General features: G+C 38.9%; 3 protein-coding genes across 21 annotated transcripts; 1 reads left to right on the top strand and 2 right to left on the bottom strand.

Moving 5' to 3' along the window:
* Window positions 1–18,402: 18,402 nt before the first annotated feature.
* On the bottom strand, window positions 18,403–38,857 carry ALG5 (ALG5 dolichyl-phosphate beta-glucosyltransferase). Of its 2 annotated transcripts, none has more exons than XM_014868906.2 (10): window positions 38,694–38,857; window positions 36,900–37,041; window positions 35,997–36,043; window positions 35,264–35,332; window positions 33,947–34,039; window positions 32,347–32,460; window positions 30,993–31,052; window positions 28,168–28,319; window positions 20,851–20,936; window positions 18,403–19,652 (listed from the first exon to the last, which is right to left on the bottom strand). In XM_014868906.2, the coding sequence occupies exons 2-10, from the start codon at window positions 37,006–37,008 to the stop codon at window positions 19,540–19,542; spliced, it is 843 nt and encodes a 280-aa protein (XP_014724392.1). In that variant the 5' UTR covers window positions 37,009–37,041; window positions 38,694–38,857; the 3' UTR covers window positions 18,403–19,539. The 2 variants fall into 2 exon arrangements, with proteins under 2 accessions (XP_014724392.1, XP_014724391.1); XM_014868905.2 differs by lacking the exon at window positions 38,694–38,857 and adding an exon at window positions 38,075–38,242.
* EXOSC8 (exosome component 8) lies at window positions 38,354–47,733 on the top strand. Of its 2 annotated transcripts, none has more exons than XM_014868907.2 (11): window positions 38,354–38,401; window positions 39,999–40,035; window positions 41,058–41,121; window positions 41,672–41,745; window positions 42,317–42,362; window positions 43,364–43,469; window positions 43,555–43,600; window positions 43,863–43,959; window positions 44,985–45,105; window positions 47,026–47,132; window positions 47,519–47,733. In XM_014868907.2, exons 1-11 carry the CDS (start codon window positions 38,385–38,387, stop codon window positions 47,632–47,634), a joined length of 831 nt encoding a protein of 276 aa, XP_014724393.1. In that variant the 5' UTR covers window positions 38,354–38,384; the 3' UTR covers window positions 47,635–47,733. The 2 variants fall into 2 exon arrangements, with proteins under 2 accessions (XP_014724393.1, XP_088015718.1); XM_088159592.1 differs by lacking the exon at window positions 38,354–38,401 and adding an exon at window positions 39,177–39,378.
* SUPT20H (SPT20 homolog, SAGA complex component) lies at window positions 47,660–77,247 on the bottom strand. Of its 17 annotated transcripts, none has more exons than XM_088159577.1 (25): window positions 77,150–77,247; window positions 76,346–76,443; window positions 75,817–75,837; window positions 74,362–74,397; window positions 73,189–73,247; window positions 73,039–73,105; window positions 71,607–71,733; window positions 70,903–71,006; window positions 70,254–70,370; window positions 70,068–70,121; window positions 69,725–69,864; window positions 68,345–68,501; window positions 68,206–68,262; window positions 66,542–66,613; window positions 65,505–65,662; window positions 63,297–63,329; window positions 61,273–61,384; window positions 59,157–59,265; window positions 58,756–58,914; window positions 56,708–57,020; window positions 55,552–55,706; window positions 53,262–53,317; window positions 49,666–49,771; window positions 49,014–49,141; window positions 47,912–48,195 (listed from the first exon to the last, which is right to left on the bottom strand). In XM_088159577.1, exons 2-25 carry the CDS (start codon window positions 76,361–76,363, stop codon window positions 48,058–48,060), a joined length of 2,496 nt encoding a protein of 831 aa, XP_088015703.1. In that variant the 5' UTR covers window positions 76,364–76,443; window positions 77,150–77,247; the 3' UTR covers window positions 47,912–48,057. The 17 variants fall into 17 exon arrangements, 16 of the variants coding, with proteins under 16 accessions (XP_088015715.1, XP_088015714.1, XP_088015713.1 ...); XM_088159585.1 differs by having other exon boundaries at window positions 56,708–56,777; window positions 59,157–59,262; window positions 71,607–71,736; XM_088159576.1 differs by having other exon boundaries at window positions 59,157–59,262; window positions 71,607–71,736.
* Between the last annotated feature and the right edge of the window lie 66,932 nt (window positions 77,248–144,179).

Raw genomic sequence — 144,179 nt, forward strand, 5'->3', positions numbered from 1 at the left:
TATTAAACCCTCATATTCCCTAGAAGTAAGCGTCTCTAGCTATGTAGCGTATTGCATTAGCCGTAATAAGGAAGGGCTGAAAGAAAGGAAGTCAAGTGGCTTCAAGGACAGTAGACATAAAAGCTACTCATGAAATTTGGGCTCCAGGCAGCGCTAGGAACAGGCACTGTTTGAACCTGACCCTGGCTGCATTGAGGGGTTCCAGTTAAATTGCACTGTGCCTTTTGAGGTCAATCAATAAATATGATTAAAGATACCATCCTGCTGACATTTTCACCGAAATTTTTTACATTGTAAAACATGACAGCAAAGCTAATGTTGTTTGAGTAGACATCAAAAAGCCACAATGCAATTACAGCTCCGCAGCGCAGTTTTATCGAAGCATGCGTGCGTGAGGGCTTTGGTGCAATAGGGAGATACAATGTAATGCCCCAAAATATCTCTGTTTCCCGCTTTGGACTAAACCGTCTTTAAATACCAGAGGTTCCCCCGCTTCTTGTCGGGCTTCTCCTACGGCAGACTTCTCGACAGATGAGTGGCAGAAGAAATGCTGTTAATTTAAAATCACTGTAAATACTAAGAAAGTGCCAAGTGCATGTTCTAACTCGGTGTGCTTTCAGATTTTATGTCCACAATGCTATTTATTTTTAACTGGAGATATCACACTGCAAATGTATGCACGAGCAGTTGTGGGGGGGTACGGGAGATGGGTCGGCGGAGGTGTGGTGTGTGGCTTACTGAGGCATAACCAAATCTTGCTGGGTCCCACTGCATCTCTTCCAAGTGTCGAAACCCCTGGTTTCTCGTGCGTCTGCTCACAGTTTCTGCTACCAAAAAAGGGGTGGCAGGACAAAGTGGGTCTTTAGATGGATTTTTACTCCTGCCACTCTGATGCACAGCCTGCTGTGCTATCTCCAGTCTGTCTTCATTGGTGGGGTACATTAAAATACCAGTACTGCTACTGGAGTAATCCCAACCAGCAGAGGGTGTGTGTGTGGGGGGGTGTGTAGCAGCAGAGCTGCTGTCTAGATTGAGCTGTCTGTTCCTAAAACTTTACTTTGATTGAAACTTCCATTTAAATAGGCATAAATAATTTTTGAAATTACTTAATTGCTTTCCTATTTGTGTGGTGGCAGTTTTAACTGTGCCATATTGAAAAAAAGTCTAGCTAACTGAGGTAACATGGGTATATATATAAATAGTTATATATATTTACTAGAGTTTGATATATTATAGATTATATAGCAGGCACCTTTTTTTTTTTTTTTTTTTTTTTTTTTTTTTTTTTTTTGTGCAGTTGTATTTCAGATCATGTGGCATGCACACATATATGTTTTATTACAAGAGCAGCCTATATGCTGGCTTTGCCTCTGATCTGTTAAACCTTTGGAGCTATGCATCTCCTCAGGAGCACTGCTCGTATACCCTGCCTGTCCTTTCCACTCTCTCCACGCACACTTTCAGAGCACAAATCCCGCAGCCCAAATCTTCTTCTGCACGGCTTTCAAAGCCAGTGTCCTCTTTGTGAGACTCTGCTCCTCCTGCCAGGGCGACTCATCACCTGTCACTCCTCTGCACTGCCCAGGCTCTGCTAATTCCATTTCTCATTTGCCATTTTATCTCTCCAGTGCCTCATTTCCTATCCTGCCCTTTGTAGAAGCTCTCCCTTACCCTGCACACGATGTAACTTCCCTTCTCAAATCCCCTCCTGTAAAACACGGACCAATATTCTTTACTGGTAAAGCAACACCCGATCTGAGTATTCTTATTATTTTGGTCTGTATTTTGTCTTTTTGTACAGAGTAACTCTGTAAAGAAAATCATCAGTATAAAGTTGCATAGAAAATAGTAAAGACTGGATGTAGCTGTAAAAGGGATGGAAGGGTACTAATGTCTTTTAGCACTGAAACTGTGTAAAACATAGAATAACATGAATTTTCCACTTGGAGGGAACTGCAAGTTCCTGAGAACTGTAAATAAACTGACTCTATACGTACTGCTCCAGGGCTCCAGTGAAGCAGTGGCACTGTCCACCACCGAACAAGGAGCAGCTGTAACAACAGCAGTGTCGTGAGCCGTGCAATGGAGATCCCTCAAGCAGCTCCAAGAGTGATGCTGAGGGCACTAGGAGACTCCTAGCCACGGTATCTTGGATTTACTGCGTGAGTTACATTTTCCTCAAGGGCTTCCTCCAGGCAAAGACACAGCAGGCACTTGCCTCTGGCAGTGGATTTTTGGGAACAGCAGCATAGTTGTGGTTCTGTTGCCCGCATTTCTTGTGCCAGAGCCCTGGAAAGTGAGGACTGTTCCTGTATTGCAGGGTGGAGTCAGACATGCGGGGTAGCAGTGCCAAGAAGCATCTGACTATTCGAGCAGCAGCAGTCACCTCTCACTTTCTCACTCTCTCACAAGCCCAAACCCTGCCAGGATGCCTAGATCCACATCTTTTACTCCCATTCCCAGGAGAAGGCTGGACCAGCCCCAACTCCTTACCCTCAGGTTTGTCTGTTTGATATTTAATGTGCTGTCTGGAAGCTTGGAGCTCACCCTGCTTCTTATTCACAGGGAGTTTGGATATCTCAGTGTCCTAACAAAGGTCTGACAGTTTGGACACATCTGTGTCAGGCTTAAAAAGAAACACTTGAACCATCAGGGAGCCATACTTCATACATCTTTTCCAGCACAAGCAGGATGAAACATTTGCTTTCACAAACATGTTTTGTGCTGCTCACACCAATTTCCTGCATGTTTGTGGTTTAAGATGCTAATTCTCAGAAGAAAAACAGGTGGAAAAAGCAGCTGCAATCTTGTGCACATGTTGGTGAACGCAGCATTGCAGAGACTGTGCTGGGCAGCTGGGTGGTCTGTTCTGTCACAGAAAAGGCATTTCAATTGCTCATCTCACTGCTCTTTGCTTCAGACTCTGAAAGTGAAGCTATAAACACAGAGCGGCAGAAGAAGGAGGTAGGCAGGCAGGTTTGGAGGTGTATTCCTAAAGGGAGAGAAGAAAGAAAGGGAATTAGCAGTAGAGTGGATGGAGTAACAAGGACCACTGGAGAAGACTGAAAAATAATAGTTCAGAAATACTGGGAGACACAGAGGTGAGCAGGCTGAGTGGCTTTGCATACTGCCTCCAGGATGGGGATTGTGTCCCTTTTGGGTCAGATGACTAGTAAGATCTGAAGTTTGTCATTTAGGTTCATGTCACTTCCATTCAGGATTGAAAGAGGTGTCAAGAAGTGAATGAGCACACTGTGGTATGGACAAATGAATTTACTCTCGGTACCTTTCAATTACCAGATGAAAAAGACTCTGCAAAATATTTGGACTGGCCAAGTTACTACAGTTTTCATAAGTGAAAAGGATAATTTCCTATCCACTACCATAACAAGATTTTTGTTAGTGTGCGTATGTAAGTATTGGCTAAAGTAACTGCACAAGAATGAAATCATATTTGTGATTAAATTGTTGAAGAAATTTGTCTTCATCTTATTACACCAAAGCTCCACAGGGTCCCTTGATTTTTTCCTTTCCTTTGATCCACATAAAATGACTTGGCTTTAATTCTCCAAAGCTTTTAGTGCACTGAGATCCAGCTACCTGCCTTGTTATTCGTGCTGAGTTTGTTCTCTGCTGCCGAGAATAAGACTTGAGATGCTCAGAACAATATGATTGTTGAAATGTCTTTTTATTCCAAGAGATGTGGATCGACCCTAGAATAGCTGAGATGAGTTGGAAGAACAAGATCTTTCAGTTGACAGACTGCTACTTTCTCCTCAAAACTATGAGACCATGTGGAGGAAGAGGACAGAGATAACCTACTTGCACTTCTTGTTCCTTTAGCATAGCAACGTTGATGACTTAGTAAATCTTAGAAGGCAAAATCTGGAAGGATTCTGTTTCCACCTTTTTTAGCCATCACTGGCTGAAAACCATGATAAATCACCTCCCTGATATTTGCTTGACCTGTATGAAATATTTATGTGCCTCTGGCTCAGCTGGCATTGATTCAAGAACCACTGTAATCCCCTGCCTTCACTTCACCTTCTGAACTTCACACCTAATGTTAAGAAGACTTGGATGAACTCTCAGCCATTTTATCTAAGTCCATTCTTTATCTTACTAACCTGAGCAGTTTTCTTGTTGCTGAGGACTTGCTTGGATGAAAAGAAAGAATATAGAAAAGAAACAATATGCAAAGATTTATTGGCAATAAGAATGAACCACTGTCTTTGACTTCACAATTATACAGAGGTCCCAAGGATTTCTCTGAACCTTGGCATCAGAGCCAACAGCGATGGTTGAGATAGAGCAAATCTTCTGGAAAAATAGATTTTGAAATCATTAGTGATGGAAAATCCATTACAAGTCTTGCTAAGTTGTTCCGTGGTCAGGCTTATCCTTGGCTGTAAAGAAAAATGTCTTTCTCTGCTCTGAACATTTTTAGCTTCAGCTACTAGCAGTTTGAGCTTGTGTCTTTACACATGGGACTAAAAGTTCATTATTTCTGCATGTCTATTCCTTTACAGCCCATGCTTATGCTACCTTTTCCTTCATACACTTGGCAATGGCCCTTAAATATCAGGTGATTGAATCATCTTAAGAGTTGCTGGGCTCCCCTTTGAGTACTCTCCAAATTTTCAAGGTTTCTTGAATGGTGGACATCAAGAACCCAGCCTTCTCCAGCTCTACTAGACATCAAGGGACATACACAGAGAACAGCTGACCTTGTATATCTCTATTTTGACCTATGGAAATCACACCACTATTTAATAATTTTGGCTCTTGCTGATATGAAGCCCAAGATTTATTTAGGTTCATTCTCTAATACCTTGACCTGCAAGCATTCTTCACTTCAGCATGACACCTTGCAGACAGGAACAGAGTGTGCAGAAATATGCTGTTTTCTTGAGCCAGGCTTACAAGCAAGTACTGGAATAACTTCCCCATTGGTGAGGGAGAAACTCTACCTCTGAAGAACACATTAGGCAAAAATCTGTCAGAACAGCTGGTTATTTCTTGGAAATAGGGTGGGATGGAATGACTTTGAGTCCCTCACCTGCCCTACTGACAGACTAATTGCATATTCTCTTCGATTTTTTTCACTTCCTTTTTCAACAATGCCATAATTTGTGTGATTGGCAAAGTTCTCAGTAACAACTTCATAGATTGTTCTGCGTCATCATTAAAAACATAGTTAAATATTGTTAGGTTAAGAAATTATCTCTTTGAGCCCTCATTAAAAATCCATCAAGCTGATAAAATTTTCCCCATTTATGGTGATGTTTTCAGACCTAGGAACTAGTCAGTTTTTAATCAATTTAAAATAATACTAATTCAATACAGCTTACATTTATTTCCTAATTAAAATGTCAGGTAGCGTGAAGCTGAATACCTCTGAAAAGTCTGTAATATCAAACTCATTTCCTTTACCAGCTAATCTTTTAATTCAGTTTTAATTTCACCAGATATATTTATTGAGTGGTGGTACATCTGTTGTCCTCCTTTTGTCCTCCCTTAATCCTTTAGTGACCATGACCTGTTTTAACTGTTTCATTGCTTTGCCTGGAACTGTTTTTAACTCTGAAAGACCTCTAATCACCCCACATATTCCATATATCTCAAAATGCTAACATAATATTAGCTGTCTTCTGCTTTAAAGTTCCTAGCCTTTCAAAATCTGTTGAAGTAGCATCTGTTGGTCATAGAGCTCATTAATGCTCACATTTAAAATCCTTGAGAACAAGGTGTTAGGTACAGAATTTTTAAGACTAGGGAATCCAGTAAGCAGAACTTTTCACAAGAAGCTATTGACCTGATGATTTCAAAATGTCTTAAGTCACAGTTTTCTTTTAAACATCATCTTCAGTTATTGTTAAGATAGAAAATATGTGATTACCTTGCAATATAAGTAATTTAACTCTTTTTTTCCCCCAGTTTTTTAAATATTTAATTTATTTTTCCCAGTACTATCATTTCTACCTAGTACTGAACAAATCATTGAATTGCTTTAACTTCTGGAATACTTAACTCCTTAACTTACTGTTGCTTTGCCATCCGTGGATTTATCCTCCTTTTTTTTTTCCATTATGATTTTTTTTTCTGAAAATCTCAATTTCTTTTTTGTCTTGTGTGTTTAATAGAACATATTTCATTCATACTCATTTGGGGTCTGTCTGTTCTCTGTTAACCAGAATAGCCTCCATTCTCAGTTGAATTGTGGTTTTGAAAGCATCTCCTAGGACGTTTTAAGCAGTTCCTCATTATTATTCCCTTTCTATTTATTTTCTTTCTTTTCGGCTGATTTAGCTTCAAACGGCTTGCAGCTTTGTAAGACTGAATTTCTGGTTTTGGTTTGTGGTGGGGGTTTTTTTTGCTGTTTTTTTGAGGGGGGGTTTGGTTTGTATTTTGTTGTTTGTTTGTTTTGTGAAGGGGTGTGTTTTTAAATTTCCAAGAACTTGTATAGCTGTCTGAACTATCTCCTGATCACACACCACAAATGCAATTAAGTCATGATACCTTGCAATTAAGCAATCTCTGTATTTTAGTGACAGGCTTCTCTACCAGTCAAGACTTAGTCCAACACATATCCCTTCCATCTTAGATGTTAAATTTTTGAGGCCAGGGAAGCCATCCTTAGTGAACAGAACTTTTCAGAAGAAACTATTGACCCTACAGGGTGTCATTCCTGACACTTTATGGAAGCAGATTTGAAGTGAGTCCATAGAGAGATTTTTTTCTCTTGGCCACATTATCAGTGAAGAAAAGGTATGAAGAAGATTTTGGAAATATTCAGTGGGGTCATCTTGATGTGTTAATTTCAGTCTGATGTTCCTCCTTCTGTTTGAAACTCAGATTGAACAGTTCCACTGCTCTCTGCAAGTACCTGAAAGGAGATTGTGGCAAGGTGGGGGTGGGCCCCTTCTCCCAGGCAAAACTAGTGACAGAGTGGTTAAGCACTGGAACAGGCTCCCCAGCAATGGTGGAGTCACCATCCCTGGAAGTGTTCAAAACCCGAGAAAATGTGGCACATTGTGATATGATCTAGTGGGCACGGTGCTATTCAGTTGGAGGTTCGATTTCGTGGTCTTGGAGGTCTTTTCCAACCTTATTGGAAACTGTTTTATCTTTACCTTTCATAGTGAAGCAGTTATCCCTAAAATGCCCTTGTGTGCTCTGTTTACTTAGAAGGTATAGTTACTTGGATTTTCACATGCTTATATGGTTTCTTCATATTCTTGCTCTAGGAAGGGAAAAGAATAGTCACAACAACAACAGGCCAGTAATTCCCCCCTCCCCCACCCTTTTTTTTTTAATGGACTTCAAAGCTCATTAACAAATTTCTCAAAACAGAGACTGCAAAGATGTGTTTCACTTTTGGAGAAAGCCCATCTTGAAAGGACATTTGAAACCCTTATCACTAAGTAGTGTCCTCTGCCTTCCCTCTCCAGATGAAAACATGTAAAGATGTTAAAAATTAATGTTGATGGCAAACATCTCCTTAATAATATTTTATTTTAAAACACTCCCACGGTTTAAAGAAAGACAGTATATGTGCCTGCCAGGGGACAAAAAAAGACGCCCTTATAAACTAGACTATTTAAAACTCAAAACATAAAAAGAGGAAAAAACCCCTGCGATATCTGACAGACAAGAACATTGTACTGATAAACATATCTTATTTGTTCAGCGTTGGCATTAAAGCAGCTGCAGTGAGTAGAAGGGAAAATGTCATCTATATTAGAAAACTCAAAGTATTTTAATTAAAAACTTGATTTATATGGATCAGACTTATCTGTAGTTTTATTATCTGGCAGAAGGAAAAAAAAAACTTCATAAACTTATAGTTGCTTCAAGCAATAGGGGTCAAGCAGTGCATAATTTTACTCTGGCTTTGCTTTAAAACAAGTGAGGTACTGACTGAATATTTTGCTTAGGAGTTACAAGAAGGAGACCACTGCACTCCAATCCACTCCTTGCAAATATCTTGCTGTCTTGGAGATCATGAAGTTATTGCCATTCTCTAGGACAAGCAGAAACCTTTCAAAGGGAGATGCATTTGGTAATATATGCTCTGATTTAAAGTTGACTGCAGTTCCTAGGAACTACCACCATCATTTTCATTAAGTTATAGATCAAGTAGTTATTAAATAAGGATTGCAAGACTAAGCATGTGATAAATTCACTCCCCTGGGAAACACCTGGCACCAAATACCAGGCCTCATATTTAATCAAGTTATCAGAGAAGCTGAGATACATAAAGATCTGTTTTACTCAGCATCTGTTCAGTGACTATTAGACATCTGAAATGTACAAATCCTAAAGAATGTTTGTATACCTACAAATATTTTTAACCCACTCAATGCCTAGGACAAAGTACTTTGAGACAGTTCCTTAGTCTTACATTTTCTAGTCTTACCATAAAAAAACCCCAAACAAACCAAAGAAAAATAAAGGGAGAAGAAGCTATTTCTTATGGAGGAAAGCAGATCAGCATTTAAAGATTTGCCACTAAAGCATACCTGTGTGTATATCACTGTATGATCTTCAGACAAAAATATTTATTCCTTAAGTCATAAAGCAGCTTCTTATTTTCTAGAGTCTTACCACATTTGAATTACAGAGATGAATTACAGTACATGATGCATATACTATTGCCATTTCATGATGTCTCTTCATCTTTTTCCGTGCTCCAGACCATATTCCAGAAAAATGTCATCATTCCTTTCACAGAAACATTTGTCCAACTATAAAATGGACCCTTTTTCGTTTGTTTTGTTTTGTGGCTTCCATCACAAGACTTAAAGGCACCATATTTTACAATCTAACACATTTAGATTCAGTGAAACTCTATGTTACTGCACACTAATGTAATAATGAGAAATGTAATTAAAGTCACTGCTATAATAACATCTTATCGGAATGCACAATGAAGATAAACTCGCTTATTCCAGAGACAGAGGGCTTATTGCATAGGAAGCAGTTTGTTCTGATGGATTCTTTGATCTACAACTGGTATCTCTGTTAACTGGAGGGGTGAGGAAGGGCTCAGTATATATTACCACATTTTCCTTTGGCTGCCAAAGGGAGGATAATTAAAATAAAGGGGGATTCATGATCAAAGAAATGGAAAAAGTTACGCTGCCCAGTACACCAGTTGAGGGAAAAAGTTTTTAAAAAGATCTTCGTTAGTAAATATTTAGAAGGCACAGATGCTGAATAAACACCTCATTTAGCTACAGAGTTCAGCAGAACAATTACTGTATGAAAAAAAATCAAAAGATTCAAAGGAAAAATAAAACTAAGCTGGTGGCTACTATGTAAACTGTGTAGAAATACCACAACTATGCATGAGGTATCAGGTTTTCTTCATAAAGGGCGAGAAATTACTCTGATTCATCACTCCATATTTTGTACACAAATGAGACTGGATGGCAACTGAAAGCCTCAGAGAAGACTCAGAAGTCAGTCCCTGGGAACGGGGTGAGATAGTTTCAGCAAACTGGCCCTTGGCACTGTGTATCTCAAACTGGGGTGCCCAACTAGCTCCAGTCTCTTCCAAAGGAAGCACTAACAAGCACGAGGAAAGAGAGAAGAAAATGAACGATCTCTTTATTCTGCACAAGGCTTGCGAAAGATGGAGCACAACATTGTTTATTCCAAATACTTAAACACTCAGTGCAAGGGTCCATGTTTGCAGAGTCCAAGTGGAAATGACTCAGCATGCTAAAAAGAGAAAGAGCAGGCTGTCCTGTTGTAATTCACATAATTAAAATATTCTGCCTAAATGCATTACATCTCCCCACACACATCAAAGGCTTGTGTTTCCTCAAACTCTCCATGTACATTTAGGGAAGCCAGAGTTCTTAAGCTCTTATGAGAGAAAAAATATGATGTGGTCTGGGGATCTCTGTCTTAGTGTGCATAATACCATCATAATACTGTGTACAATACCAGGTCCTAGGCAAAGATGCCTGATTTTCAATACATACTGCAGGACCACCACTGCTCTGTTACCCTTGCTGCATTAAGGGCAGTGTGTCTAATTCAGTTTATACCTCAGCCTCTATTGACATGAGCCTGTGTGTGGGCCCACCAGCATCCCAGCAGGGCTGGAAAACTAGTCTTACACAGGTCTTAGGGAGTCAGCAGGAGTCTGAAGAGTCTGTATCCTAGCTGGCATATTTTTAAAGGTTTTTTTGGTTTGCTTGCTTTTTGAAGGTTGTGTGGGGAAGTCATTGGAAACAGAGGTTTGCCTAGAAGAATGACACTTGTGATGTGAAGGGGCAAGGGCCTGCCATGCCACTGTTGGCATTTGGATAGGGCTGCCCTTTTCCTCTGTGGCTTTAGATAACATTGATGAAGGCTTCATCAGCATATGTGAGGTATTTGCTCTCTGGCCTGGCAGCCTCCAGGTGATGGAAAATGCAGGTGGAGAGGCAGCAGTTAGGGTAATAAGGACTCAGCAATCCCCATGTGGAAAGAGCAGCAGCTGTGGGCTTTGGGCCAGTAATAATAGTGTCAGTCATTGCCAGGAGGAGCCAGCAGTAATGCTTGTGTGGGCTGCTGGTGTTGGGACTGACTGTGGGTGCAGCCTTGTGGAGCTTTGCTGGAAGAGACATTGACAGGGAAGATGAGGGGCAGGCAGTTTGTGCTTGTTGTACTCTCTTGTATTGTGCCCTGGTGACAAGTGATGTGAGTAAGTTGAATGATCAAAAGTTTTAGAAGAAAAGGTGGTTGCTACTTTCCCTTTATAGCCCAGATGGGCCTATGGCTGGGATGGTTTTAGGTCAAGGATGATAATGTGAAGAGAGTGAGGGTAGGGTCAGGTGTTACCCTCTGGTCTCTGGATGTCAGGTCCAATCTTTTCCTTGGCTTAGGGGACTGTGTTCTGGCTGACTATGTGATAGACAGTATCAGAACTCTTCTGGTGAGGGCAGCCACTCCAAAAGCTGGAGCCTGTCACCTGGCCCACGTTCATCTTGGCTGAAGCAACATCCCCCTTCAGGTTTCTTTAATATGTTTTGGTATTTCCCGTGGGTTGGTGCTATTTACTGGGGTCTTGTACTGTGTATCTTGTGAAGACAAGTCTTAAGACCAATCACTCTAACCAACTACCACATAGTTCAGGGGATGAAGAAATGAGCATGTTTTTGTAAAATTTTCTATTTCAGTATTTTTCCATGATACTCCCAATCTAGTTTTCTCTAGCAGCAGTAACTAATTATTCTGTGGCATTTAGTCTTATGCTACAAAACATTGGTTTCCCAATTAATTTTCCCTCTTAGTGAAGAGTTGGGGAATAGGTGTCATTTTCACAACACGGGTGTATAATTCCTTTTTTTCACAGCTTTTATTTAGAGCAGTTCTCCTTGCTTCCCTTAGCCCTCAATTGAAACCTGTTGGGCATAAGAGGTGGTGCTTGGTACTTGTAGGAGGGTGAGCACCAGACCATCATCCGAGGAAAATAGGAAGTAGGGGCTGCATCACCACAGCAACATAATGGCTACAACAAAATGGAGCAGACAGGTTTTAGATCCAGCTTAGCTTAAAGGAATTTAATCTGTAGTACCTCTTTTCTGAAACTGTCATTGAGCTATAGAAAGTTCCAGCATGAGGCCACTGAAATCTATTGGGTCACTGTTCAGCATGGAGTGCAGGACTCCTGAGGACACAGACAAAGTGGAGAAGTACACACCCTCCCTTTTAACAGAAAAATGTGTTAGAGAATGGGAAGTTTTGGTTCTTGTCCATGTGCTGGAAACTGCTTCACAACACTTGCCTCAGAAGCAATTGAATAAAATGCCTCTGCAGCACTGGAAAGAAGACAGAGGACTCCTTTCCCAAGGGGATATTTAAACTTTTCATTGGAAAAGATTTAAACTTGTCATTCGACATATTTTGTCAGCAATTATTTTATTACTCAGTGGCTATTTATCATGGCCTTACTGTGGCATTCATATTTCAAGTCATTGGCCTTTTATATTCTGGCAAAAATGTAGTAGATCTGTAAGAGTGACTGTTCCCTGCTGTTGAGAAAGCCATGGCATCATAAAACTTGAGAAGCCTTGCAGTAATGTAATCAATCTACTAAATGACAGCTATATTTGAAATACAGTGTGCATGTACAATGCCTCACAATGGAAAACAAAATACTGGTAGCGCTGTCGTGTTATGGCTCCACACCAGCAATTTGGTGAGTTTCTTGTGTGAAACTACTTCCATGCTGCCAAGCCTTCTTCTTGAAGGTCTTCCCTCACACTTGGTTGTGCTTATCAAACACTAAATGGTGTGTTGGCCACATAGCATTTTGATGTCAGGTTTGCATCCTAGCAAAATGACAACCACATCTTTTTTTGTTTGTTTCAATTACATTATCTCTCAGATATGAAGGATAATATTTGCCACTGACTTAACATCCAGTGAATGTTTCCTACAAGTTTTTTGCAGTGTTAAGCAAAGACCTGTGAAACCTGAGTCAGTTTGTTTTGAAGTTCTTTATGGTGGTACTGACTACAAAGACAACAGCCATTTTAGGGGCATTGTGTATCTTCATCTGTCCTCTTCTTTGAGAATGAAAAATTAATCTCTACAGGACACAGTCTCATTTAGTAGGGGATTCAACCTTAAGTGAATATAAATGCAGATTAAATTGGGGGAAAAATGTTGAATGCATTAGCAACATGGAAAGAACAAACCTTTTGTAGAGCTAGAAATTTCCTAAGAAACTTTTAAGGTCCTTGTAAATTATTATCTAGGCACAGCTGAGAACATCAGTCTACATTCCTGCTGAATTTTCCTAACTCTTAAATATCTGACTGAGTGCAGCAGTGGCTTTATGAATGACCATTCTGCAAATTTTTTCCTCAAACATCTTGCTTGATGGAAAAATAAAAGCTCTTGCACATTGCTCAAACTTGTGCAGTGATACTATCCATTAGATTTGCACTTAGTAGCCAAGACTAAGTATTCTCTCAAAGTAATCACAGTGCATAATAAAGCTTCTTTAAAGTGGGGAGTGTAATTGCCTGCTGTTGACTGCACACCTACAGAACTATAAGCCTAATGCTTGCATTGATAAAGAACATCTCGGGAGGAGAGGAGCTAAAACCCCAGGATCTTTAGTGCAGCCTGCAGGCAGGGTAATTGGGGTCCCAGGTTATTGACAAAATGACTTCATGTTCCCTGTGAATGTTTGCTGTTCACAGCGAGGAGCTTCTATTCCAACATATTAAAATCTTTTGTCCTACCACTGGAAAATTCAGTAGAGGTTTTTTGAGGGTAATTAAATTATCATGCCCATCTTCTAGATTAGGGCTAGACTGATTTACTGTATAATCTTGAGTAAATAAGGAATAGCCAGGAATAGAAAGAATGCTTCATTATTTTACAACCCAGAGAAATCATTACATGTGAAATTAGATTCCTGTAACTATGCAGATCTGTTCAAGGCACTCCTGAAATTCCTTTGTAATGGGCAAGGGTGCATACAGCAAGATTGCTCTTCCCTCACTACTTTCTTCAAAACCTTTTGGTATTGGAGGCAGAGCATCCATGGTTTTAGGGAAATGAAGTGAGCCTTACACTAAATTTGCCTTCCTTCAGTCTTTTCAGTATAAGATAACCTCTGAATGATTGTTCAGGGGTACCTGAGCAGTGATTCTGCATTTGGGAGTTTATCATGATTCTCTTCTACTTTCTGGAAAAGGGAATGTCCAGGATATGAAGTTAGCTCTTTCCTGGTTCTCATGAGGCTTAGGAAGGCACTGGCAAATATGTGAAAGACAAACATCACACATGCAGACAAAATGGTGAGTAACATCTCCACTCTGCAGTATTTCTGTAGCATCTGACAAATCACAACATTCCTTATTCTTTGTTTAATACTTAAAGATGAATGGCTCTATTAAGTTGTCTAGCTCTATTTATTCATTTTGGTAAACAGACTTTTTCAGCAATTTGTTTGATAAGTGAACTGAAAAGGTCCAGATTTCTTCTGCCATGGGATTACTATATGCAGATATGAGTGTGGGTGTAAGAATTTCAGAGGTGTCATGGAAATTGAGGCAATACAAAAAAACATGAGTAGTGCACACAGAAGTTGCTTAAGTCTAATATATTCTTGTGCAGTCAACCATTCTTTTTTTCCTAGAAAATACTTTCTAGCAAATACTGGAATGAAATTGCTTGCTGTCTTCTTTATGAGAATAATTTCTGTACTTGTTCTTTTTGTAGTCCCCTTGTAGTACTCCTGCAGAAATGGGCTATTTTTAATTCTGTTCCTGTTCTTATGAAGCATTTTATTGACTAAATAAATTGTCAAGAATGGTAAAATTAGACATAACATGAGAAAACATTTTTGTGAGACCAGAATTTTACTGTTTGATTGAAAACTAGTAAAAATTGTTCTAACCTCATCTGTGTTTCGTCTTTCATTATCACAAAACCTTCTACCAGGGCAGAACCTAGCCAGACTTGTAAAACAACCAAAGGGAGAGCTGACACTGTTGATTACCACTTCCAAAACGTACGACTTGCCTTAAAAACTGGAAGATAGCCACGGATATGAATCTGGTTTTTTGGCAGCAAGATACGGAAGTTATCAGCAGTTCTGTTGTTGAGACCTTAAATGGCAGACCTAGTCAGCCAAAGAGTTAGAAATTCCTTGTGGTTTTGACCTTTTTCCTAGTTTGACAGCAGATGATTGAGAGTATGCAGTGGGTAGTTTATGACAGCCTGTGCAACTTAGGCTGTAGTGTGGCTACAGGGTGAAGCCTATCCTTGACATAATTAGCTAGACCTTTCTCTACTCTACAAAGATAGGAAGATAAGGATTAATCCCACATGTGGAAGGCTGCTTTCCAGAGACTAGGCAAAGTGAGTTTACCAAAACTGTTTGCAGAACTCTGTGATTGTTCATCATCCTGTGGTTCAAGCACTTCTTCTGATCTCCAGTCCAAAAGCTGACACTCAATATTTCCCTTTGTTTTGTAACAGGATCTTTATACAGCTCCAGACTAACCCCAGATGAAACACCAGAACACGGCAAAAACCAGATGGGAATGCCACAGTTCATGTCACCTCATTCTTCAAGAATATTGCATAGAATGTGCCAGCAACAAAGGCTTGGATTCAGTCTAGATATTGAAGTTCATTCTGCTAAAGCAACAAATTGATGCAAATCCAATGCAGGAAAGTGATCTTGACAGCAGAGCATGAAGAACCAAGGAAGGCAGAGCCTGACTGATGCAAAGGGATGCACCTGAAGGGGAGTTAAGCTCATGTAGGCAAGAAGGATCACCTGTGGCTAAGCCATTTGGGAAGGATGTTTGTTTGGTTTGCAGCTCTTTCTTGAATGCCAAGAAGTGTTCTGGGCCTTGGAAGACAAAGCCCAGCAAGTGGGACTGGAAAAGTTTTGTTTGCTCCTTTTTTTTCACCAGGGAAATATCTAATTATGCAGCCAGGGAAGTTGAACAGATCCATGAATGAAAAGTTAAGTGGATTAAAAAACATTGAGGTAAAGGGAGGTTAGTTAGCCCTTTCTTTTCTGCTGGATCTCTTAAATGAAATCCTATTCTTGCACACCCCTCTCAGCTATGATCTCACAACTATTACTAATGCTTGATCATATGAAAATATAATTTCTTTCCCAGGAAGAAACAAAGGTTTGTCTGTAGCTTCTCCCCTGAGCCTCGATGACCCCTTGGGCTTGTGTGCTCAAGACTCTTTTATGTGCTGTTGGATAACACAATAGGCACGACTTGGTAGCCTCCCATTCTTAACCTCTGAATCTCTATCCCAAAGAAGTAGATAACTCATGGTCCAGCTGGCAGGGTGCAGCCTCCAGCAGTGCTGGAACACTGCTTTAATTCATGCCCCTTGAGCTATTACAGACATGCCACTGCATCCCTAAGAAACACACACGGATCATAAATAAGGTTAGATGTTATTTTAAGTAATAAACACCAAGATACAGAAATTTCATTGCAGCCTTCTGTCTTTGTCTGTCTCTTCATTTCGACTATTTTTAGTTTGTAGTCAGCATTATGACTGTGAACTCAAGGAACACTTGGACAATAGGTACATAAATAATTATGGATAGGTCTCCAGAGCCTTAAACATTAGCACAGAATTCAAGTTAAATACTGGCTGGTACTATTCCATGGCTTGGAAATACAAGCTGTACTTATACATATTGCTGTAATTTTATTTCCCATGGTGAAAACCTAACCTGGACATTGGTGGTGGTGGAAGGGTCTGCACAGAAGCTTCGAGAATTGCAAATTGATGTATTACTGAACACAATTCTGCAGAATGAACTGGTGCCATCTTCTATGTTTGTCTGCTTATACTTCACAGCAGTGAACTCGGAATACTTTACTAAACTAAAATGGATTAAACCCATGTGATTACTCATTTAAGAGTTACCCTGCCTTGTGATAATACTGCAGTGTTGCTGAAACCCCTGAGAGATATTAGCTGCTAGAGTTGTCAGAGAAAACGTATTGCACATCCACAGAAATGCCTGAGAGTAAAGAGGAAGATTTTTACTGTTTTTCCAATTGATACTTAAAAAAATTGATAGTTAAAAAACTAGCTTGTAAGGATAAAAGCTAAATATTTATCAAGGGATATTGCAAGGCTATTGCTTCGGGTTGGGATAAAAAATAGTAACAGTAAAGAAAACTTGTGTAACCTACTGAACAGTTTTTAGTAACTTGATTTTTTTTGCATGTGTTTTTCAAAGAGGACTCTTTAATACTGTTGCCTTTTGAAATAATCTCTTATGAAGTATTAGTAAAGTGGTGCAAAAAAGTAAGGTTTTTATGCAGAGATATAAAAATGCTTTTTAAAAAAATTGAAATCTATACTCACAAAAGCACTGCCTATGCAGACATTGATGTTGGTAAGAATGTTGCAGAATTACCATGCACATTTTCTCTATTTGTTTTTATTTTCATTTCACAGTCTGTGAGAATACTTTGTTTTGAGAGCTGGGTCAGGAAACTGAGTAACATAGAAGACTTTCACCTCCTGCAGGTCACCCCTGCAAATGCAAGGCTAGGAAGAAATAGTAAAAATTGACTTCACTGAAATACAAATAAATGTATCTCTGCAACTCTACAAGGAGAAGCATGAGGACAAGTTAGGCAGAGCACTGGTTTGAATGACAGCCTTGATAATCAAACCAGCCAGGGAGGCTCTTTGTTTATATCTGTGGCACTTAGTTCTTTACACAATCTCTGCAATTATGCAGGCCTGCATCAAATGTGAATCCATCAGCTTTTTTTCCTACTAGGATTGACTGAAACATTCTACTGAAACCTCCCATTTCATGTTGTATCACTTTGTAAAATCAAGTGGGGTCTCTGGAACACATCAAGAGCCAGAGTCAGATCTTTCTTGATGGAGCTCAGTAATTCAAGGTCTCATTTTGAGAGGGCAACAAGGCCTCAGGTATTGTACAGGCTTAAAGAAGGAGGAACTTTGATTTACTTTTCCTGCCCTTGGAAAGTGTCCTAGCCTCCAGGTGACAAGTCAGTCTACAAACTTGTGATAAGTTCACAGCTATCAAAAGGGCTCCTTCTGCTGCTGCTGCACCCCCTGCCTGCTGGACCACGGAGAGAGTAATTTTAGATCACTGAAATGGTAGAAAACTATCTCAGAAGAAAGGAAAAAAAAAACCAAACAGACATGTAGAAGATGGCATCCTGCCATTCTAGTGAGCTGAACTGGCTTGAAGGAGACACTAAGCAGCCCCGGTGCAGAGAGGGAGCAGGAATACTCCTCTTTATTAAACCAGTACATCTGCTTCTAAAATGGAACTCTTTTCCTGATTCTGGGATTGCTGTGTAACAACTGAGTGCGTAGGGCCTGAAGGAACATACAGAAGGGCAGAACAAAAATCTAAACCCAAGTGTGAGTCTAAAACATGTTTTTTTAGAGCTTGTGTGTGGTGAGTCCTGGTCTCCTGTTACCACCTGTGTGTCTTGTATATAACTGCATAGGAGCTGAATATGCTACCCAGAAGCCTTCTGACTGCTACATGAGTGACAGAAGACAAAGTCAACCATCTTTCTCAGCTAAAGTAAATCTTCCATTTCATTCTGGCTTTCAACCTCAGCCCCTTCCATCCCAGTTGGCTCCTTCTTTTTCTCCAGTTCAGCTTTCATCCCCACTGCAAGGGAATGCATCAGGCTACACCTATAGAAGCAACTATTGTAGGTCCCTGCCAACTCAACAAATTCTTTGATTCTGTGAATCCATACTGTAGCAGGTGCCCTGAGGAGCTGGTATTTTATTCTAGTAATGGCAATGAGGAGTTGTGACTGATTCTGCAGAAGCGACAGACATGTATCTGGACAAGGTAAGACAATAAAGCCAGTGAAATCAAACTGAACATATTTTTTGAGAATTTATTCCAGCACTTTATAGAAAACTGAGGTAACTCTAACAGAAGCAAAACTCAAGCCAGTATTACAGAAAAAATAAGAAAAATCACCAGTGCATTCACATGTGAAAGTACAACCATACACTGTTAATTCTTTAAAGCTCTTCAAATTTGTACAAGTTTCAGAAAGACAGATTGGCTTAGTTTGTTGGCAATTCACAGCTACTTTGAAAGCACAAATGAAACTGTTACTGTACTGTAATGCAGTGTGACATTAGTAGGAAAGAGTCAAGACCCCTCCCTCAGTCTCTGATCTCATTTGAGGCATGACAACATCAGACTGGCATTACTAATGCACAGGTCCCCAGTGTACACTGGGTCTCACTTTTGCATGCTCTGAGCTTTCCATACCCTTTTCACTACAGACCTGTAGATGTCAAGGACTCCTAGCCTTGAACATACAGTAGTAAATATGTATGGACAAAACGCATTTATAAAAGACATTTTAAAATTAAATGTGCTTTCTCTTGGACCTTCTACAGTCTGGAAAAGATCTGCAGTTTCATCTCAGAAAAACTATGTCAGCTTCAGACAAAAACATTTGGAATGTCAAGGGTCTCAGGAAATCCTGAGAACAACTTTATGAACATTACTGTTATAACTCAGTAAAATCCATTAATGTTTCCTGTAACATTGAATCTAAACATGCATCAGTGTGAATCCAAGTTGCAATACGGCCTAAAATTTCCAGATATAACAGAAACAAATGGTTGTGGTCATTCACAACAGAACATTGCACAATGCAGAACAGAGTGTCTCTTTTTAATATGTATAAGGAGATTCCAGATGTATGATGAGACAAAAGCAGATATATTTATTTGAATGAATTTATAAGACACGTTAAAGCTACTATTTAATAAAATAAAATCTCGATTACCACTTAAGAAAAATCTTTTTGGAAATGCTTTCTTTTTCCAAAATGTAGAAAATCTCTGCTGACAATCTTATAAAACATACACATGCTGCAAAAATGAAACATACAAGAGGAGCAATGCAGAATTACCTCAGCTTTCACCGCCACTTCACTTGATTGAAACTGTTCTCGTGTTCCATTAAGCATAATAATATATTTGGAAAATGTAAATAACCTAATTACATTTTTTTGCTTCAAGCTTCCAGGCACCAGTCATATATCGCAGTCGTATAAAAAGAAGATCCCTGCCCATCTGCAGCCAGCTCCAAAAGGGAACTAACTTAGAACCTGTGATTAATGAAGAAGAAAATCAGAATGACATTGTTAGAAAAAAAATGAGCACTGGCACAACACACATTTAGGCAGTCCTGAACCTCTGCATTCTCAGCATACTCAGCCCCAGATTCTAGATCTTAATATTAAAAAAAAAAATTGTATTTTGAAAGCAATTGCTTTATAGTAATTACATTATGTCATAGGTGGGACACTCTGATTTGCAAGCAGCACAGCAATTCCATGCATGTGACAAGATGTGCAGCACTCTCTGTGACAAGGCTGTATTCAAGTAAATAATTAGGAACCTGAACACCAATAATTAAGCAAATGATTTATCCACCAACTTTGGAGAAGAGGCCTATCAGCTTGTCTTACAACAAAAATACAAAGGTGCCAATCTTCAGGCAAGGCAAGGAATCCATCCTACAAAGCCAAGCCTTCTGCCATCTCTGATAGCATTTGCGTTAGGTGCAATGTACACGTGGAACTGCAATGAAAGGAAACATTGCCAGTAAAGTTGGCTCAGGACATTCTCTACTTGCACCTTTCATCATTACTACAGTTCATTATAACTTCTGTTGTTCAGGGATTGTGCTGAGGAGATTTAAAAAAAGATAAAAAAACATGAGAAGGGCAAAAAAATAGAGTAACTGCATTTGATGGGGGGGAAGTGAGCCAAAGCAAGCAGTACCTCTTAAGCTGGCTCTGCACTGAAGAAATATGCATGGAGCTATACTTTCCAGTAACTCAGTGGCAGAGACCTCCCTACAGGTCTGAAACAATATCACATCTTAAGAAGAGATGGTGCTCTGGAGGAAGCCTTAATAGCTGAGAATTTTGGAAGATACAGTGAAATGGAATTGAATCAGTAACTGATGATGGTCAGACTCCCTGCACAGTGTTTTACAATTGCACTAATTTATTAACACATTACAGCAAGAGGACATGCCAAAGTAGTGTTTTGTCCTAGCAGTGTAATTCCTTACTTTTGTCTCCAGTGGGACTGCAGAGATTCTCTGCCATACTAGCCCTTTACCTACTCTTTCTGTACCAAGCCATAGCAGTAGGCTTGCAAGGACATGGAATTCAAAATTTGTATGGGAAGACGGCTGTGTGCTATCAAAACCGGGTAAATAGGGCAATAACCTTGGATCTGTTATTCTGGATTGACATGTCAGCAAAATTATAAGAACATGAACTATCTCCCTACCTTCTATTTCAGTCCAGTTGACAGCAACTTCTGCTATAGGTATTTTCATGCGCTGGGCTATATAAAGAAGCTCCACATCAAACGCCCTGAAGAAGAACAGGAAATACCAAATATAATCATACATACTCCCAGAAGAAAGACAGTGAAAATGTTAATTAAATGACTGTTCAGTTATGCAGTTGGTACCAATGCTCTATGGGTCAGATACACATGGACGGGAAATTAATTTTCCTGACTAAACATCTCAGAACACAGCCAAAATACAGACAACAATAACAATACTTTACTGTGTCTTTTTTTTGAAGGTATAGATGACTTTGTGTTCAGCCCACTGCTTGCTTTTCATTCTGTCACAATTTAAACAATTTTGAAGACTATGAAGACCAAGCAGTCAAATGTGCAATGCCACTCCACATCTCTAGTACAGTTTCCTCAAAGAGAACATCTACCTGCTGTGGCTTTATGCTGATCTGATGGGTGCTCCTTTTACTTTCTCAGTCAAGGAACTCAAGATGGCAGCATAGAAGCGAGAAATTATTTGTGTTATCGTGCACAACAGAATCCAAACAACATTTTAGTGACCACTTAATGCAAAACAAAAAATCCCTCTTGAGAGACTTGTCTTTTTTGTTGGCTCAATTTTTTGCAGGTTGTATGGCAAAATGAATTGGGGCAGTGATTCTGCTCTGTCTGGTGCTCCTTCCTGCTCACTTTGTCCACAATACACCTTAATCCTCTCAGTTCTCTGCACAGAGAATTGTCTGCGTGTTTCATTCCTGTAAATGCATTCTCAAGTGGGCCTTCTGGCTCTGAAACACCAGACTTTTGATATTCAATAAGTAGTTTGGCAGCTTTTAATGCTCATTTAAATATCAGCATATAAAACTGCCAGTAGCTACTATTGACAGAGTTGAACACAAATCACAATTATGAAGATTCTAGTGATTTGCCTTAAATTCTCACTGCTAAGTCCAAGACAGTTTTCTTTTGAAATGAAAGAAAATCTTTTTCCACTGGAGGCAATGTGTGAAAAAAAAATAAATAAAAAAATTCATTCATGTTTAAAGAGTTGCTTGAATTCATGTCTTTGGTAATTCCATTTAACACTAGAGAAAAGATGGAAAGGAACAGAAAAGGTGATCAAGAGCAGGCAGAAGTCACACTTTAGCAGGTTGCTTGCTAAGTTCAGATGTTATTTCCTTTTACTTCAAGCCACCTTCTCCTTTTAAGCAGTGCATTTCTGTAAAACTATTAATAAATGCAACAACAACAGTCCACTTTGAAATGTGTATGTAGGTCTGACACACACAGGTAGGTTCCCACTAAAGTACAAACCACAGCAGGCTGGCTCGCTGGTGGAATCACAGGCAGACGCACACAGACCTGAACTTGTGCTCTCCGTGAACATGACAGGAGAGCCACTGATTCCAAACAGGACAGCATTAAAACAAGCAAAGGCAGCACAGATGTTATCTACAGAGACTACAGCTATTGTGTATATAGCAAATTTACAGCTACTTTGTAAATCTGATTTTGATTAGGACACAGGCCTTCTCTTTGTCACCAAAAACGTTACAAGAATAAATTATTTTTTTACATCAGTGGACTAAATCTGCTCCAAGCGGCCTTGTCATTTCACCACTTTCTTTACATGAGGGTTGAATACTATTTTATTAATCACTCCGTAGTCTCTTCTACTGAAGAGGTATTATTTACTTTTTGCTGACATTTTACATTTGTGAGCCGAAAACCCAATGTATTCACCTTTGAATGTTTATGAATCATGCGTATTAAGACTAAATCTAATTTTGTAATACTTACTACTTAAATGACTAAAAATCTTAAGAGACGCAGAATAATTGCCTGATGAATTAGACTGTAAGAGCTGCTCTAAAAGTATTACATAAACTATTAGCCCAGTGAACTAATAGTTATTTGCAGTAATTCCTGTGGACAACTGATTACTGGAATGTCAGCACATACATCACAGAACAACAACATTAAAATAGTTCTGTGAACTACAGGGCTCAAAGTAAGAGATTAAAAGCACAGAAATTAATCAGGTTGAACACTAATATCGTTACATGTGGTTGCCATTTGGGTAACAGTGAACATATCCTGAAATTAAAAAAAAAATAAAACTATTCAAAGCTGAAAGGAGAATGACTTCAGTAGAATACCACTGGGTTACTGTTTTTCATCCATTTTCCCCACCACTTTTCAGTATACCAGAATGGTTAGTGAGGGAATACAGACTGCAGTGTGCTCAATACACTGGCAGCAGTACAGCCATACTGCAGACCACCAGATCCAGATGGTACAGGAGAACCATACAGAAGCTTCCATAGCCAGGATGAAGCTTGGGTGTGGTAGATGGAGCCTATCCTAGAGGAGATCAAAGCCACACCAGGGATGAGCTGTAAGTGCAATTCATGTGATTTGCCACAAAGCCATTAGTGAGCAGTTAAGCTGTGACAGAACGGCTCCAAGAAACAGCTAAGTATTATTCACACCATGTACTTCATTCTGCTGCCTCTTGGGAGGGGGACACAGCTCAGAATACCCAAACTTGGCTCCAGCCTGAAAGAACTCAGGTTCCAATCTAACAACCCAGAGTTAGATAGCCAAAAATCTATGTGGTGAACAATTTCCCCATCTATTTCTAATAGTGGCTCCATGATGTGGTAATCATCACAAACACGTAATATAAAGTAAAGAAGAAATTCTCCACGTAGTTGTGTTTTGGTTAAGTAACAATTTAAGACAATACTGGCTAAAATTAATTTGAAAACCAAGTTGGTAGGTGTTCAATTGAATTAGTCTTTTTAAACTGAATCCTTAAGATGCTTGAGCTTATAAAGTATCCTTAAAAATTATTCTGTATTTTAAAATTGCACTAAGATTCTTTCTTTTTCTGGTCCAATATTATTTGTTTCAAAAAACAAAATGAGGCCTTCAGTTACAATGTTTTAACTGGAATATATGAGTTTTGTACATCCAAGATATGTTTTTCCAGTGAACTCTTAAAGGCAAAGAAAACAGCCAGTGGTCAAAGAGGTCTAACAATGAAACAGGATGCCAAGCGGGCTAGACTGCCAGAACTGCCCTGGCTGAACTTGGGCTTTTGAAAGTCCACATGTCAGCCAAGAGCAGGACTTTGTACAAGACAAAACAGACACAGTTAAAACAGCAAAAATATTTTTGCATTGACTAGACACTCATAAACAATTCTACTTGCCATGCACAAATCAAGGAAAAAAACAGTTCATTCCACTGCTTCTGTTGGTCTACAATGGTACAAAAGTGGGAAAAAAATCCCTGTAGCAATATTAATGCTTATTTTTCTGTAATTTTTATATAGCAACTCATATTTAGAGATAAGTGACAAACTGGAGAAACAAACATTATTTTTTAATATTGATCTTTCCCAGTTTTAAATGTGAAACAGCATGCCCTGTTCAGTGCACAAGGCAATTTTTATAGATAAAAGTAACAGCAACCATTTGATCCCTTCATTGATCTGCTGGCTTGTACAATGCCGTCATAAACTGCCACTTCACAAAAATATGTCAATCAAACCAGGACTAGAACTACATTTTGAATTTCCCCTCCTTTTATCATAAAGGTATGACCGTAATTGCTGTGTCTAGCTTTCTTAAGGATAGACATTTTCTGACTGGAAGAAAATTTATCTTCTTTTTTTTGTTCTCTCAAGAAATCAATGATCAAATTTAGAATAGGAAAACTCGGCCAGCGAGATCATTTCATTTTCCAGTATTTCTCCTGTGCATCAAAATTTAACATGAACAGTAACATTTTTCAGGTCAAGACTGCAGATACAGAACTAGACCTTCTTTTTTAGCCTGAAGTGAGTAATTCCAACTGTCTCTGTTATGTTTTTTATAATATCTCTTTTAATTTTCTTTTAAGTTTTAAATTAAAAAATCTGCTTCATCCATTTCTGAAAAACAGATTAGCTGTGTAATCAAATTCAGAATCTAAAACACAAAGCATATGCTCTCTGTTCAAAAGGTTACTTTCATTTCAAACTAATGTCAAAACTTTGCTATTTAGAAAGTAAATTTCAAGAAGGTTTCGTTTATATTCATATATACACTGCCAAAGGACAGTTAAACAAAAAAGACAACGAGAACACTCACCAAAAAAAGCTGGTTTGTAACCATTGTTACATACCATAGTATGTAACCATTATTTCTTAGTATCGAATATATAAACAGCTTGTAGAATCTATTAATTTTTAAATGCCTTCTAAAATTTAGGGTTAGATTAAAAAAATATTCTAGGAAATAGCTTGGTCTCTCTTTAAAAAGTGTTACGTGATCCAGAATGATAAAACTGTGTTTTTCCTTGTATGCTTCAGTTTCAAGATTTCCTAAATATAAGCATCTACAAATCAAATTCAGCACAGCAAGAAGAAAAATCTGGTCTGTTTTCTAGCATTTTTAATATTAAAGAGGTGATAATCACATCAATGTCCACTGGAATGGAAAAAGCATGGTGAAAGCATAAAGAAGTGAGGGTCTAAGCAGGTGGGAATTATTAGATAGCTGATTTTATAGTAATTTTATATTAACATCATGAGTAAACATTATGCATCAATTTTAGTCTAAGTATTTTTATAAGCATTTACCTAGCACTGTAGTACCCCCACAAATCCAAGCCTGACTAAGCTTGAGCAGACAGGATATGATTTGATTTGTGCAGAAGCTGGGTGTGACACAATTATATTCAAAGAAATCTAAAGCTATGGGATTAATGTTTGATGTCCCTAAAAAATTTCCAATTGCAATTACCCAAACTGTTTGTACAACACTGACGTTTCACTTAGGATTATCATTTCCCTGAATATATGCACTCTCCCTTCATACTTATACCTTCCCATCTCCCAGTTTATTTCCAGATCTTATGAATATTAACTGGGAAAGGGACAATACTTGATTTGTGCACTGACATGCTATCTTCCAGTTACACATGCTAAATAACTAGCTGTGGAGCGAAAAAGTAACTTTTGAGACCTTACTATATGGCTTTTTTTCTTCAGCAGTGGCAATAATCTGAGTTTCTCTCCTCTAAGAGAGTTTAATTTTCCACAAACCTTGCCAAAGCTTTTGGTCTTGAAATCTCTACTGTTCTGTCAGATTTGGTTTAAATTAGCCAATCAATATAAAAAAGAAGGTGGGTAAACACAGAGTCTGTTGATTGACAGATGAGGATAAAACCAGAAAATACACTGCCAGTTTGAGCAGAATTAAACGAAATTTTAAGAAACCCAAAAAACCCATGGCTGTTTTAGGCAAATTTGTGACCTGGAATTATCTGAAGAGCTTCTTTCTTGGAAGAATTTGAGTTTTTCTTTTCTTGGCACACAAAACAAGCATTCTTCATCACTAACCAGTACATTTCAGATAAATAAGAAAACACACAGGGGATTAGTTTAATGGATTACTGTAGATAAAAGAGCAAGAATAGAAGGCTCATCTTCTAGTGGCACATACAAGGTACAATGAACTAAGGCATGAAGATCTGGTATGTCCACACTAATGATATAATTACTATAAAATGGTAGCAATATCCCTTTTTGACTGCTTCTATTCCTAGACAGTGGGGTACAGCACAATTGTTTTTACTCTTTCATTCCTTTGGTGCTAGATAATTGAAGTGGCAGAAGAAAGTTTGTTTCTATCTAGAAAATACTTTATATAACCAATAAGTCCAATTACAAAAATATCCTTTGGTTTATAAAGAATAAAATTTAAGCTTGCATTTTTACAGCTGAAAATTATTATCCTCATTTATTTCTTTCAGTTTTCTTCCTGAAGTGCTTAATTTATAAAGTAAAGTTAAATAAGGCAATTTTGAGATGTACACTTCTGGGTGTCGCATATGAGTTTAACCATGTATTTAGAAAATCCCTGTATGTGAAATTTACAGAACTTTATAGATCAAGACTGGGTTTGGAGGTAGCAGCACAAATCATACTTCTGGCTCAGCCAGAAGCCTTTAGGGCAATATGCAAACCACTCGGGTGGAAAGTGAATTTCTGACTGTGTTGTTCTAACAGTTAAAGATTCAATGCAGCAATAGCTCTACACTCCACACGAGATTCATGTGCCCAAACACAACGTTTACAACTGCAGTCTGGAGGGGCAGTACAGCTGTCAAAGCTCAGCCTAAAACTATACACACTGGAATTGACTAGGACTGTAGGATTGCACAAATTTGTGTAGGGGAACATTGCTTAGCAGTTCTGTTCCCTGTCAAGCAAGTGGAAGCCCATGAGAGATTTCCCTGAATGAAGACAATAGTTTGGAGAGGTTTGATTATACCTAATTAAACTACCCTTTCTAGCAAAAATTGTGGCATAGAAAATTTACAGAAGTTATGGTATTAGTGTGAAAGCAGTGCTTCAGTCCCATAATAGTAGTTATGGCTATATCACTCACATACAGGAACTGTTCTACCTAAATTACAACTGAAGGAGCTCTAAAGTAATTAAAAGACTACACATAATTTTCTAATGCCTTAAATTAATGGCATCTGTCAGTGGTCCTCGCATAAAATACTTTAGCAAGAAAATAGGTAAAGAATAAGCATTTGCTTTCACTTTAGAGTCCTCAGCAATTACAAACATCTTATCAGATATTGATTTTACATAAAATACTTTGGTTAAGCAGTACTGAATTGTAATGTATAAAAAATAACACTGATAAGAGTTTTGAATACTCTTAACTTTTCTTATCATAATAACAGCTTCTCTCCATTTCTTACTCTGCTTGCATGGCTCATATCTGTAGAAGGAGAGAGGATTCTCAGAAATTGGAAGTGAATTATAGCATCATGAAAAACCGTTAGTTTGAAATTTCTTCTGGAGGTGAAGAAAAAAGGGTTATTGTGATTTTCAGTTGTTTGAGGCCTTTTCCCTCTTTTTTCCCTCTCCTCTTTCCTAATCAATTATCATTTCCTCTGACAAGGCAAAACCAAAATATCCTATCTAGGATTACATACATCTTTTGAGAAACAAGAATAAAATTAAATAAAGAATAAAATTAAATACCCAACTACTTTCTTAAAATGTATCTTAATAAGAACATAGAACTTCTAGCAATTATCAGGATACTTTAACATAACAAGAAATCAAAGCCGCCATGCAGGTAATACTATAAGTGGCTAAACTGAGCAGCTGGGACTTGTACACAGACATCACCTGCTCCATCGTAGCTGCAATACTAAAATTACTTTTTCAAACTCACGTTCAGTTATTAAAAAACACCACCAACAAAAAAAGGAACAATTTACCAGCGTTCTATGTGAAGGTTTGAGAAAGTCTGCAAGGCAGCTTCTCTGGTTAGAAGTTTAAATCCGCACTGTGTGTCCCGGATCTCTTTGACACAGAGGAACCACACCAGGAAGTGGAACCCATACATGAGGAGAGTTCGGAAGTAAGAGCGCTGTGGACAAAAGGCAAGAAGTTAAGTGGTTTAATTTGAGTGATGAGTGAAGTGCTTGAAGAAAGTTGTCTTACAGGACAGTAACCCCGTTTTGTGATAGCTTTAGAAGTTTGTAAACTGGTTGTATTTTGCACTGGAATGAAAACAAAACTTACCAATTGTTATAGTCAAACAAAATTTTGGTTGAAAGATATTGATCTAGGGAAAGACTTGCCAGTCATATGTATAATCTAGGGCAGGAGAAATTCAAGCTCCTTTTTCTCCTCTCCCCAGTTCAGAGCAGTTTTTCACTATGGATTATACCTTATTAAGTAAAGCAGGAACCTGCACCTGGATTTCAAATAATTAGTGTAACAGCTATAGTACCTTCTGCATGATTCTTTGTAAGTATACAATGGACCAAGTGAAAACCAGGTCTAAAGTAAAGGCTGCTATGCAAGACATTTCATTTTTTATTTCCAGCAATGTTACAGTCATCTCTTTTGTTCTTTTGCTTTCACAGATTTGTTTTATATTCCTGATAAATGTTCCCAGCCTACTCTTTGGTTACACTTGTGTTATTGACACAATAATTATACAGATAATTATGTCCATGGACTCCAGATGCAGGAGTCTGGATTTGCAGAGGTCCCTCTTAGTCTTTTATTCAAGACAGTTCCTAAACAACTAGAACTGTGATCCAAAAATTGCTTCTGAACTCACTGCCATTCTCAAGCTAAATTTAAGTGACTGTGTCTATGACTGCAAGCCAGATATCATGTAAAATCTTTAGGAGCCAATGATTCAACTGTTAAGTATCACTGGGTGATAAGAGATGCCTTTAAAGCCAACAATTTAGAATCTCACTTGAAAAACAGAGATGCTTGGCTTATTATGCAATAGCTTTTGGCTTAAGGAAAACCAAATTCATAGCTTGTGCCTTTTGAAAAGTGCTAGTGCTCCAGGTTAATGGTGGATCTGGTGTGGCTTCTTTGGCTCTTTTGGCTCCCGTGACACTAGGCTCTCACTAGGGCCAGAAGAGAAGGGCTAGGAGACTGCATGATTGTCCGACAGTGAAACTGTGCACTTACTTCACAAAGAGGAGTTCCTGTGTTATACTTATCACTCCTAAGCCTATTTATTCAAGTCATAATGTAGATTCATTAAAGGACATTAACAATTCTGGAGGCAGACCAGAATTCTTGATGTACTGAGACTGAACACAAATGTGAAATTCTGGTCTTAATATAATCAATACAGCTGCTTATCACAGCTTCATTCTACTGTTTTAGATGCCAGTAAGTCCAGAGAGAAATCCCAACATCTAAAAGATTGCTCTGCAAGTTTTTTATACCTATTGCACTATACAACAGTCTTGTCCCACTTTCTATTCCAGTCTAGCGACAACTGGGTGATGAAACAAAATGGGCTACACATTTCAAGCAAATCAGTACTACCTAACCAGTTTGTGATTCCTCTATTAAAAATTCAGGAATAGGGGGAGAAGCATGAAGCAAAGGATGGATATGTCCTAAAAATTGTACTTTTGTATTAAAAGATGAAAGTCCTGTTCCAATTCCTCTCCCTAATGTAGTAAGATGTTCAAGAAATATGGATGCACTGAAAAAAGTCTGTCCACATTCAGTACTTCACCATGCAATGAAACACTTTTTCTAGGTTCCCCTTCATCTGCTACATAATCACCCTGTAGTTGTTCCTAGTTTCTGATAATGATAAAGGTTTTTTTTTTCTCTTTTTTTTTTTCCTTTTTTTGTGAGGATGCTGATATACACACAACAATATTTGCAAGAACTCAGGAAGAGTTCTATCCAATACTATCTCATAAACCAAAAGAAAAAAATACAGATCTACCTGGGGCTGAACATTACCAGCATAACTTCTTTTGAAGTTCTGTAATTATTTTAGGAGTTGTGTATATATATTAGAACAATTTCAAGTACTAAACATCAGTATAAATAAAGCTTACTCTTGAGAACATTCACCATGATGAGCACATCCAGTGACACTAAAAAATGAGCCCAGCAATGTGTCTGTTGCAATACAAGTTCCATGCCTGTGCTTTGTCAATTACTGTCTGCCAAGACATCAGAAAATCAGATGCAAGGTAAGGCCATATGCCTGCTCATCACTGTTTATTACACAAGAGTCACACATAGAACAGTACTGTCTGTGTGTTCAAAACTCAAAAATTTTACTATGAGTAACACAGAAGACTTAAACCACTTTCCCATGAATAGATGTACTCTTCAAACAGCTGGCTGCTAATTATCCCCAACTCATTTTAAACAGGTTTCAAGATCTGCATGCCAAGTTCTTGCACTGGAAGGAAATCAATAGTAATGAACTCATCAGCTGCCTTCCATTCCAGCCCCAGTACTGGTTACTAGCTACCAATTCTGTCAGGGTTTAGAAGTGCTGCTTGTGAGATAGCCTCAACTATAAAAATTAAATCCATAAATTGGAATACTAACTGAAATGAGTTCAAAGTGCCTGAAATCTAGAAGACATCCTTTGTATAATGATGGAGGGCATCCTGCATGTATGACAAGCTTTTCCTTATTCTGAGCTTCCATTCTTTTACAAATATTGATTATCTAATTGCAAAACCTGTAGAGCAGAAACAAATAATGGAAATATTTGGTTATTAGTACACAGCAGGAAATGGAAACAAACCTTTGCTATTGAGTCCTTCTCCAGATGAGCTCTAGAACCACAGGAAATGGCCATCCCATTCTGTACAGGAATATAAATTAAAGAGTTATTCCTTAAACAAATATTACTTGAATTGGTGGAATCTTGTGTTGAGAACCATAAAATAAAAAAATCTTCAAGGGAATACACTTTTCTGCTTCCTGTAGCTGCACTTCTTCTACTGCTAGGTTTTGAGCCTGAATCAGTCTTCTACAATTAAGAGATAATCTAAAGTTTTTTACAATTTGCATATGGTGCATGCATATGGCCTCAATTTATTCAGGTCTGGTTAAGTTTTACATTGTTAACTTTATGCATATGACAAATGTGTTTAGCAGCACATATAAGTATGCAGCACTCCTAGGAATTAAATGTTATAATGTACATTTTCCTTCAATATTGCACAACAGAACCAATAACAGGATAAAGCACTTGTTGCACAGATGTATCTTCAAACGAATAAAATGCCACGGTATCAGCCAAAAATATAACCTCGAATTAAATCACCATGATCAAAACAAAAAGTTTAACACTATTCTCACACTACTGCTTCTCACATAAAATCTCTCAAATCTAATCTATTTGAGGCCAGTGCTGGAGAACCAGCAGCTGCTGCCACCCTGGTAGGGAAGAGTCAGGGTCACACGCTGCCCATTGGGTGCTGTGCTTGTGGCTCTTGCACTCGCAGACTGCGACCCCTTCCACAGGTACATCCCCCGCAGCTCTGTCTGGAAGGCTGCACATCTCTTCTGGCACTCTGGGAAACCAGCTACAAGTACCTCACTCATCTCCATTTAAGCAGAAAATAAACCTCAGCTCTTTCAAGTCAAGCTCCCAAAAGAGAATGACTGTGCAGGGAGGTGTTCTTGTTCCACAGGTTCTCGAATTTTTGTTTACAATAAAAGTTCTTCCAAATACTGTCATTAAAGTAAGGACCCTGAGAAAAGAAAACCTGTATAAAAGAAGGTGGAATTAAGATGCACCCTTAAAGGTATATAGGATGACATCAGATAAATCAAAAAGCAAAACAGTTAACAAAGAAAACTAAATAGGCATCACGTGGTATTTATACAGAACAGAACAACTTCAAACAATGTGAAGGAAGGATAAAGAGCAAATAGAACGTTCTGTATTGCCTTGAAGTAGGCACAACGGGCGCAAAAGAGGTAAGAACTCAGCGAAAGTTCCTTCTGACAGCCCATTCTTGAGACTTCTAGCTTTACACTTCAGTCTTCAGACTTACACCTACATCTTCAACTGGATCTCAAAAAATTTGAAGAGAACTACAAAAGTCTATCTTGTGTATTGAAGTAAAAGTACGAGAATTTATACTCACAGGCCATGGCCGGAGATTCTTTAGACCTTCTTCCACTTTTTCAATATCTGCAAATTTTGTAGCTCCATCTGCATCAGCCATAAGAATCTTTTGTCCCCGAGAACTAAAGACACCCTGCAACGAAAACAGTCAATTAAAAAATCAACACCTTTGAAATCAATTATTAGTCATAAGCTAGGTGCAAGACACTCCAAAAATCGAATGTAGTAACAAGACAGTGATGTCTCACAGATTCCACACAACAGGTGAGTCTTAATATTTTGCTACTAACAATAGCTTATCTATTTATATGGTAATAACATCTAGAGACTTCACACTCTGAGTGTCCACAGTCACAGATAATGCAAGTCAACAAGTCAGCTCTAGGGGGGAGCATGAAGAAGCTGTGATTAGCAGTTGTCACTGCACTGGATGGCTTTTCCTTGCCATGTGAGCTATTGAAAGGAGGATGCAGTGCAAGTTTTTCCTAACACCGTTTCAAGAAAATTCAAGAGCTATTTCTCAAAATTAATTTAAGATTAAGTCTCAAGTCACAGTATCACTGCAAAACATTTGTGATGCACAGGTTTCACAGCTTATTTTACCATTTGTTTGGTAAGAAAAATTTCATAATTTTTGAAAGGGTCCAGACAGGAACACAATTAGCAGCGGGTGTGACAAAAATACTGTTGCAAGCAAACATACGTGGGTCTGGAAAAGACTGTCAAGGAAGTAGCTGTACACACATCCACTCTACACAATGCACTGGAAAAGCACATCACACAGAAAATTGTTCTCCTTCTCTTGGAATAACTTCAAAATTGTATCTCTTTCAACAGTCCCATATATTCTAATATAATTTCTCTCAATTTCCTACAGTTACTCATTTTTCATAAAAAATAAATTGACATACTAAAGATAGAGCTGAAAATACAGATAAAGACATGACACTGACAATCCATAGATGATACCACGCTTTTTCAGAAAAGTGAGGTGTCATTTATCGTAGCAATACAATGTGCCTTCTAAATGTGTAACAGCTATTTCATTCTTAGAACATGTTCATCTTATATCTATGTATATCTTATATCTACGTATCTATGTGAAAGCACAAATGGTGCTGTTTTGACTATCAAGAGTGTGTGACAGCAGTGGGCTTCAGTAAACATAAGCTTTGCTGGATGAATTCTTGTTTACCAGCCATGTTAAAAACCACAGCCATGACCTGGAGAGTGAAGTTTGTTACAGATTAAAGTTAAGCTTTTGTAGACAAAATAGAGTCAAATTGGCAGTTTTTTGTTTTTTTTCTTTTTTTTCAGCTTTTATAAATGCAAGCCTATTGCTAAGTAGAACTAACATGAATATGAAATTCAAGCATTTTTCTCCACTTTGAATTCTTATATTAAAAAAAGATCCTTGTTATTGATCTTTCTGCTACCAAGATCTAAAATAAATTTATTTTGAAAGAAGGTTTTGCTTTAATTTATAGACTCTGTTCTTAGTTTTCTCATAAACATTTTGTTAATGCATTGAATTCAAAATGTTAATCAGCACAGCTTTATCTTCTGCATATTTGGGCACAGGTAGTTCAAACAGAGAAGGAGATGAAAGTATTAATTACCGTCCTGACTGCTCCCCCTTTCCCTCGATTTTTTTCCAAAGATATCACTCGCACTTTGTCACTTCCATATTTCTTGCTGTACTCCTTTGCAACCTGACAGATACACAAAAAACCAGCATAAAACAAAACCCAGAAACAAAGGAGAAGTGTACGTTTGCTCACCCTTCAAAAGAAAATAAATTAATAGCACAGAGCTATAACCACTTCAGTCGGCACAAATACATTGCTAGTGTTCACTGGAGTCTGTCTGGGAAAATAAAACACAGTTTACAGTCAAAACAAGAAGACTGAAGAAACTAAGTAATGTTCAATAAGAACAGGATATTTCCCTAAGCAATTTCAACCCCCATCCTCCCACCTCCAAAAACTCAATCCTAATTTAATTTATATCATACTATTACAGACCTTTTCTATTAACACCAACAGTTAATAAAAGAAATACAATTTTCTATGGCAGCCACCTATTTCTCACTTGTCTTGCTGCTATTTGTGGTTTTGAAGAAAAATTCATATTGATCTAAAATTCCATTCAAATTGCAAGGATCTGAACATTTTGGTATATGCTGTGGAGAAGCTTGAGTTTTCCCCTAATTTTTTCTAAAAGTTGTCTTGAGTCCTTTTAAGCCCAGAGGCCTGCAGCCATTGTATGCTCAGTTGAACGAGATGGCAAAAAGAATGCATAGAAGTCAAAAATATATACCAGCAATCCTTAAAGCAATATGCATTTTAGTGTCTAGCTCACACATCTTCCAAGCACTGGAAAAAAACCCCACAAGCTGGCTAGCCTTCCTTGCCAGTGACATATATCAACGTTGAAGCAGCAGAATACAGAACTATTTTGAAAATACTACTAACAGCACATAGATTTTAAAACGAACAATTCCACACAGGGTGTGGCAAAGAACTGTGTCAGCTTTTCTGTCAATCACAGTATGAATGAGACATTTAAAAAGACTTTTTAGTTTCCTCAAATTCATATTCACATCATCACTATGCACATGTAGAGTATTTAATGAGAAGTTTCTTGAAGTTAGGATTAGAATTCTTACAATCTCAGCTGTAGGAAAATGGCTGTCACAGTTGCCAATCAAGAAAACTAGAATTTGCAAAAGAATTATATGTGTATTCATGTGCATATATGCCATCCACAATGCATACATGACAAGGACAGAAATAATTCAGAAATGTGAACTTCAACTGTCAACTGCTTCAAACACCAAAATAAAATATAACCCCCTGCTATATTCCACAAATATACAAAAATCCAAACAAAATTCCATGCCTCGGATTGCCTGGGAAGAAATTTCTTTTTCTTACCTTTGCAGTTTGATCTTTACTTCCATCATTAACCACTATCACTTCATAAGTGAATGAAGGATCTTGTTTCTTGAAAATAAAAGCAGAAGAAATGCATTTCGTTCAATTTCTTAAGTAGGCAGTAGGTCTTTCAAACATCATTATTCTTTTCTCACTAGCAATCATTCACAGTTTCCAACAGACACTAATATGATGCAGTAAATTTGTTAAGATGGCATAATTAAATAATTTTGCCATATTTGATGCAGGTACCCTTACATTGGCTTGTCATGCTACCATTTAGAACTGAAAAATCAATTCAGTTGAAGAAGATGGAAGCTTAGAAAAATATCACTTTTAAGAAAATCCAAACAAAACAAAACCCACAAACTTTTCACAATGAGCTTCTTACCCAGACAACAAATCCTAATGAAGAACAGACGCTTATCAAACTTGATGGAACAAATCAGGACTTAGCTAAGAAAGTTAAATGCATGGTTAATCCTTAGCTCTCTCTTGGACAGATTGCATGCATATGAAGATTTTTTCATCCTATAGTAGCATATTAATTTTTGACTTATTAAAAATCTTGTCACTCAATCTAAAAATAACTGATAAGGGACAAAAACATTATTTCTAAGTGGCCAAGTACTACTGTATCAATGTACACTAACATAACAAAGCGACTAGATCACTAACTTGCTATACACATTAAACAGAAAAATTATGAGTTTTGAATATAAAAAGGAAATACCTGTCTTTTTTCTAGATAATCCAAAGCTTCATCCATCATAAGTGGTACTAGAGAAAAGGTGGAGGAGGTCAGGTAAGGTTAGTAGATTATAACACCAAAAGCACCTGCACAAGCAAGCTGAAGACAGCCACAAAGCAAGGCTGAGCAAATCAACTCTTTCATACAAAACTACCTTCAGTAAATAAGCTCAGCAGCTGCAACTCTTAATGCTGTCCTCTCTGAATGCAGAAAGAACACTTAAGAAAAATCACACACACTATAAAAGGACAGGATAAAAACATTTTTTCTGAGGAACCAACTTTTCATTTTGAAGTATGTAATTCTCTTCAAACCATTAGAGGGAAAAAAAAATGCTTCTTTATGACTGACTCTGTAAACCAGCACTGACTTTATCTATTTAAGCAAGCTGTCAGCTTGTGTACTGCCACATCAGCTTTAGAGCTTAATTATTTCTATCAAATCTAAAAGCCTTCACTCAGTATCAAGTACTCCTATCTATGGCCAAGCCGAACACAAACCTGTGAGATCATTCCTTTTCCTGCTTGTCTGAAGCTGCTGCTGTTGCTTAAAGAGTGGGAAGCTCTCAAATAAATTTTAAAAGTATTTTAATACTTCTTGCCTTGCAGCATTTACAGAGGCAATGATCAGCCATTCTTCTGGGGTTCATTAAAATTAAGAGGATTCTTACAAGTGCCCCATGCTATTTTTAGCAGTAGAAATCAAGTTACACAATGCCTTAATTTTGAAATTTAATGCACTTGGACTGTTTTCTGGGAACTGTGTCCAAAATCTGATACATAATCTGGCCTGCCAGAATCTACTGCTAACCCAAATGACCTCTGTATTATTACAGTACCAACAGATAGGTTTTTCTTCTTTTTCTCAAAACAAGAAAAATCTTACACCGGTTTTCCTCATTGTATGAAGGCACAACAACAGAGAGTTCTCTTGTAGGAGGATCATGTATATTTGGTGCAGATCCTTTCCTGCATTCAGCATCTTCGTGTGGCATTGTTTTGGCAGTTACATGAGCGATTGCACAAATCTGTGATGAAAAAGAAATGAAAAATGTTGTCAAGCATCCTATTAGAAGTTTACCTAGCTGTTAAATGTTCTACCAGGAGCAACCAAGTATATTTCAGTAATGAAGTGGATCACTGAATTTCAAACAAGACCAAAACCCTCTCATGCCATTTGGTTACTCTCACTCTGACTGACCACTGTCAGCATCATTGGCTTGTAGGTGTTTTTAACTGCAAAGCACGTAGGTGCCTCCAAAGTCGGGGTCCAAGTCCCTTCCCCAAGTAACCCTGAGTATACAAGCAGGTGTCACCTTAGATCTCCCACCAAGCCACTGAAATCAACGGCAAGGCTCATGACCAGCCAGACAGATGTGCTTGCAAAACTGAAGCTCTGATTGCTTAATGCATGGCTAAAAAAAAGAAAGCGGTAGAACTTGGGCTTTGGAGCACTTTTACTTGGTGACACCACACGCGGAATCACTTAGGCTGAAAAAGGCCTCTGAGATCACCGATGCCCCAACACCACCGTATCAATTAGAGCACTGTACTGAGCGCCACGTCCAGCCTTTCCTGAAACACCTCCAGGGACCGTGCCTCCGCCACCTCCCTGGGCAGGATGCATACGTGGCACTGTGGACAGGCAGCAGAATTTCGCTTTCCAGGGGTCCAGCTTCTCAATCTCGCAGGGCATTTCGGATACGCAGAAACACAGCAACTTCCCAAATGGTTAACGCGAAGGCGTTACCAGGACATTTCCCAACACGTACTGTAAGGCTGAAACGCTCCGTCTTGCTCCCCTTTACCAGGCACGGCACGCCACCCCTCGCCGAAACACGTTCCCCGCACCACCCCCCGCACTAGCACAGCGCCGCCGGCTTCTGCCGCCCAGCCCGGGCCGGCCCTGCCGCCTGCGGGGCGCGGCGGCACCGCGGGACCCCCGGGCAGGGCCGAGACCCCGGGCAGAGCCCCTGCCCCGCACCGGGGGGCGGGCACGGGGCGGCCTTGCGCACCGCCCCCGCCACGGAGCCCCCCCGGCCCGCCGTGCGCGGCTCTCACCAGGACGAAGAGGAAGGCGGCGAGAGTCGCCAGCGCCAGCGCGGCTGCGGGCAAGGACAGGGGCAGGAACGGGAGCGGCGGCAGCGCCATCTCCCGCGGCAGCCGCGGGGCCCCAGCGCGCCGCAACAGCGACGCGACAGCGGCCGCGCCGCCCGCCGGGTGCCGCTGGGAGCCGCCGGCGCCCCCCGGCGGTCAGGGTTAGGCAGCGCCGCCGCCCCTATGGCCGCCGCTGCCGCCGGTCCGCCAGCGGAGGCTGGCGGGCGGGCGGGCCGTCAGGGGGCGCCACATCCGGGGCGGGGACGGCACCGCCATGGCGGCGGCGTTCAAGTAAGTGCTGGGCCCGGCGGCCGCCGGAGCCGTCCCGCGGGTCCCGCCCGCGCCCCATCCTCACCGCCCCTGCCCGCGCCCCCATCCCCGCCGCCCCGGAACCCCCGGGGGCTTTGTCCGGTCACCGCCGCGGCGGAGCGCGGGGAGCGGGCTCGGCGCGTCTCGTCGGGATGGGGTCGGTGATGTGGGGGCTGTAGAGACCCGGCGTGTGTGGGAAAGGCTGAGTGAGCGGGGTTTGGCCAGCTGGGAAAAGGCCCGGCAAAAAGCGGAGCTCAGTGAGGCCCGGCGTTACCTTGGTATCAGAATTGCAGAGTATTCCGAGCTAGATCCTTAGAGATCCCCGAGTCCCACTGCGGGCCCTGTGCAGGACAGCCCCAGGAGTCACAGCACGTGCCTCACAGCGGTATCCAGGCACTTCTTGGACTCTGGCAGTTTTGGTGCTGTAACCTCTGCCCTGGGGAAGTTCCAGTTCCGATCTAAACCTCCCCTTACACAGCTGATAGCATTATAATGAATTAAGTGACTTCCCGTTTATAACTGTTTGTTTTAGAATAGTGAAATGGTTTGGGTCAGAGGGGATCTTCCCAGATCATCCAGTTCCAATCCCTCTGCCATGAGCAGGGACACCTTCCACTAGACCAGGTAGCTCAGAGCCCCATCCAGCCTGGCCTTGAGCACTGCCAGGCATGGGGCATCCACAGCTTCTCTGGGTAGCCTGTCCCAGCATCCTTGGTTGTACTGTATTTATGGCTTAAAAGCGTCGGTCAAGGTTCAGCAAGACAACAGAAAGCAACAGACTCTGCGTTGGGCTTATAACCCAGTAGTACTGGACCAACACAAGTGAAACCATGAGGAACCAATGCATGCTGGCCATTATGTTGGTGATGCCTCTGTATGTTAGTTTGCATTTGGAAAACTTGCCTATTCCATTTATCTTTTTTCCACCCCTGCCCCAGAAGCACTGTTTTAACACAGCTGTGAGTACTTCATTTAAATATTGACAACACTTTTAATAAAAGATTTTTTGTAACCTTAATGATCCAGGTTTAAAATATTAATACCCAGATACTGTTACTAGTGTATGATTAATAATAAGCATTAATTATTTCTCATCTGAAGCACTGCATGAAGCATATTTTGTAATTTTATATTTTTCTCAAAGATTCTAAGAAAAATGGAATAATTTAAAATTTTTATACAATTTTCTGCATCTGAATGCAGTCCTTGAACTAACAGATATTTCACGCATTTTAATAAAATTTTCCTTTTTGCATTCCTTGAAAGGCATTCTACACCCTTCTGTCACTAAACACTTCTTTTGATTTAAAGCTAATAGGATTATTGAAGTGAAAGCTATCAGTTTTTGTTCAGTGCAGACAGGAGGAAGCATTTTGGAACTGAATTTAGGAAAGTATTTTTTTGTTTTAGTTTAGTTTAGAGTTTCCTCATTGTTCTGTAACTGTATTGCTAAGCAGCTTTGTCAGGCATCTTGATTCCCAGATTATTTATTATTGTGGGTTTGTGCTTGCTGATTTTTTTTTCCTGTGTCTTGCCTACTCAGGAGCTTGCATTTGAACTTCTCTTTCTATTTTTCTAGAACTGTGGAACCACTGGAGTATTATAGGAGGTTTTTGGTGAGTGAAACATGAGATGCTTGTATAAATTCCTTACAGTGATTTTTTTCTTCCTTGCTTCTGCTCTTCTGACTTGTCTGTATGGAAATCTGAAACTATGGAAATGGAAACTGAAAAAAAAAAGAAAACCCCAAAAAACTGTTTGAGCAGGTGAAAAACATTTATGCTCTTCAGAACATGTTTTTCTTTCCATCTGTGATGTTGATACTGTTAATCTTGATGGGTTAATGCTTCTGTTGGTCTTGAAAGGAGTCCAGGTTAAATTTGGCCAAGATGGTGATGCAGGTTTTTGTCTAGTACAAAATTATGTCTAACCAGGCTTTTAGATGCTACAGAAATTAGTAATAAAGACTATTGCTGCTAACCATGCACACTGTAACTGTGGAGGAAAAAGACTGACTTTTGTTACCTTAAGTTAGTTAATCTATTATTGAACTTGTATTGACTTAGAAATGGGCCCAGTATTACTGCAGATTTGGTTCCCATAATTGAACCAAAATTTGCTTTTGAAACTGTGGTGAGTAACAATTCAGATCTAAAATGATGGAATATTGTTTCAGTTTCTAACATAAGGGTTATGGGTTGCACAGCTTCTAACTGATGGTATTTGAATGTTGGATTTTCTTTGGGTGCAAGGATTTTGTTTTCTTTAGTTCAGTCTAATTTTAAGAGCCCCAATAAACAATGCAGACAGGTAGAAACTCTCATTTTAAGTTACCAGTGCATGTTCATTATTGCTTGATATTCTGAATCTAGCCTCCTGTAGTACCTACTCTTGAGACAGTCTGTTGTTTTATTGTCTAAATAAATTCAAGTGAATTTTAAAAATCAGGGGTTTTCATTTGCAGGCCTACAACCAGAAACTACGTGTCAGTAGATGAAAAGCCAGCTAGACTGTGACTGGGTTTTCCCGAGCATTTTTGAGAAGAGGATATTGTTTTTATGAACTTCTGTAGCAAAAATATTATTGTGTTATTTGACAAAGTATGTTTTCTGATTTGAAGTTTGTAATTTTTCTTTAGAAGGAGAACTGTCGGCCTGATGGAAGAGAGTTAGGTGAATTTCGGACAACCACTGTCAACATAGGCAAGTGCTTATGTGGGATAATAATAATGGGAGTGGTATTATTAATATCAGGTTATAGAGGTGACCTTAATGACTTGCTAATTGGTTTTCTTGGTTCTTGCATTTGGAAACCAGGAAGAGGAAGGATTTTTCTTTACAGTTTCAACAAGCATGAAAGAGAATGCGTGGTACAGTAATATCCTTGAGCATTGTTTTCAGTCGTGTTCCTGGGCTAATGTGCACAGTGTAATTAGTCAGTTCTGCTCCTGTATGTGCAGCACAATTTAGGTGCCCTCACAGGTTTGCAGATGACACCAAACTGGGAGTAGCTGATATGCGAGAGGGGGTTGTGCTGTCATCCAGAAGGGGCCTCAGCAGGCTGGAGAACCTCAGCTATTCTGTGTGATTGACTGTTTCATACAGAGATCCTGTCCCACTCTGGATTTGAGACTTTGCTTAGCCTGTGTTGAGTATAAAATGTTGGAAAATAAACCCTTTGTGAAGGTTGGGTGTTATTTAACACCCTTTGAAGGGAAAATAGATTTTATTGAACAGTATTTTTTCTCTTCAGGTTCAATTACAACTGCAGATGGTTCTGCCCTGGTGAAGTTAGGAAATACCACGGTGATTTGTGGAGTAAAAGCGGTATGCTTGGTTTTTGTCTTTATTTATCTGTTGGCTGACTTTGTGTATTTGTATTTAGAGTTAATGACCCTTGGAGTTACAATAACATGCCAGTCAGATGCAATTACAGTCTTTCACCTGAGTTACTGCCAGACCTGAAAGTCAATATATAATGCAATTGTATAATCCTACCTGTGTAGTCTGAGAACATGTGTTTTTGTGATGCCCATTGTGTATGGGGAAAGATGTGTAGAAAACGAAAGTCCTTGTTATTTCTAGATAAAAGCTCCATAATTGAAAAGTTCCTGAACATCAATCAGTAAGTGCACTGGCAATAAGCTGGCTGGACTGTTGAATGCCTTGTAGCCTCAACTCTATTGCTGGCCTGCCATGACCTACAAGACAAATGATTACTCATCCCTGTACTGAGTTCTTCCATAGGAAATGTACAGACAAGGACTGATTAAAAAGGACTTTTGTACATCTCATTGCAATGATAACTGGGGAGAAAACAATCATTTGTGTGTAGAACAGCTGGAAAATATTTAGTACAAAATTCTGGTCTTCATGTTTCTGTTTTCTATTTCTCCAGGAACTTGCAGCACCTGCAGTAGATTCTGCTAATAAGGGATATATTGGTAAGTGTTTCAGTATGGATCAAAACTCGGGTTTTGCATTGCTTCAGCTAAAAGGTTGTGAAAAATGTGTTGTAAAGGTTTCTTAAAAGAATTAATTTGGATCACATTTTATTACTCCTTTCGAATTAATTTCAAAATTGACATCTAGGCATCTAGAATTCCCTTTGCTCTGCTTGTGAGTTTTCCATATACAGCTACCTTTTTATTGCTGATTCCAGGCTGGGCATGGAAAGAAATCTGCAGCAGTGTGTATATTAAGAGGGAGAAGGTAATCTATAGAAGATAGTGGCATGCAAGGTTGTGCAAAGGCATGTTAACTTCTGTTTCAAAGTCCCAGTAGGCAAAAAATGTAACTCTTAAAAACAGTGAAATAAAATTATTTATTTCTCAGAGAACTGTAAGTCCCAGTGGTATCTCCTCACTCCTGTTTGGAGTTTCTTTGGAAATAAAATAATTCTGTGGAACTGAGAGCTTAAATGAAATCCCCTTTTTCTCAGGCATCTCCCAAGTATGTTGTTTTCAGTGAGCTTGACTATACTTAGGTTCTTTTCATGAATGTTTATGCATGTTTTTGCTTCAAGTCTAAAGCCTCAGGTTTTAATGGTTGATGAAAAGCAGACAGCATACCAGTAAAGTCAGGCAGTGGGATGGAAAAGCTGCTGTTTCTTGATATGCTGAAAAGTGCTTAACACTTAAAGAAGAATGTGTGTGGGTCATGATAGTCAGAGGATTATAAACAGAGAGTGGTAAGAGTATGTGCTTTTCCATGGAACATGTAGTTTCTGAGGACAGAGAGTACTACAAGTTCTTTAATACAAACTGATGCATAACTTTATTTTTGAGGGGAGAATTAGGAAGGCTCGATTGAAAAATTCTTGGTCTTGCCTTTCATTTGAAGTCCATAAAATGATATTAAGAACATCTGTTATTTTTTTTTTTTTACTTTTGATTACCTATTACCTGCTTTATTTGGTTTATGAATAATGATTCTTGCTACCTAGTTCCAAATGTAGAGCTGCCATCCCTCTGTGCAGAGAGGTTTCGCTCTGGACCACCTGGTGAAGAGGCTCAAGCAGCGAGCCAGTTCATTGCAGATGTGATTGAAAAGTAAGAACCATCTTAGTGCTGTTAAAATACAAGCAACTCTGCAGGACAATTTTCTGTTTCCTTGCTTACTCTCATTTTATTTTAGTTCACAGATGATAGTGAAAGAAGATCTGTGTATTGCCAATGGCAAGGTAAGTTGTGTCTCAGAATGAAGAGGGAGATAACAAGATCACAGGACCTGTACACAAGTACAAATACAGAAAGTATTTGAGGTTATGGGGCGTTTTAGTGTTGCTTTTGCTTTTCAGTCTTCATAGCTTAGTTTCCATCCTAAGTGCAAAAATCAAATTATATAAATAAGTATCTGTATTTAGTATGGCCAGAATTTTCTTACATATTGCACCATTTGCTTAGCTGATGTAATACCTCACATGTACAAACCTTTTTTGATAGCTTGCTTGGGTGTTATACTGTGATATCATATGTCTGGACTATGATGGAAACCTTCTGGATGCCAGTGTCTTTGCTTTGTTGGCAGCATTAAAAAATGGTAAGTCTTCCTTAGAAAAAGAGACATTCTGATTAGTGTTGCTTGGAGAAATGCATTAGTTTTGAACCCTGGTAAGTAGGTAACTGATTCCTGGGACTGTTTGTTGCCTGTCATTTGAATGCAAGTACAGGTGGAAATGATAGTAAGATGCCACAGGTGTGTAACACCTGAAAAATAGGATCTTTTTTTACACTTATTGCTTTCTTAAAAGACTAATGGCTATTCTGCCATGCGTTCGTTGGTGTCAGATACTTGAATCTTTCAGCAGTAGCCATGAACGAGTTTAAGATCTACATCAGGGTATTACTTTGATAATGTATTTTGTGTAGGCAGAATGAGCTGTCAGAGGCTTTGCTTACACAAGTATTTTGTCACAACAGAATATTCCTTTCCTAGCTTAATGCATTATAGTTTGTAAAGAAATGTGTGGACTGTTTGAAGGTATGTGGCTTATAAAGGCATGAAGGCAGCAGTTTAAAGGGAAGTTTATGGCAAGGCCTCCCTTTCTAACTGTGAATTGCCAGTCTTGGAATTCCCTTAGCTACTTTGCTCTTGTCCTCGTTGTCACCGGCAATGTATGAGTTGTCACAGCAGGAGTTAGCTGATGGTCAGGTTGCACTGTTTCTGCAGATATATAATATTCATGACATGAGACTATATTCCTAGTTTTTATATGTCCAGTAGACTTGGGGAAAAATACTTTTGGTTAAATATGACTCTAAAATAGTTCAGTTGTGTGCCATTCTGGAAGTAGAAAACATTTCTGTGTAAGGAGAAAAGCTCCTGTTACCTTAAGTACCAAGTACTTCCTTGAACATGTAGTTCTAAGCTAAATACTTTCCTTGAATTCAAGCTTTTTTTTTTTTTTTTTTGGTAGAGTACCGTTAATGTAGGCAAAACTATTCTGATTGATTTTCAGTGGGTTAAAAGAACAGCTTAAATATTTTAGTAGTTTTCAACATCTCTTGGCCTGCTAAACCCAGCAATGTTAACATTAGACCATTGTAATTTTTTCATCTCTTCAGTGCAATTGCCGTTGGTTACAATAAACGAAGAAACTGGTTTATCAGAAGTTAATTTAAAACAGAAGAATCCTTTGATTATCAGAAAGCATCCGGTTGCCACATCATTTGCTATATTCGATGAGTAAGTTCCAAACGGTTTTGTACTTTATGGAAACAACATTGTCTGTAAAACAATTGAAAGACAGAGGATGCCACCAGTGCTATTTCTGCACTTCTGGCAGGGACCAGTGTGGAGCCTCAGGCAATGCTGCCTCACCAATCTTAAATCCACAGCCTCTCTCACTGAAGGGGCCTCTAGCTCTGTAAAGTAATGAGTGCACAGAACAAAGTGCAGTCTGTACTCTGCAGCTTTTTCCTGTGGCTTAAAGCAGAAATGGTTCCCAACCTGAAAGATAAGCTTAAAAGTACAGGGATGGGTACTGTTTTAGGTTTTAGAAGCCTGTGTAAAGTAACTGATAGAAAAAAGAGTAGTTTGTGAACAGCTTATACCAAGGATGTAGTCAACAAAGGAAGTAAGAAGTAACAGTCCAGTTAGAACAACAGAACCCCTGGAAAATTGTAAACATAATTACCTAAGGTGAAGTGTAACCAGCATGGTTAAGTCATTGTTCATGTGGGAAAGGATCTGATTATGAGAATTCAAAGTAATCGCATCTGGTAACTCGACTGCTGATCTGAAATTGTTTACTGCCTCTTCATTAGATCAGGAATGTTAAGAATGTGTGCTGCTGCTAGTTATAAGAAATGTAGTAATTTCTGGTGACATCCATTTGCAAAGTAGAAAGTGACAGGATAGTGCTCCCTGTGCTATTCAAGATTTAAGTCTATTTGGAGATGTTGAGGGGTTATGGCACATTAATGTGTATTCACAGAAATGATGAGTAAGGCCTTTTCTCCAAGTAACAAACGGGCTGGGGAGAGCAGTAATCGCAAATATTGATCAAGTGCTTACCAAAATGCATCAGAGCAGGACATTATTGATACTTTAAAGTGCCTCTGATAATTGCTTTAACGTCATCTCTGCTGGGCCTGAAGTTTGATATACACTGAGCATTTGGGTAACATATTAGGCAGACAGCTGTCAGTAGGGTATCATTTACACACAAATCACATACTTACACACAGACCGAATAGCTGCCTTGGGAAGAAGGCTTTCCATTGGACTTTGTTTCCTTCCCTGAAACCAACTGTTGCATCAAACAAGTTACTTAAGTCTCCTTTTAGCTCCTAAAACTAAGTATTGAGGGGGTGTGTGCCTGTGCTGTGTGTTTTTTGTTGTTTTTTTTTAATTCTGGTTTATTAATTTTTTTAGATCTGTTGACACAACCCTTTCAATAAAATGCTTTACATACTCTGGCTTCCAGAGGCATTTTTCTTCTCCGTAAAAGGCCTCCTTGAATAAATGGAAGCAGTAGGTTGCTGGTTAGCATGGGCATGGCTGAGGAGCACTGGTGCAGAGCTGCTCCTGTGACAGTGATGTGTACATCAACAATAGCCATGCATTGAATTGCTCCTGTGATGTATGACAAAATAAGCCGTCTTAAGCAACCCACTGAATCTGTTTTTGAACTATTCACAGTCTGAACGATGTTAGAGTACTGACAACAAATTGAGAACTTCTTTGGTGAACTTACCATTGGAAATGAGCTTTGCTTTAAGGTGTCTGGTAGAAATTAGCAGCCTGCCCCTAAAATCAGTATCAGTCTTTGGTGTAACTATAAAATAATGACTGCAGTATTTCATACTACGTATACTGCAAATGGCAATTTAGTGGCATTTTCCTGCAATACATCGCTGTCACAAATTTATGAAACAGCTTATATGCCTATTTTCTACAGTTATAAACACATGATGATGTGGAATCTCCCACATTTTTTTGCTTTTTTCTTTTTTTTCACATTGCTGCATTTTGGTAGGAAAACAGATAAGCCTAAGCACTAAATCCACTACTCTTCTGTAAGACTACAGTAAAAATTGTATTTTGCAATAACATTAATGGAGCAATGTATACCAACATAACTGCATGCATTTCTTTCACAAGCACGTTACTCATTGTTGATCCAACTGCTGAAGAAGAAGATTTAGCAACTGGAACAGTAACCATTGTAACTGATGAAGAAGGCAGACTGTGTTCTGTTCATAAACCAGGTACTTGTAAATTTACTACAAAGAAACCTATGATGATGTTAGGTCAAGAGAAGATTATATACTGGCTTTGCTTTGTGAGATGGTAAGAGTGTCTGCTTCAATAGTCATTAAATTACCTGCTCTTGAAAGGAGTTGTAAGATGGTGGCATGACTGAAGTTCAAAAAACAATCACAGCAGAGGACAAATTCTGGGCTGTCTCCTGTTACGAACTCTTGTTATTTCCATTATCTTTGCCTGAAGCTAGGGCTGGGAAAGCTGTATGCTCCCCAGGTGAAAGATGCTGGTAATGACAATTATTGTATTAATACTCGCATTTGGAAATCAAAGTTACATACATGTAGCTGAAGTATAAGTACAAAATCAAATTTTTCCTTTCAATGTTTAGGTGGAAGTCCTCTTACAGGAGCCAAGCTTCAGGACTGTATCACCAGAGCAATTACAAGACACAAAGAAATAAAGAAGCTGATAGACAAAGTAATAAAAAGTATAACGCCCAAGTGAACAAAAAGAGAGCTCTTTTCAGAAATGGATTTGTAAAAATTGTATTTGTTACAGTGTTCACAAACCTTTTATACTAAATAAACAAATACCAATACTACATTTACAAAGTTCATTTTTTCTAAAATGTTTTTCACCCTTATTCTATGTACAATGTTGTTGAGTGGTAAAAAATACAAGATAAAACCTTCTGTTAAAAAATTAAGTGACTTGAGGAAGCCAGATTCTAGCCGCTTTGTAGATGAAATATCTAAATTCTGTAAGGTTGGCTTCCAAAATCAGTTCATTTCTTTTAGTATAATGTCAAAAGTTCATTTTCCCACCAGTAATATAAAACACTAATTTAATTTTAAGCCTTTTCCTTAATAATCTGGAAAAAAAACCCAAAAACCCTTTGAAACAATTTTTTTTGGGGGGAGGCAAGGCTCATGATTTTGGAGGGGCTGGTGTGCCTCTCTTCCTTTTACTTTTTGAGTGGCTGCCTGAATGCTGTTGATGATGCAGGTGAGCTGCTTGTGCTGCTGCCGCTGCCATAGCCATTTGATGCTGCAAGAATCGCAACTGCTGCCATGGAGGAGAAGGGAGAAAAAGCTTGTTAGTGTTGACTATAAAGCTTTCACATCAGGAAGAATGAAGGGGGGAGAAGAAAGAAAAAAACGAGGAAGTACCAGGTTGACAAAAGAAACGCCATGTACTGGGGCAATGGGTACAGTCAAGCAGCACCAGTGGCACAGAAGCCTGCTGAGGGCACAAGCTAACATTTTACATGTGAATATGTGCAGATTTGTTTCTTTGCCCTTTCTCTTCATTGCAGTAACTGCAGTAACTCAGCAACTTCACTGAGTGTTTGGGTTACACAGTACCTTTTTAACATACCTCAGTGTATGCAGCATACAAATTTTCTATATGTATTACAAACAGAAGACTGTGCTAAAAAAGCGTTAAAATATTTTCATGAAGCATCTGAATGGTAAAGGAATGCTTTGCAGAGCTCTTGCTTCCATGTACTAACTGTAGCAGTGCTACATTTGAACTTCCAGGTCCTTACATCCATGCCATTTTGAAATCTATTGGCACCTGGTATAGTATTTAGATATGTGCCACAAGCACCCCTTGAATGTTTGCAAATCAGGAAGGTGGAGGGCTTAAACGAATAAAAATAAATTCAGTGCTCCAAGCTGAGAGAATCACAGATTTCAGGTCTTGCATGATGGTTTGCCAAATCCGCGTTGGTTTTGTTATTGTTTCTTTTTCCTTCAATTTGCAAGACCATAACTGCATTTGTTAAAAAGCCCAAAAGGGCAATGTTTTTGATTTTGGAGCCAAGAATTGTATTTTTAGTTTTTATTTCTAACACAGTCAGAGTGAAGTTGCTGGATTACTTGTATCTGTTGCTGCTGCTGCTGCAAGGCTTGTTGTTGTTGCTGTTGCAAGGCAGAAGAGAGCTGGAGTCTCTGCTGAGGAAGGCTTTGCCCAGGTCTGTTCACGGCAGAGCCAAGCTGAGACAACACTGAGAAAGGAGAAGGGGAAAGCAGGCAGGTCAAAGAGGTCAGGTTGAGTTGGTCAGGGGAGGAAGACATAGGAATACAGTGTAACAGGAAAGGGGGATCAATAGAATTAGTTTCAGAGTCAAATTGGGAACCAGAATAAAGTATACATGATATACATACTCTGTTAGTTAGAACATAATTAGATTATGAAGTGCTTGTGGAGACAAAGTTTCTCACGCTGGATGTTAAGAACACAGTTAAAGAAACATTCCTTAATGAAGTCTGGCATGAAGTTTCCTGCATTTTTGTTTTAAGTGTAACTTGTTTCCATGTGATACTATCAATTGAAGGCACTTAACTGCCAAACAAAGCAGAGAAGTGCATGCTTTAAAAGTCGAGTATTTCTCATAGAATTCACGTCCTGATCATAAACAGTAAATCATTCTCATCTAGTGTAAGACTTCCTTAAGACCAAACTTCATTTTCAGTGTGAATTTATCAACATAAACACTTAACTACAAAAGGAGGCTCAGCAAGCACATACCTGTGGCTTGAGGTTGCATAAAATTCCCTACTCCAGTCAGGTTAATTACAGCAGCTTGTTGGGCAGATAATGCCTGATCTTGATTGGATGGACCTTGGTCAGACCCCTAGCAAAAATGAAAAGCTTGATCCTTATTACCAAACTTTCGTATCAACGAATAAGCAAATAAAGCCAGTGTGAAGGCAAACTTTTGAAGTGCCATTAAAAACATTTAATGCTACGTCATCCAGTGCATGTAGATACAGGCTATAGTGTAGTCACTGACAGCAGAACAAGCAGATATGGACTACCCCAGAAGAACCTTGTTTTGGCAGAAGTGGTATCACTCCTGTTACCCAGCAGAAGTCCCACCTAGTTGTCAATTTATCTGCAGTCTAGCAAAGACTGCACTTTAGGGTTGCAATTTTATGACAATTTCCTGTCCCACTCCCAGGCCTAGTCTTCAAGGGACCCTGAGATACCCATGTGCAAAGGTCCTAATCAATAGAAGTGTGCAGAACCTGACACTTATGTTCCCGTGTTCATATTGTGCCACACACTCCTTAATTTCACAAAAATACACACCCCACTTTTAAAATTATATTTTCAGAACAGAGTAGTTTTCACAGTAATCACTTCAGAGGAATTAGAGGTGTCTGACCTAGTGTCTCCTGAAATCAAAGTGTGCTGAATTTTGACCTCTTCTAGAACTCAAATTATGCACTGATTTATAACACAGGGAAATAAAGCATTATATGCACAATTCAAGAAAACTGCATGGCTTATCAGTCGGAAGAAAACTGGTGCAGTCCAAGAGTTGCGATGTTTCTTTAGCATTACATTAAAAAGCCACTAAGATCTAGGAAAACCAGACCAAAAGATTGCATGTTGGGACATAATCACCTCCATGATGGCTAAGAGTCATAGAACCACCATGTGGGGAAAATCCCCACACATATGAGAGAGAATGCATATTTATATTATACTGATAGAACAGAAAATTGGTTTTGGGCCTAAGTTTTTTCACTAAGCATTGTGAGCAGAAGTATTCCTCTCCTTATGAAAGTGAAGTGTTCATAATAGCTCATTTTAGCCAACGACCCCCTCCTCTATAATGCAAGGTATGAAGGAAGTTCCTCAGGGCCATTTAACCAATGCAGAGACTGATTTTCTCCAGAAGAACTTCCTGCTACAAGAAGGACTACGCTTAATTGGCCTTTTTGTAAATGCCCGTGATGTTCAATATCTAGAAAATAAAACCCAACAGTACAAGGTTACATCATTCTTTTAGTAGTTCAACTACTAACTGACATTCAGAGATTTGGATGCTGTGAACACACAGGATGCTGTGAAATTGGAAAGTTTCCTATTAAACTGTACGACAATCCAGAACAAGGCCTGTGGCACAGGAGGCTATATACCATAAAAAATTTGAAAGAGGCATTTTATTTATGAACAGTCTACAGTATCACAAGTGAAATTATTACAAACTTGAATATCCAGTAGAGTATTTGGTAAGCAGAAGGCTTGTGTGTCTGGGAAGATGAACAAAAAAGCAGAGCAGCTGCTTTTCTCAAACTGCTGCATCAATGTTGGTTAGGATTTTTAAGTACTAACCTGGTACCTGCACCTTAGGATTTTTAAGGTGCAACTGACCAGTAAAAATTTGTCATTTTTAGGATGGATCGGTCTCTATCAAGACTTTAGATTTCCTCAGTGATTAAAGCATTTAACACTAATTATGGGCAGCAGTAGAGTAAATGTTGTACAATTACCGCTTTAAAGACAAACGGTATTTCCTTTGGTGCAAAGAAAATTCTGTTGAACTACAGCAGTGAGGGTTGTAAGCCAAGTCACAGCAGTGTCAGTAACTAAAGTTTTGGTTACTCCGTAATAATCCTGACTGCATGTTTTCTCTGTTCATCTGATCTATCTGTTAGTTATGATAAACATAGCACTAAAATGATTTTACACCACTCATACAGTGGGGTTGGCTCTCTCCATGACAGAGTTAGACAATTCTCAGCCAGTTGTTTTGTTACAGCTTTTCTATACAAGATATAAAAAAGTATAACCCAGCTCTAGCCATAGCAACAGAGCCACTGCAGTCTTTACTGTTTGAGAAAGTTTAGGAGGAAGACTTCCCTCCCCTTCTGCTTCAGATCTATTGGGGAATGGCTCATTTACTTGTGGAGATGGGGAGGAGAAACTCTTTCATCCTCACACCCCAGACTGAGGGCTGTTAGCACACACCTGTTCTCCCTATTGCTGAGGACTACAGGTTGTAGGCTGCTGAGATTGTTGCTGTAGAGAAAACTGTGACAGCTGCTGCTGGAGTGGTTTAAAAATAAGTGAACCACGTGGAAGCTGTTGAAGATTAAAAACAAAAGGCATAATTCAATCAAACAGCTGAGTTTCCTACTGTTCTAGGATGAACAAAGAATTGATAGTGGTGTACTTCCTAGAGGCTTGATTTTTATTTTGTAGTGCCTTTAAAATCAATCAGTTTACAATTGTTGCTGTTTGTGAAAAAGGCTAATGCTCTGAAAAGAAACTTGCATGAACTTATAGAAAGATATTTCCATAGGAAAATATATTTTAATTAAAAAAAGATAAATGCCGGTCTTCAACAGCACTGTATATAATTTCCACTTTCAGAATGTTCCAGTAAATTTAATAGATAGTGAGATGGCCTTGATTCATCTCCCTTACCTCAGCTTTAATTGCAGTTATTTCAGCCAAATTGTTCTTGGTTTATGAGTGGCAGAGCTAGCTTGAAAGGATGTCCTTCAAAATGGAATCACTCAAATACAAGCATTTAATTCTATAGAAAAGCTCTACTCTGGCATAACTGCCTCCTGTGCCTACCCTTTCCATGTTTCTGGAGTGGGAAGAGGAAGTAGCAAAGGTGGTAGTAATTTTTTGAAGTGTGGTGCAACCTATGTGGAACACTGAAGCTACAATTCTGCACCTGCATCTGGCAGCTGACTTCAAGGTCTGGAACTCCATCCCATTCCACAAACAATCCCTGTTCCACTTTTAAATGCAACTCTGACATACAAACATGAGCAGATGTTTATTATCTGTATGTATGCTTAGTGCAAAGAAAGCATTTACAGGCCTTCTAAACTCCCTACCTTACATGAATTTTCATTTCCATTACCAAAAACTCTTTACACCTACTACTGCACCTACCTGTGCATGCTGAGCTTGCCTTTTAGGCATCCTACATATAACCTCTGAGTGATTCTCCTACACTGTTTTGTATAGTATAATTATAACTTTAGTATAAAGAATGATCTGCAATGAAGCCTTAGGCAAATCCTGAAACATTGTATTTTAGAATTAATCTTTTGAATCTGAATGTCAGCATCTTTATATTGTTACTGAGAATCATCTGTTTTTCTCTGAGCTAGGAATATAACTTCCACCTGGTATCTCTATGGAAGTAGTCTTTTATTCTAAGCCTATTAAATCAGCAATTAAGATTTGCAGTAAATGGTCTGACCAACTGGCTCCAAAGATCTGTGTGGGGCAGTGCGGGAAGCAGCACTAAGCGGGTCTCTACAGAAAGGTAAGAAATTATCATTATTATTGTGTCTAAATATATCAATTACCTGTAGAAGATTTAAGGGCCGAAGATTTGATGTATTTTTCAAACCAAATGGGCTGCCTGTTAAAGAAAACATCTTTTTATTAGTAGTGAGTTTTTACTCAGTTGTATTTGTGTTTTGCAGTACACCCTTCTACTGGGACTATTTCTAAACATCTGGAAGCTGGAAATCTGGCAAGTGTAAATTAAGTGTAAACTTAGTATTAAGTGTATAATAATACAAGTGTAATACTCAGAAGCAAAAATTAAATGTAAAGTGAATACAATGCTGCATTTTTCATAATGCAGTTCATAGTTATTTGGACTCAAAGTGCACAAGAGATGACTAAATGGAAAGAAATCTGTATCACGACATAACACTATACCCTGTTACACAAAGGTGATTGTGGAGAACACCACAGCAGATACTTTTCAGTGATCCTTCTTCTGCCTTTAAAAAGTTCTACTGTTTGTACAGTAAACCCAAAAAAGTCCAAGGGCTCAATGAAGTACTACACTCTTATCAATCTTTATCAGAAAACAATCCCATCCCAAATCTGAGCAATGCTCCAGTAAGACAGCAGCTATCAAACAGAAGCCCTGGAGATCTTGCACAGACCTAGCTCAGCTCACTACTTGCATCTGTTGTGTGGGTGACAGCACAGCATGTACAAATCTGTGACACCATCTGGCAGAGTTTGATAGTGCTTGAAAGGACAGAAGTAGACTAAAAGCGATCCTCGTGAATTGAAGAAGTGGTCCAAACTCAGTAACACTGAATTAAAGACAAATGACCAAGTACAAAATTGTAACTATCTTTGTGTCTATACAGCAAGAAAGGACATGAGAAGTTACAGTAGGTCACAAACATATCCAAATCATCCATATCAAACTACAGAGCACACAAAAGGAAAGAACCTCTTCACACAGTTTACACTTATAAATGCACTGTCACAAGATGCTGTAGATTCCAAAAATACACATGGGTTCAAAAACCAATTGGATAAATCCACAGACTAGAAATCTAGCACAGGATATTAAGCACAAAGATCCATGTGGATATTCTTCAGCTGAGAAAGTCTCAAAGCTGTAGATTGCCAGAAGAGGTACAGTTGTAGACAAGGAAAGTTTCATTTCGCACTTTTGCCTCATCTCAAACACTCCCCAGTATCCTCTAATGGCAACTGTCAGAACAGAATATAGACTGGATGGATTTTTGGCCTAAACCAGTAAAGCCATTCTTATGTTAAGGTAATGCTGTTGAAAAAATACAGATAAAAAATAGGCAGACCTCATTTGGGGAAATGTTAACAGGAATGTTGTGAAAGAGATGAGATGCATTTATTCTGCTGTACTCCACAGTGGTAAATCAGCCAAGCTCAGGCTTGTGTCCCGTTTTGGTTATCACATTTTAAGAAGGATGTAAGCATATTGGACAGTCTAGAAAAGAGTGACAGGATTATGAAAGATTTGAAAAATACGACCTATCAGAGAGAGAAGACAAATGTGGGACATGACAGCATGTTTGATACTTAGAAGGTAAAGAGAAAGAGTGAACAACTATTTGTCACATCTGAAAGGTATAGGAGAAAAAAAAAATTGCAGTTTAAGAGATGCACTGTAATTAGAAGGAAACATTTTGCATGGATAATGAACCACTCCAAACAGCTACTGAAGAAGACTGGAATCTTCTTTAGTGAAGGTATTTAAAGACAGTTTAGATAAACATTGCTTCAGTATGGTTTAGACAAATTTGACTCTTAGCATAAGGGATGGGTATCTTGAAGCTTTCTACTGTTATCATTCTATAATCATACATTAGACTTTTTTTCTTTATTGTATGTTCAGGAAAAATAAACTGATAATTTTAATTCTGCTTTTAAGTTTTATATAGTTGCATTTGTTGGCAATAAGGAACTAATTAATTGTTGTACAAGAATAAAGTAGTACGGCGGCCAGAATAAAATGCCCTACACATTTAAAAAAGTGAGGCCTCTAAATTCAATCATGCCTTTTTTCTGGCAGTCAATATTATCAAAATTGCATTTGAATTTGGAGTTTCTCTCAAATTTCTTACTGAGAACACCAAACAAGCCAGGTTTTGACTGTGTATCCCCAGCCTAGCTCACCAAAAAACAGCCTCAATCTCCAACACAGCCTACATCTTGAATGCAAAAACATGCATGTTGTTCCTGAGCTCCAGCCATCAAATACACCATCTCCTCACACAATGGCCACTTCAATCCATTTTTCTCACAAAATGTTTTCACACTGTCCCTGTCTGAAGGGTGGCTTTTCCACTCAGTCACACTGACCTGCTTGAGAGGCAGATTGCATTGCAGCGGGCAGCGCACTTGGTACCAGACCTCCTGGGGGTAAAATGCCACTCAGATTTATACCTGCAGGGGCTATGGCACCAGTGTTGCACCCCAACATAGGGTTTGAACCACTCATCAGTGACTGTGCTCCACTGTAGAAGAGGAAAGACAACACATCAAACCCAAGCGGCACAAGGAAATGTGAATAACTAAATTGTTGTCCTCTGTCTCATGGTAAATACATCAGTTGCTTGCTGTAAATTATGGGACTATGCATAAAGCATCAATGCAGTTTAAAAAAATAATTTGGCCTAGAGCATAACAAATATTTCATATTATGAGCACAAACGGATTTTTTTTCTTCTTTGCTATCAACTGATAAAAATAAACCACAAGCGGTCCTTTCATTCTAGAAATACTAAAAGGTCAACAGTCTTCAAAATGGTTACACTATCATAAAAAGAACAGGTTTGCATTTTCTTTTTGCCCCATAAAAAAAAGTCCAATTTATCAACAGTGACCAGCTGCTGAACACCTTAGCTGGACAATTTGAATGTATGATACCTGCATTGAAGCACACTATGTGTCTTACACTGACCATTGTAATCACAGAATTTTCCTTAATTTAAAAAGCAGTTCACGTTATACCACGCAATCTATTCTTGACAGCATTTATTATTTTCTTCAAACCACAAAAGTTTTAAGGATCAAAGAGCGTTTCACCTCAATGCTTTTTTTAAATTGACAGAAACAAAGCTGTTCCCATTTTTCATTTAGATTGGTCTGCATATGATATTCTACCTCTTCTCTGATTAATTAAAAAAAGGTTTCAAACTTACAGAGCAAAACCTCAGAAATCACTTAAATTGAGATAAAGCCTTAACAAATGAACCTATAAGACTTCAAAAAGATGAAAGCAATATTCTTAATAGGTCTTTTAAATAATCTATTAGTAGGTGCCTTCTATTTGAGAAATACAAATAGTTTCTAGTGGCTCTTCAGTTTGTAATTACAAAGTGAGTGATCTTTTTTGTATTGCAGAGCCTAAAAATATTTCCCCTAATGGATGGTGGACAGTCCTGGACCACACCCCCTCCCACCAACCAACCAATCTGCATGGCAAATTAAGAAACCATCATAACAGAAGACTTACCACACAGAGCCCACTACATTGATGAAGTTAAGTCCTGCAGGGTTTGCCATGACCTGGGTGGAGGTTGTTCCTGTAGTAATGGATGTTACCATGGTGGAAAGAGGAATGGTCATTACAGGCAGTGCCTGGCTCAGAGACATTTGCTGCTGAGCAAACGGGGTTAACAAAGTGGGCTGAGGGGTGAAGCCTGAATCTTGGGGAGTAGGGGTGGCAGGAAGGGTAATAGGAGTTGAGCTCTGAGCATCAGGAGGGTGTGGGGTCGATGAAGGGGTGTTGGTTGGAGTAGGAGTAGATGATTTAGGAGTTCCAGACCCTGCTCATTGAGAAAAATAAAAAGTGCTAGTTTGTTATAAAAGGCCAGTCCTTTTTGTATAATAAGGTTAATGGAATCTTACTTAGCACTGACAATTTCTTCCACTTTTTAGACTGCAAGTGTTAATTTCTACATGACAAGTGTTGCAGCACACACTCATTGTTAAGGATGCAGTATAATCACAAAGAAAATCCATTCTCCATGCTTCATTCCTTGTGGCATACATCAATTTCTATTTTGCTTTAAGGCTTCCATAATCTATCATACATTAAGTTGTAATTCCATTCAGGAATATTTAAAATAACTTCTTAGTGACCATTTTAACCTAATTAATGTTTGTCCTAAACTGTTACACAAATAGTATCCATATACTGCCTGCATAATAGGTTGTGTTAAAATCATGTCATGGAAAACAAGAGAGTCAGCAAGATCATGTACAATTTCAATAATCATGGGGCTGGTCTAAATTTCATCAGATAGTCAAACTGCCATTTTCCAAGTATTGACCAAATAAAAAACAACTATCTAATATTTAAGAACCAGAGGATAATACTGCATCTTTAAAAGCTACTGTGTAATTCCCTCTGCTTAAATGGAGCACATACAGCTATATTTGTTGTGGATGCAGTAGGCAAAGTCTATCAATAGAAAAAACAAAACCCCCCAAAAGCTTGAGCTGTTTGTTTTTGATTTTCTTTTTTTTTTTAGCTTTCATGTCCTGCAGAAAGAAAGGAAATAAATATGAATGGTGACCAGAGCCTTAAAGTAACTGTGTGCAGCAGATTTACACAATTCATAATACTAACATAAAACCAGTCAATATTTTGGAAGAAAACTTTTTTAAGTTTTCTTTTTTATCTTGTGCAAAACAAGAAGGCAGAAAAGTTACACCTTTTGAGCTACCCAGATTTTAAATTATTTAATGCAAAAAGCGTATTATAATACCATGCAGGATACTGGAATGTGCAGTATACAATTATTCATAAAAAACTGAGAAGCTGCAGCTATGGTTTCCCCTTTGTACAGATCTGTTCACAAAATGGCTCAAGACACATACATGCTTTAGAAAACGTTCATGATCTACAGCTATGATTACAATGATCCTGTCAGTGTTAATGAAAATACTTTAACTAGGATGTCACTTCTAATTGAAATTTGTATTTTAACGCCTGAGAATATGGTGCTATCATCAGCAGCATCACCACCACACTTGCAATCAGCAATGATTTGTAAAACAGTGTAGAAGTGTTTTTAAAAAATCATCTTATCGTTTATTGTATCATCACCTCGGGACTGATCAGATTATATACATACATAGATACACAACTGCACCAGCTCCTATAACATTTAAAAAACCAGATGCTTAAATTATGTAAAGGCAAATTGATCTAACATACTGTTTTTACACTGGAGGAAAAAAAATCTACACTTTGGAATTTTATCTCATCACATCATCTACCAGCCTTTCATATATGAGGAGATCATGCTAATTGCATAAAATGTATTAAAACGTATACACAGAGGGTGCATACATATATATACAGAAAACGAACACAGTTACAATAAACATAAAATACATACAGTGAACAAGAGACCTGCCTAAAGCTGCACAACTTATACAATTTAGGGTACACTGTACACTTAAGTTTCATCATTCCACAGGTTAAGAAGTTTATCTCAGGAAGCATTTATGCAAAAGCCTAAGATTTAATGGAGAATTTAGGTCGTGACTCACTTTGTGAAGAGCTCGCAGGAGACATGGCAGCTGGAGAGAGCATGCTAACTTGATTAAGATCCATAGATTGTTTCCGAGAAAGACCAGGAGGCTTAGAAGGAGGAGGTGGAGTTGGGGATTTTAGATGGCCACTTGACTGTTGTGAACTAAAAATACTACCTGAAAAAGCATAATTAAAATACATTACTATTCGGTGAGTACATGTTAACTTGAATATTAGGGTACAATTTTGTGAACAATATAATTAGAAATAAAAAAAGAAAAACCAAAAAAAACCCCATGCTCTTCTCACAGATAAGATGGTGGCATTTTTAAATTAAATCTTTACTAAAGGAATATCCTGTCATTTTACAACAGGCAGAACATGTTAAAATGAGACGTTTGAGTCAAAAAATAATTACCTGAAGAGCTACTTCCTGAACTTGAAGGTAATTTGATGGGAGGAGGTCGGTGTTTCACACCTTTCCCCAGTACTGAAGACTGAACAGAGCCTGATACACTTTCCGGCTGCTGGGAGGAAAGAGAAATTAACACTACCACAGCAATAATAAGAGCTTTCATACAGTTGACAGAAAAGACAATTCAATTGATTTTTATTAAGGCTTCTCAGAACAACAACAAAATTCCTTTCAGCAATTTCAGATGTTATGTATTTATGTAAAAAATACCAAAACCTATGGTGAACTCTCTTTAGAGTCTTTACCATCAAGAAGCAGCACCAAAGTGCTAGTAAAAATCTAAACCGAGCAAAGAAATAAGTAAAATAATTAAAGTTTCACTTTTCTCCATAATTCTGGAAATTTTTGTAGTAATTTTCACAAACACTAAAGTGACAAATACACTTGAAATAATAAAAACATTTAGGTTTTACTTGAAAAATTACATAATTTCATTCATTCATTCTGTATATACCTGCCATTTTCAACCAAGACAGACTTAAAGAACAGGATGAGAATTCTTCATTCTGGGAGGAGGATTTCAAATAAATTCAGGAAAATTCTGAATGCAGAGAAATCAAGACACATTTCCCCACTGGCTTCAGTGGGACCAGAACTCTGTATGCTTAGAGGGAAGATACAGCCTTTTTGTTTGTTCTTATATCCTAATTATCAGGTTGTCTGAACATGTATCTACTTCACCTACTCGTGTCTATAGTTCTCAGCCATTCACAACAGACCCTAAATTCATAATTCCAATAGCTGACACTGTCAAAAGACTCAACAGTGAAATGCATTTACAGTTACAGTCTATGTGTTTTTACCTTGTAACAGATATCCATAAATTAAAGTAATGTTTAAACAAACATACAGTTTGCAAATATAAGCAAGGAAATGAGGCTGGCAATATAGTGCATGGAATATTTCAATACTGGAGCCTCAATTAAATGTGCATAAGCTAAGAAATCAGAGCATTGTGCAGAATCACCCTTTTCGGTGAGCTTAACTTCCACTGATTCTCAGTAATAAGAGACAGTTCCTCTACATGTTTCTAATTGTTTGCTTATAAAAAGAATCTTCTGAGGAAAATTCTGAGGACTACCTTTCTGTTTTCTATTAAAATCTGCTTTCTTGATTTTGCAAATAAAGACCAGTGCCCCATTCCAATGGTGACTAGATCATTAAATACAGTAAGCTGAGGAACTCTTGTCCAGCTTTTGGTGAGGACTTGGACAGGCAGACAAGTTGACTTTGGCAAGTACCCTTCCACCCCATTTAGTATATGATTTTAATGTATATATACACACATGCATGTACATGTCTGTATGTGTGCACACATACACAGAAACATTCATATCCCAAAGGAAATACCCCAGGGGATAGAAATCTCATTTACTACCTGGAGCATAATATACGGGTCACTGCAAAGCCAGAGGCAGCAAGTGAGAAACAAGGCAGTGCTAACAGGGAGGAAAATTTGGAAATACAAGAATTGATACTGGAAATGTAGAAATGTGTGTGCATGTAAACATACACACTTTAAAGTTGTTGGAGTTTGTATTCTGGAGGTTTTTTGCTGTTTTTTTTTTGTACATTTGAGGGGATTTTTTGCCTTTGACTTTTTGTTTCTTTTGTTTGTATTTTTTTTTTAAGTTTTCCTCTTCAAATTGAAGAGGAAACAATTTGAATTTCTAAAGGTAAAAGAAGTTCAGCTACTCCATCTGCTTCTGTGTTTACTGACCTGCAAAACAAGACACACAGCTGAATTTTACTATACTGCCCTAAGAAAGGTTCACTTGAACAGGGAAAATGCTAGAACAAAACTTTGGAGCTAACTACATGATACACAGCCAACCCCCACCCCTCAAAACAGCTAGAAGAAACATTTGAACATTGAAAACATAAATGCTTTCCACTAATTTTTCTAATATACTCCCATTGAATGATCGTGACCATAATGCATTTAAAAATTTATTCAGGATGACATTTTTAGGCTATTTTACTGTTAAATGTGGATTGCAAGAATTATAATTCAATAATTAAGTGCAAATAAAAGAAGTGTGTAGCTTGATAAACTCACTTCCATTTCCTTCCCTGGAGAAAGATGACTGACTGATCCACTTGAATTATGAAATATCTTCACAGTACATTTAGCTTCATTTTCCACTAACTCCTGGTACTGGTTCACCACCCTGAAACAAACAATGAGGACATAAAAAGTTTAACAACTTTGAACGTCCAAAGTAGACACTGATAGATAAACACGTAATTGTATATGTTATAGTCATATATTTTCTATATTATGTAAGCATATCTCTATGTAACACAGATATGTACATATACAAAACATAGTTATACCTCTTTGTATCTTTCTACATTATATTCCTAGGCTCTTAGATTTATTCCATTTTAACTTCTCTTTTTTTTTTTCTAATGCAAAACGCAGTACAAGAAACACTCTTTTTGGAGGAATACAGAAAACAATAGAACAGTTCCATTCCCAAAAGCAACTTCAGATCTTTGGGATGCCAGTCAACAGGATCCCATTTCCCCTTTTTCACAGAGGTCTAGGATCTTTTATAAAAATTGTCTCTTCTGGTTATGCTGCCTGTGAAACAGTCAACCCTCCTTCAGGTTGAGGTCTGTGTCAGGTGAGGAGTCTAAATGCAAGGGCTGAACAATCACTCCTCTGTGAGCATTATGACAGACATTTGAAAAAGCATCAGGCAAACAAGTTTACAATACTGTTCTATCAAACTGAATCAAATACTACATCTCTACTAATCTAAGACAACCAAGTTGAGGGAATACTGTTTCACAAACATGAGTGGAATATACAAAATGACCTTGCAATATAAAGCTGAAGTGCTGTGGTCACTTACACTCTAGCAGACTGGACCTCAGTGAAAACCTGTTAGAGTATTTCCATAATCTCACGTCTAAATGCGATGAAATACTCTTTATTTTGATATAGCTCTGCTTCTGTCATATGCTGTTACCTGACTAATGCAGACACAAGCAAGGGCACACATGACAGAGGAAAGGGGGCAGTGCACTTTTTTTAGCAATTAGACTTTAGACTGACAAAATTGGTGGAATCAGGGTAGTAAAACGCCATGTACTCAAAAAGGTGGTCCTGCACTCCTCTACTGTTTCTTCTTGTCCTTGTCCCTGAAACCCCACTCCTTATTCTGATGAAAGGACTTGTGCAAACCCAGTGACAAACACAATCAGGAAATCAATCCCAGTTAAAACTAGGTTCTTGTAATATTGTTGCTTTACTTTTCAGCCAGCCAATCTCCCCAGTTCAGCTTACAGAACAAGCAGCGAAAGTATCAGCCCAATGCAGGCAGGAGAGAATATAAGCAAAGAGTTTCTTGATCAAAATTACCTATTTAAAAAAAGAACATTATTACTGATTTTTGATCAAATCAAAGAATCAATTCCCTGCCAGGCACATAAGGGTGCATGGGGTGAGAGCTATGGCAGGTACATCAGCCAGAGGTATCCTCTGGAGGCACAAAACCACAACTGGCTCTAACAGAGGCTGCTTTTTAAAGGCTCTGTGCTTCTATGCACAGGCAATCTAATGTGATACATGCCGACAAACACTTAAAAACCACTTATTTTGCTGCCTCAGTTATCCCTGAATTGCTACTCCTACTCATCCTACAACTAAAATATACTGAAAAACTGTTTTTATTGCTTGCTTCTCTAGGAAAGCTGAACTAAGGCATGCACAATACACACAACTACGGTGTATAAATCTTAAATCCTAGATTATGCTTCAAACGACAAGTTCAAATGAAGCATTTCCATGATTGCTAATTTACCATACCAAATGTCAGGATGAAATTACTGCTAAGTGCTCTCAGAGTTCAGGTATACTCACGTATTTGATGTCCTCTATTCTTCCTTGCTTGTTAAATACAGAAACTACACACTATTCTACTTCTTGATATGATGACTAATTCCTCTTATTTTTCCTCATTTCTTCTGCATCTGTTTCCATAACCGTAACACTGGCAGTCATAACTGCCAAAAAGGAACAAAATTTATTATTTGTCATCAAGTCAAATAGCTGTACAAACTATATTAATTTACCTTTCAGCATCAGTCTTCGAACCAATAAGGAACCTAAAATGTAAAGTACATTTTCAGTCATGAATTCGGCTAAAAGAACATATTTTTATAATCACAAGGCTTCAAACAAATGGCAGTGCTGTGTTTTTTTCATACTTGCTCAAAATACAAATGATAACGTATCCATTCAATGGACTATCATTTTCAGTATTTGAAATACACTCCTGACTTCCTAACTATATATACAATATACACAATGATCTAATATGGTCTCCTCTGACAGTAAATTACCTACAAAGCAAAAGGCAGAATACAGAAGTTTTGGATTTCATATTTAAAAAAAAATGGAAGCGAATAACTGCTACAGAATTATTAGTGTAAAAAGTACAAAGGAAAAGTTATGTATAAATCAACACCATATCAGTACACTCAGACTGAAATACAAGTGTGCTGAGGGGAGGTCAAAAACAGCCTTATGTGTAAGATTTTAACAAACACTGAGTTTCCATTGCTTGATTTCACTTATGCCAATTCCAATTCTCCATGATTTTCCAGACATCCTAAGTAAGTACCTCTCTTTTGCATAACACGGCTTGCAAACTTATTACTGTGTTTTTTAACTTTACAGAACTTTCTCTAGCTCCAAAAAGAAAAAAATATTAAAAAACCATTTTATTTTACTGAACAACAAAAACATTTACTTCTTATTTACCTTCTTCTTCACTCCTTATTTACCTTTCATTTCATATGACAGTTTGCCAAGGACAAGTTATCCAGGCTTTGATGAAATTTAGTTATGAGTGTCTTAGCAATGATTTCCAAAACCCTCCAGGTATATATTACCTCTAAATTAATTTGATTCCCAGCCTTATGACACAACTAAGCTAGCACTGTTGTTCCAGGAAAATCAGTACTAAGTATGCATGCTGGTTTTGGCTGGGCTAGAGTTAATTTTCCCCATGGTAGCTGACACAGGGCTCTTTTGGATTTGTGCTAGAAACAGTGTTGGTAATACATGAGTGTTTTAGCTATTCCTGAGCAGTACCAACAAAGGTCTCTCACAAGCAAAAGGGCTGGGGGTGTAAAAGAAGTGACATTACAAGGCAGCTGACCCCAAGTGACCAAAGGAAGGGACATTCAATGCCAAACGGCACCACCTGGCATATGAAGCCAGGGCAAAAAGGAGGAGGGGTGGAGGAAGCATTTAAAGAGAAGGCATTTGTCTTTCCCAGTAACCATCAGGTGTGACGGGGCCCCGCCCTTCTGGACACAGGCAAACACCTACCTGCCCATGGGAAGTGGTGAATTAATTCCTTGTTTTGCCTGTGTGGGTTTTCCTCAACCTATGAAACTGCCCTTATCTCAATCCAGATGGTTCCTGACTTTTACCCTTGTTATTTTTTTTCCCCATCCCACCAGGGAGGTTGGGGGACGAAGGAGTGAGTGCTTGCATAGTGCTTAGCTGCCAGCTGGGGTTGAACCACAACAGTATGGAAACAAGCAGTAAATAGCTCAAGTCTAGGGATAAAATATTCTTAATACACAGGATGTTTTAGGATTTTCATAAAAAATGAGAGAATGATTACATACTAGAAGATAAAAATAGTTTTCATTAGCAGAACTAAAAGGTTTGCTCAATCTCACTGCTCCTTGCCTTACTGAAATTTATAGGCTCTACTCTGCTGCATGGGTTCCTCCACACAAATAATCTGGTACGTATAACAAAAAGAGCCAAGAACTAGAAATATTTGTAGAACCACAGCCAAAACCAGCATATTCCAAACAATGAAGCTTCTTAGAAGCTCACATTTTTCTTCACTTATTTAATTCAATTTGATTTAAGAGTAAACAGAATATAGTCATGTCTTAACACTTCCATAGCTTCAGGCAAATTTTGAGAACAATCAAAATTCTAAGTATCACCAAAAAAGAGTGCAACAACATCTCATAGTGTCTCCACAATTTTCATGATTGGATTTGCTGGTGGTCTTGTGTATCTTTACAAGATCAGTGTATCTTTAATGTAAAAGAATGTACTAATTTAACATAAAAGTACATTTGAAATATGATGGTTGCTTTTACACATTTTGGCTTGGGTATTTTGGTTAAAAAAAATCTTAAATCAGACTTCTAGCTCTAGAGCATTTTTGTGACTGAAAATGGTAAGTGATGTTTGTTTTCCTCCACCTATTGATCACAGCATAGTTTAAAAAAGAACATGTAACTTACTGTGATGGAGTTAATAGGTTGTCATTTTCCTCATCACCTTTCAGTGTCTGAATTTTACCATAGTACAAGGGATTGCCAAGAGACTGAAAAATGGTCAGTTTTGTTTTTTGAAGCTGATTACCAACTTCACATTCAAACACATAATCATCCTTCATTTCCTAAAAAGACAGAATGACCTAGTAAGTCTTGAACAAGCCTTAGCCGAAACAGCAAGTAAAGCAGACCAGCCCCATATAAAATACAGAGTAAGAAACATTCTGTAAGTAACTCTAAAAGTAACACTCTGTAAGAAGGGGTGTATTATCTAAAACGAAAGTGATTCCAGAAGTTACATTAACAGGATGAGAAGAAAAGGATTTATCATCTGTTAAAAACACAAAGAGCTGAATATTAAGCTCTACAGGGAAGTATTACTTTTTTCCAACAGGCAACTACAAAGATATCATGATACATGCTGCTAATAAAGATAATACCTTGTTTCTGAAATTACAAAAAATTAATCAATTATGTGATTTAATCACCTAACTAATCAATGAATTAATTATTATTAATATGATATTAAATGATATTAAATTACTTTTTCTAATCAAACCACATAGTTTGTGCCAAAAATCTTAAGGTTCAATTTAAACATTGCTGAAAGAGTTTTTTTTTGTAAGACGCATTTAATATTAATCTCTTTCAAAATTTAACAGTTTGATTTCAATGAAGCTCTTTTTCATCAGCCTTTGAGTGTTTGAGTAAAGAAAGCAATTTGTTGTGCAGAGTTCTGCTCCATGTAAATGATGATGCTTTCTTTATTAAAAATTGCTTATCCTTGTATTTCTGGAAAATCTAAGGAAATCAGACTGATCACATGCTTGCTTTACTGTATAAAATTACAAGTATCTCTGGTAATCTTCCCATGTCTCTGTAACACATGGAAGAGTAATTAAATTGGGGGAGGGAAGATTATTCCACATTACATTGATTTTGTTGAAATAAGAGGCATTGTAACTAGAGACAGTGAAGTTTGGCCAAAGGTCTAAATTACTCACGTGTGCTGGCCAGACAGTTGGTTGTGAGTCATCAGACTTGATAGACTTTTCCACTTTGGCATATTTTTCCACCTTGGAGAAGATAGAGAGATCAGAAAAGAAAGAATCTCCTATGTTATCCCCTATGTTTCTTCAGAGAAACTCAACTGAAGAACCTTCAGAACTTTATATTTATAGTGTTATACCATATTTGCTATGTTAAACTTAACAGAAGAGTGAAACATGGTTTCAGAGCAGAGATTGAAATCATTTCCTGCAATGTGGAATGGTTAAGTAATTTTACAATAACAGTAATTCCTAAAGACCCTGGTTAAGTCAAGTACAACAGTTGAAGTGAAAAAAGAGGAGGTTTATTTTGTAGAAACTTACACTGTCATTTCATGTGAAATTCGCGTTCTTGCCAGCCCTGATGTCCAAAGCTACAGCCTTGCCTAGTCTACAGTCTTGGAAAAATCTCAGTATACCAGAGAAAACTTGTGGAAGGGAGTCCTGGTTGGTGGCAAGTCAAATCTGAGTCAGCAGAGTCCTGGCAGCCAGGAGGGCCAACCCTGTCCTGGGGGGCATCAGGCACAGCATCACAGCCAGGCAAAGGAAGGGATTGTCCTGCTCTGCTCTGAGCTGGGGCAGCCTCACCTCGAGTGCTGGGAGCAGTTTGGGGTGCACAATGTAAGACAGACATGGAGCTACTAGAGAGTGTTCAGAGAGCCACGAGGATGGTGAAGGTCCTTGAGGGGAAGCTGCATGAGGAAATGGCTGAGGTCACCTGGTCTGTTCAGCCTGGAGGAGACTGAGGGGAGACCTCACTGCAGTTACAGCTTCCTCCTGAGGGGAAGAGAAGAGGCAGGCACTACCTGGGGTGACCACTGACAGAACCCGAGGGAGCGGCCTGAAGTTGTGTCAGAGGAGGTTTGGGTTGGATATTACTAACAGCTTCTTCATCCAGAGGGTGGCTGGGTGCTGGAACAGCTCCCCAGCACTAAGCCTGACTGAATGCAATAAGCATTTGGGTAAGACACAAGGTATGATTATGAGGGTTATCATTTCCTGCAGGACTAGGAGTTGGACATGATGATCCCTGTAGGTCCCTTCCAACTCAAGATATTCTATGAGTCTCTTCTGTACACTAATAGCATGTGTTTTGGCAGTGCCAGAAAGAATAATATGAATAATAAGAATATGAATGCCCCCAAGAGTAAAATGCACACATAGTGAACTAAACAACTCTGAATTAGAATTCTCTGTATAAAATTTAGAACTTTTCAAAATATTAATGTCCCATAGTATAGCATATCAAGAGACAGGAATTTCTACCAAGATGGAAAGTGACTAATTTTTAAACAATCTACAAACCTCATTTGCTTTTCTGGTTTTCATACCATCAGACAACTTCAAATAGACATGTGCTCACTGAACCCACAGAAGAACAATACTAACAATTTGTTTGTACTGACTACTTAATCCAAACTATTGTGTTACAACTGCAATACATTACAATGTGACTTAACTTGTGTTTATACCTTATAGTATAGAAAAGTAATTGCAAATGTTAAAGTCACTCCCATTTATTAAAGGTCATTCTTTGATACTGGTTGCTTCTTAGACACTTCTACATATAATGCAATTTCAATTAATTGCTAATTATATATAACAATTGGTGATCTTACATCTACTTCAGAAGGAGCAGTCAAGTAGCAAGGGTTCTGTTTCCACATATCTACGCACTGGAAGATGAAAAAGCAGAATTAATATATTAAATCGTTTCATTAGTTAGAAGTATATGACATTACTTTTCAGAACACTTACGTTTCCAGCTTTTGAAATTTTGAGGTCATACTGCTGGGCTGCTTTCCTCTCCTTCCTTTTCTGCAAGTAGTCAAGTAGTCTGAGCTGAGGTGGAGTTGAGTAGTGAGCTACTTCTTGCTGTCTGTTCAGAGAGGACCTTGAGTACCTTTTGAAGCACCTATGGCAAAATGACACCTAAGCTTATAAAACCATCAACATCAAATTCTCCACTGTCCTTGTAATAAAACAAAAATATGCAGGGAACTGCTACTTACATGGAGACTAATAGGTTTTTTAATACTAATTTAAAATTGCTTTTCTGGATTACACTGTACAACCTGAAATCATGATTTCATATTTATAAAGTATACCACTATTCTGTTCATCTGTTTCAGCACTAAGAATGGGGTTATTTTTTAAATTACTAATTTAAGTATATCATCAAAATGAGTAATTAAGAAGTTGCCAAGCTTAAAATATTTGTGTATTATCATAATTTCAATTCCATCAAATGATCTTTGTCCTACTTCTGCAACTATAAGGTTACAAAGACAGTGACTACCCTCTAGTCCTTGTTTCATGACAAACTCATAGATTCAATAATGCTGTACTAGACATTAACTTAATCCTTTTTCCTATTTTTCTAGTGGAATATTTGTTGACCACCAAGCTTTAATTTCAAGGACAGCTTGATCCAATTAATTATTTACATATTTTTAGAAATTACCACCGGTTTAGCACTATCATAGTATTTCAATGCAAATTTAGTTTTAAATATTTCAGTAATTGTGACGTTAATACAGTTCCTTTTTACAGAGTAAATGCAACTCTTGTGGTGGAACAAACATGTTGAACAAATGTTTCAAACTTCTGTGGAAATAAAAAAGGGCCTAACCATGCACAAAAGTAAAATTTCAGCATTTTGTATATAATGCATACCACATTAAGTTTTTCCAAGATTCTTATACACTTACATTTCTGTTTAGTCTGGATGTCAAACATACAGATAATTATTTTCATTAGTTCGTTCAGGATTAAACTCATATATAGCTTTCAAGAATATGCAACATATTTGTTTATATACTTCAGTTTACTGAGCTGCCATCTGACTCTGCTTACACAAAATCTATGCAAAAACCCCCCAAATCCAAACTGGAATATAACTGATTATGTTAAGAAAATATATATACACCTTCCTTTGATATACAAAAATAAGCATACTACAGTATCTACTAGTAACAGAAATATAATACAGTATTGAGCACTTAAAAATATGATATATTTTCTTGATAGTTTCTCACACGTTCCTATTTAAGTAGGTATTACATACAAAGAGCTACATTTTCACAGAAAGCATTACTTACATTTTTCTTTGAAAACATGTTTCATATTGAAAATTACCGTTTCATGGGGCGAGTGTTCATCTTCTGCTTGTTGTACAGGAGTCTGTTTGTAGTACAGGTCACTGCTATTGAAGGATCAAGACACAAAGGCTCTGCTGTAGCCAAAATAAGTTGGCTCTCAAGTAGGAGTTTGTCCTCCTGTAATATACACAGCTATTAATAAACAGAAAAATGTGAAAACTTTTACAGTAGTCAAGTTCCTATATACCTATGTGTATAGACTTTATCTTAGAAAAAACTGAAAAAGAAATTATTAAACAAATAAAAAAAACCTGATAAATCTTTGTTTTGTTGTGTATTTATGATATGACTGTAAAGTTTTTAAATAACCTCTAACCCACCTGTGTCCATTTGTGGTTGTCACTTGTTATAGAATGCACATCACAAATTAAAGTCTGAGGAAAAAGATATAATCGTAATTAGTTTTCAACTGAATAACAGGATTTTTAAATATATGTTCAATAACACTGCACATCCAGTCTAGGAACTACAGTAACACTGAGAAATTACTCAAGGCTTCTCTTTACCTGCATTGTAGGTCGCAAAAGAATGTGCTTGCTTTGGTACGTTGGAGATTTCATGTTACCAGACTGCCTATAGTCACGTATTTCTGCTATGACACATCCACAATGGAAAATATTAACCTGGTTGGAAGAAAAATACCAGCTTTTGAATGAACAAACATTTATCAATCTTCCCCTGCCTCTACAAAGAAGTTTGTTATATAAGATTCAGTGAAACTAGGAATAAAACTCATGACTGAGTTTTTCAGACCAGTGGTCTTGCCTATGTACATAGACAGGTTTGTCCTAGACATACCTAAAATACAAGCTTCAAATGTAGTATTCTCATATGCCAGCAATGCAATTTTAAAAAATTCCCATGCCAAACATTCCATAACGACAAAGAACAAAGGACATCTTGCTAGAGCAGAGCTGAAGATGTTCCACTGCCTTAATCATGGCTGTGAAACATCTCTCTTTAATCTCCTTCTCCTCAGTACTACGTACTTTCTTTTCCTATATATCAATAAAATATTTATTTGGGGCATTAAATACTACAGTTTCGTATGCATAAGTGTCTTGTGCTTACAACCACGTATATGAAGCACTCAAAAAAATCAAGGTCTATCTGGGTACAATACGTAAGTTCTTTTTGAAAACAAAAATTTCAAACCTGAGATTTTTCCAAAAGATCAACCAAAATAGGCGGTAGTTCCTCTGCATCCAAATATTCAAGCAGCTCTCCTTCCTCATAAGGCAGACGAATGGTCTCAGAATCTGAATTTAAACAAAACACATTATCTTTGCCTTTCAAGCTCAAACCTTAAGAAATCTAAAACAAACGTGCCACAGGAAAAAACAAGGTTGGCAGAAACCTATCCACACCATACCATTATTTTGCATACTATTAATTTTTATATCCATTTCTGTTCTTAGTGTTTTAGTTTGCTCTTACTGTGCTAGCTTTTGCTCCCAGGTGACATAATGTATGCTCTGATTACACATGACAACACAAATGGCATGCCACCAAAATGGAACACAACTGCCTCTAGACAGATCTAGACATGGGAAGCAGTTAAAGAAACAATTTGACAGGAAGGAACCTAAAGTGAGAGAAACTTGGATATATAGTTCCAGGGAAAATAAGGGGAAAAAAGAGACTGGAAGGTTAAGTCAAAAAGACTCATCTACAGATTTCCTCTGTAGAAAAACAGCTCAGAGCTTTACATAAATTTTTAGTTCAAGTACAGTTGGTTGTTCTCCCACCTTCCACTAGAATTATGTTGGAAGTGAAACAGTTAAATGTAAACAGCACCACATTCTAAAAATTTATATAGCATTCTGAGTATTTTTAAAAATTCAAGAGAAAAATATTACCTGAACCATTTTTTCCCCTGAGCATCAGTGAATAACCCTCGTTTCCTGGATAGAGGTTTACTACCAGACATGACAACGTCTCCTGCATAACCAGCTTCTCAAGTAAGTTCACGTTTCGTCTCAGCTTCTGCTTTAAAAGTAAACATTGCTCATGAACATAATACTGTGAAATAATTAGCAGAAATAAAAACAATTGCTACAATGTGACTTAGATCCATGACAAATTATACATCTAAATAAGTCCAGTTAAATTTAATTGTACTGTATTCAGTAGAATAAACATATTATGTATTATCACACATTCTTATAACACAGATTTTTATAAAAAATCCCACTCAAATTACAAACCCTAGAACTGGAAATCCACAGACAACAAGAGTTAATAAGAATAACCTTATGTTAAAATGTTGCAAATCTACAATATACTATTATTTGTATCATTTCTACGAACATCATCAATCCAGTACAAATTGTTTGATAACAACAACAAAATATTTAGTACTTTCAGATATTCCTAACAGAAGAAGGCATGTCTTCAGGATTCAAATAATGAACTGGAGCATTTGGAAGCTTTCTTAATTGTATTTTCTTGTCTTTATTTGCTGAACTCTGATCCAGCAGCAATAGACTATTCCCTTACTTAACTGTAAAACTATATTTTTGATGTATAACAGATTTTTGTAATTACTTGGCGTGTTCCAGAGACTACATAAAAATCCTACAAATTGAAACATTTGAAATCCTCTTAGAACTTAAGACAATGAATTCTAAACCTCAAATAATTTTACAGCCCCTGGTTGGAGGCCATATTTCATCTCTGAATACCAGCTCTGGGTACAACCATTAATTGGGAATTAATCCAAGTGGTCATTTGTCTTCTCATTCATTTTACTTCCTTGAAAGCAGCAATACAGCAGATTTCACAGCTTTTTCTTCTTGTTCAATTTGACATTCAGAGTTTAGCAAAGTAATTTGTGCCTTTTACACCTTATATTTAGCACTGATAAGCCTGTTTGAAAATTATTATTATGAAAATTTTTCACCAAACTTCTTAGTTCAGCAGCAATTGGATAAATAAATCTGAATTTACAACAAAATCACAGGGTCTGAAAAATAATCCCCATTTTTGCCGTGGCAGTCATGCTAAGCAATTGACTGTGATAATGACAGCAATGCACATGGCACTGACATTGGCCCTGAACTTGAACACGAGTGCCCTTTGGTGACACAAGATTAAGACAGAACGAACAGCTCATTCAAGCCAGTCTAGGCCTTACTATTCACATTATGTAGTCTTATATTTAGGTAACTACATAGTAAGAAGGGTTTATACTTCATTTAACAAAGAAATCAAGTGGAAATAAAACCAAAGTATTTTCTCAACCTGTCTGTTTAGGCAGAAATTAAAAGCTTCTCAACAATTTCCACTTACCTTTATCTCAGGCTCTTTTTCACATTCTTCAATATATAAATCATAAAGTTTTTGAAATACAGATTTTCTGAAATTAAAAAGACTCAACATGTAACCAAAATTAAATCAAAGAAATGCTATCAAAAAACTAAATACTGAAACTCTCAGTACCTTCCACTGGATAAATATTTTCTTTTGGGAGGTCTCTGACGGGCACTTTCAATGATATACTGAAAGAGAAAAGTAAACAAAAAACCAACATATATTACAAAGAAATTTAATTCTAGTTACCACACAACTAGACATCATTATCAGACAGCATGCCACGTACACAGAAAGTAATTAACAGTTATAGTGCATGACTGTTCTAGAAGTGCACTAAACACCATTTGGTTTATGTTACGGTCATCAACAGAACACAGCTTGATTTAGCTGTCAAAGACAGCATTTCATGGCTATGGCATCAGTCCCATGCCAGGTCTTGATTCTACACTCAGGTCTTGTAATTACAGTAGTAACTACCACTACACTGCTGTACTCAGCTACCGCTACTGAAATTAATGTGCTTAACACGCTAAAGTACTACCAAGTTTATGCACACTGGCTTGACAACATTTACAAACCAAGTACTCTTCAACATGATAATTTCAGGAAGTTCTCCCTTTGCCTTTTAAATTGACATTATTTTTTCTCTATAGAGCTGTGCATTATAAATATAATTCATGTACACTAAACATTCAAATTAAAAAAAAAGAATAAGAGATAGCATCATCCAGTAAATTTGATTTATATTATAACAAGGTTTTTCCAAAACTCCATTGTTTATAGTATTTCAATTAACAGCTTCGTTCAGAATTTATGTGAAGAGAGGTTTTCCCACAGGAACATGTATTTCCCATAACAGGGTTCAAGGTAACTGTTATATCAGATGACAGCATTAAAGAACATAAATGTGAAGGCACTTGCTTCCTCATTCTCACTGGACCATCCTTAAAAACACAAACAGGATTTTACCATATATTTCTGCCAGGTGTCTCTGTAGAGCCCTACTTATTTCATAGCACACAGATTTGCTGGTTTAAAAAGGGAATGCTCAAGTCTTGCACAGTCTATCACCATTGCACTTGATGATGTTCTCAGTAGAATGGGTAAGAGACAAATACATGACAGCAATTTCAGTGAGAATTCTGCAAACTCAGCGTTACATGTATAGGTGATTACACACATACATATTTACATAAGGTGGTTTCCTACTGCTCTCCAGGAAAAAAAAATAGCTGTTGTATTTTTACAACTCTGAGACCAGTAAATTATGTGCAAACAAGTAATTTAGCTGCTTCTTACCTCAGCACGATCCAATGCCAGTTCTAAAGCTTGTTGCTGCAAGAACGACAAAGGGTTTTTTAGATATTACATGACTTTTTTTAACATCCTCACACATTAAAAAACACCCCAATAACCCTAATACTACTGATATGAATTTGTAATTATAAGATGGGCTCAACAATTCTTTGGCACATACTAAATTTAGCTAAAACTTCATGTAACTGCATCGCGAGGCTTGGCTAAATTATCAAGCCTTAGAACAATGAAAGGCAATTAGAATTAAAAGTAGGAATGGAAATTACACCTAATAAAAGCAATAACAAATACTAACCAAAACAATTAGAGATGACAACTAGAAAACCTGATCTTTATTAAGTTGGTCACTAACTCAACAGAAAGGATTGGACAAAATAACCCTGAGGAGATGTCCAGGAAAAAAAAAATTGTCTTTTAGATACCAGTGCCCAAGTATTGCTACAGTTATTTTTCACAACATGGAAACAAAGATCTTGTGCTCAGAATATTACTTCAGCACATAATACAATTTAAGAAGTGTTCTTTATGAGATACTGTTAGGTGGCTAGAAAACAAAACCAGTTTCCATTACTGACTGCCTCCAAGGCAGGTTAAAAGTCTGCCCAACCCTATGAAACACAGCAAAATCTGCCAAAGCTTCTCAATACCCCATAACATGGTGTACTCAATACCATTTCTTTCAATGAATTTAGCTCCTTTGGAATGTCTTTTATTTCAGTACACGTGTAGTTGGTACACCTTTATTTCAAAGAAGAGCCCACAATTTCACAGACCAGAATCATGAGTTCTTGGACTAAAATTTGACAAGCATTTCAAACTAGAATAAACAAGCATGTGTCAAAAAAAACCATTAAAGTCTTCCTTGGCTGCTAATGTTCCTTCTCTGGCACTCAGTTAAGCTCTGACCTCCTTTGTGCAGGAATAATGTACATCTGTTAATGAATCAGACAATGAAACTGATTTGGGGCAGGGAGGAAAAAGAGAACACTATTAAGAACCAAAGTATTGTAGGAGAATGCCATGAGCTTGATTCATCTCCATGTAAGTACAGAGAAGCGATGCATTCACTTCAGTGGCAGCTGGATAAAGTCCTTAGGAATGTACTCGGGAGAAGCTCTAATATTCAGTGAAGCTTTGGAACATTTGCAATAGGTACCTCTTCCCAAACATGCATTTGTCCTATTCTCTCAGTTTAAACCATCCTAAAAGCAAATACCTCTATTCGAGCCTCAAGAAACAGAAGACACATGAGCCATGTCCAATACAAGGTAGCACCAGTTATTACACAGATAATACTTTATTAGAATAGAATCCAGTGAAAAGAACCATACTACACAAAACAAAAGAACAACAAAGAAATATACAACAAAAACACTCATATAATGTACCTAACACGAAACTTCTTACCTGTTCATGAAAATGCCCCCACCTACTTACCGTGCTATTGTGTGGTAGAACCTGCCAGGACAGAACATTTTAATTTTCAAGTGTATGTCTAGGTGCTTTTATGAATATGTCAAATACTGATGCTTTCCATGTAAGTTGATATATCTAGCAGCTACATTTACGATGCCTGCGTCTACGTATGATTTAAAATATTCGATTCACTGACTGTTTAATTTTAGGTAAAATTTCATGGCAATATTAGCCTCTGTGAATACAAGACTACTATGTAGAAGCAGAATTTGTATGTACCCAGCTTCTTGCCACCACTCCTGACTGAAAACACACCACTAGCTTGACAAAACAATTCCTATGCTGCACTTGCCAGTAAGTGTTCAGAAGTATCCACAACCTATGAAGGAAGACACTCCTAAAAAATGAAACATCAGAATTCAGCAGTTACAAGCAAAACAATGTTTTAAAAAGAAAGTGCCAAATATTAATGGCATTCTCCCCATCAGTCTGACAGCTAGCAGACTAGAGCAAAAAGATCTGAAAATATATGACCTGAATCCTAACTTACCATTGTAGTTGAAGCCATGTGGCCAAATGGCAAAGGAAGTACTTAAGGAGTTTTGTGTAGCAGGCAAAGAATCATATTTGATGGTCAGACTTGAGGTACTGAAAACAAAAAATTCAAAGAGAAAAAAATACCACTGAGAAACTAAATGGTTATTTGACTTAAATACAACATTTCTGGTGGTTAATTATACTTAAATCGCATTTGCATAGCTTCCTTTCCTCCAAGAGTAGGAACAAGTGTTCCATTCGCTGCTAGTGCAGAGGTTCTCATTCCAATTACTACTACTACTTTTCACAACCATTTTACATTAGCTTTATTCAACAGCAAAGCAAAAAGCATGCAAATGTACGCATACTTTTCTCTATTGCAGCAGTCTACCTAGACTACCCCAAATGTGACATCCTCAGATGCACAGGAGGCTAAAACATTTAACGAAAAGCAAAGTGTTTAGCATACCGCATCAGTTCTTTTGTTTTGCTTTTGAGAAGGTGTTATTCCATAGCCAACACCTCCACAAGCGGTGTCTTCTAGCATTGTTTGGTTTAAAACTGACTCACAGCAAGCTGTCAATCAAGAAATGAAAAAAATTTGCTGCCACCGCCTCCGCGGACCCGCCGGGGCGGAGAGTGAGCGGCGCAGCCACCGACGGCAGCAGCCGGCCGGGAAGGGAAGGGCCAGGCCGGCCCCAGCCAAGGGCGCGGGCCGGGCCCCCATCCACCTCCCGCCCGGCCACCGGCCCGGTCCCGGTCCCATCGCCCCCTCCCCGGCTCTGCAGGGTCCCCCGTGCCCGCCGAGCGCCGGTACCTGGCGGCCTCTCCCGCGGAGCCCCCGGCACAGCGGCCCCGCCGCCCGGCCGCGCATCCGCCCCCGCCGCGGCGCCCCGGCCGCTTCCGCCCCGCCGCTTCCGAGCCGCGCCCGGAAGGGGCGGGCAGGGCGCCCTGGAGACCGGGCGGGCGGGGAAGGGCGGGGAGCGGCGGGGGAGGGCTCGGCGGGGCGGGCAGGGCGCCCTGGATACCGGGAGGGCGGGGCAGGGTCGTGGTGGTGTCGGGACGCGGGTAGGCGCTGAGGGGTTCGGGTGGTTTTAGTGGTGGTAAAGAGCCTGAACTGCGCTGCAAGTCACAGCATTCTTGCCCCTGTGAGGATCAGGATAGTCTTCTGTGTGTTTCAGGAATGCCGTAAGGATGTTTGAAGGGCTTTGGATGTCCACCTGGCTCTGCACGGGTCACACCATGTGCGTTAGAGCAGTGTCCGAACACTTAGCTCTGTCAAGCTTGGTGCTGTAATCACTTCCCTGGGGAGCCCGTGGGCCTATGGAGCCCATCCATACTCAAGCTCTGCCACGTACATCTACACCACATACTGTATATATATGTCCCTGGGCACAACACTTTCATGACTTGTAGCATGTTTTTCCCAGACCTTTCTAGCACTTCTGGCTGAGCCATAATTCATTTGTTCACAGCAACGAGCAAATATGCTGTGCTGTGGTCCAGCAGCCAGTCCTATATGAAAAACCACACCTAACACCACCCTTCAGTGCCTTTGTTAACCTTGTAATGCTGACATGTCCTAGCAAGGGATGACTTGAAAACTTAAGAAAATGTAGACACTGGGAGCTCCAGGTGGCTTTGGATAGAGTGAAATGCTTCTTGTAGGACTACCCAGGTGCTCTGTCTTGGTGCTGACACTGTTTTGGTTTCAGTACTGGGTTCTTAGTAGCCATTCTGTCTCACAGCATAGCCAAAACGTTGGGAATCAATTACCGGTGGTGTCTGAGTCTCTCAGAGATTCTCAGTGCATTTAATAAAAACATCTGATGAGATTGGTGCTCTTCAGCTGTGGGTGTAAATAAGTTGGACACTTATTTTTAGCAACAGGAAGGCTAGTTTATTTATTTGTTTAGGAGTCCATGTTGTTCCTGAGCACCAGAGAAAAGATGACCAGAACCCTGTCCTGGAGCAGGAGCAGCAGGTGGCAGTTCTTCCTTGACTCATCTAGGCACTAAATAGGTGCATGGTCCAACAGTTCAGCAGCTGCCTTTGATCCGACTTTGAAGCTCCTTTGAGGATGCAGTTGTGCCATCCTTTAACCTAAATTTTTCTAAATTTCTATGCTGTTTGCCAGGGAGTACCAGGGTTCTTGAGCCATACGGATACACCTGTCCCAGTACAAAATTACAAAGCTGTTTTTCATTTTCCTGTGCTCTTTCAAAATTAAATGGCTTGCAGGCCTATGAATGTGAGTCAGATTTATATCCTGAGGCTGAGACAGTGATTCGAGTATGGTCCCTCTCATTTGAGTACGAACATTAAAAAGAAATGACAGCATGCTGTGAATAGAAATGCTACTTCATTCAAGTGAGACAGACTGTGGGCCTGTGGATGAAACTTAGGGCAAACAGCTGTGAACTCCTGAATTCCAAATCAGTTATGTCATTGACTTTCTGTGTGGGCAGTTATAAATCCCTGTGGTAACATTTCCTATACTGGTAATGAACATCTGTATTCAGGACTTAAATGATTTGCAGACATGAAGAAACCCTACTGCTTTCATTTACTTTTAAAGTCAGATACACCTTGTCAGGTATAACCACCCATTCTTTTGTAGGCAGATATTTCTGACTTGTTTAAATAGAATTTTAGACGATGGGCAAATACAGCACAGAACGTGAAGGAGATCTGTGTCCTTCAGCTGGAGACATTGCCTCTGTCTTGGTTAGCTTCCTGCTGGTCAACCAAGTCAATCCCTTGGAACTTCTTGGCTGCTTTGAAGAGTTCCTCTGACAATGGGAGCATTAACACATAGAGACACCTAGAATTATGTGACTCCATGTGAAACTGAGCCTTTCTGCAAGTTCATTCCTCAGTTTTGAGATGCTTAGTAGAGACACCTTAAAAACAGCCTTGATTTTCTGAATTTTCTGACTTACACTTTGTGACATAGGCATGTTTAATTCCATTCCTTCTTTATTGCTCCCCACTTGTTTGAACTTGACAGTTCCTATTAGACAGAGCAAAAACTGTTCAGTAGGAGATAAAATGGGTAAAGTCTTTCCACAGAAATGCGGCTATGAGGGAATGAATTCAGGAGCTAACAATCTTTTTCAGGATGGCAAATAAAGCAAGGAGATTTAATAGAGATGGTAAGTCTGAAACGTTGTGAGCCACAGAGAATAAGCCAGAGGCTGAGGTTGCTAGGACTGATTTTTGGATGCAGTTTTTTCTGTTTTCGTGAGAAAGGCAGGGAAAAGAATGTAAAGACTGAGGACATGGACAGTGGTCAGAGTAGATTGGCTCCCTGATGATGTGGAGGCAGGCAAGGCAACAGTAGCTGGGGCCTCAGTAGGTTATGCAGTCCAGACTGTGCTTTATATAGGAAGGCAGCTCTGGCTGGTCCTTTTCTTGCCATGGCCTTACACAGAAACCATTATGAGAATGCCAAAGCATGCTTATAATAATTAATGTCTCATGATGCTAGGTCAATCTGTTGTTTGCATTTGGATTTGGGATAGGTGTCATATTCTTTCCAGGAGCCAAGGAACCTGTGGTTGGAGGAGTTTGGCACTGAAGGCATTTTAAGGAGAACTTAGGGCAGTAGAGATACAGCCAAAAAATTTGAGTCTGTGATGCCAAGCTTACCTAGCTTGCTAGTGCATAAAGGGAAGCTTACAATGAAACCATTATATTTAGAGTATTTCTGGGAAGAGAATTTTGTCCAGTACCAGTTGATCCAACATGACCAATCAAAGCAGTCAACTAAACAATGAGGTTGCCATAGCAAACCAGAGTGGAACAATAAAACAAGGACCTCTAATTAAGACAATGATGTCTAAATGCAAGAACTGCAGCGTAAAAAGTTAAGGGCAGTCTCAGGTTCCCTAGAAATTTTTGTCCAATTTTTCTTATTTGGCAAAGTATAATATATGTGCTTTGATTATGAGCAAAATTAATGTCGATATTGAATTATATCTGTAATAAGATAGAAATAGGATGTTTTCTTCTCCTTAAAGTATTAAAAAATGCATTTTTATTGAGCAGCTTCTGTAATGAATAAGCAAAGAAATGTACTATTTCTACATAATTAATTTTTGGATTGACTGCTCTGACTGAGTAGTCCAGACTTCATAAGTAACAGATTTCTTGGCCTTCTCTTGCAGAACTCAGAATCTGGAAAACATATCTGCATATTTGCATTTCTAACTTTTACAGATTATCTGAAAGTTCAGTACATTTGTCACTCTTTGGAAGAGGTATCTTTGTTTAATTTTTAAAATTATTATTATTATCATTATTACCATTATTATTATTATTATTATTACTATTATTTCCGATAGTGACACTCTCGTTATGTTCTGTCTGCCTAGTTTGGTCTGATTCCCATTTGCTTAGTTCACAGCAAATCAGAACAACATTTTATTCATTAATGCAGGTACTTAATGTGACAAAGAGAATCAACTGTATGAGTGCTTTCAAGACTTCTGTGCTGGAGACTGTGGGACATGTAGGAAGGAGCATGGCAGAGTATCTGTGGCTATCATATTAAGGCTATCCATGTATCATTTACCCTCTGTCAGGAATTTGGAAGAGGCAGACCACATTCCCATCATTTTGTGTCTTTTTTTGACCTTCTAGATGAAGGCAGCTGAATTTAATGTTGCCTCTTGCATATTTTCTGCAGTCTTAATGTGGAAGCCTCCCATACTTAATTGGAAAATCACTTCAGTAATCTTTTCAGAGCTCTGGATTTAATTTTCACTGTGGGATAAAAATAACAGGAAACCTAAGATCCTCAGTCTTGAGTAACTGGAGTGTATCATGCAAGTGTTAAATTTTTACTGAATGTAATAGAGATTCATAAGCCTTTGCAGCAATCAGGTCTTAATCTAATTCTTAGATTATAGAAATATTGGAATGTGCTTATCCCTAACCTGTCTTACATGCTTTTCTGAATCCAGTTATAGTATCTCTTGGTCTGAAGGTAAGTTAGCAAAAAAAAGATAAGTCAAGCAAACTTTGGAGATAACTAAGAAATTAATAGTGGGGTTTACCTAATACAGAACTCTCAATGGGAATGAGCAGTCATCTGCTGAGTATCAAAACACCTCATCAGTCAGATGGATGTTAGCATGAGGCTAACACAGTACTGCTGTTAGTCTGCAATTAATTTTCATCTGTTTAGTAAAACAGCTATTCCTTGGCTGATTGCATGGCTTTGTTGGAACTTCTACATTTTCCAGGTTTAAATGATATTGTTTATGAAACCAGGCTAGCATGTTGTCCTGCCTGCAATATTGTTTCACTGAACCCACTAGAGGTCAGGGCTGTACTGCTAAGGTAAGCAGTTAAAAATCAGCTAGGGGGAAATCTCTTAAGAGGTTGCCAGAAGTGAGAGTTTTGTGAGAGAATTCTAAATTGTGGAAATTTAGAATATGTTACATAATTCAGATAATATTAAAAAATCCATTGCATTACTAATGCTGAAGTAGGTCAGTTTGGCAGATCCATGGTTATTATAAAGTTATAGAGCAGTGACAAAAAATATCTAATCTGTTTTTTAATTATTATATCTCTAAATTTCTATTAAATGGCTGTTGCAGTTTTAGTTCCAGCTTTGTGATTGCATTTTATACACTGGTTATCTAAGTGTCTGCTTAAAGAAGATCAGAGACAGGCATAAGGGATTTTTCTTAGTTCAATAGAACAAGGGTTAATTCAGGTCCCATAACCTTCTCAGCAACATTTTAAATGAAGGGGTTACAATACTAATGGTTTGTAATCCAAAGCAGGGGGAAGGTCTTCAACATCACATTTCACACACAGTCCTTGGATTTATGTACTTTTCTTACTGGTGATAGGAACTGATTTCATCTTGTTATGAATAACTAAAATGCAGCACATGATCTGTACTTTGTTCATATTTTATTCTGCTCTTTAGTAGTGTTCCTTTTTTAAAATCCATGCATACTAAAGCAAAGAGAGTCACAAGGCTCATGCAAACCTACACAAAGGCTTAACACTGACTACATCAGTGAATGTCAAGGCCAAGGGAAGGCAGATGAGGAGCTTCACATTACTTCTGGTGTAAGAAAGAAAACATTCTTTTTTCTCCTGTATTGACTGTATGCCTGAGAAAGCCAGGTCCACCTTGTGACAAGAGCAGGCAACCTGAAGAGATGAGAAATTAGGATGCATTCAGACTGGCAATGATGTTCATTTCTTTGCCATTGTTTGTTATGCGAACAGCATCTAAAATATCTGAGACATCTCTGTCAAGTGACCAGGCTTTAAACACACAGCAGTCGTTTCTCATTTTGGTGTCTATGTGTGTTATGGATGTGTGCCTGCAAGTGAGAACAGCAGCACCGGCTCCTCGCTGTGCCGGTGGCATTGCAGGAGGGATGTGTGCCTGCCTGTGGAGTAGCTGTGCTCCAAGCGAGTGCTGGGGGTGCTGCAGGAAAGGGCTGTGGCTGCAATAGAGGCACATACAGTGGGACTGTGCTCCTGGCTTTCCTGGCATTCTACCAGCCCAGTAGCCATTTTGCCTGACCAGTAGTCAACAAATCCCAGGTCAGGTTGACATGTGACATCTGCCGTGTGTGGCTCTGGAGTAGTGAAGCTGCAAAATCACAGGTAGAAGGGACTGTGGAAGAGCCAGAAGATTGAACATTAAACTGAGAGTAAGTTGTTTGAAAGGTCTGATAGTGTTTATTTTTATCATTTTTCAGAGAGCGAGACCACTCTCCTTCACCAGATTTTTGAAAAAGTTAATAATTTAAAATTTCACATATGCAATTGTGTTTTTATCCAGAATAACTAAGATTCTTTCCATGATAATTGGCTTAATTATTATTTTGAAATCTCACACTTACAGAATTTGATTGAATTTGAACAATGGAAGTTGTTGTTATGTTTCTGAGTAGGTCTGATATCAGTATTTGCAGGAGAATGCAATGTGATGGGTTTGTAGATTTGTTAATACTCCCTAGCTAAAGAAATCCTTTTGGCTGCATGCTAGGATTTGTTTTCAACTTGTCTTAGTGAATTAAAATTAGGAAAAGCAATGTAGACTCTTCTAAATTTTTCACAATATTTTAAGATGGTGCAGAACAAACTTACCTATCTCTGCCAGCAGGAAGGGTGATATATGTTGTGATTATTTCTTACTGTAAACTTTATTGAACTTTTCCTGTAGCACATTGACAGTTCAGAATAATTTAATGCTTTTTTTTGCCAGGTCTGGCTGAGCCACCCCATGTCACAATATGAACAAACTGTGGTGTTGAAGCCTCTGTTGTTTAAGCCTTTTGACTCTCACATTTTACTTTTCCCGTGATATTTCTTTCAGGACACTCAATTTAAGAATTACTTGTTCAGTGCATCTCTGTCCTACTACTTATGCCAAAAATAATAATCAAGCATTGCTGCTATGTAGTAGTTATATGTAGATGGTGTAGTTGGTAACCTCAGCAATCTCATACACCATCCTGCATGTCCAAAGCTTTCTGAAACTAATTTGGTTGCCCAGAGTTTGGCAAAAGTTGGGGTAATGAAGTGAAGAGTGAAGAATGACAATCTCTTTCTCTGCTGAGATGGGCTGGTGGCTTGTGATGGTCTCTGGGTGGATATCCAGGGCCAGTTCTCCACAGAGAACTGCAAAGGTGGCCCTCTGTATGAGGAAATTCTTCATCCATTGTTGGTCATCCCACTTGTAGCACAGAGTAGTCTTGCCAATGGGTGTTAGCCTTTCAGGTCTTACCTCTCTTCAGAGGTAATGCATAGCAGGTTTGGACCCTCCTTGTTGCAGTTGGCTTTGGCAAGGAATTGTGGGCCTCGAAAGCACTTTTCTTTGTTGTACTGCTGAGTCCCAGGAGAAGACATGGGTTTTGTGTGTCGTGGATCCTTTGCTGACAAATAATTTTGTCTCCAACCAAGAAGGCAAGCCTGAGAAAGCATGGAAGGCTGTCTGATATGGATAAAAGTAATAAAAAAAACCCCCAAAGCAGTTGGAGCTTTGGGAGTATGAGCATCCAGAGGCAGCATGTTAAGACAGAGGGTTGAGCAGCTGCCCATGTGAGAGCATCTGTGTGTCTGAAGTTATTCAGTGAGAGTATGGAGAGAGGTGTGTGGGTCACTTCAAATGGAGATGGATCCTATGCACAAGTCTCTGCTGTCTAACTGGCATCTGGCCCAAGGTCACTGTTTTGGAGGGTGGTGGGTTTACCAGCCTGCATGCACACCATGCTATGTCAGCTTGCTGAAGGGGCAGAGCAAGTGCGTGCTTTGGCATGCCCATTTTTCTAGTGGAAACGTCCTGTAATTATGTTAGGCAGAGCTAAGTACCTATGGATGGTTCATGAATACCAACATGCTGATTGGGAAATCATATACACTGCACTGTAGAAATTGTTGTAAACAGCAGTGTTGTTAATCATAACATTTCCCAGCTTTCTCTGCAGCTGGATCATTACACAGGAATTCCTTTGAAGGTAAAGCCATAGTAACAAAATGAGGGCAAAATCAGTCCTTGCTCTCAAAAGATGATCAAAGATGAGATCCACATTTATCAGTCCTTTCTCTGGGGTTTTTCCTCACTGTCTTCCATGCTCTTTCTCCCTATCTAGTTTGAAGAACCTTTTCTTAATAATGAAAAATGGCCCAATTTGAATGGAGCTAACAGAAAGAACTCCCATTTTCACCATTCTTCCCTCATGCTGTCTTATGCTAGAAACATACATTTTTCTGAATATCCTAGAGCTGTAGGGAGGAGATTCCCTGGGACAGCTGGAACAGTATCTTTAATCACCCAAGAAAGGAGTGAACTTAAATGGGCCATCATACAAATCTTTGCTAATCACTCCAATCATTGTGCAATGATGGAAAGAGGGACACTTCAGTCTCCCTTATGAAGAGATTGGTACACTGCGTGTGCTCTGAATGTGCCTCAAGAATTGAGCTCTTAAGGTAAAAGGCCTGGGCCTGGAGGAACACTTTACCTGGTTTATTATGCATGAAATAGACACTGAGTTTTCAGAGCTATCAGTAGCACATCTCTTCTGACAAGTCCCAGGTGCTGCATTCTAGGTGTCAGGTGAGCTCTGGTATCAGAAACTTAGCCAGCTGCAGTTTCTCTGCAGATTGAACAGGTGATTTTGCTTAGCTGCACTTCCAGTTAACACGCCTGAAATGGCAGCTGGGTTTCCCTTGCGGTGAGACTTTTAAAGGAAGTCTGGATGAAGCTATTTAATACTAGTTTTAACTGTAGTAAAATGAATAACTGATAAATGCAATAGCTGACAGCAGGGCCCTTCATTTTTTTCCCCTCAAGCCCAGAAAGAATGTTATAGTATTGTAATTATCTTTGTGTGCCTAAAAATTTAAAATTTTTCAATATGCCTCTGTTTTAAGTCCATTTAAAATGGTGTTCAGTATAAATAATAGTCTTTTTTATGAATAAGTAGTTCTGAAAAGAAGTCAGGTTAAATATTGTTAAACTGACAGAGCATGGAAAAAAATTACATGATGGGAAGGCCAAATATCCTTATGATGTAACTGTCTTATATATCAGGTCATAATTTTGTTTGAGAATATAAGTTTATTTCCAACTGTTGGCAGCTTCTGCTTTTCTGTATGACCTTCAAGTGTGTCTGTTTAGGAGAACATTGACTCAAAGCCATTTTCTTTTAGTTGCTTTCCAGATAGAATCACTGTATCTCCTTTTTGTTTAGAGAATCCAGAAAGCTGCCGTGTGAGAATTTGCTTGCTTTTTGTTTTGGCTTTTTATTTTCTTTCTTTCATCTATTACTACACGTTAACATATATGGTAAATGACAAATAAATCCAAAACTTTGGACTGATACTGAAATCTGAAGTCTTTAGGCTTTTCTTACATGAACACAGCCAATTTATTCCATATGTTACTGAAAAGTTGGCTTGTAAATTCTGTTTATATGTTAAAAATAAATGTCCTTTCTAAACTAACAGCTACTTCTCATGATTTTAAGGACCTTTTGTCTATGGATTTCATTTCAGTCTTGGAAGAAGGTGGAGGAAGGTAGGCCTACTGAAGGGACTATGCATGTGAGTTTAATGCCCTTTTTGGTGGTAGGGGTACGTTCCTGGAGTTCAGCTGCTCCACATTTTTCCCCGTGAGTCCTGTGACATTAGCTGTCAGCTCTGCCCAGGTGTTCTGGATTGTCCATGACACTGGAAATCTCTGAGGTCACTGAATTCCACTCTAGCTCTGGTGACATCAAAATTTTATCTTCAAAGTGGGACACTGATTCAAGCCTTTTTCCTTTACTGTTTTGCTAATAATTTCTCTGTTAATCAACCTTAGATTTTTGTCTCATGCCTAAGGTTGGACACTCGTCCTGCATTTATGTTTTAAACTTTATATCATGTAAGTAATCCAATCCTGGTTTTAAGTTCACAGTATTACTCAGACTGTTAAAACATACTAATACTTTTTTAAATTAGAAATTTGAATCTAAATTGTATTACTCTATGTTAAAAGGCCTTCTGAATAGTATAATGTAATTTTTAAAGTATTGCTGTATTTCAGTTATTTGGGAAGTAATTCTTACTTGCAATTTCGGCATCCTTCAGAATTAATGTAATTGGTGTTGTAATTAGTGTAATTGTTATTTTCTTTCATTAAAAGTTTTACCACAAGTTTAATGATGTGGGTTATAAATACTGGATGTTCTTTCTCTTGACTTCATAACCTTGTCTTTTAAGCAGCTCAAGCATTATTCTGGTGTAGACGGCGACTTTCCAGTTCTGCAGATGCTATGAACAGGCTTAATTAAAAAACCTTACTCTTCTATTCTGAATGGCTAGACAAAAAATCAGATTTTGAAGTTGATCCAGCTGTAAGCTGGAGAAGTCTTTGGCATTGCCTTTTGCTATTTCTGTCTGAAACTAATGCCTTCTACAATAACTACCTTGTATATCATTTCAGACAGCTACCTCTTTCAAATGCACCATTTACCCTACCATATATCAAAAAGTAGATAACATTTCATGACAATAAATGAGTAAGAATTCATAGTAAGGAATGAATAAAAATGCCTCAAATGGAGTTTTTCCAGGTATTAGAGTTGCCTTCCTGAACTTCAGAGACTTACAAAGAGTGGTCAGAGTATGTGTGGCTTATGTTTGTGTTTCTCTATAAAGAAGAGACAACTTTAGATTCAGATTTTATTTTAACATTTTGCTGAAGATTTAGTTCAGTACTGATTGACTCAGATAACACTCAAATAATGCCACAGCCTAAGATGTTGTAAATGTAGTCAGGAATATTCCTGACACAGCAGGAAGACTGACCACGGCTCTTGTGGTAAAGGTTTATTCACTAGCTGTGAGAGTTTACTTGCTGTACACCCCTCACCTTCCAGTGCTTTCCTGTCCTGCTGGGCCATAAGGTGCCCAGAAAGCTTCTCTATCAGTCTTTCTCCATCAAAAGAACAGGGGAAGAAAATGCAATCAAAAGCTTGAAGGTGGGCTGAGGAGAGAAGGATCACTTTTCAACTGCCATCATGGGCAAAACAGACTCAACTTGGCAAAATTGATTTAATTTAATTTATTATTTTCCAAAAATAAGAAATAAGAACTAATCTGAAAATACCTTCCCCCACCTCTCCCTTCTTCCTGGGCTCAGCTGCACTATCCATTTCTCCATGTCCTCCTACCCTCATTAGCGCAGGGGGATGGAGAATGGGGGTTGTGATCTGTTCATCACATGTTGTCTCTGCCACTCCTAATTCCCTGGTCTCTTCCCATGTTCCAGTGTGGGATTCTTAAACATAGGCTACAGTCCTTCATGACCTTCTCCAAGGTGAGTCTTTCCCATGGGCTACAATTATTCACAAACTTGCTCCACCATGTGTTCCTTCCATAGGGTGGAAGAGTAGTTTAGGAATGGACCGCTTCAGTGTGAGTCCCTTATGGGCTCCCAAATCCCACCAGAAAACTTGCATCACTGTAGTCTCTTCTCCAGGGACTGCAGCTCCAGCCAGGAGCCTGCACCTGTGTGGGATGTGCATGGGCTGCAGCTTGGTTCAGGGCACACCCACCTGCTCCTTGGATTTTTTTGAAGTGTTTTTATTTTTTGGTATATCACATTTTATTTCCAGATATCCTCATATTTTCATTAATTTGGTACTCTATTAGTTTTATAATTATTAATTATTACAATGACTATACGAGACAAATGTTAGCTAACATTAATACTTTTTTCACAGTTTGGGGTTTCTTAGCCAAATGTTTCTTCTGCCTCTCTTGACTAGTGTCACATATTCTTCCTCACATACATTTTCCATCTAGTTCTGGCATAGCTAGTCCTGTGTGACAAACATTTTGCATAGAGGGGGGCTATTTTTATTAGCCAAAAGTATAAACATTTTGCATAGAGGAGGACTATTTTTATTAGCTGAAAGTATTCCATTTTTACAGCTCAGCAGTACTTAAATGAATTCGCTTAAATACAGAGTGAAAGAAATATGATTGCTGCAAAAAATTGATGGCAAATAAAATACATAATTAAATTGACCAGTAAGCTTCACCTCCTAATTATATTGCTTCAGAGTTGTTCTAATTATCCAGATAAAAAACAGCTGAAAATTTATCCAGTAAGACAAAATTGTTTCATATTTCCTGCTATGATTTTCGAAAAAATCCCACTCTTCAATCAGTCCCACTTTCAGAAAAAGAGCAACTTCTGCAGCCGTGGAGAAAGTTACCCAAATGCTCAAATGGAACCCTCAAAATTGCATGAAAGGGTGTGAGAGGTTTCAGTAAAAAAACAGATTATGTCATTCCCTCATTATGTGTCTGATTTGTCACTGATAGATTTTCCTTTTCTGCAGCCACCCCATGCCCCCAGCACGGTGCAAATAACACATGGCTTTCATGGCAGATATAGTAGATATTCTTTGGACAGATAAACGTTGAAACCACATAGTTTGGAATATAGTCAGCTAAGGTTTCCAGCTGGAGTCTTCTTGCAAACCCAGCAAGAACTGGAGTAAATTATTTGGTTGTTTTTTTGTTTTTGTTTTTTTCACAATTACTGTTTCCTTGTTCCCTTTCTTCTAGAATGAATTAGAATAACATTAAAGATTTTTTCTACATTCTTTATTTTTTCCCCTCTTCTCGTAAGTTTATAGCCTCTTCATTGGAAAAAAAAAAGATAAAATGGCAAAAAGGAAGAGGAAGAAAAATATATCCACATATGGGGGAAGCTTCTGGACTTTACTTACTCATTTGTATTCAGTGATATAAAGAGGAAAAGGCATTTTCAGTCATTAATTTTTGTACTTTCGGAATACATTTTGGTAGAGAGCTTGAGTAAGAGAACTACTTTATATAATCTTTCATACAGATAGAGAAAAGGGTATTTCTGGTTAGTCAAAGGGGTAAAAGATGATCTGCATAACTCAGTGATGATGGTTTAGATACAAACTCTTGCTCAGCATGTCTCTGGACTGAAAATTGTGGGAAATGAAAAAAATATTAAACAAATATCTCTATACTTATATTTTTCTTCTTTTTTCATTAAATCAAGCGTTGGACGGCACTGTTCAATCAAATGAACCTCTTTTTGTAGCTGGAAAGGCAGTTCTTATGTTCTAAAGTTCCAATATTGTTCTTAGTTTTTGTGGATTTTACATGCTAAGATTATACTTTTCAAATCCACACAGATTGCTATATGAATGAAGGGTTGTTCTTCATTTCAGATTTTCTGTTTTGAGAGTCAGATGTTTCAGAGCCCATCAGAGAGATGCACAGCAGTCAGTAAACTCTGTGTCTCTGACTCAGATTCTATGTCCTACATGTTTCCTGATGAGTCACTGTATGACTTTCTCACTGACTTTTAGTGTTTTCATTTTTGAGTGGGAAATTATTTTGGCTGAAGGCCATACTTTTCTGTATTTCTATGTATTATTTACAACGAAGAAACTTGATGTGAAAAGCTGGGAAAAACAGCCATGGGGTGATCATAATAAAGTATTTTTTGAATGAAACAGGTCATTCATTTAAAAATAAAGAGAAAACTGTAAGCTAGTCTTCTTTCCATTGACTAGCCACATCTTGTAGCAGCTGGAGGCAAGTGACCAAGGAAGTCAATCTGCAAATTTTCATGTGGACAGAAGGAATCTCCATTGTTGCCACACTGATTTACAGAGAAGAAACTAAGCTGTTAGTTGTGTACTTGTAATTCTACTTCTCCCGTATCACCTAGACTACCTGTAAGAAATCTGAAAACCTGAAGAGTGAAGGAGGTATACTTGAGATGAAGAACTTCATATGAAAAGTATGGATTATACTTAGACAAAAATGTTTCTCTTGGTGGTTTTCCTCTTCTCCCACCTTCTTCACAGTTGCACGTCTAAAATAATCTGCTGACATAACTCAGCTGCATTAAATGGGGAAATTAAATCAGTATGGATGAAATTGTGAGAGCAGTTTTAAAACTGCTTATAACTTACAAATTTATAAGAACATCTTAATGTTCATGTGGATAACTCAGTACATATTTGCACCTTTAGAATAATAGTTCGCGGCTAATAATTAATAAAAATTAAATAGGTTTAAAACTGAGGCCTAATTTTCTATTGGTCTCCTGTGGCAAGAGAAATATTACAGACTTACAGAACAACACATCATTCCCTCTTTCTTTCCTTTCCAGCCTTTCCACTTCATTATCTGGATTCTTCTATTCTTTTTTTCAGTTTTGTTTTTATATTCAAGGAAAAGCTTTAGCAAATGTAAATGTTTTGTATTCTTAGTAAAGCATTTAAAAATTTTGGCTTAATATGTGGTAGTCTGTTAACTGAAAATCCTCTGTCTTCCTGCAGTCTTCCTCCAGGCCTTTTTCTTAATGCACTACTTCCGATTATCTGAATAGCTCTAAACTGTACGAGTCTCTCAGATCCCAGTACTTCAAGGGCTTTAAATTATCATTACTACTTTGGCTTTGAGGCAGAAGAAAACAGAGGTAGGGAAGCTGTCTGCATGGAGGTGATTTAACAATGTTTACTTTGTCATTGAGTAGGCTGGAGACATTAAACATCATAGTTGATTACAAAGGCTGAGAACATAACCAAATACTGTAATGAATTTGTGATTTCAGTATTCAGAAAGTTATTGCATAGCTTCTGCAGCTTTCTTCACTTGTGAGAATGCAAACGTTTGTTTTCCTGGCAGATGAGTGTTAACATTTCTGGTAGGATTGTTTTAAGCTCACTTTTTGCTTGCTCTTTGAACAAGAATTAACTTTGGATAGAAAGTTTTCAAAACTTGGAGATGCTTAGTTTTCCGTGTCCCCTGGATTAGAACGTGTATGTGTAAAAGATCTGCACATGTGCCTCTGGCACTTCTCAAGGACTTCTGGACATGCAACAGTCAGTAGGTGGTTGCTTGGAGCAGTGGGATGGCAGGGTATTGCTGTGTAACACTTCAGGCAAAGCCTGAGAAGTAGCCTGAATAGCCACAGTCTGTTTCTCCTTTGAGTCATAGCCCCAGAGGTTCCAACATCAGCTACGTTGCTTTAATCCAGTCTGTGACTCTAGGCAGCTGTTTCTCGTGATTGTTTCCTAGTACTTCTTTTATAGTATTTTATTTTTTGTGCCACAGTGATTCAGTAATGGGAGAAGCTTAGCAAGATTCATTGGCACTCTCATTCCTTTTCTGTGTTTACTAGAATGAAGTAATTGACATATGGGAGCATTTATGGCATTGTGTCAGACAAACTAGACTGAAAGCAACGGACAGATGTCCAGTGAGTTAAATATATGCAAATCTTGAATGTAAATGAATTAGATTAAGGAATAGATGAAAAATGGCCATATTAAAAATGACTGGAGTCTGATCTCATTCCTTCTGGGAGAGGTTTTGTGTATCACACTATTATCACAAAGACAGCATGTTTCTGTTTTAGTGTTATTCTGGATAATTGGCACATTCTTTGCTATCATCATACTGTGTTTGAATGTGTTTTTCTGTGCCTAAGTAGAACTTCTCATTAGGTAATTTCTGATTATTTGTCATTCACTTTTATCAGGACATAGCACTAGGTAATAACAGGAGTCTTGATTCATACTCTCAATAAGTTTTAAATTCTAACAATTGATGTAAAGATGTCTGATCAAAGTAACAGAAATAAAATTCTACCTTTCTTTTCTTGCATATATTTTCATCACTGGGAACTGTATGCAGACACATAAGACTTGATTTTATACCACTGGAAATGGTAGGGTTTTGCTGGGACACAACTGAACTGATCAGGTTTAATATGAAATGCATTTAATTACAGCAGAAGAGATTGATTTCTGTCTAGCAGACAGCCAGCCTAGTATGAGCTATTTTTTTAAACCTCCTCTAAGCCAGTGGAGAAAAGTAGACTGAGGTCATGGCCAGAGGCCCACTCCAAGTCCGCGTGCCTCTGGCTCCATTCATCCCATTGCTCCTTCTGTGTCTCTTTTAGCAGCTGCTGGAATGAGCAGAATCAGGTTCCAGTGTACTGTCTGTTTCCCCGGAGGGATGCAGGAGCATGGGGAATGTGGAAACCTCCCTTTTGGTGACAGTTCAGGTTTCTGTTGTATAAAAATGCCAATTTAACCACAGTTAACAACGCCTGTAATGAACTGTACTGCTGTCAGCATGAGCCCAGACAATTAAGTTACTTAGTTACTTAGGTAAACAGAGTTAAGGAAGATAAATCCTGGTCTTAGTCTATTAAACATTTACAGTCAACAAAAAATGAAGTGTTTACATGACAGGCTGTGTGAGGGTGTGGTGTGATAAGTCTTTTCTGCATTTCATTCTTTGCAGCTACTTTATAAAATGTGAAAAAAAAGAAGAGAAAGAAAAGATGAAATAAGTTAAAGAGGAGCATGCACTTGTAAATATTGATAGAACTGCTTATTGTCACAGAAACAGAGAATAATTGATTGGAAGTAACCTGCTTAAGCAAGGCCACCCAAAGCCAGTTACTCAGGACTGTTCCCAGGTGGGTTTTGAGTATCTCCAAGGATGGGAACTTCACAAGCTCCCCAGGCCAGGTGTGCCAGTGCTTGGTCATCCTCACAGCAAGGAAAGATGTTTCCTGATGTTCAGATGACTCTTCTGTGTTTGAGTTTGTGCCCATTTTCTGATGTCCTTTCACTGGGCACCACTGAAGAGCTCAGCTCTGTTCTCTTTAAACATTCCCTTCAGGTGTTTATATACATGGATAAGAGCCACCTGAGCCTTTTTTTCTGAGGTCTGAGCAGTCCCAGCTCTCTCAGCCTCTCTTCACAGGGGAAATGCTCCAATTCCTGTATCATCTTTGTGGCCATTTATTTCACTCTCCACAGTAAGTCCATGTCTTTGTAGCTTTTTTTGCCCAGCATGGACACAGCTCTCCAGGGGCAGCCTCACCAGTGTCAGAGGGGCAGGATCACGCCTCTTGACCTGCTGTCAATGCTGTGCCTAATGCAGTCCAGGTTAACTTTGGCTTCTTTGCAACAAGGGCACATTGCTGGCTTGTGTTCAACTTGGTGTACACCAGAGCCCCCAGGTCATCTTCTGTCAAGCTGCTGCTTATGCCTATATGTGGGTGCTTTTCACATATACCTCTGCCTAATGTTGTTTGTCCCAACATGTAGGACTTGTTGAACGAAAAAAATACTAAAATCATGTAGAAAGATAAAAAAATCTCTTAAATTGTTGTAACCACAGGGAAATTCCTTCTTGAGCTACAGGGCTTTCTTTAACCAGTCAGGTTTTCTCCTACTGGTTTGTCTGTGGGTTTTTTGTACAGTTTTTTGAGGAAAAGGCAATAAAGCATTGAGTTGAAGAATTAGTTAAAGTATTTTGTGATCAACCCTGAGATGTCACTCTTAAAATCTGGGCTCAGATTATTGTTTCCAACCATTGTGGGTCTGCAAGAAAACCACTTTCCCTCACATTCTCATCAGTATATTCTGCCTTAGGCCTCAACTCATGTGAAAAAGAGGAAAAAGTGAGGTTAATGCCTTCCCTCTCCTTTCACCCCTCTCATGTGAGGGCAGCTGAACTTGCTAATTATCAACTAATGAAGTGGCAAATTTCAGTGTCATGATTTAAAGTGTCACTAGATTTCATCTCCTTACATTCCACAGTCTTTACTGGAGCAGTTTGAAGGGTGATTTGTAAGTGGTCTAGTGCATTTTATTTCCTTCCACTGGAGACAAGGTAGACTTCTAGGGTGGAAGTTTCATCAATAACCCTGTTTTCCTGTGTGTCCATTCAGGAATCAGAGCACTTTAATCCTACATTAGCTCTTTAGAGCAAGGGTTTTGACTCAATACATTTTAGTGTGTCATTTACCATAAGAGTCTCTCTGTGTCGCCTGAGACTTCCAGTCACTATGACAACACAAATCATAATAAACTGGTGAACATGTGAAAGAGATTATGAAAAGATAATATGTACCCGGGTAGTTTTTAAAAAGGTTTCCTTAACCTATTTTCAGAACAAGCAGAAGTGCGGGGCTTGAGAGTGTCCCTGCTCTGTGAAGCTGAGTCATATGTGAGTACTTTCACTGTCAAAATGTGAGCTGGGTTTATGCCCCAAGGGTGGGATGTCTTCCAAATGCTCCACTTCCACTTGTGGATGAGGTGGAACGATGTGGTTTTGGATATGGCTCGTTATAGACAATGTCACCTGGTTTTGGCCATTCTCAGAAGACCCACTGGGAGGTGCTGATCTACCTTTGTGGGAAAAGTGGTGCTAAAGAGTCAGAAATACAGCTGCATTTATGTGTATTGAGCATTATGCACTTCCTTTCCAACTTGCTTTTACTGTGTGAGCAAAGGTTGTATGCATGCTGTGATCTGCTTTTTTCTAATAGTCCACCAGTATGTACTTCTATTTCAAGTGTTTATGTTTATTTTCTCAGCAGAGAAGAAAATATTTGTTTTGTATAAATTTAGCAGACATTTGTAGCAAGTATTTAGTCTCAAATTCTGAGTATTTCCAGGTTAAATATGCTGTAACTAAGAAATACTTGTGGCTCACAGAGATAATACTTTGACTTAATTATGACAGATAAGTGAAGTATGCTACAAAATATTTATCAGTGGGATCAGTGAGGTTTGATGACTTCCTAGACATTTACAAATTAATGTGAGTCATCCTTACTATGTATTTGTTTCCTTGCATGAGGAAACATAATCAATGCCTCTCATTTCAATTGTTCTTTTTTACAGCTAAAAAACTTTGCTTATTTGTGGTGGTAAGACTAAATGACTAATTCTGGCAATAAAGAATGTCCTGTGGGGAAGGTGGGAGTACTTACATGAGAATTGGTCATTGTTTGTTAGATGTCAGAATCAATCCAGATTCCAATTCCTGTGAACAGAAGCCCACATTTTCCAGTAAAACATGAAGCTCTGACTGAGAAGTTTGTTTCCTAATTGTGGAGTTGTGGTCTCTCCCCTTTGTTATTGCAGAAACTTCTTTGAGGCCTACCCAGACAATGGCAGTAAATCCAAAAGCAGTTAACCTTTTGCTAAAGCATCTAGACTACTACTGCTTAAGACATTTAAAACACCGTTAAGATAGTTTATTCGAAAGCCTTAAAATATCCAGAGAGAATCTGCAACAACAACATTTTATATTCCTTTAAAATCCTTTATTCATTTAGGTAAGTTTTAAGCAATATTCTATTGTGTAAAGCAAATTAAATAAGGGGAAACATAGAACTTGTTTTGTGCTAGAATTTGAGTAAGTCTTTAAGTGGATGGACACATTTTACCTTCCTTGGAAATGAAGGCATATATGTGAGTCTCAGTGAATGGGTTTAAGTATCCTGAGGTCAAAGATAGTCAGAAGCAGATTTGATGTCCTGTCCCACACTTCAGGCATAGGCATTACTATGAACTTTGATTTGTATGCTTCTTTTTCCAGTTTGCTTTTACTGTGTGAGCAAAGGCTGTAAATACACTGTGATCTGCTTTTTCTGACAGTCTCCCAGTATGTGCCTCTGTTTGAAGGATTTATGTTTATTTTCTCAGCAGAGAAGAAAATAATAGTTTTACATAAATTTAAGGGAGTTTGTAGCAAGTAATTTCTCTCTTTTATCTCTACTGTATTCTGTATACTTCTATATAATGTTTTAGCTTTATTCTAAAGAACTTCCCTATTTTTTTGCATATCTATGTGCATTCTGTATATGAGTGTTTATGTGATGAATAGAGCCTGTGTTGCTGTATTCACCTTATCAGGATAGCTACTTCCAGCTCAGCATACTCTATCTCATTTGCATGCAAAATTCCTTCTGGGTACTTTTTTCCTAGTTCATATACTCTGAACTTATGAAAGTTAGAAGTTAAATTCTGTTAATGACCAGTTTTGCAACAGAAAATCTCCATCCCTAAATTTAGGAAATCTTCCTGTTATTTTAAATCCAGGAGCTGTACATACTCCACTAAGTCTAACCTGAAAAGTATAGTCTGCAGCTTCTTAAATTATACCTGGTTCAGAATTAAAGCAAGAATTCGTGGAGAAAGATTTCCGTTTCCACAAGCATAAAGAATTTGTAAAGGGAAAAGCAGGGTAAAAAGCAGACAAGCAATAAAAGTCAAATAAAAATGCTAAAGATATTTGCAAACTTGACATGTGTCTACAGCTATTGGCTTAGAATGATCATGAGTTGTGCCAGGGACAAATATAAAACAAGTTCATTGCTTGCATATGAATCTTTAAAGGCCATGTGTTAAGTTAATGTGCTACTGATAACTTATCACATTTTGTGTCTAGACATCCAAGCTAACGTGAATAGGAACACTTTAATGTGATTTTTCCCTCTGGTGCTTTTCCCCCCACAACTGTGCCCTTTTTCTGCTTCAGTGCTGCTAAGAATAATAATGGAAGCTTTCTGCTGAAAAATACAGGCAGACACACACTCCTCCACACACCCCCTTACCTTTTAATGATGCAATATGGAATAGGGAGCTTTGGACCTTGCAATGATGTGTTTCAATTTGCATGTGGTCATTCCTTCTTTACTTAGAATAAATGATGAACTGTTTACATCTAGACTTTTCCTTGAGGGACTTAGAATAGGTCTTGTTTTGCATCTGCTGTAGTACACCTGGATTATATATAGGTTCCCACATAAGAAAGACAATTCTCCTGGTCATACACTAGATTTTTACACTTTTGTAGAACTATTCACTTAGACAAAATTTTAAAATACGAGGAAGGTTATTGAATTCATGGTGATTTAGCTACTCTGTCAAGTGGTTTTCCATTAACTTTGTATAAGAATTCCTTTTAAAGCTCTTCAATTAGTAAGGTTTCCCTACCAAAAGATTAAAGACTGACAAGACTTTGAATTGTCTTAAAAACACTACAAAAAAATATCTAATTTATGTAATTTATGTAAGTCCTAGCCATCTGACAACCTTTATAACATCCTTTGTTCTTCAGTAGATTTATAGAGTGTCTGCCTAAATATCATTTACATGTCCTTGTAATATTTCCTTATATTTTACCCCATTATCCATCTGGCTCATGGAATTGATTCCATCTTATTGTCATTAAAATTAGGATAAATTTTCCTAACAATGAGCAATGTATTTCCTATATGTGACCCAATCTGGGGATATGAGATGTAGGTATTCACATTGCAACTCTTTATCACTGGGTGAGTTAATGAAATAATGTTGAGGATTTGGGTCTTGAAATGCTTAATTAGGAATCTGCTGATACTGGTGAGCTCGATTTGAGTCAATAGTAAGCATTCTTGCTATGAAGTATTTGGATTTGGAGTTAACCCTATGCTCTATATTGACACTTAGATAAAATTCCATTGATACTGTTTACTCCTTGGCTTTGATTTTCCCATAATAAAGATTTTCCCATAAATAAAATAAAAATTTTATATTTGAGTGTCAATGAGATATACTTCTGAAGCATTGGTTTTGCCTGGGAAATTTTGCTGTCTACTTCTCTGTATGTATTTCGGGTAGAAAGAACTTATAATTAAAAATTTTCATTAATAAGGAAAAGGAAATTGTGTATTTTATAAGCTTTTGAAATCCTGCTTTATGTTGAAAAAATCTGAGACACCATTAATTAAACTTAAAATAAACAACACCTTGCTCTAAATATCTGCAGTGTAACCTCAAGTGGGGGGTTCAGGCTTTTAGCATTTAGGCTAAAATGTATGGATATTTTGCTGAGGCACTACATACTCTCAAGGTACAAATAATCAGCAGCAAGGACTTACTGAAGAGCTCATGTTCTGACAGTATAAAAGAAGATTAGATGCCTGAATCAGGCAGGAGAAGCTGTCTGTAACCTCACTGCACACATTGTGTCAGACCCCAGCACGGCCTGATTAGCAACGTTTGATTGAAGTGATCTAGTTCAGGTAATTGACAGCTAAGACAATTTTTTATCTCTTTATACCAGAGGAGTATCAGAATGACCATGAGGTTGATTTTTGAAGTTAGTTCCATCAATGCACACAACTCTGAAAAATGGTAAGTCTGTGTTTCTGCAAAATTGGAATTTTACTCATTGTAGATGCTGTGCTTTGCTCACCTCTCACCTCGTTTAACCTGGGCTATGATGCTCAGTCTCTTTGGGCGTGAGTAAATGTGGTGCTGGATGCTTTGCTCTTTTTGCATGTGGAGCTGAATATGAAGAACTGATGTGTCTTAACTTTGCTGTTTTACAGAGATATTAATAGGTATTTATGGACGTACTGAATGAAAGCAAAAAAGAAGTGTGTGCATTACACGACATGCACATTAATTGTGGTAAAGTGCAGGAAGAAATTATTACTGGTGAGTTTGAGGTATGACTGTTGGTGGAACAAAAAGCTATGGAGGAAAATCAAGCTGGGGCAATAAACTGCTTCTGCACTCACTGTCTGTTTTGCAAATATATTAGCTAGCCTTTAAAAAAAACAGTGATGTTTCTCTTCATTTATATAACTCTGAGGGACTTAGCTGGGGTTTCTGGAGATGTGTTGGAGGTCTGAATGTAGGCTCTCTGGGTTCCAGATGGCTTTATTTAGGCACATGGGTCGCCCATAGTTTCTTGTCATACCTGCCAGCTCTGTGCCTTCAATACTGTAAGTAATTGAAAAATGATCCTAGGTTCCAATGTCCAGGCAACTGAATCAGCTTGTCTTGCTTTTCCCCTGCATCTCAGAAGTGGGATTTTTTAACCAGGACACTGGCCACATCTGCTATCCTCAAAGTCCTGGCCTCTCAGTCCTGCATCTTCAGCAGGATGTGGAAGCTGCATGGAGCCTGCCCAGAGTAGGCGTGTGGATTTCCTTTGCAGGAAAAAACAGGGCTTGTGGGAGGATGAGGTGTGTAGGCGGGGAACACACCCACTAGGATGAGAAGCTGGGATATGGACATCTGGGCCTGAGAACTGGGATGTGTACCTATCTGGGGGACTGGGTATGGTCTAGACTATGTCTAGACATGATCTAACAAAAAGTACTAGATTTTTGGCTGCAGGGAGCTTGAAAAGTTCCCAGGTTGAGCAGGAGGGATGCTGAATCCCTCATCCAGCTGCTTCAGGACAAATTAATAATGGAAAATTCTCAAGTATGGTGCTTTTCATAACTCTGCTGGTGTTCTGGCAGTCTTACCCCTACTAGAGGTAGATAGCTTTGAACTGGATTTGTGGACTTGAAATGAACTCTTATTATTTGTCATATAATATTTAATTGCTGAATTTGATAAGAAAACTATAGCTCAAAAAATATTGTAGGAACAAAAGTTACTTATACACTTAGCAAAATAACATATTCATGTATATATAAGAACATTTCTATCTAGAAAGACATTTTTCAAAATAAAAATAACATATTCCTCCTCACACTTCCCAACCCACCAATTCCTGTTTATGTTCAAGTTTCAGATGATGTAATTCAACTTCTTTGTGAACAGAAGTTGGGCTGATAAAGAGAAAACTTTATTTTCAATTCAACAAATATTTTTTCAATCCTGTGACTCCTACAGACAGAGTATCAGGCTCTTCATTCAGTTGTAGAGATATAAATCAAAGGACTGTTGAAGAATATATTGATAGGAAACCAGGGGGAAAGTTCCAGAGTTTACTGGAATACCAGAAGATTGTCATGCATGCCCTTAAATATTAGGAAATCTTATCTTTGTCATTAAATATTGCATTCAGTGATGTCCTTGGTGACTCTCCAGTGAGCAGCATTGGTAAATAGGTTTGGATGTGCTGTGGGAAAACCACTGTAAGGTACGTCTGCTGTGAATCTCTTCTCTGAAAGTGCATGCATCTTCAATCAAACATTCAAGCAGAACATTTCTTGTTGATAGGAAGAGTTTTATAACTCTGGATCTACAAGAAAGTTGGTGGCTTCCAGGAAAATGATGTTACCATGAGATTTGTTCACCAATCTACATAGAGAAACCTGTGACTGGAAAGATAAAGAAAAGGGGGGAAACCTGGTCTAGAGTTCTGTTGCTGACTTTCAGGAAGGTTTCCATACTTATTATGCCCCAGCCGAGTGTCCTTATTGCTGGCCTCTATTCACAATTCCCTGTAGCTGCTCTCCTGGTCTGATGACTCTTGCATGCCTGATCACATAAATCACCTCTCCTGAGTGACCTGCTATCCTGAATCTCAGGGCTGTCTTGTGGAAGATGTGGCTTTGAATCTCTTCTGACTGAAGGAAGCCAGTTCATTGAAGGTGCTCTTGCAACTTTGCCAAAGGTAGGGATGTGGTCAGGAAGTACGTAGTCCTTCCAGAGAAAGAGAGGTGGCTGATCAAAAATTGGTCTAGGTATCAGTTTCACTGAGTATGAAACAAAGAAACATGATCTCCCTTCAGAGGTTTTCAGATGCTGGTGCTTCTCTCCCTGATGTTCCAGCATGATTGGGGGCTAATTTTTGGAGGTTTGACTTATATCCCTGAGGCAACCACTGAGCAAAGGAAAGCTGGATGACAAGATGGACAAGATGTGCATTGTGAATTACACATAATATAGGTCTTTAAAAGAAACTCTTTCTGAATAGTTGTCTTTAATGGGATACATGCAGGCCAGAATTAATACATTTGCCCAGTTTTCCCAGTTTCATTTGAACTGAGAAACTCCTTATATTTCAGCTTCACTTGTCTCTGCATTTGCAATGGCACATCGAACCCATTTTACAGCCTGATACCTAATGCAGAAACATCAGGTTAATCTATCCTTCTCTTTTTTCTGTTTTATTTTATTTGACTGTCATTTTGTATAGTCTCTTTTCAGATCGCAGTAGATTTTGTCAGGTCTGATTTAGTTGGTAGTGGTACTAAAGGAAGTATTTCATTTAATAATTTTTGATCACAAAACCGCTTCCTTTGCTGGGGTATCTAAACTCCATTAGTTTTATTGTCAGCAAGATCACTTGCTGTAGCACTGTTTCCCTTTGAAATTTATCAGGTTCAAACCCTGTAGATAATGTCAGCTGTTTGACTGAAGATATGAAAGGTGTGATAATGAGTGATAGATCTGTGGTACTACCTTTATCAATGACTTGTGATTACAGTTCAATTTGTGAATGAATTGACAGTGAACATCTTCATCCTTCCAATCCACTCTGGACTGTTCAATATAATGAAGCTGAGTGTTCATTTTTCCCTTTAAAAAGCATCCTGAGCAATACTCCGGAAATACTTTTGCAGCTTCATATGTATGTGTTTTCACGTAATGATAGAACAAGGGGTAATGGCTTTAAAGTGGAAGAGGGTATGCTTTGATGAGGTATTAGGAAAAAATCATCTGCTATGGGAGTGATAAGGCACAGGTGGCCCAAAAAAGCTGTGGATGCCCCATCCTTGGAAGAGCTCAAGGCCAGGTTGGATGGGACTTTGAGCAATTTGGCCAGTGGAAGGTGTCCCTGCCCATGGCAGAGGGTTTGGAACTAGATCAGAGCTCCATCCAACCTGGCCTAATGTAGCTTCTCTAAGGGGAATTTTTAATTACACTTTCCCTTCATCCATAAACCTTTGTGAGTTCCAAGAGTGAATTTTCCCTCTGAGGCAGACTGTGATACAAAAGTCCCTGAACACCTCATCCAGGCAGCAAGCAGAGAAGTTGCCAAGGGCCTCAGCTGTCAGCCCATAATTAGAATTTATTTAACCTATGTGTTATTTACACGCTTGTTATGGACAGCTTATCCAGGAAGGCAGTGCTTTGACCTTCCCAGCTGGGACTGGAAGCAGGGAGTTCAGTGTCAGGGCTGATGCAGGGTGGGAGCTCCCTGCAGAGGTGTGGCTTGTCCTGTGCAGACTTTCTGCAGCAAAATGAGGGGAAAGGCTGCTTTTTTGCTGTGTTTCACAACTACTCACCGACTTTGGAAAGCTTGCACATTAAAAATGTTAGAAAATCCAAGCTCTGAGGTATCAACTGATTCTTGGAAATCACTGCAACACTTTGTTTCTGGGTTTATTTTTGGTTTTTTTTTGTTTGTTTGTTTGTTTGTTTTTTGGCTTGGTTTTTTTTGTTTTTTCTGTCAAGGAGGCAAGGGTTTTTGACAGACTGAAATTTTTCTTTATGGAACCTCACCTGTTCTCATAGCATCTAATCCAAGAAACACAAAAAGCAATTGGAAAATGCTACTAGAATTTTGTCAGGCTTTTTACTGGGCCCTTTACCCTGAGCTGGGCGTGTCTATACACAGCATCAGTAACTGGGTTTGGTACTGGCAGCACATGCAGAAGGGGTCACAGAAATGAAATCTAACCCCAGTTCTGGGTCCAAAAGCCCTGTGCTACACAACTTTGGGCAGGGGGCAAAGCAAGGGACCCCCTTCACAATAGGTAGAGATAGTAGCACTTTCCTACTCCAAAGAGGTACTCTGAGGATAACAGATGCACAGGTCTGTCTATCAGCAGGGCTGTGAGCATCACTGTCAACACTGAAAGGTTGAGGTAGAGATACCAGAACTCTGTAATTCCATCCATGGATACAGGGAGATCAGCCCTGATGTTTTAAATTTGTGGCACACAGGCTTCAGAATCAGATTTTTCCCTCTCACATTTTTCCAAAATTAGTTGGTTTAAGTAAACTGGTATTTTTTACACTGATATCTAATTTCACTAGTTACATGTGGTAAAGATTTATTCTAGAGGCAGTTTTACAAGATTGTCTGTAGTATAGTAAATATAATAATCTGCCTGCTTTGTTAATATGTAACAATTAAGCAAAAACGGTAAGATTTTGCTCCTATTTATGATCAAGTGCTCTCTTGCCTGTACAGGTTTGGGGGGTTTTGTTTGGTTGGTTTAATTTTTATATGATATAATATAGCAATTCTTGCTCTTGCTGATTACATTCTGAAATTGCTGTTGTGATAAAAAATCCCAATCTAACAAACCCAACCCAATCACCCAAGTGTTTTACCCTGTACCTTATGATTGGGTTGTCAAGACTGAATGTGTTTTTCTCCCTTGACTGCATTCCTTTGAAAAGGACAAGTCAGCACAAGGTGGTGCTAAATAGCACACCATTAATCTTTTTCTAATATGCAGCCCTAAAGGGAGCTTTGGGAAAAGGCAGTTAAATGATCTTTTTTTAACTGCCTGATAAAAGATTTTTCTTTTTTTATTAGTTAATTTATTTGCTTGTCTGTCATGACTGGGAGACTTTTCCCAGTAAAGCCTGCCCACTTTGGCTGTCAAGGATGTCTCCTCTGAGAGGTGTGGGCCCCCAGTCTTTGGATAAATGAAGTAATGTAGTTTTAAGCTTTCCTTACAGGAAAGTGTAGCCATTATCTACTTATTTTTAAGTGGATGTTGGTATTTTTCACCTCTGTTCCACAGCTCTTTGGGTTTTGTGAGTAGTTTCTGAGAAAATCTGTACATCATGTATGCTGTGGGCTTACGTTCCAGGTTCTGTATTTCATTTGGACAAATTGCTAAGGAGAGGTTGAAAATGCAAAATGGGTGGAGAAAACTGTAATGCCTGAGCAGATTCGGGACCGGCAGCCCTGGGGAGGATGGGTGTCCCTTCACCACGAGCTGTTCTGTTCTGTGTGCTGCTGCTCTGCCAGAAGAGGGGAGGCATGCAGTGTTTGATGGGCTGCTGATCTCTTTGCTTTGTCTGCAAGCAGAAGCACTAACTAGATGTTTTGTTTTCCTGGCACCAGATTTCCTCTTCTGAGAAAATGCTCTTGAGATGCAAACTGAAAGGGATGGACATCTTTAAAAGCTCTACATTTTAGGGGAAGGCAAAAAGAAAAAACCTCTCTAAAAAAACAAAAAAAACCAAATTGTGTTTTTGCTAGTAAACACAAATCAGATCAGCTGCAGTCAATTAGCCAGAGTACTGTACTTGCTGATGCTGTGTTTCTCGAAGAATCTCGACTCCACAGATATTTGGCAACATTTTGACATTGTATCTGCACCTCAGAGACTTTCTTTCATGTCTTTTGCCCTTTAAAATATGTGTTATAGATAGGAAAGGTCTCTAGGAAAGCCTGGAACATTATTTCTTCTGCAAAACAACATAAGTTTGAGAGGGGTCCTATTTATTTCCCATCATTTAAATCCCATTATCAGAGAGAGCTTCCTAAGGAACTAGGGGAGCAGTTATTAGGCTTCCTAGAGAGGTGGTCAATACCCCAAGGCTGCTAGTGTTTAAGAGGAATTTGAACAATGCCCTTAACAACATGCTTTGACTTGTGGTCAGGTGGCTGGAGAGGATGATTGTTGTAAGTCCCTCCCAGCTGAAATATTGCATTCCATTCCATTCCATTCCATTCCATTCCATTCCATTCCATTCCATTCCATTCCATTATAACGAATAGCTAACTTTCTCTCTTAATTTGTTTAGACAGGAGTTGAATTAATGAGTCAGAGGAGATTGGCTTTATTCTATCTTATATGGATGTATATTAGTTAATATATACTAATATAATAATATTACCAGAACTGAGTTTTGAAATCCAGGCTGAATAGCTCCCTAGTTCTTATAACCTAATTTTCCACCAGATCTCTAAAACACATTTGTAACTGTAGTAACACATTTTCTGTTGGAAGCAAAGTGCAAATCAAGGCTTGTTCTTCCTGCATGCCATTGATAATCCATTTCATTAAGAGACATTAATTTGATCAAGAATTAATGCTTTATCTTTTTACTCTGTACTGGGCATGACAATGCTGTTATATGTTAGTATTCTAAATCATGTTTTATAACTATTCATAGGCATTTTCATCAGAAGATGAGTCTGGACAATTCAGTCAGGATCTGAAACATCCAAATTTATGGTGAAGTTCTTTAGGTAATTGTGGTATGAGCTGTTGGAAAAAAATTTGGCAGGCATCGAGAGATAGCCATGTTTATATAGTGGGAACATTGAATTAGTTTTGGATAAGTACCTGGACTTCAGAATATAGTTCAGCGACTGTCTGGAGTAAGCAAGACATTCCTTCTTCAGATAGGTTATCCAACAAGTTTTTACTGGATAAGTGGATCAGAAGTCTGCTCTGATATGGCAATCCTTGCTTTGTATGTTTTAAGCATCAAGTGCAGAAAAGACCTGGAAACACAAAGTGGCATTTCCAAGGGTGAGATCCTATACTCCCCATCTGTGTTTTTAGTTTCAGCCAGGAGTCTGAGTGGCAGCACGCATAAACGCTGAGAGTGATTTTTCATTACCAAAGGAAGTAATTAGAAAATAAAGTGGGTTTGGGGGATGGTGTTTTTTGTTTGTTTATTTATCTCTGTTGGGTTTTTTTGTTTGGTTGGTTTGGGTTGGGTTTTTTTTGTTTGTTTTTTTTTTTTTCTTATGAAGAATATGAATTCATATACCAATAATCTTCCTTTTTCAAGTGATCTGTCCAGTTTTTCAGATGTGACTCTGGATTCTGTAGCTTTGCAAATCCTGGACTGGTGACTTTTTATTTGTCCTCCATCCCCTACCTCAGTTTATTTATCACCCATTTTGACCATTACCAGTAAATTGCTTTCTTGTTCACCTAAGTCTCAGCTAGGCAAAGTGATCTACTTTGAGTTCGTTCAGCACCAAATAATTAACTTGGTGTGGAAAGTAGGTACATTTACATTCAGGAAAGCAAGAGGGAGCACATGAGGAACCAGCCCAGTTTCTTGGTTAGAGGGCATGTTTCTAGGAGCTATTTCATAAGGCAGCTTTGCAGTTACTGAATTGGCACTGAAAGCAAGTAAAAAGAAAAAACAAATCCAACCCCAGAAAACTAACAGCTTTATAGCTAATGATTCTCCAACTATCAGGAGAGGCTCAACAGAGAAAAAGCAGATGGTGAAGTAGAAATCAAAGTATTTGCTGATCTCATTGCTCCTGTCGATACTATTGCACTGCTACTTGCTTGTGCCAGCAGAAGAGAGAAATTTGTATTGCAGAACACCACAGCAGGGTGAAAAGCTTCAGAAGTGCTCTGTATAAACTGAGAATGAGTTTACTTTGTTCCCTAACCTGGTCCTTCAAACTGACTAGTGAGAGACTTTGCTTGATGTTGTAGCTTTTCTCATTTAGCACAGCTAAGTCGTTAGTCTCTTTCCTCTGCTTTATGTCTCGTAATTATAGGTCTGCATACAAAGGTGTGAGCCTTTGGCATCTACATTGCCCCAAGTGATTAAAGTGCTGAAAGAGGAGACATTTTCCTCATTTTGTAATAACACTGCCTTCGATGAGTGCTATAAATCACTTGGTCCTTATGCTGATTTTCCTTTGGCCTTCTGGTGTTGTCCCTCCTGCAGCCTGGAATGAATGCTGCTATGAAGCATACTTTGTTTCTGGGAAAATCATGCTGGCATTTGCAGCTTGAGCTCCTCTGGAGGATACAGCCTATTCATGTACAGAGGGGCCTAGTGCTTCACTTGCTGGAAAACTGTCAGTACTCTCTGGAGTGTTAGTAGCTTAAGTTACAAGTGACTGCATCCTTCAGGCTTTCAGCCTCTTATTCCACTAGGATATTAGAATTTGACATTTTGATTGTGTGTTTAATGAAAGCATTCTCTTACCTATAGCTCAGTTGTTCTGATATTCCGAAAAAAAAAAAGAGAAGAAGAGATGTATTTTGGAAACCAGAGATCTTGACTATATAGGAACATTGTTTTCCATCCAACAGCATGACGCCAAGCAATTAGAAAGAAGAGTAGCATTGGCCTTCACACTGTGTTACAGTGAGCAAAATATGACCAAATATTAAACATAGATTGTGCCCGTAATCTTTGATTCAGATCCCAATTTGAACAACTTCCACTATTAAAGGTGCTTATAGCTGAGTCTTGGGTTCAGTCTAGGGTAAAGAGAGGGATCATTTGCGCGTGTGGTTTGCAAATGGGCTTGGGTTTGGGTCCATTCCCTCAAGATGGACATGGCCCTTTGCATATGATTGTTCTGGCATAGTGCTGCTCTGCAGTGTGCTTTGGTGTCCAGTGGCTCTTGAGAAGCTCTTGTGTGTGGCTGCACAGCTCAGTTCTGTCTGAGCGGGGCTGCAGACACTGCCCCGCTGAGTGCTCCCCTCGGAGAGCTCAGAGGAGAAATGGGCTGAGCTCTTGCAGACTCAGCTCATAACAACTGGTGCAGCTCTGTGTTGGGAACCCCTCATCCTGGAGTGTCCAGGGTCAGCTGACAGCAAGAGAAACCCTTGGAAGCACGAGGTCTTCAGGAGCCATGGGGACGGGTGTGGTGCAATGAGTAACGGTATGTAATGCATGTGCAAGGGGCCTCTGGAAAATACCTGGGAACACCAGAGATAACAGCAGGAACTCTGTATTTATCTCTGAGCTGGAAAGAATTGCTCATTCAGTTCACTATCCGGTCCTAGCAGAGCCAACATCCGAGAGATATATGCAAGGTCAGACAGATAGCTAACCTGCCTTTCAGAAAGTTCCTCCTCCTGGCTGTTTCATTAGTTTGTGAACTAAGGTAAGAATATCTATCTTTAACCTTTTCAAAAAGAGCTTTGGATGTTCTTATTATCTGTATGATGTCTAATTCTACTTTTATTGCTGGCCAATGCTTGCATGCATCACCCAGCAATGACTCACACGGAATAATGCTATGTCATGTAAAAGGCACCTCTGTAAAACATTTTTCTTTTCTCTTTCACTACTTCTGGCTTTTCTTCCCATGTTTATGGAAGACTTGTTTGCATGAGACTTCTTTCAAAACTTATCTCTCAGATAGTCAGAGCCAGTTTCACTCAAAGGTCCAGATTCTTGTTAAACAGCCATTCAGTTTAGAAGCACTAACATTGCATGAGAAATGGCACACAGTCTACAAAATTGTGCATTATGGATTTCTGTTACAGCTGCAGGAAGAAGAAAAAAAAATACAGGGAGTTGCAAGTCCCTTTAAATAATGCATGTTCGGTTGACTTGGGAAGATCTTTGAATTTTTTTTCATTTTTACTATGTTGTTAGACTAAGAGAAAAGTTTTTTTAAATTTTTAATGTAGACAAAATTGTAGCAGGCTTTGAACCTGCCAGTTTTTGAAAGTAGTTGGGAAGCTGACACTCCTTTTCAGTAACTACTGGGATTGCTCATGTGCTCAGGTATTCCATGCTGTTGGTCTTGCCTCTGTCCTCCTGAACTCCATGGCGGTGTGTGTGAGTGTGTTATCCAAGAAAACTCACAAGAAATGTCACAAGAAAAGTGTGTTAACCAGGAAAACTCACAAGAACAGTTAAGCAAGACAGTGGTTTCTATTTGTCATTAGAGGAATGGCTTTTCTTTTTTCTTATCATACAAAATATTTCTCTCATTCTTTGAGGAAGATTGCATTCTTCAAATTCCTCAAAAATCCTTTCAAATTACTCTGCTTCTGCCTGGTAGCAGTCATCTTCACAGGAGCTTCAGCTTTGTTGGTTGGCAAAGAGGATGGCACACACAAAGGAGCCTACTCAGGTTTCCTGATCTCAACAGAAAGTTTCTTCATTTATAATAGCAGATTCTGGACATGATTAGTCTTGTCTAATGGACTTTTCAGAATGGAAGAAAATCCACTAGTAAGTTTTTTAAGAGTTTGTTGAAATGTTATACTTAGACTAGTTTAGTTTGCAGTGGGGTGTATCAGAAAGCCAAAATGTCCTTGAGGTAAGGTCACAAAAGGGCTCGCAATTCTAACACAGTAGATTGAAGTAAGAGGTTATATTGACAGATACAGTTACTAGCAGATTAAATGCTATGAAAAACTGGGAAACTGCTTCCAAAATTTTATGTGCTATTTTGAACTTCTTAATTTATTGTAAAATTAAAATACTTCAGTGAAACTTACCTGATTTAGACCAGCTGAGGATGAAGTCTACTATGAGGTTTACTGTTGGGGAAAAGCAGGAGTGCATTTGAGGACATTGGGCAAAAGTTTTCAAGTTATTCTTATTGCAAGTGTGAGCAGGTGTCTGTGCCTGAAGAAAGTAAGCAAGTTACCTTAATTCATGGCACTTATTTATTTAATGTGGATTTAATAACTATGTGTTTAATGCATGACATTCACCACATATAAACCCCAAACCAATGTGAAGTTAAAAGTGAACTGCAGGCTTTTCTGCTTACAGTGCCTTTGAATAATTTTTAACTCTTTTCTGTCAGTACAAATGCAATTGACTGAAGGATACAATTATGCTGGAACACTGAAATGACGAAAAAACCAGGCACACCAATATTGTCAAAACTGAGAACATGACAGTAGAAGCTGAATGAGTGTGAATTCAGTTCACTGAGTTTAAACTAAAAGCTGGGTGGGTTTTCTGCTGACAGGATTTGAAGGGCAGATTGACAATATGGTGCATTTCCAGCTCACGCTTTACTGATGGAAACCATTATGAATTCGTATGGAACCATAATTGAAACCACATGATTTCAAATCACTCAATACTTGAATTTTGTCTTCATGAAGTATATAAGCTCTTATTTCTTCTCTCAGTATTGCACTCCATAGGAGTATTAATACTTGCTCCAATACTACGAAAATACAGACAGATTCCTGTATGTAGTGGGATATTTCTTTCCTATCCTCCAACAGCCTTCTCTTTTCATGCCTCAGGAGCCCTAGCTCAGCAATTTTCTTTCTTTACATTTTCATCTCTTCCTGTGAGCATTGATTTCTATCACAATATCCTCCCAAATTCTTTCCCTTCTTAGTATGTTCTTCACTTCTGAATGCCACTACTGCACCTCAGCTATTCAGCAAGCTGCCATACCAGGTGGAGAGAAGGAGTTGCTAGGAAAGGGATGGATTTCTGCTACAAGCTGAATATAGAACTGCAATAGTCTGTTGAGTTAGACAGAGCAAGGAACATCCTTTCTGTGCACCACAAAAAACTCCTATTTTTTAGTGTGCCATGAGAAACTCAATATAAAAACCAAGAAGTCATAAAAATGGCTTGACTGAGTCTCAAGGACACAACAGCCAAAGGCATTTAAAAAGGAATGAATTTGTAGACAATTGAATTTAAGGTGTGAATGAGTGAGTTGCCCAATAATGAGTTTTATGTAAATATCAAAATTTTTAAGAGAAACAAAATGGCTTTGCTTGTATATCCTTGCTTCTTTTCTTGTCTAAAATAATAATAATGCTCCTGGTTGCAGTGAAATAATTCAACTTCATATAACAATATATGAAATGTAATGTGGTTTATGATTTATTCTTCTGGCGGCCTTCTATAGTCAGCTTTGCCTGAATTCTGTGGAGCTGAAGGCAGTGGATAATGGCATGAAGCCATGGAGCATTAGTTAATGTAGCAAAACAGAAATACAGGAGTTATTGTAAGTCCTGAAAATCTTGGAGAAAAAGGAAAATAGCTGAAGAGAAAAGCTGAAATAGCCACTATAATAACTTGATAAGCCTAATGCAAAGCAATGTGTGGATTGGCCTGACCAGCAGCAGGAAGGGGAGCTCTGTAAGGCTGGCCACATGCACAACTATGATTTGTGCTATGTGATTATGTGTACATGAAGGGATTTCAGGAAGGGTTGGTAAGTTGAAACTGAGTGTGCAAGTCCTCCTGGCACAGGTCACCTGATCAGCCATGAAAATGCCAGGGAAAGGCCTCCTCCATTTCCCCTAGTCTAACATCTCTTTTTTTGGTATTTCAAAATCAATTGTTAGTAGAGGGCTCTCATAATTATCATCTTTTCCCAATATTTCCTGGAATGTCCCTCTCTCTTTTAGATTTTGGTTCTTGTCAAAACTAGTACCATCTTTTTTCCCACCACAGGAAGAAGTGCATTTATCCCCTGGAGTTATTTAAAAACAGGCTGCCTCTGAAAACATCTGGCTGTGTTTTAGCATCCTCTTTATCAAACTTGCACACTATCAGGCAAATACAGAATTATGAGTAAGCCATACCAAAAAAATGAGCAAAATAATCATGCACATAGAGTGAAAAAAGAAACAAGTGAAAACTTATTTCATTGGAAACTCATTTTTCCTTGAAAAGTCATTATGTAGAAGTATGTTTGGCTTTATATGCATGCCTTTGTGCTCAATATAAGTTAGATTTAGGGGAAGAAGAGAGGGAGCATGGACAACACAGGTCCTCTTTCACCTCTGCTGCTCTGATGATCTCAATTTCAGTGATTGAGTAATTCCTAATTTGTACAGACAGCAGATGTAGACTCTGGGTTCTCTGGTTTATCAGTTTCCAAGAACTGGCTTAAGAGGACTTTTTTAAAAGTTCAAAGAGCAATGTTTCGAAACTATCTCTGGGATACATTGTATTCTAAGGGAAATAATTTCAATGTCCTTTGAGGTTTGGTGCTCAGTTCTGTTTCACTCTAGATGAGTTGTGTAGGAAGGTGAAAAAGGAAGGTGTCAGTATTTAATCCTACTCCTATTTTAAAAAGGGGTTTCAAAGTTTCTTTTCATGCTCTACTGCAGACTGGTTAAAAGATAAGCCTCCCTTGTTGTTGACTATGGTCATGGATGCATTATGGGCATTCATACTGCAAATGATGCTGTCACTGAAAGTTGTGATGTGAACACAATGTGGGCTCGTAGGTGTTTACATACTTTCAGAGCAGTACAGGGTCTATCCTGCTTCTTGGTTATGACAGCTGGTTCCAATTTTTGAAGTGTGTTCACTGTTTCCAGTGAACAGTACATTGCATTAACTAGGTACATCCTGTCTCTCCAGACAGCTGAGGACCTGCCAGACTGTGAGATATACCCACTGCTCAGACTTTGTATCATGGGTAGTTATTTTTCATTAGTTGCTCTGAAATTTAGTGAGAATAGATGAAGATATAGCAATAGGTGAATTTTGGTCATTTTTGAGGAGATTTGACTTTGCTTTTTAATTGGCTTTTCCTTTTTACATTGCAGATTTTATTAAATGAAGGCATGATGAATGCATAGGTTATAAAACATTTGGTAGTAGAAGGTCTATCCAGTCTTCACTTCAAGGGGTTTTGTTTTGGTTTGCTTTGCTTGGTTTGTTTTTTTTCTTATGTCACGTATGCTCACATCCATTACATTGAAGAATATTCCCACTGTCCACTGAACCACATCAGACCTGTAATTAAAGTGTGCTCCCTGCAGCTTCCTCTGGCTGAAATCAGAGCTAGAGCTCGATACAGCTCCTCTGTAGCATCCTTGCATTTAGAGCACAAACAGCAGACGTCATTGCTGGACACTGAGCAGAGGAGAACAGAGCATCGTTCACGCCCACACTCATCTCTTGGATGACCTTGCAGCTCTCGGTAGGGGAAGGTATCCAAGTTTCTTATCACCACACGGAGAGCTGGAGGGAGAACAGGAAGAGAAGCATCTGTTTCTCTCCTGTTAGAGTGCTGGCTCTAGGGTTAGAGGCACAGCTAGAGAGCTTCAGAGCTTATTAGCACTTCCAAATGTTTAATTTGCAAGTCTTACACCTAATGGTCCATCCATGTCCCATCCTTTGCTGCTTATGGAAAAAGACAGGCTTGAATAAATATCTAATAATCTGGGAAACGGGAAGAGGGGAAAGAAGTATCTAGAGAAAACCTGTTATCCCAATTAATGTGTCATTAGACTGACTACTGGCTTTAATATTGCACTAGTAATGTTTGGGATGAAAATTTATTACTTCCTATCGTTTACTGATCATACCATCATTTACTGATCACGTCCAAGACCCAGTTAGCACAGGCCTCCTCACCTGGGGAAGTAATAGCTCTATCTTTGCTGCTTCCTTGAATTCTGGAAAGTGGAAAGTGCAAATATCACCATGTGTAATGGTTAATTTAGCCTCCAATTTCATAACAATTTTATAATTACAGAACGCTGAGGAGAGCTATTTTAACCCCTCTTAAATCATTAAGTGTGCAGTTCTCTGGCACGGGACACGTCCTGTCTTGGCTCCTTAATGTGAGCTTTCAACACCTTTTGTATTCAAATTAGTTTTCTTCACAAGTTTTAGAGTCCTCTCAAGTTCTTTCCTTTTCAGTCAAGCACTCAGGCAAAATGACACTGTTCTTATTTCTTTATAAGAATCTCAACAGAACACAAATTTTATTTTAAATCTTAAGTGTTCCTCACACAACCCTGTTTTTCACTACGTCACTTCATTCAAATACTATACATATGTGTTAATCGACATTTTTCTAATGAGAAACAGCCTAACTTTTCTTAAAATAATTCTACCGTCTTGTACAATATACTGGCTTTAATTCACAATCAGATAAAAATAGAATGTATCTGAATGATAATTTTTTAGATGAAAGGGTTTCCACTTTACATCTTTGTACGGTGAGAATGTGTGCTTTTGATGCATTTATTTCACAGAGCACTCACATCACTCTCATATCTTACACGCCACTTTAGATCCTCATTTCAGCAATGCTGCTCTCAAGCAATGGTTTCCAATCCACAGAATGTGGGAAACAAGCCCAACATTACTCATGGAACATTTATTCCTATAGATTTTTTTCTTTAACGTGAAATCAGAGTAGCATGTGTCCTCTGAAAGCAGCACAGACACTCTCAGTCATACTTTTATATACCTCTCATACTTTACATATGCTTTCCTATCTGCTCTGGAATATTGATTATATTTTCCAGGGAAACTTTTTAACTGCTTAGATACAGTCTAAAGAAAGTGTACTTTAAAGGGTATTCTGCACAAAAAGATCACTGTATTTTTATGGGTACCTCCTATCACCTCTTTGATTCATCAGGCATGAAAAAATTCCTATAAAGAAAAAAAAATCAAATATTAAAACATTTATTGCTTTAGTTGAAAACAATTTGAAAAAAAAAGTATGTCTTTATATATATATATATGTATATGTATATAAATATGTGTATAAAGGTTTATGTCTATACTATCTGATAGATTTATAAATTTATTTCCTACAGTGAATACTGTAGGTGAATACAAACCCTATAGTGTCATTTGCTTGGCTGAGATTTCTGGAAAAATTATCTTATCTAACTCTTCTTTTAGTGCTTGCATTGCCTCTTGTCATTACCTGGCACTACTCTATGCTGTATCTATCTATCTCTATCTCTATCTCTATCTCTATCTCTATCTCTATCTCTATCTCTATCTCTATCTCTATCTCTATCTCTATCTATCTCTATCTCATCTCTATCTCTATATCTATATCTATATCATCTATATCACCTATATCTAGATCTATATAATATCATCTATCTATCCATATATCAGCTATGATATTTTTTTAGCACTAAGAAAGAAAGATTTTCCACTTTTTTCTTGCGTTTCTGCTGTCACTTTTGTCCATGTTATTCTCATCATGACGACATTCTTATGTTCTTGCAAGCAGTGTAATCAGTTATTATTATTCCTACTGTTTTCACAGAGTCTAGTTTCTGCTATTTGTCACAGCATGCAGCGGTTTTTTTTTACTTTGTTGTTTTTTTTCTGAACTCTAATTCTGAGCTCCATGTATTTTTCTGTCTCAAGTCTCTTTTCTTTTAGGATGCTGGGTTATTTGTCACGTACCCATAAAGTAGTTCACCATAAACCACCTTTCATTAGCAATGGAGGAGATTGAGAGGAGACCTCACCAATGTCCATAAGTATCTGTAGGGAGGATATCAAGAGGATGGAGCCAGGCTCTTCTTGGTGGTGCCAAGCAACAGGACAAGAGGCAAAGGGTAGAAACTGATGCACCCGAAATTTCACCTGAACATGAGGAAGAACTTCTTTACTGTGTGGGTGACCATGCACTGAAGCAGATTGTCCAGAGAGGGTGTGGAGTCTCCCTCACTGGAGATATTCAAGAACTGTCTGGATATAATCCTGTACCATGTGCTGTGGGATGGCTCTGCTTGAGCAGGGAGGTTGGACCAGATGCCTCACTGTGGTCTCTTCCAACCTGGCCCATTCTGTGATCCTGTGACTCTGTGATTCTGTGGTTCTGTGTCTCCCTTAGGTTAGCATCTCTAATTTGCTGCCAGTTGTCAGGTAGAGATTTTCCTTTCCCAGTTGTTATTTACACAGATGGAAAGTGTCCAGACTGGGCAGTGAGATGTGTTCAGTATTCATTTTTAGTGAGAGAATTAATTTTTTTAGTTTCACCTCTGGAGCCATAGGCCATTTCCAAATCCCAGGGAGCCAGACAGAAGCTGGATGAATTCAGGTCTGCCTTCTGCCTGTCCCCCTGACCTCACGACACAGCAACATCCAAGTTCCACAGTAGTGCAGGTGAACTGGCTTTAGCCAGACCACCTTACAGGTGCAGTTTCCCTGAATACACCAGGAAAACAGCAAACACAACCTATTTCTGGTTGTATGACTGTTTGCATTTTTTTTTCCATAGTCCCATTTAGACTTTTTTTGTCTGTTTCAGGTATTTGCTAGCAATAGGGCATGTGAAGTTTTTCTGGAACTGACTGTCATGAAGCTTGACTCTTCCTTCCTCCTGACCTCCTTTTGACTTTTTCAGCTATGATGAATGAGTCAGGGCCTGAAGGTGGTGATCCAGGCACAGCCTTTTCTTGTGTTGCTGCCAGAGGATGTTTTCAAAAGGAGAACCAAACACACCGTCCTTTAGGAGTTTCCTTCTTCCCCTCTTTTTCATTTCTTTAATAATGTTCAAGTATTACAACATAAAAGACTGCCATATGTCAGAGCTTGCCTTGTCGCTTGCCAGCATTCAGGCAACAGACTATGATAAATTATAGAGAAATAAGCCTCTTTCTTAGAAAGCTAGAATAGATCTGCCCTGTGCTGTTGTGTCCTAATGGGTGTAAACTGTCTGCTACACACCTCTTAAAGGGTTCAGAAGATTAATACACTAAAATAGCTCCACTCAGAAATAAAATTGTGATTATATCCTGTTGGCTACAAAGTGGGACTAAAAAGTCCTCAGAACTTTCCCTCAGCTGATGGAAATATCGGGTTAGCAAAAACAGAGAGAAAAAGTGTTTCTTTGGGTCATGTGCTCGACATCAAAAGGGGAAGGAGGCAGAGACTCCAAAGAAAGCCGTGCAGGTTTTGTAACCATCTTCCTGACCCTTCTACTAGAGGCACCTAATATCTACTGGTATAGATGGCTATAAAACCAGGAAGAAATTAGTGAAAAAAAAAAAAAAAATTAATTGTTCTATCTTATTCCCAGGAGGACTTTCTGATGTTGCGGAGTGCTCTGTACAACCTCCAGTAGCACTTGAAAGTATGTCAAAGCCAATAAAGCTTTATGATTTCAGCTAAACCCGATTTTTGAGTGAAAAGCTGAGAATTCAGGGATTATTTCAATCTGCACCTGCTGAAGCTTTTGGCATGATGCTGAGGTGGGCAGAAAGAAGCAACATTTTCTTGGGCTGCCACAACCGAAACCAGTTCAACTGAGCTTCTTGAGCCTTTAGGCTCCTCTCTGTATTCATAGTTCATGAGGTAGTTCCATCTGAACTTCTATCCCTGCTTCTCCCTGTTCCTCATCTCCCATAGGACAGTGGGACAGAGTCAGAAGTGTTGCTGAAATCATGTGAAAGCTTTTCATACATGAATGAGGAGAAATGGACTAGGAAATAAGTCTTCATCCTTAAGTATTGAAGATAAGAGTCTTTCAAGATATGGCCATGGGAAAAGTCATGGCAGTCCAAGAGAATGTAAATTGGTGGGTGGTAAGAAAAGACTGTGTGATACATTCTGCCTTACATTGCTTGTGACTTGAGTTTCAAGCTTGTGCTCACTTTTTAGCACATAGCAAAGCAGTCATAAGTGCCTACACTGAGTATTTATTGATGTAGAGTGGTAGATAATGTTGAAATCTCTATAGTATTCTTCCTTTCTTTATTAACTTTAATTAAAAAACCTATTTAAAATTATATTTTGCAGAGTCTGAGTGACTTTCTTACCAGGATAACAGTGGACCAGTACTTCCTGTTGTAAGAACAGTGCTCCTTAGGACCAAAAAAAATGACAGGTGCTTAAAACAAGGGACTGTGTCTGAGAAATCAAGATTAATCCAAATTTCATCTTCCCTCTCACAGAAAACATTTTATTCTGATTCAGACAGAGCACTGCAACACAGAGTCCTTAATCTGTTATAATCAGAAAGTTAAAAATATTTGCTCAATGGACTCACTTTTGCAATAAAGTTCAGATAAGGTAGATCAGCTCCTGATATGGAAAAAGCCAGTCTGAGCATTTTTTGCCTGGCTCATTTCTGTGCCTCCTTAGTTGCATGAAAACAGAGCTATAAGTCATGAGTTTCTCTCCCACTGGCATCCTCTGCTTGTGAGGGGCACTCAGCAGTTTGCTGTTAATGCTGACTTCCAGAGCATTTATATAACAAAATTACTGGGAGAGTTAGGGGAAGAAATTCAGGAGCTTGTTTCCACAGCTGTGGTTCAAAACCTCAAAGACATTCATACCCAATGAATGAGGCTGCCACAGACCAGCACTCTTTTCGTATCCTGTCTGCTTTCTATCACCTCATTAGTTTTACTGTTTTTTTTAGTCAGAGGTCAGCTGTATCCCCTCTCCCATTTGTACACCTATGGAGGGAAACACTTGGTGAATTTTTCCAACAGTATGAGATTCTATCATGTGTTACACAAGTTGTATAGCTCTTCTGAAAGTCTCAGTTTTACTCTGCTTATTTCATTTCTCATATTTCCTCTTTGTCAGGACTATTTCTCTGTGGGCTGCTACTGGATACTTTTCTTTATAAATTTGATCCTATGTAATTGGTGGGGTGCTTTTTCTCTTTTAAAGTATCTGCAACTGGTATATTGTTGCTCTATATGGCTGTGTTTTGTTGTATTTCAACTAGCTAGAGAAATGGGCCTGAAAAGATGTACTCTTACCTGTAACCAGTACTTAGGGATACGTTTGTCTTAAGCACATTCCCATCAAAGCTGTCTGTGTGTGTAAGTGCTTCATTAGGTCCTTGTAGCAATAGTACAATTTCTTTGATATTCAGGCAAATGAGTACTAAGATGAACTGTGCTGAATTCTTAATATTTACTATCCTCTAATGGGGTGGAAATAAGTCTCTCATTTTTGGAAACCTACTTCCAAGAAGATGTTAGGTAAATTAATAATAGTTTTGGAAGCTGGAAGTCAGTTTTAAGTATCAGTGACAAGTGGGAGTGAAACCTTTGATAGTTCCAGATTTGTCATGCTATGAATAATCTCCACTTTCACAGAGAAAAAAAGATTTCCTTAGAAATTCCAGTTGGTCAGAGGCTGTTTTCTTTTGACCTATTACAATTAGTTCTGTGGAAACAGCATTTGTTCAACTTGGAAAGTTTTATGAAAGAGAGCACTAAGCGGCAGATATCTGCATACTGCTCCTTGTTTAGTGGTTATGTGCATAAGCCCAAAGTAAAGAGAATGCATTTGCAACTCACTATGAGAAAAGGCAGCAGTTGTGACAGAATGTGTTTTAATATTTAGGAATGTCAGCAATAGTGAAGAGGATCAGTTGTGAGATCTCTTACCAATCTTGAGGCATGTGAACCCACTTTTTCATGGCCTGCTCTGCATTTTGGCCTATAACATCTTACAAGAGGGCTGGCTATTATAAGTAGGGATTTCTGAGAGTGGTGTTTATACCTTCCTGTTTTCAGCTGTGAAATGTAGAAAGCAGGTGATATCTCAGCATGCTGTGGGAAAGCAGGCTGGAGGTGCGTGGGACAGCATTATCCTCCTGACTAAGCCCAGCAGATATGTCAAGGTCAAGTTGTGCAACAACAGGATGCTAAACAGAAGGTTCACAGTGCCAGTGGTCAGCCAGAAAAGAGCTGTTGGAGCAGAATGCTTTCTGTTCCTGGATTCTGTTCTGGGAGGAGGGAAGATAAGATGCCATGACCCCACTAGCTGCCAGCCAGGTCATGGCAGTGACAAGGCAGGGTCCCAGTGTGAAACCGTGTTCAGGAACACTGGTGAGGAGCTACACCTTCAGTGTATGGCTCACTGAATCGTAGCTACAGAAAAATCCATGCAAAGGTTCGCTGAGGCTGTGTGCATGGAGGAAATGAAGGATAACCTGACTACAGTTTCCACCCCTTAAGAATGTGCCTAAATTTCAGGCTGCAGAACTGCCTCCTGTAGAAGGGAAGACAATGCCACTAGCACTCCCATAAGTCTGCCGTGTGCATCTACACTGTGCACATGCTGCAGCTCACCTGCACATGCCAGGTATAACCTACTTGTCCTGTAAATCCCCTGCTGCTGGATGCCCTGGAGACAGAGCATGAGTATGGTCAGGGTACTGGCATCCCTCTTCCTGTCCTGTGTGGAAATCCCTGGGAAAAGGGACATTATAATTATTATTAATAATAATACACAATAATATTTTAATGCTTATGATATTCTATTCATTATATAATATTATATATAATAATAGTAATATAAAATTATTGCTTCATTGAAGTAGGCAATTTCTCATGACAGTTGTTCATTTGAAATTATTTGACAGGTATTGCCTCTTGGTGATATTTCTGAGGATCAAAAGGATTCTTTCTTATTGTGGGTTTTGATAGCTCTCTGTTGTCAAGTGGTCTCAGGGCCAATGTAAGACAAACAACGGATTTTTTTCCTTTGGGAAGGATTTCTATTTCTTTGCAGGATTAGATTTTTTCTACTTTGTAATGGTTATATTGTAGAGGTTGTGAGTGTAATGTCAATTTATTCCCCCACATCTCCACCAAGAAACAAAATAAGAAAATTTGGGGAAAAAAATCTCAAGTGTGTTGCTTGGTGTTTTCATGGTTTTGTTTCTCCTGTTGGCTTGAACTGTATTAATTGTGTTGTTTTCAGGGGGTTTTGTGCCTATAGGGGTTCAAGGTGATAAATCATAAGTAAAAAGCGTGAGTAGTATCTTTTGGCTCACAGATAGGCTGATTCATGGTTGTGGTATGGAGTAGGTCAGGTCTTTCCCAACAAAACATAAACTTCCCATTACTGTAAACTTTAAATTTAAAAAAGATCTTGGATACCTCGGGGGTGGCCCTGTACTGTATCTGTCTAATGAGCAGTATGCTACAAATATCATCCTTTAAAAAAGTTTTTTTCTCATGGGAATGGGATCTTAAAATCTGGGATGTATAGCATTCATACAATAAGAATAAGAATTGCTAATTAGTTGTTCTGATGGTGAGATTACTCTCATTCCTGTGAGGGCTTCCTTTTTCCTTGTAACAGTTCTTTTTGCTGCTGGAGCTGGGGAGGTTGGATGTGTGTTTTATCAGTGTGAGTGCTTCGCTTCTGCCACACCTGCTGACCTTCCTCTGTTTGGATCCCAGACACCTCTGGATCTCTCTCACTGAGGTGATGGTGAAGGCATAGTTTTATGATCGAAGAGTATAGACCAAGGAGGAACTTGGATGCAGGTGTTTGTAAGTTGTCCAGTAGAATTTGGAGTAGAAAACATGAGGGATAAGTGATACTTCTTCCACTCACCGATTATCTCTAACCACATTCTATAAGGTATAGAGAAGGGAATGGGATGTTCTCAATATGACCTTGTTTTACAAATCTCTGAAGGATGGATCACAGATATTCCAGAGAGATCAAAAAAAGTACATAGTGCTTTTTCCAAGAACTACTAGATCCTGAGGCCAAAGGCTGAATCACATCAACTTTCTTGTCACATTCATTTTCATGCCATAAGAAAGTCATGGGGTCCTCTGGCCCAACACTACCACTAGCCACATGACTGGGTTGATTAAATCAGTATCTATTTTGCATCTTACTGTAAATCCTTATTGCCACTCTTAGGTTTTTTCTTTACCAGAACTTTAGAAAAATTTACATCTTCATTGCTTGAGAAAACAAACTCACTTTTTAGCCTTCTGCCAACCTTTCACTACTGATCTTTAGGCTCTGGAAGTCTGGAATTTCTTAATATTATTGAGTATTTTCCCTCTGAAATAAATTGACTGAGTCTACTGGTTGAATACATAGGCTACATTGGATAGAGCAGCTTGGAAATAAAGTATATAAGAGACCTATGAAGAGGCCTGCAGGGTCAAAAAGGTCATGTAGCTGTGTATGTGGCCAGCAGGAACTGTCACCAGCTTTGCTGGCAGGTGTGATAATGTATTGGTTTGAAAGCAAAATCAGTGAGAGACTCCAAGTCAGTAATACAATTTAATAGGAAAAAGAGAAAAAATAAAGTACATGCAATAATACAAAAGAAAAACCATCGACAGAGTCAGAACACAACCTGACACCCTGTCAGTCAGGGTGTTGGTAGCAGTCCCATTAAATGGTGCCTGCAGTCCTCCTGGATGACAGATGTGGTTCTGTTGAAGCAGTGCTCCTGTAGAAGGTGCAGTTTTCCTCTGAAGGTCCAGCGATGATGTGGAAAAGGTCTGACTTCCCTCTGGGATCCAGTGGAAAGGTCTGCCTTCGCATCCCAAACCCCAGTTTTTTATCTAGGTAGGAAAGGCTTGGCTCCTGCCCCTGGCTGGGGCATCTCCCAATGGGATGATGTAATCTTATCAGTCACACAATAGGACTGAATGGCCCATTAACAGAATATATCTTCTGGAGGAAGGATGGGTTGTGAATAGATAACGATGATCATCCCCCCATCTTATCAGATGGCACATCAGCAGAGGATATCTCCCACAGAGATAAGGATCACCACCCCTCCTACATTTTAACAGATGGTGATAGAATACACATTTTTGCATTGTACCTCAGGACAGATAACAGGTAACTCGACTGAAGATATGCAAATTGTCACTGTGAGCAAAGGTGAAACCTGGAAAGTGATGCCTTAAGTTTTAGTTTTCATATTTTTCAGATTCTGTACTGCATTAGTATATAACTCTGAACTTCATATGAAGTGTTAGCAAGTTCTCTTCACAGTTTAGTTAGACAAAACAATCCTTTTCGAGCCTGAGAACCAAGGACACCATTGCAGCTTCAAGCCCAAAAATGTAAACAACAGCGAAGCCATCTAGGAGGATGGGACTTCATAATCTGAAGTTGTAATCGGACAATTAACCAATTAAATGGACCAAAACTTATAAAAGCATGGAAACTCATGACCCATTGTCCATCCTGGGTCTATCTTGGGTGGAGCCACAGCTGGGCTCTTGTACTGCCCAAGGTTATCCTTTGAAGGCCTTTTAATAAGTACTGACTTTATTCATTTAATACTGTCTAGCCTCTTTTCCAGGTAGGCTCTCACAGGCATCAAAAGAAACCATCAATTTGTTTTTAGAGTATTGCCCAAGTCTCCAATACTCTTCTTTTGCCCTCCACTGTATTAAGACTGAATACTGTGAGAGAATAAACTCAAGGGTCTCCTTCAAAGTCCACAGGGTTCATGCAGAGGCTTAACAAAAGGCTTTGACAAAACAATGTACATCCTATGCCTCTGCTGAATACCAGCCAACACTGAGAATGTTTAAACTTCCTAATAACCTTGATGTTCACCAGAGATCTGTTTATCTGATCCCTGTGGCTTTGGGATCAATGTCCATGCCTATCCCTTCAGCTTGGCTTCTAAGCCAAGCTCAGCCTTGCCTTGTGCCTTTCTCTGCTGAGGCCCAGGAACAAGCCTGACCCATTAGACATGGCCTTCACATGCCTTGCTCTGAGCAAGGTGTTTTGCTCGTGGCACTGCCTGATGTGTCTGATGTGCTCATGGCCTGGCAGGGTCATGTCACATTGTCACGTCTCTGTGCTCTTCCCAGTGCTTGAGCATCACCAGATCAGTGTCTCACAAAGTGCAACCTCACCTGGTCTCATCGTCATGGCCTTCAAACCTGTATTTTCCACCTTCTATAACTATCCTGAAACCAGAAATCTCTGGGCTCTCCTTGGTGAGTAGATGTAAACAGAAGTGCACAGATTTGTGGCATCTTGGTTGGAGCACTGAACTAGGAAGGAGGCTAACTTTTGGACATCTAAGCTGACACATTTTATCTTTTAATTGCTTCCTGTGAAATGAACTTTAGAGGTGGGGAGGAAGGGTGCACAGCTCAGGACTCTCTTTTTTCCTCCCTAGTAAAGTAGCAGACAACGAAGTGTAGCTCCATTGATAGGCTTCATAATAAATTTTTATTCCTTTACCTTCACAAAATATAAAGTATTTTCTCTGTAAAATTTCCCAGATTACCTGTCAATGTTAGTCCAAATGAGCTTTGAAAGAAGTTTTATATTGTATTTCAGGTGTTTTGTACCCAATTTGTACATAAAAATAATCAATATAATTATTTAGGAGTGCTGAGAAATGTTATGGATAACTAGACAAAATTTAGTTCTTAGCCACTTTGTGGCAGAGGAAATAACCTAAATAGCTGGACTACATTGGCTTGCTGGCTTCTTATGGGAAAAAGCTTTTGCTGGGTTCACTAACAGTATTTCACTTTCCAACATTCATCTGCAGCAGAACTCCTCATGGTGAGACAAGAGCTCAGCTCCTGTGATATTTCAGGCACTCTACACCACGCAGTAGAGAAAGGCACAGAGATGCCCAAGTTCACATTGCTGGGGCTTTCTCCCTATCTAGTGGCAGGTCTGCTGGGCACAGTGCTGCAGCTAAGATGAAAAGTGTTTGTGAAAGTCCTCATTAGCTCATGGGCCAGTGCTTCTGTGCTGCTCTGGGATCTGGGAGATTATCTCCATTATCTCCTAGTAATGATTCATGGATATTTCTGCATTTTCAGTGCTAATTTCAGCATCAGCATGCTGTCTTGTGTGATATGAGACAAGAGATGCTCCAAAGAGAGTACAGACACCACAGGGCTGTCTAGTGGAGTTGGGCAGTGAGGCAACAGAGGTGACTCCCCACTGCTACCTGCCTGGGTAATACCATAGGCTGATCCATTAAGGGGAAAAGGACATCTAGATTAAAATATAACAGCAACCTAATTCTTGCAAACCATTCTTGTGTTGAGATGTAGAATCTGGTATAGTGAGTGATTTAATTTTGCAATGTTCCATTTTTCTGTGCCTAATATGTACAACACTTGGCACTCTTTGCTCAACAGTTCTGTGTTAGAAAATACCCTCCATGTCTGTTTCCTCACTAGTCTCCTTGTATTCTGCCTAGAAGACTGTGGAGTTTGTATCCAGCAGGCATTTCTTGATGGCCAGACACAGAGACTCCAAAATCAATTAATATTTGGGTCAGATTCTGATCTTTGTTCTGCTGATGTGAACTTGGAATAACTCTCTGGGTTTCAGTGATAGATCCAGACTTACACTTTCAGTGACAGAAAATTTCTTGGGCTGGATTTCTGGCTGGGACAAATGGGTGTGCCTTTCTTGGACATGAGGAGCTACAGAGTTTGATGCAAATGAGGTTATGAATTTACTGAATATGCTGCTTTTACATTAGTATGTCTTAAAACCATGAAGTGGTGTGTTTGGGTTTTTAAAATTTGATTTGAAACTCACAGCTGTGGAGTAGATTTCCATTGTGGTTACAGCCACTGAGCAGCTTTTAATTCACTGTCTGTAATGTGGCTGGCTGACTAGCCAAGAAAACACAAAGCTCCAGATGGGATGAAAGATCCACTTGAGAAAAGAGGAAAGGAACCTGCTCTGAGATCTGTACTTCTTCAAGCAATGTCAGATATTCCTGAGCTACAGGCCTTATGCTGCTGTCCCAGACTGCACTGAAAGAGTGTGGAATTTTTATTTCTTTGCCCCTGGCATCTGCTGTTCTTATGAACAAGCAGCAGTTTCCTGCTGTGCATACACATTTTTGCATAACATGAAAAAAGTCTCAGTCTGTACTTTCCATTGCTGAGGTATTTCTGTTATTTTTACCACATACAAAAGGGAACATGTTTTACATCCTTCTCTACATGTAAGACATTTTAGCCCAAGGAAAGAGAGTTGTGTGCTTGGAGAGCTTTTTTTCCTGTCTAACATTAGGCAAGTCAATTAAAGCTTGATTTTCAAACAGATACTTTATACTTCTTGTGGTTACTAAGATCAACAGGTACAAGTAGTACAGCGATACTTGCTATCTATCAAATATTCTCCACCATTTAGATGTGAAAGGAGAGCTTTTCTGGCTAACAGTGGTCATGAAGGAGTGAATCACTTGCATCAGTTAACAGCTGCTGCCAAAGGATGTGCAACAGGAGTAACAGAGAAATACCAACTCTGGGAGCAGCAGATTACTAAATTATTCTACTTTTGAGATAATTTTCATAATTGCAAATAATTTTGAAACATTTATCAATTCTGTCTCTGTCTTTGTATCTCTAAGGACTTCATTGTGCATTTCAGAAACAAATGTCAGAATGAGATATGGTGTCCTGAGAACATGAGCTTGTCCTCAAATCATTGGCAGCGCAGTCATTGATGATTTAAACCATCTATCAGGATTTTTTTAATCTCCAGGATCACTACTCCACTGAGGCACACAGAAATTCTATGGCAATCCTAGAGCTACCAGCCTTCATTATGACAGCTTACTCTGGACATAGCAGGCATCATATCTGGTTAATTTAGTGGCGTTCACTACATTCATACAAGACAAATCTACATGAAAAAAATGGCTTTATTTGGCGTGGAATTCCCTGATGGATTGGGTTCAAAGAGTTATAGTAAAGGGGTTCACAGAATCATAGAATCACAGGATCAACTAGGTTGTAAAAGACCCTTGAGATCATGAAATCCAACCTGTGACCTAACTTAACACCTCCTCATCAACTAAACCACGGCACTGAGTGCCACGCCCAGTCTTTTTAAAAACATATTCAGGGACGGTGACTCCACCACGTCCCTGGGAAAATGATTCTGGTTCCCAATCACTCTTTGAAGAATTTTTTTCTAATGTTTAACCAAAATTTTCCACGGCGCAGTTTAAGGCAGTCCTCTCATTCTGTCAGTTGTTGCCTGGCAGAATAGGCTTCCATCCAGCCCTTTGTTACTTGATGTGCATACACCTCATTCAATCCAGTGAGGAGGCATAGCTCAGTGATCACTGATCATTGCTTTTCTCCCAGCATCCTAGTTATTAATATTCTCCCCATTCATAGTAGCAATGCTTAAAATTTTGCAAATGTAGCTTTGTTCATATGTGTGTGTGCGTTATTTAGTGACCTTCTTCTCAACAACTCAAGTCTTGCAACAAACACAAAGATTTTAAGCAATAGGGTTTATCATATACCTTAGAAACTATTGATTTCACTGATGACTCTTGTTCTCCTTGATATAAGAATCCATTTTAGTCAGTATTTTTGCAATGGAACTTAGTAGATAGAAATCAGACTACAACTTTTTTTCCCCCCAGGGAAGGTATTTTCCTTTTGTTATGATTTTCAGTGGCTCAGTACAAAGGTAGTCTTTACAGTCATCATTCAACAGTGGTCTCTGTGAAGCATTAGAAAAGTTTGTAACAGTGGAAAGGCAGTTGCTACCTGCCTAAGTGAAATAAAGATAAAATCAAGAAAGGAAAGAAAATTTTGCAGTACATTTGCTATTCAATTGCAGTTGAAGTGGGTATCAACTTGTCAGCTTCATGGGGAGGTATGTGCTACGAGTTTTCACCTGCTTTACTACAGCAGTGACTTCTTCCAGGCTTTTATGATTTAGTTATTGAAATCTTATTGTTTTGGAAAAAGGAATTTAGAAATCACCTCAGTTAGAAAAAAATCTGATGAAATACGTAAAAAAATTTTGTGAAATGGTCTTTCAAGGAGAAAAGGGAGGAGAGGCCCAATGTAAGGTAAAATCTTGTACTTTTATGAAAAACACACTTGTTTTTCATCATCCAAACCCACCAATTTGTTTTTAAAAGCTGCATGTGAAAGATGGATTTTTGTGTAATTTATACACTGAATGAAATTATTCTTTGGGGTCATACTCATAATGGCTGGAGTAAACTCACTCGTAGTTGACCTAGGTGAATTTAAAAAAAATAAATAAAATTGCAGTGTTTCTGAGCAGTCCAGCAGTTCTCTGCTCTGCAGGTACATCATGCTGAAGTCAGGGGTTCAACTGGCAGAGTTCAGTTGCAGAGACTGATATTTCCATTTCATCATCACCACATTAATTTTTTTCACTGTGAGTGGCAGTGCATAGAAGCCAAGCTAAGAAATGAGGATCAGGGGATTAAAAAGGAAAACTGATGTTAAGAATGGAGAAATAATTTTAAAATTCTTTAGATTGATTAATCCTGGTTGCCTACTACTCAGTCTCAACTGACCATTTAAATAGACTTCAAGGATTTACTAAGCCTTTTTCAGGTTATTAAGTTTTCTGTCCAGCTTCAATCTGAGAGGACAAAGAAAGAACAACAATTGTCCTTGTCTCAAAGAGGCAGCATACCAGTAATTATTTTCTTCCTTATCTTTCTATGCAAAGCCCATCCTGTATATGCCAAAAGTTTAATAACTGAATGGGAACTTTGCTTTGCTTTTGGATTGTAGAATCATAGAGTAGTTTGAAGGGACCTTTAAAAGTCACCTAGGGTAACTTTCCTGCAATGAGCAAGGACATCTTCAACAAGATCTAATTGCTCAGACTTCCATCCAACCTGGCCTTGAACACTTCCTGGGCCTGCCACAAGTGAGTTTTTAGTTACTTTAAAGGGACAATGCTACTTTTTCAGGTCCAACAATAAATCTGGGTGGCATTGCTGGTGCACTTCAGCCCAGAATGAATGAGGAATAAGGAAGCTGAGGGTTGTACCCAAAAAGGAATTTCTTTATGTTAACTTGTGTCTGAAGTGCATCTTGAGTCTAAAAACTTGCAAGCTATTCTGATACCACACATTAAGTTTTTTGTCATGATATTTAAGAAAGTAGATATACAGATATATTTGAAGATATATAAAGATAAAAATCTGTTGCAAAGATACAAAGGTCTTATAAAGATACAAATCTGATTTCTTTACTTTTAAAGTATGAGCAGGCCCTAGTATTTTGGATCACCAGATGCAAAGTTATTTTTTCAAACTATCTCTGTTGGGAAAGAATAACACAGTAGGTGTTGATACCTATCAACCAGCTGAAGCACAACGTGGCTCAGAATCAGCTGCTACAAGGATAAAAGTTGGCCAAAGAACCACTACTCAAGGTAAAATGTATAGTCATTATCACAGCAAATGCTTATAATCTTCACTAAAAAAGGCCAGAGAATTATAAACCATAATAGTTTATAATAAGTTTCATGTACCATACATATAAGTTTCATCTACCAGATGAAACTTAGCTACATATGGAAAAACTCAGTGAGCTCAAGCAGACAGTTCAGTCAGAGAATGTATCAGTGAGCTGACATCTGAAATGACTGGTGAAGTGAAAGAAAAACCCTTCCATCAATCAAGCCGAGAAGAGGTATCTCAGAGAGATATCCAGAGGCTGGGCTTTTTTAGTATTTATTTTTAAAAATACTTTGGAAATATCTACTTAAGAAGCCAGGCCAATGAAGTATTACTGAACTGAGATTTCACTGGAAAATGAAATGGAATCTGTGCCTCAGACTCCTTGCCAAGTGAAGAATGGAAATTGTGGAGTATAGGTCTGACAAGGAGCAGAGGCACTGGAGGAGACCAAGGGTTGTATCTGGAAGCTTTGCACAATGACATCTGACATCTGAGACTTAAACTGGAGCAGGGTGTGCCAGCTGCTGCTGGAAGCTGGGAACAAGAAATAATGAGACACCTCATGTCTGGCATGCTCTAACGCTGCTGGAGAGGAGGTTTGCACATGAACTGTTAGGAGGGGTGACCAGGCTGCTGGAACTGCAGCTGTAGCAGTTCAATAGCTTGGTTCATTGGTGAGGGTAAATGCAGACACGAGCAAAGAAAAAGGATGGGCTGTGAATAAACGTCCTCTCTCTGAGGACAGCAACATCAAAGTACATCAGGTAAAGATTAGAAAAAAATATGGGTGGAAATTTGTCTCTGACATTTGCAATCTCCCCACATCATGACCATAACTCCTGGAAAGATAGGGGCAACATGACAGCCACACTATAGATGCAGTGCTTTGTCCTGGGTTTCCCTAGGCCCTGTCTGGTGAGCCTAAGAGTTAAAAACCATGTACTGGGCTTCCATTCATGGTATCTAAAACAGTGCAGGGGCTGCATTACAGCCTGCAAAATTGTGGTTTTATAACCTGAAAATTAGATTGTGTGTTGGAAGTTCTGGGGAGGGGCAGGTGATGTAATGCAATCTGCATTGCCTTTCAGGGGGGTCACTCTAGTAAGGCACCCCCAGAGCCATACCAGGATGTTGTCTGGGAGACAGCTGGGTGAAACACATCGAGACTGAGCCATGGAGCAAGCTGAAATGACAGCAGACTGGACAGACCGTGTGGAGTGGCTGAGCTGGCTTCCCAGCCTCTTCTCATTTAACACGGCAGGTATCTCTCTGCCTCCTGCTGGCTTCCCCCTCTGAGCAGCCTCTAACTCCCAGAGATGGCATGTGGAAAGGGTGCAGCAGAGAGTGGTGAAGTGTACCTTCAAATTTTCAAATGTTTTTTTGCTTGAATTCCGGAAATCCCATAATGGGGTTTCCCGTTTTTAAAATGCTTTGAAGGAAAATTATTGATGTACATGTACATTATGTACTGATGTACAGCTGCTGAGGGACTGCCTGTACAGGAGTGCAGCAATCTGCCAGGGAAAAGCAAGCAAGACATACCTGACAGGTCTTGTTGAAATGGGACTCTTTCCATCAGATTGTGACAAATAAGCAAACTGCATTAAAAAAAGTCTTGGAAACCTCCCATGGGGAAACACCCATTAGTGACACCACATCAAAATCATCCAGACCCCACTCAATCATCAGCAATAAGTTCAGTTTGCTGAAACATAGAGAACATGAAGTTGTTAAAGGATATTTATGAGGTACAGTGCATGGAAAATGCTTTGCAAAGCAGTAATGTGTGATTATATAAGGCCCCAGTTCTCATAAGGTGTTTCCTTTTGCCAAAACGTCGATGGATGCATGCATTCATGTAATCCTCTCATTTACCTGAAGTATATAGCTGCTTACTGCTAATCAAATCAGTTAGGGCTTTTGTGGGAGCTCACTGGTACAGATTGTGGGGTCAAGATTCCATGAGCAGTAGTCATGATCAATCTCTTTGATAAAGTGCAGTTTTGCTCTGCTGTCTTTTGGATATTGAACAAGCTAGGGAAATACCAGTGCTTCTTTATGAGAGAAATACTTCTCATTGCACTACTGGTGATGGGTGTAGAGAAATAACTTATAAAAAAGAGGTGACTGTATGTGACAGATATCAATGAATATGTATGAAAAATCTATCTATCTATCTATCTATCTATCTATCTATCTATCTATCTATCTATGTAAACAAAAGGAAATGCAAGACAGGCACCATCAAAAGCTAGGACTGAAAGATGGTTAAAGAAATGCGTGGAAGAGGGACATGTTTTTGTTGGTGTAGGTATCTCAGATAGATCATCAAATCATAGAATCATTTAGGTTGGAAAAGATCTCTAAGATCATCATCACTTCCAATCATTAACCCAGCACTGTTACACACCACTAAACCATGGACCCAGGTTTCATGTCCACACATTTTTTAAACTCAGCCACTTCTCTGAGCAGCCCAGTCCAGTGTCTGACCACCTTTTCAGCAAAGAAATTCTTCCTTGTATCCAATCTAAACCTCTCCAGCACAGCTTAAGGCCACTTCTCATTCTTTCACTTGTTACTTGGGAGAAGAGCCTGAACCCACCTCACTACACCCTCCTTTCAGGATGTTGCAGAGGGTGATAAGGTTTGCCCTGAGCCTCCCAACCCTAATTCCCTCAGATGCTCCTCACAAGCCTTGTGCTCCAGACCCTAGTCCTTCTCCTCAGAGCTACTTTCCAGCAGGTCAGCCCCCAACCTATTTTGAGGTTTATTCTTCCCCAGGTGCAGGACCGTGCATTTACTCTTGCTGAATTTCAGAAGGTTCTTCTCTGCCTGTCTCTCCAGCCTGTCAAGATCCCGCTGAAGAGTCCCACAGCCCTCTGAGGTATCAGCCACTCCTTCCAGTTTTGTATCCTCAGTGAACTTGCTAAGGACGAAATGTGCTGAATTCCAGTCAACTGGGACCTGCCTAGTTAGCCAGGAATGCTGGTAAACAATTGCAAGCAGCTCTGTGAGCATTTTCACCAGCTCCTTCAGTACTCTTTTGTGGATCCCATCCATCCCCATAGACTTGTGTGTGTCTAGGGGTGTAGCAGATCAATAACCGTTTCCCCTTGGATTCTGGGGATTTTTCTCTGTGTCTCTGTCTTTTAGCTCAGGGACCTGGGTACCCCATGAACAACTGGACTTTTTCCCCCTTGTAGCCTATAAAGGATGGAGATTTTCCTTAGTTCTACTTTTGTTGCTAATTTTGTTGTATTTATATAAACAAATTTTTGTTGCTTTTTATTGCAATAGCCAGATTCAGTTCTAGTTGGGCTTTGGCCCTTCTAATTTTCTCCCTGGATAATATCACAACATATTTGTAATCTTCCTGAGAGGTCTGTCCAACCTGCTCTTGAATCATTAAGATTTACTTCTTGAAGAATATCCAAGGACATTTTTGCCCTTCAGAAAGCTGTCAATCAGGCTCCTAAACAGGCCAAAATCTGACCTGTGGAAGTCCTAGTTGTCAGTTCTGCCAGTGTCCCTCCTGACTCCTCCAAGAAGTGAAAATTCTATCATTTAATGATTACTGTTTCCAAGACACCCTCTAACCATCACATTTTCCTCTACTTCTTCTCTGTTCACTAAAATCATGTCCTGTGGGGCACCTCCCCTGGTTGGCTCACTGACCAGCTGTGTCAAGAAATTGTTTTAACACTCTCTCCAGGAACCTCCTGGTCTGTTTCCTCTCTGCTCTGTTGTATTTCCAGCAGACTGGTAAGCAGAAATCCCCCTAGAAGAAGGGCTAGTGATTGTGAGACTTTTCTCAGCTGCTTAAAGAATAGTCCTTCTGCCTCTTCATCCTGCTGGGGGGGTCTATAACAGACACCCACCAGGGTATTTGCCTCGCTGGCCTTCCCTGGAATCTTACCCATAAACATTCCACCCTATTGCCCCAATCATTAAACTCCAGACAATCAAGACCAAGCTACTGGACTACCACACCACCCATCTTTCCTTGCCTATCTCTCCTAAAGAGTTTATTGCCATCCATTGCAGTACTCCAGTTGTTCAAGTCATCCCACAATGGCAACTATGTCATGGTTTTCCTGCTCCACAATGGCTCACAGCTTCTCTTGTTTGTTGCCCTTGCTGCGTGCAGTGGTGTAGATCTACTTCAGTTTGGTTATTGACCCTACCACGTTTTTGGACAGGGAAGCTCAAATTCCTGTGTGACCATTCTGAGGTGCTTCTGTGGTTTCTATCACATGGAAAGCCTTGTGTCCTTGCTGCTGGAAGGATCTCCATCCCCTGCCTCAACAGACCGAAGGACCTGGCTACACACCATTCCTCAAATATTGGTGTGCTGCCCACAGACTTATTTTTAGTAAGGCTCATTTTATCCTTTTATCCTTTTGTCATGTCAAATCCAGTTTAAAGTTCCTTCAATGAGCTCCTTATTCCCTTCACGCTGCCAGAAACTTCTCTTCTGGATTCTCCCGAGAACATCAACTCTTAACTTTCATCCTCCACTTGAACTTAAGTGTTTGAAGTCGCCTAAACTAGTTAAATTACACATTTCCCACAGCCTCCATCCTGTCTTTATTTCTGAATAATCCAGTGGTTGTGGAGACTTAGAACCTGAAAGAAACACCTTAGAGAAGAAATCTTTAAATCTGCAAAAAGTCAGAAAATTCCCATAATCACAGCCTAATAGTAAATGCGTCCAAAGACCTCAAATCTTGTAGCAACTACAACACTGAAAAAGAATGAATTAAGGGTATACAGGTGTACTGCAGAATTTCCTAATAGTCACAGCTGTTATTGAAAATGGAAAGCTTTAGAAGCTTGTACTGAGTCTTGCAAAGCAAAGGGGAAACATAATGCTATGAACAGTTAAAGCCTGTTAGTATCATGATAGTATGATATTCTGAGAACACAACCAATGCTGGCAGTTAAGCTGTAAGAGGGTGCCAGCACGAGTCGTGTTCCATCTATGATGAAGGATTTGGAGCTGTCTTGCAGCCATGAGTCATCGTGCTAGGAACTGCACAAACATGGCTGACCTGGCATGTGGTGGGAGAGCAGGTCCTGGAGGGAGGGAAGGAGATGAGCACTCAGTTCTGCACGCGAGCAGCAGTGCAGGTGGTGCAGAGGGAGCAGGACCCACCTTAATCCTGCCTGGGGTGAGCCCTTACTGGTGTGACTGAGAGATAGCTGCTGTGCCAAAGCACTGGTAGTGTGTGCCTGGATCTGTCCCTGAAAAATGCTTGGTTTGTCTTTGCATCACACCCTGGTGAACTTCACACGTGCAAAATTCAGATGCTAAAGAGTTCTGTTGGATAAAGTTTGCATGGTCGTATTATTGTGATTGATATAAGGGAAGAAACATCTATTACATTCTTTGGTTTTTTCCAGAGAAGGACTGGCCTATCAAACAAGATATAATGCAAAGACTATGGGGGTACTGGGGTATTTATTACTAATAGTTTTTCAGTTTTCTGTGTGATACCCTGGGTTTTTTTTGTTGTTGGGTTTTTTTTGTGTGTTTTTGTTTGTTTGTTTGTTTTTTCTTGGAGAATGGCCAGAGCTCATTTTCTTCATGTTTTTAAGAAAAAAATATTGGCCATAGTCAAATCACTAAATGTAAGGTCATTTGGCTTCATACATGGTATGAAGATGACTGTTTATTGTGATTCCCTTGCAAGAGATTTACAATATCTCTTCTTAATTGTGTATTATATATATAATTAATTATGTATGATATATCTATTTCCCCTCCCTTAGCACTTAGTGAGCATCTCTGCATTATCTTTGGTGTTCTTCTTCATCCCCACCCCATCCCAAGCATAAATGCATCCCAGTCCTCCATGCTGTTTTGAGGATTTTCCTTCTTCTTTTTCCACATCTGTATCTCCTTCAGCTCCCACCAGAAACCAGCCATTGTGTCCACCACCTCTTTTTCCCATTGCTTATCCTGGCATCACCAGGAAAGCTTAACAGTGCCAAATGTGATTTCTATTATCCCATTTAAGGGATGCTTCACACTGGGATGCATGCACACACATGTTCTGTCTGATAGAGGTGCATTCCCTGTCTCTGCTTGCAGTGGGGGAGGTGGGCTCCCACATCTTTAGGACAGTTGCACAGCAAGCCCAGTTTTTACAAAGCTCTTAGGAAGTGAAGGAGAACAATGCTGCTAGCTAACGCTGGTCTCAATCCAGAAGAAATGAAATTATATGCTGAAATCAGGTAACAAGAACTTCTTGCTGTTCCGAGGCTGTAGCCTGCACATAGTTATATTGCTCCATGTGTTTTTGTTTAACACCAGTGTGTCACTGGAAACATGGAGAAAGCTGCATGACCGTGCTTTTGAAAGAGCTGATGCGTGACTAGATTAAACTGAGAAATTATAACAAATGCAATAGAACAACCCTTTATGCTGCTCGAACGCAGTTTGTTTCTGTCTCTGTCTTCATCTGTATCTTTGCTGCTTCTGCAATTGTCCTATAGTAAGAAACATCATTAGTAAAATTGTTACTGCTCAAAACCAGTTTGGTTTTACTCACTGAGCAGGAACAGCTTGTGAATCACTTTCACAAGTGATTTAGCTTCTGCCTGCTGAATTTCTAGGTGTCATGAGCTGGTGTTAAGTGTTTCTTCCTAGGATTCCACTTTCTTCTGGGATCAATAAGCATAAGCATAAGCAGCTGGATAATTTTTAACTCAAGACAGTTCTGACTGGCCAATGCCAATCACCCAAATTCCCCGTTAGCTCTTGGCATATAGTGATGAAAGGCACCTTATTTCTTTCCTGTAAAAGTTTGTATTTCTGGTCATTTTCTTGCAATACCACCTTTTCAGACATCCTTTATTGTGTGTTCTTCTTCTTCTAGTCAAGCATTTGTTCATCTTTGCATTACAAATGTCTTCACTAAATGTTCTAATAAAAAAAGTCAGCAGTTGGGTTTTTAAGAGTTTTCTCACTACATTTCTTGGTCTGAAAAAATTTTTCACTATGTGCACAACACCTTAAACCAAAAGACAACATAGACAGACTAGAGGTTTTATGTCATGTGGCTTCAAGTCTGCTTTGCATGTTTTTGTAACTGGCCGTGTTTCAGTATTGAATGACCTGCCTGGATAATTGTACAAGGATAATTTTACTAAAAGCCAAGTTAATCTGAGTTGGGAGGAGAGGCTTAAAACCAGATTTAGTGAGGGGACCATAGCTTCACTCAAACTGACCTTCCAGCTGGGAAGGCTAAGAATATTAGTTTGGGACAACTCTTTATTATGCCTACTGTTGTTCATCCTCTGCCTGTTTTGGATAGTATTCCTGTGCAGGGATAATACACTACCACAGAAAGGCTTGAGCCTTCTTCTGGAGGAGAGAGAGATAATGAAAGTGCAGCCTTGTGATAAACTGTGTGTGCATGAAGACTTTTGGTATACTAGGGCAGGCAACAAGCTCCCTCTCTTTGCTAGGATGAGCTGAGCCTAAGGGAGCCTGTCCCTCTGTGTGTCTCTGCTACTCAATGTTGTTAGCAAGGTAATGAAATAAATCAACTCTGCATTCCAGTGGTGGCTTGGTGGTCGCCCTGGCTACCTGTGCATGTTGATTCACACAATCTGTCATCTACAGAGCCTTTTCATCTCTCATATTCACAGATTTTACTTTGTAGGTGCAGACCTCTGAAAAACTTCAATCTTATTAGTCCCTTCTTCACTTTTACTATAAGCAGCTATTAAAAAAGACAGTAAACTATCTAGACATTATCTTTAAAGTTTTCCATCAATTCCTCAAAGTTTCCCTCTTTTATTGCACCTCTTTCCTCCTGCAGTGCACTGAACACCATGAGTTTCTCTGCCTGCCACTGCTGACTGGGGATGAAGGATCTTGGATCTGTAGTTTGTCTGTCTGGATTTCATTTAATGTTCATGTTGCTGTTTGAGCTCCTTCCAGGCATGCACTGTGTTTTCCTGGGCCATCAGGGTTCAGGGAGTTGGAGTTAATGGCCTCTGTAGAAGCCATCTGAAATGCACGGGGCCTTCTGGCACTCTGTGCCTTCTACTTCTGGAACCCCTTAAAATTTTGCTAAAAAGCATAAGTGATTTCAAAGCAAAACTGTCATTAGGACATGAAACTACATGCAGGAATGTGGTAGCACAATGTCCTGCTGTTCACTCATGGTAACTGGAGAGAGCTGTTGTGATTCTAGATCTCACTGTGGCTCCTCACGGAAAATACGGACTCAGGGTTCAAAAGTGCACAGACCCTGGGGGTGTCACAGTGGACACGGCTCAGCTTGGAGATTGAAGATGAGGTAAACCTGCTGGTTAGCTTCATTTTTGCATCTTGAAACTGTGTCCTTGAAGTCCCAGGATGGTGCCTTTGTGTCTGATTTACTGAGAGCCTGGTTTGTCACAATGATGGAAATAGTAGCCCATGATAAATCATGACAGTGAGTTTGAACTTTGACCCTACCTAAATGGAAACAGGACATGTTCAATAATGGCAACATCATCTATCCTAGATAACCTCTCCAGCCATTCTGTGTCTTGTTTCCATTCTATATGCAAGAGAATACGATTTTGGGGGCACATAACTCTCTATATTTCTTGCTTCTTTCTTCTCTTTAGCTTAATAAGAAAAAAGATCCAAAGCACTGGTTTCTGAGAACATGGAAAATATGAACTTAAAAGTGCGAGGTTTTTTGATAGATTAAATGTGAGAGAAGAGATGATGAAAATAGTGGTTGTTTGCAAATGTTAAGAGCAGCAATGTGAATGCCATGGTTGAGAGCCAGGAGAAAAAAAAAAAAACAAAAAAAAAAACAAGGAAGAAATTCTAATGTTAAATATTTGCCACTTCCATTGTAGAGGGCTAAAGAAAAGCAGTTGTGAGGAGCAGTTCATCAGCTTGTGGAGTCTGGTTTGCATTAGTGACCACCAGGTCACTCCAGTCCACCATGTTGTCTTCACTTATTGCACAACTGTATATTTATTTTGTGTGGAGTAAATCACAGTTCTGAGGAAAGGAAATCAAACATCCTTCTATGTTAATGCCCCTAATTTATGCAGATATATCTAAATAATTTTTGATACCATCACATGAGATATATAAATGTGTCCCCTGGGAAAATAAATTCACTGACTTGACCCAGCTGCATCTGCTTTGATCTGCTCAGCACAACACTGATCCAAAAGAGGCTTCTCTTGTGATTTAATTCCATCTTAGGGAGAGTTTCCCTGCAGTGCAGTTGGGGATGGGTGGATTTTGGGCCTGGTTACCTCTCACAGATGAGCAGTATTGAATGGCAGACAACTCAAGAAGACCTGTAAGCGTGTCCTAGTCCAACCTGATCCCTAGGCAAGCTGCCATCCCACCACAAGTTATAGCAAGTCACTGCCATCTGTACTCTCTATTGGTGTACTTAGTAGAGGGATATTCCCTGGGCTTCTTGCAAGGTCCTGTATTAGATGAGTCAAATAGCTTGCAGGAAGAGGTGTCCCAGAAAAATCTGTCAGGTGTTTTGTAAACAGGAAAAAAAAATCATTATAATTTCTTTTTACAGTAGCATTTTAAAATGTGTAGAAAAATTGATTGCATACAACTGTGATAAGAATAATATCAGATATATGGAAGAGAAATGAGGATTCTCAGTTATCTTTGATTTGTGTTAATGCTTTGCATAGCATGATTTAGCTGAGGATAGCTGAAAGGGTCTCAATGTAGCAACACTTTTAAGCTCTAGAATCTTTTCACTGATTCTAGACATGCTGGGTCAAGCAGAAGCTTTTTGTCCTGCGCTGAATTTCATATAGATAAAGGTGTTTGCTCCCATTCCAGAAACTGACAGATTCAATCAATTTGGGCAAAATAGGTTATGTGTCCAAATGCTGAGCTTCCAAAGAACATGGAAGAAGGAGCTGCCTGGTTCTGCAGTTTTGGAATTACTATAATTGCAACAGTTTTTTTTTTTTTTTTAACCAAGGAAAATTTAAAATGTCTCTTTAAGGAAGAAACAAAATTGCAGAAGACTTTATTTTTTTCCTTAAAAGTAAAAGCAACATTTATCTAACCTTGAATTCTTCCCTCACTTCTTCCTATGCATTTTGTTGGTCTACTTTCAGAACACATGAAAAAGCTGAGTAACTTGTTTTTTTCTCAGCATGCTATAATTATTGATCATCTGCACCAATTTTATAACTTTTTTTTTTTTTAAAGATCTCTTGGCTGGAGTGATAGAGGAAGTGCTGTTTTTCTCTAAGCTGAAGTGATAAAGAGCATCACCCCCCTGTTTTTAATAATTGTGCCCTGTTTTTCCTTCTCTGTCTGTAGGTTCATCCCCCAAGTAATATGCAAACAGAAATAGGAACATAAAAACTTGATTGTTTGAAACTTTGAGCCAACACATGCAAGGTTTTTCAGTGTCTTTTTCCTGTCCAAGAGAATTTCTCACTTAGGGACCTGAAATGACAAGGAAAATTGGTTGGGTTTTGATATGTCCAAAATACTGAATCATAAGTATATGCAAAGTACATTATTGTGATCCATGCTGACTGTATTTATGATAGTTGTTATTATTATTTAATTGTAATTATCCATAGCTATTTTAAAAGTCTCCATTATCCCAGTAGTTGGGATTATATTAGCTTCATTAAGCAAAATAATTATTTGGACCCAAGTCAATAGCCTCCCTTCTTTTGCAATTCCTGCCTGAATGTGTTTCAAGTGTTTGAGCCCTGAGTTTGGTTGCTAGGTAATTGGATTTGTGTGTTTCAGAGGTAGCCCGAGGGGACAAGGTGCAGTGGTGGAGCAGCTCTGTGGAAGTGATGCCAGACTAGAGTGCTCTGAGTGCTGTCATCTGTCATGAAACAGTCATTTGGTTTGGCCACTTACCTTTGCTCTTAGAAGAATGTGGTTAGGATGGGTTGCCTGACCAAGCCACTGGGCTCCAGCCAACAGGACAAAAGTGGCTTTACCAGATCCTCTGTGACTCGTAGGCTTTACTCCTCCTTGGAATAACTGTAATTTAAAAAAAAATTAAAAATAAAGTCACATCTGTGACTGAGGAGGGCTGTCCTGATTCAGTGTGAGCACTGTAGTCCTGTAGAGCAAGATGGAAAGACCAGAGCAAGATTGCCATCTACCTTTCTCTCAGTGGTGCCATGGGCCTCCTGCCCTACATTTGTGAATTTACATCCCTAATTTTGGGATTTAGTATAGATCTAGCAATGTTGAGGAGAAACTGGTAGCCCTGTGTAGGTCCAGGTGCAGACAGAAGTACGCTGGAGAAAATCAGTGGATAAACCTGCAAGCAATAAGCAGAGATTGAAGATATACTTCCCTGAAGAGTTCACAATCTTTGCACAGGATATGAGAAAAGATTGATCTAGAGGGAAATACACAAAAATTGAACCATGGAGGACAGAAGATGTGTGAGTTTACTTGGGCAGCCATGCTGTTCCCTCCTGGCTGTGCCTTGTGTAGGATCGTGTCTTACAGGTCAGTGCCACCACAGCTTTGGAATAAGACTTGTGCATATTGCAGAATGGATACTTCTGTGCTGCTACTCAAGAGCTTCACAGCTTGAAATATAATTCTAATATAAAAATCTATGTATAAATCTAATCTATTTCTCTCTGTGTTTTACTCACAGTCACTAACTGGAAGAGCCTCCAGCCTTGTGAGGAAGTCTGGGATGGAGAAGGTCACTGCAGGTGCTCTGAGCAGCTCTTGCCAGTGCATGGGGCACCTTGCCAACACCATCAAGCTTGAACCTCCTCCCCAGCCCAGCAGCACCTTCTGGCTGTGAGCCCTGCCCAGGCACCTGTGGGGTGGGGATGGGAGCTGAGGGGTGTCTCTCAGAGCACACCTGCACAGAGCTGCCAGCAGTGGCAGCCTGGAGGAAAATGTCACTCAGAGTGTTGGAGAAGTGCCCTTGCCTCATGGAGGAGCTTTCATCTGGAGGGCTTCACAGAGCATGAGGTGCCAGGCCTGCATCCCAGCTGCTGCCAGCGTTCACCTTCCCTCCCTGTGTTCCTAGTGCAGCCTTCTAGAGCATTATGGCACTATTTCTAAGGCTTGATTCAGTCCGGAATTGCCCTGGTCTCCTCAGTCTCCTACCTTGGCTGCGCTCTCAACCTGTAACTTCTGTCCTCAGCCCTCCAGATTCTTCCCCTGGCTCTCTTTTACTGCCCTCACCCATGGAAGAAGAAAAAATTTATTCCTTAAATGTAATCGGAGAAAATTCTCCTAATTATTTCCCACATAAACATTTTGTCCTGTGCTTCACTTTACATTTTACACTAGACCACGGTATTTCTAAGACTGCAGCCTCCCACAGAGGAGAAGATGTAGCCATTGGGCACAAATGGTGGCAAAAAGCAGAGATGTGGTGACCTCCAGAGGACTTCAGCTTTCTGCATAGCATGGAGCCTAATAAGGCTGGACCTAATAAGTTATGTCATCCCAAAATATTATGTGCTAAGACATCACCAAAGTCTCTGCCTCTGTGATATGCCTTGACTGCAAACCAGACAATCTGTCTGTGGACATCAAAGTTTTTAATTCTTTCTCTCAGCAGCATCTAGGACATTTTTGATGCTATTGTAATACAAGGCTTGTGTTAGATCTCACACTATGTTATCATAACTTGTTAGACTCAGGCTGTTTTCTGTATTTCACCAGTTTAGGTGAAGGAAATCTAGTTTGTTAAGAATCTGATGCTCTTATTTCTGTATATTTATTCCAACTATCAGTTCTAGGACAAAATGCTGTAATTCCTATGATTTTATCTGTGGAGCAAAAGGCACGGATTTCATAGAAGTATCCGGGGAGTGATTGCTATCCTACTTAAGAAAGGAAGAGTACACTTTAGTGAGAAGGAATGTCTTAATTAGCTCTCAGCTCTAGTTTATTTAAGAACATGATGGGGGTTTTATGGTCTGTTTTTATGGTCATAGCTTTCCTGAGGCAATATTTAAGTGCTATGAATAGCAGAGGTAATTACAGAGGTAATTCATACACCATTCAAAAACAGCTAATGATTATTCTGTGAAATAAAGAATTCTTCATTTTATAATGCAATGAAAATTGTTAAATGTCATACAGAATTCATATTAGTAAACTTTCCTTGGTAATAAAATTGCAAGGTTTACCACCTGCTCCACATTCAGTCAAGCTTCCTCTGTTTTCATCCCTCTCTGTATCAGCAGGCTCTTTCCTTTCCTGCTTCCATTCTGAACACACTTTTTGTGTTTCTTATGCTTGTGAGTCTCTGCAGCCTCCAGGACCAGCACAGAAATCTTAATGGTTCATCTGTGTCTGCTTCTAATGTGAGTCCTCTGGGGTTTCAGTGCAAGCTTCTGACTTGTGATAAACATACATGAAAGACAGGCTTTGCACAAGGCTTAAAAATACTCTCAAATGTGTTATAGGACCACTAATGGCAAAGAAATAAATACATTCAAGTCGACACATGTAACATACTTGCCTTCCTGTTGTGATTTAACTGCAACTGGCAACTAAATGCCACACAGACACTTGCTAAGTTTCATGGTTATTCTGGGTATCGTGCAGAGGTCTGCTCATCTTTTTCCCTCTCCTGCCTTCTTAAGACATTTAACATCAACATTAAACTTCTTACACGGTGTTGGAGACAATTTTGGGATCCTACATGGTGTCGAGGACAGATGTGCCCTGTACCTCTTTGCTTTCTTGGCATTATAGGGGATTCAAAGGATCTTTCCAGGCCTATTATCCTTCACAAATACCTTTATTTTCTGCTGTCTAGGACAGTTTGCAGTTTATAGAAAGTCCTTCCAAGTCAGCCATTTCTAGACAGTTATCTTTAGCACACAAAGTGTCAGGTCAAAACAAATGCCATTTTTCCTTGGGTAGAGAGATCCTGAAAATGCAGAATCTGACATCTCAGAGCCTGTGCTGTGCTTGCTCCCTTTCCAAACATCCTGTCAGGCTGAGGTCAGCTTCTTTCCTCTCCTAGAGTGCACAGTTTAGGTCTGTTCCAGAGTGGAGTTAATTTCTGATCCTTCTCCTTGGGTAGACAACTCATTTTCTTCCCCTTTTTCAGTTTGGCTGCATCCCATTATAACACTCTCTGGGAGACCAAAGAGTTCTCTGCAGTGTAGGGCTTATAGACTGCCTTCCACTCCTTTCTGATGGCATGTTGGATATCTTAGTATGTGATAGACATCTAAACAATCCACAAAACAGAAATATTTGAAGCCCTGTTACCAAGATTATTTGTCAAAATATATCAGCTGAATATTTTCATATATTTTTTTAACAAGTCCTGGAAGATTGCCTACAGTATATGTACATAGTATATGTACATCACATTATCAAAATGAGAAAAACAAGATTAGCATCAGAGGCCCGTGGGGATAAATTGACTTTAATACTTTTTCGTATGTTCAAAGGATTGGTGCTGGCACACAACACATACTGCAGAGTACATGAAATCTTGCATGTCCTCCTCACATCCCAGTTCCATCCCCCTCTTTTTTTCCTGGGTTGTAACAAGAGGCTCATTCAAAGAGGTAATATATTGGTCCCTCTCTGATTAAACACAAAATGCTGATTTTCTTCCATGGCATTAGTTTTTACTTTCATGGGCCTGCACAGACATTGCAGGCCATGTCCAGTGTCTGCTTCTGCAGAAATAAATGTTGAATAGTTTTTGTAAACCATTAAGTATCTTCCAGCTTCACACAGTGTTTACCTGTAAATCCAGCTCTCATAGGACATCTGTAGACACAAGAGCCAAAATTTATGATTTTAAAAAATTTTTACATAAGTCTTTTTGGCATAGTGTCCTTTTGGCATATCCCATGTGGAGAAGAAAAATATACACATCTTTCCCTCATTACCACAAGATATTTATAAGCACCCTCATCTATTGCTTTATGTAGTCCCCTGTGGATAAGCATTTTTTTTTGTTTATTCCAGTAGTCAGCATAAATTTTGCAGAAATTATTATTTGGTGTTTTTCCTTCTAGCAATAAACAACCACAATTTCAACACTTTCCATCCCCTCCACTTATTTATGAAACTTTAGTTTTCTTTTGGAAATATTTATCCTACAAGTCATATAGTAATAAGTCATCTCATTCCACAATCATTTAGAAAGGTTGTTTTCAGAAAATGAGCAAAGCTCTTCTGGTGAGTGCCCATGTAAGGATGTGAGGCTGGCCCAAATGAAAAGCCTTTCAGATCAAATGGTCTCTTCCAATGTTTACAGCCTGGCATGAGCTCTGCAGCACCAGCCTTCTCCAACAGGTTCTTATCTCTGCAGATAAGTGAACCATGTCAGGTGGCTCAGCTTTCAGGTTTTAAA

This window comes from Sturnus vulgaris, chromosome 2, assembly GCF_052056855.1.
Source record: "Sturnus vulgaris isolate bStuVul1 chromosome 2, bStuVul1.hap1, whole genome shotgun sequence".
NCBI classification, from domain to species: domain Eukaryota; kingdom Metazoa; phylum Chordata; class Aves; order Passeriformes; family Sturnidae; genus Sturnus; species Sturnus vulgaris.

What these genes read in the sequence shown, in the direction of transcription:
- EXOSC8 (XM_088159592.1), top strand. Translation starts at nt 39,296, where the DNA reads ATGTTAGTTTGCATTTGGAAAACTTGCCTATTCCATTTATCTTTTTTC. An exon ending in AGCACTGTTTTAACACAGCT is followed by an intron (nt 39,379 to 39,998) that starts GTGAGTACTTCA and finishes CTATTTTTCTAG; the next exon opens with AACTGTGGAACCACTGGAGT. An exon ending in AGTATTATAGGAGGTTTTTG is followed by an intron (nt 40,036 to 41,057) that starts GTGAGTGAAACA and finishes ATTTTTCTTTAG; the next exon opens with AAGGAGAACTGTCGGCCTGA.
- SUPT20H (XM_088159575.1), bottom strand. An exon ending in TTCTACCACACAATAGCACG is followed by an intron (nt 74,398 to 75,816) that starts GTAAGTAGGTGG and finishes TCGTTCTTGCAG; the next exon opens with CAACAAGCTTTAGAACTGGC. An exon ending in GCAATCTGCCTCTCAAGCAG is followed by an intron (nt 53,318 to 55,551) that starts GTCAGTGTGACT and finishes TTTCTTTAACAG; the next exon opens with GCAGCCCATTTGGTTTGAAA.
- ALG5 (XM_014868905.2), bottom strand. Translation starts at nt 38,164, where the DNA reads ATGGCGCTGCCGCCGCTCCCGTTCCTGCCCCTGTCCTTGCCCGCAGCC. An exon ending in ATACAATGAGGAAAACCGGT is followed by an intron (nt 36,044 to 36,899) that starts GTAAGATTTTTC and finishes CCTTTTCTCTAG; the next exon opens with TACCACTTATGATGGATGAA. An exon ending in AAGGGGGAGCAGTCAGGACG is followed by an intron (nt 32,461 to 33,946) that starts GTAATTAATACT and finishes TTTTCGTTGCAG; the next exon opens with GGTGTCTTTAGTTCTCGGGG.